Here is a 108489-nt window from a genome sequence, read left to right on the forward strand (position 1 = left end):
ACAATGAACACAAGCAGAGGGGATGGGAACCGCTCAGCTGTGCCTGCCCAGGAGCCAGGTGCAAAGCAGGCACTGCATCCAGGCAGCTGTCCCCACCAGGACGTGTCACATCAGTGCCACTGACACAGAAAATAGAACGCTCTGGGGTCCAGTCCTTTCCCTGCCTGCACCCAGGGAGCTCCCACAGGCAGCAGGGCGTGCAGCAGCTCCAGCTCATTGTGAGCTCAGCCTGGGAGAGCTGAGCCTGGGAAAGCTCAGCCTGCCAGAGCCAGGGCTGGCAAGGAGCAGAGGGAGGGAGCTGCTCTGGCAGCAGGGGGATGCTCCGAGCTGCAGATCCTCAGCGCTCCCCAGGGCAGAGTTTTGCACCTGTGCAGATTCAGGGCTGAGATTTTGGATGGGAATGTGGCAGCAAGGGAGCTGTCCCTGCTGGAGCCAGCCCTGCTTTTGGGAGGGAGCTGGCAGTGCCAGGGAAGCTGGGAGCCCTCGGTGGGGACACGAGAGCACACAAATGGGGTGAGCAGCAGGGACAAGGAGCACAGCCCCCCCCTAAAACCCCTCCAGAGCTCCTCTCCTCCATCCCCTCAGCCCCTGCTGCTCCTGCAGCTGCCTGGCGTGGATCTGCTGCGAGGCAGCCTCAAGGCAGGGCAGGGCAGCACAGCCAGCGCTGAGTCTGCAGGACTGAGAATCCCCAGCTCCCAGGAGGGCTGGGGCTTTTTTTTTTTTTTTTTTTTTATTTTTTTTTTAATGAATTAGGCATAACTGACACGCACTGAATCCTCCTGTCTAGACATCTGCAGAGAAGTGACAAGCTGCCAGGGAGGATGTGGAGCCTCAGCAAGGGGGTGGGGAGGACAGGGAAAAGCTGCACTCCGTTGCCAGCTCCAGGCACAGAGATGCTGCTGGCTCCAGGCAAGGAGGGCTCTCAGCACACTGACCTGGGCAGAGCCTCTCAGCCCCTCCTGGGCTGCCATCAGTCACTGGGGCACTCACCAGTCTCTCCTAATTAAAGCCTGGCTCCTCGTTATGCCCTGGGGAGTTTTGTTTGGAAGCTCCAAGCTGCTTTCAGTCACCCCAAAAAGTGAGAGGAGGCAGAGGCTCAGTGCCCTGGGACAGTCTCACATCTCAGAGGGATGAAGGGCATCCTCACCATCCTCATCTCGGTGCCCACAACCTTGTCCTCCAAATCAGCCTTTGTTTTGCACTCCAAGCAAGGCTCCATGCTTGAGGGATTCCGAGGCATCTGCGCCAATATTTGGGTCATTTTCAAGTAATTGGTGGTGAGGGTCAGGACTGGAGGAGGTTTGGGACTGCTGAACTCCCGGGTTAGGGAGGAGCAAGGAATGGAAATGGACTCTTGCCATTTCCAGCTGCAGTGGGGTTAGAGTGCAGCTCCCACAGCCCAGCACACCAAAAGCTGAGCAGAATGAGCCCTGTGGCTCTGAGAGGAGCTGGAAATGTGGGTCACGTCCTGATTCCCCTTGCCAGTGTCCCCAGCAGCAGCACAGGAGCCCGTGTGGCATGCCAGGCTGGGTTCTGGCAGTGCCACACTCACCAAGAGCCCTGCCCAGGCAGCAGGGCCAGGCCCAGCTGGGTGCTCTGCCCATCCTGGCACACAGCCTCTGTCCCCAGCTCGTCTTTCAGCCAGGTAAACACGAGGGGAGAGCCTCAGGCAGCCTGAGCTGGGCACAGCCACACTCCTGGCTCCCAGAGCTGCTCCCTCTCTGCAGCATCCTCGGTCCCAGCAGGGACTGTGCCCTCTGCTGTGCCAGCTGCTGGTGGCTCCAGGTGACAGTGGGCCAGCTCAGAGCGGGTCACCCCCGCCCAGCAGTGCCCTGGTGTCACAGGACAGGGATGAATTTGGGGACACTCAGCAGGAGACACCAGTTGGCCTCTAAAGGGAAGGATAACTCCATGGCATGAGGCAGCAGGGAAAGCAGGAAAAAGCACTCGGATCTGCTGGCTGCAAACAGGCAGGGAGATCTTTTACAGATGGACACGAAATAATTCTGTGAGTGCTGCTCCCAGCACTCTGTGCACAGCAGGAATGGCTCAGATGGGATATTGGGAATAAACCCTGCCTGTGAGGCTGGCACAGGGAGGCTGGGGCTGCTCCAGCCCTGCAGGTGCCCAAGGCCAGGCTGGACAGGGCCTGGAGCAGCCTGGGGCTGGAGCTGGGTCAGTTTTAAGGCCCTTTTAAGGCTGCCTCTCCAAACCAGGGGGCATTGCCTGGCTCAGCCCTCTCACACCACGGCCAGGGATGGCTCCCAAAGCCTCCTCCAGCCCCTCACAGACCAGCCCAGCTCTGCACCTCCTGCTCTCAGCAAGCTCTGAGCTTCTCTGGAGCAGTGGGAAAGTCTTTCCAAGGCAGGAAACAAAAGGATTCCCTCCCATCTTCTGGCAGCAGCAGCACAGGCACTGAGCTGCGAGGAGCATGTGACACCACGGCCTTGAGCTCACTGGCACAACCAGGGCCTGCCAAGGCCAGCGGGTCCCTGACCCTGGGAACTGCAGCTGGAGGAGCTGGAATTCCTGTCCCTGAGGAGCCAGATCCCTTAGGGATCTGCAGGCAGAGCAGATGGAGCCTCCCAAGCCCAGGCTGTGCCCAGACCCAGGAGGCAGCGCTGGGACTTGAGCAGGGACTTGTGGAGCTGCTGATCCTGACCTGCAGCACAGCAAGGGCCCAGAGCAGCTCCCCAGCAGATCTGCAGCCGTCAGAGGACGCCTGCTCTGCTTTCCAGGCCGTCTCCAGAGAGCCAGGCTGGCACGAGGGAGCGGGGGCAGATGGCCACTGTCTGTGCTGGCAGAACAAAGCCACCCCAGTGCCACCCCCACCGAGCTGGCCTGGGCTGGCAGCAGGCACAGCGACCACCCCAGCTCCCCCAGAGCCTCGGGGCAGCTCCCTCTGGATGCTGGGCTCCCAAGCCAAGAGAGCAGGTGCCTGTTCCGCCTGCCAGCTCCTGGTGTGCTCTGAATTAGCTGCTCTTTGCTGTGATTCATTAATCACTCAGCGCTCAGGAAGGAAACTCAGATCTCTACACCCAACATCTCCCCGGGTCTTACTCACTGCTCTGCTGAATAAAGGATTTCCAGCAGATGTTCATGGGTCGGGAGTGAAACTCGGGGTGCAGAGGGAAGGGGTTTGCTTTGGCTGCAGGGATGAAAACCAAAAGGGCACTGAGGGGTCAGTGAGCCCCAAAACACCAGACCTGTAACAAACCAGCACCTCTGGGTGCTAAAGGCACCCAGAAACATCCACGTGTTGCTGAATCACCCCAGAATCACCTCCAGCAATGCAGAGCCCCCCCGGAGTAATGCTGTGGGACAGCAGGGAGTCACAGCAGAGCTGGCATCCCGCACAGAGAGCCACCAAGGCAAGGCTGGCACAGAAGGGACAGCGCGGGGACAGCGCGGGGACAGCCACCTTCTCCTTCCTTGCCGAGGTGCAGGGCTCTGCTCCCCGGAGAGGGAGGCGTTTGCTCAGCCAGCAGAACCAGCCCAGCTGCCAGGCTGGCCGGAGCTGCCGGGACCGGCTCCAGCAGCACGGCGATGCTGTGGCTCAAGGAGAGCCCTCTGCCCTGGCAGCCACTGCAGAGGCCACCGAAGAGCCGCGTCCCGCGGTGCCCACGAGTTTCCAGGAAAACGCCTCTGCCGTGCCCTTCAGCTGCCGGCCCCGAGCCCCGAGTGCGGCACCGAGGGCAGGGGGCACGGCCGGGCCAGCCCCGCTCTGCGGCGGCTCCCGGCGCCCCGGAGCTGCGGCTTTTCCCTTTTCCGACGGGATCCGGCCAGGACTTGGCAGAGGACGGCACAGGGACGCTGCCGGCCCCGGGGGTGATGCCGCGGTGCGGAGAGCGGCCGCACAGGCTGGGAAGGACATCGGCTGTTCCAGACCTCTGCAAACATTTGGGAACCGCACCAGTCGTGCCAAAACCTTTGGAAGCGGCGCCTCTGGTCCCCCCGGACGTGCTGCGTGGTACCCCGAAAGCAAACTTGCTCTCCGAGGAGGGATGCGCAGGGGCAGTGATGGAGCGGCGGCTCCTCCGGGGGTCCCCCCATCATCCCCGGTGACCCCTCCGGTGTGCCCCGTCCCGTTGCCCCTCCGCTCCCCCTGCTCCCGCGGGTCTGAGCGCCCCGGCCCTGCGGGAAGAGGGTCGGCGGGAGAGAGAGAGGAGGAAGAAGAGGGAGAGGAAGAGAAGAGGAGGTGCGGGCGGCAGGGCCGTGCCCCGGCGGTACTCACGGCTCCGGGGCGGCCACGGCCCAAGCCGGGGGATGCTGCGGGGCGCCGCTACACCCGCACCGCTGCCGCCGGCCCCGCGCCGGGGATTCGGGGCGGGCCGGGGGCGGGCAGGTGCGCGGCGGCGGCGGCGGCGGCTCCGGGAGCCGGGGCGGCCCCGCGGCTGCGGCTTCCTCCGTCACCCGGAATAACCCCGAGGCGCGGCCCGGGGGCGCGGCCCGGCCCCGCACGTGTGTCCGTGTGCGGGCCCAGCGCTCCGAACCGAGCGGCACCGGCCCCGCTGCGGGCCCGGCACCGGCACCGGCACCGGGGGCGGGGCCAGCGGGGGGGGCGGGACCGAACGGGAGAATGAGGCGGGGCGATGAGGCGAGGCCACGCCCCTGCTGCTTCCGCGCGCCGCACAAAGGGCGAGGGGGCGGGGTTATTGAGGGGCGTGGTCAGGGCTGGGCGGGCGTGGCCTGAAGGGGTATCCCAAAATAATTTATGCCGGGAAGGAGTTTTGGGGTCATGGAGGCCAAAGTGGGGTCGATGAGCACCTTGTCACCCCCCAGAGCACTGAGTGCCACCTCCAGGAGTGACCGGGACGCCTCCAGGGATGGGCACTCCGACGCCTCCCTGTGCAGCCCCTGCCGAGGCCTGGTCAGCCTTTCCACGGGGAAATTCCTGCTGGTGTCCAACCCCAAACCAGCCCTGGTGCAGCTTAAAACTCCGTCCTGTCACTTGTTACGTGGAAGAAGAGAGTGGCCACTACCTGGCTGCACCCTCCTGTCCGGTTGGTGTGGAGGGTGAGAAGGTTCCCCCCTGCGCCTCCTTTTCTCCAGGCTCAGCTCCTTCAATCACTGCTCATAAAATGTGTGGTGCAGACCCTTCCCCAGCTCCACTCCCCTTCCTCGGACACACTGCAGCCCCTCAGTGCCCTTCCAGTGGGCACACAGCACCTCAATACCCCTCCAGTGGACACGCTGCAGCACCCCCAGCGTCCCTCCCGATCTGAGGGGCCCAGAACTGGTCAGGGCACTCGGGGCACGGCTCTGCGGAGCGAAGAACGCCATAATCCCATCCCTTCCCTTCCCTGGCCGGCCGCCAGCCCCGGTCCCGCCCGGGAATGCCCGGCACGGAGGGACCGGCGGGCGGGGCGGGGCCAACGCGGCGGGGCGGAGCCAGGGCTGTTTTGGGGCGTGGTTAAGCATGAAAACACAGCATATTTACATATTTGTGGGCGTGGTCCTGGCGCCCCGCCCCGGACGCGCTACGCGCCGGGACCGGAAGCGGCGGCCGCGTGGCGGAGACAGCATGGCGGCCCCCGGGAGGAGGTGAGCGCCGCACCGGAGGGGTCCCGGACACACCGGGATGAGCCCTCCCCTCACACACGCTCCTTTTTCTCCCCTCACACGCTCCTTTTTCCCCCGCAGGAAGCTGGAGGAGCTGAGCCTGGACGAGTTCCTCGCTGCCGGCTCGGACTCGGAGCATGACGGCGGCTGGGAGGAGGAGGAGGAGGAGGAGGAGGAGGAAGGCGGCCGGGCCCTTAACGGCGCTGCGAGGCAGAGGCGGCCGAGCGGGAAGGCGGCCCAGGGGCTGCAGGCACGGCCGGGCAGGTGAGAGGCGCTCAGCCGGGAGAAAAGGAGATTTTTTGGCTTTCCACAAGTCCCTGGCAGGAGGGGACAGCCCCAGGCGGGGCTCTGCTCCCAGGGAGCGGCCTCGGTGTCACCAGGGCAGGCTCAGGGTGGGCTTCAGGAGGAATTTCTCCATGGAAAGGGAGGCCCAGCCTTGGCAGGGGCTGCCCAGGGAAGTGGCGTGGTCCCCATCTCTGCAGCAGTTCTGGGGAGCTGAGAAGCAGATTTGTGATGGTTTTTCCAGGTGTTTCCATCTATCCCACTGCGATCTGGTCTCTTGCTATCAAGATTTCTTAACCCTTACCGAAAGGTTCCTGTCACAGCCTCAGCAGAGCTGTGAGCAGCGAGTGAAGGATTCCTTCTGTCCCAGCAGGAGGAAGGGGAAGGCCTCGGAGCACAAGGACCAGCTCTCCAGGCTGAAGGACAGGGACCCCGAGTTCTACAGGTTCCTGGAGGAGAACGACCGCAAGCTGCTGGATTTTGATGCCTCAGACAGCTCCGAGGAGGAGGAGGCCCTGCACAGGCCCCCTGACACCCTGGAGGTACCTGCTGCCAGCAGACACCTCAATCCACGGGCAGGGTTTGTGTTCCAGTGCCAGCCCTGAGTGAGCTGGGATGGAAAGGGCATTAAAGCTCACCCAGCTCCAGCCCCAGGCTGCTCCAGGCCCTGTCCAGCCTGGCCTTGGGCACCTGCAGGGCTGGAGCAGCCCCAGCCTCCCTGTGCCAGCCTCACAGGCAGGGTTTATTGCCAATATCCCATCTGCACCATTCCTGCTGTGCACAGAGTGCTGGGAGCAGCACTCAGACCAGCCCTGCCTGCCTCCCTCCCCATCAGGGCTCAGTGGAAGAGCTGGGGCCAGCCAGGGCTTGGAGAAACCCTTCCTCAGTGCCTCCTGCTGCTCCCTCTAGGAAGCCAGTGATGAGGATGATGATGATGAAGACGAAGAGCAAGAAAAAGCCAAGAGGAAGAAAGTTTCCCTCATCCATGTCAGCCTGAAGATGGTGGAGGAGTGGAAGAAAGCTGCCCAGGTGAGCAGGGAGCACAGAGCACTGGAGGCTTCTCCTCCCTGCCTGTAAGAGGGACAGCTTGGGATTTCTTCATCTGGCACAGATTCTATTTATTTATTTATTTATTTATTTATTTATTTACTTATTTATTTGTTAGTTCATTTATTTATGTATGTATTTATTTGTTTGTTTGTTTATTTGTTTGTTTGTCTGTCTGGCACAAATCTAATTTATTTATTTATTTATCCATTTATTTATTCATCTGGCACAAATCTTATTTATTTATTTATTTGTCCATTTATTTATCCATTTATTTATTAATTAATATATTTATTTATTCATCTGGCACAAAATTTATTTATTTATTTGTTCATCTGGCACAAATTTTATTTATTTATTTATTGGTTCACCTGGCACAAAATTTACTTATTTATTTATTTATCTGTTCATCTGGCACAAATCTTATTTATTTATTTATTTATCTATCTATCTATTGGTTATCTGGCACAAAATTTCTGTCCCAAGCTCCCCCCAGAGCTCTTGTGCCTTCAGCTTGACTTCGGGCTGTAAAATTCAAGTACTCCCATCCTATATGAGGGAGCAGCTGCAGAAATGTGGCTCAGAAGAGGCCAGAATGATCAAATTTGGGGTTTTTTACCCTCTGGCAGCCCCAGGAGTTTCTCAGTCCCATATTTAGCAGTGGTGGAATAGCTGAGGGGAATGAAGCTCACCCTGGAAGCTGCTTGCAGCTGATTGATTCCTTCTCCAGCCTCAGCAATGAAAAGCCACTTTTAGGGGAGGCCCCTGAGTTTGTTAACCCTGCCCTGAGGATGGAGCTCTTTTTGCCATCAAATTCCCAGGGAATTCCAGTCCCCCAGTCCCAGTCAGGAGCTCCAGGAGACCCCTCACTTCCCTCAGCTCCCTTTTCTTCTTTCCCCAGAGGAGTCTCACCCCAAAACTCTTCCATGAGATCACCCAAGCCTACAAGGCAGCCGTGGCCACCACCAAGGGTGACAGTGGGGGTGACCCCAGCAAGTTCCAGGTGACTGACACTGCAGGTGAGGGGGATCATCTGGGGGCAGGGGGCTGAGCCCTGGCAGGAGCTCCTTCACCTTTCACTGCCTCAGGGAGCTTTTCCTGCAGGGGTGGCTTCTGCTGCTGTGCCTTCTGATCTCTGATACAAAAATTGAGTATGAGGCAGGGTGGGGGTTTCCAGAAGGGGATGCAGGAGTTCTGCTGTGGGGATCACTGGCTTCAGTTCCTCAGGGAGCCCTTTTCCCATGAGGAAAGGCAGGAGAACGTGGGAAATCCCTCACAGATGCTTTCCTTTCACCCAGTGTTCAACGCCCTGGTGTCCTTCTGCATCCGGGACCTGTTCCACCACCTGCACAAGCTGCTGCTCCCCAAGGCCCCCAAGAACAAGCTCAAGTGAGTCTGGGGGGGTTTGGGGTGTTCAGGAAACCTGCTGGGGATTTCCAGAGCTGCCTTTGGACCTGGGAGAGGGCTGCCAGCTCATCCCAGCACTGAGTGCCTGCTGATGTCACAGGGCTCTTCTTTTCTGCCCCCCAGGGAAGCAAGGAATTGATCTCACTGCTTGTTTTGCTGCTGAAATCTGAGTTATTTGGGTTTTTTTAAAGCTAAACCAGACTCTTGCTCCTTTCCAGAATGGTTCTCCCTTCCAGCAGCCCCCTCTGGGGGAAGCTACGACTGGACATCAAAGTTTATCTTGGCTGTACCATACAAGTAAGAAAGATCATCATGTTCTGTTTGTGGGGTCAGTCTGTGCCTTGCTGGGCTGTTTTGGGGTGAGGCAGGTGGGGTTTGCCCCTCTGAGATTTATGTTCATTGTTTCCCTGGGTTGTTTTGGAATTATTTGGTCCAATTAACAATTTGGAGCTTCAGAGGATGCTTGTGTCAGAGTAGGTAAGGCAGCAAAGAAGGGCTGAATTAACATTCTGGCAGCTCTCTCTGTTTTAATTTGTCTGGCAGATTAATATTTAATAGGCTTTAAAGGAGCTTGCAGTCTGTGTTCCTGCATTCTGCATCATTAATTCAGTTTTTGGTGCTGTGATCTCTGCACTTGAGGCAAACACTGAGATGTTCTCTTGGTGCCCTCACACGAGGCATCTCTGACTATCATAAAGTTCCATCCCACCCATGCAAAATTTCAGAGATGATTTGTGAATTATTTCTGAAGGAAAGTCCTGCCCCCAGTTATTTTGTTTTTTTTTTTTAATTTTTGAGATTGCTTTGTTAGCATCCCCAAATTGGGATATTAAAACCAAACCAACACTGATTCTTCAGCAGCTGAGGGAAGGGATGCCAGGAGTGACAACCAGGAGCTGCTGTGCCTCAGCTGGGAGCTGGCACAATGACTTAGCAGAAAGAGCAATTTGATCAGGAGAGCTTTTTTCTTTTTTTTCCCTCAAGCTGTGGTGCCTCTCTCCAGCAGCAGAGCATTGCAGACAGGGAAAGCTGGGAATGCAGTCCCTGGGAATGCAGTCCCTGGGAGCAATCCCTGCTGCTGAGAGCCCTCAGCCCCAGCCTTCACCACAGTGGGTTTTCTGGCACTCTGTCTGAACAAAATCTTCTTTTGCTGTGTGAGGGACTGGGCCAAGTCTGCTCAGTCCAGAATCCTTGCAGAGCAAGGAGGAGGGTGAGGAGGCAAATTAAATGTGGACAAAATGCCTGTGCTGCTTCCAGCAGCTGGGACTGCATCAGGAGAGGCTCTCAGAGTCACCTGGAGCTCACCTTGGCTTCAGACTGGGATCTGGGTTTGTCTGCAGTGAGCTGAGCTGGACAAGCTGCACACACAGAGATTTGGTTCTTCACATTTTGTCAAAGCCTTTCCTTGAGGGAGAGTTGACCCAAATACCCAAAGAATTCCAGCTTCCCACTCAGAAATCCTGGAGAAATCCAGTGTGCTGTCAGGCAGCTGGATGATGTTTCCTTGTGCAGGCTGAGGGTGAGTTTGGCCATTTTGGTGCCCTGCCCTGCAGAAGAGCTGAGATTTTGCAGTGTCCACAGGGGAGGTGCTGTGTGATGAGCTCAGGGGCCATCAGCAGCCTGAGCTGCCATTCCCAGGCTGAGGGACCTGCAGGGCAGCTCTCTCCCCTCTGCTCCTGCCCTGATGCAGCTGTTGGGGCTGGTGTGAGCTCCTTGCTGGCCCAGCAGTATTTGGAATGCAGCTGGCACAGCTGGGGTGTTCTGCTCTCCTCCACAGCTGCTGTCCTGCCTGACAGAGGCCTCGGTGGGTGCAGCAGTCCTGCAGCACGTCAGCTCCACAGTCCCATATTACCTGTCCTTCCCCAAGCAGTGCCGGGCCCTGCTCAAGGTAAGGGCGCAGCTGGGATGTGCCTTTGGCATCTCAGGTGCTTTTTTCCCCTTTCAGCTGAGCATTTGTGGTGTTTGGGCTGCACCCCCTGGCAGCCAGTCCCTCGCAGTGTTGCCTTGCTTTGCTGCTGTTCCTGGAGAGCGTTCCTGCCTCTCTGCAGGTGATGCCAGGCTGAGGTGAGCGTGGGGGCGGCTCTGTTTGTAGCTGCTGCTCCCCAGGGAGGTGTTTTGGGAAGCTGCTTCCTCCTCCCAGATGGAGGAATTGCTGCCAGGCCCTGGGAATGCCTGAGCTGCCTCTCTGCTCGTGGAGCTGGGGGTGGAATGTTTGTGTGCAGCTCAGTCTCGACTGCTGAGCGTGAGCAGCAGCACAGGAGGTGTGGGAGACACCAGGGCAGCAGGGTGGCACCTGACTGAGCCCTGCAGCTCTGCAAGGAGCCAGGGCAGCCTTTGCTGGTGGGGATGACTGGAGTCAGGCAGGGCTGGAGGCTGGCACGCCTCACAGCTGCTGCAGGCGTTTCTGAGAGGGCTTTTCCAGCCCTGCAGGGAGCCCCCTCTGTGCTGTGCTCCTCTCTGAGCTGCCTGGTTGTGGGGGCACCAGGTGCTCCCTGCCAGGGCCAGGTGAACCTGGGGGAGGTGGAGGCACTCAGGAGAGTTCAAATGAGCGTTCAGCCACACAAATAAAAGTTGTGCATTTTTTGGAGGTGCCTGTTTTGGACAGGTTCCTTTGTTGATCATGGAAACATCAGCTGGGGCTGTTGTGTGGTGTCCCAGTGGGAGTGAGGACAGAGGGGCTGCCAGTGACTCACTGACAGCACACTGTGTCACCTCTGTGTCACCTCCCTCCTGGCTGTGCTCTTGCTGGGAAGGAGGGAGGTTCAGGAGCTCTCTGTGCCTTCACTCACCTGTCTGTGTGTTCTATCCCAGCAAACCATCACTCTGTGGAGCACAGGGGAGGAGACAGTCAGGGTCCTGGCCTTCCTGGTGCTGAACAAGATCTGCAGGTACAAGAAGGAGGTTTACCTCAGTCCCCTGCTCAAGGTAAGCCTGGCTTAGCTGAGATCTGCACCTTTTCCTCCTCAGGCTGTGTGCAAACACCTCAGAGCCTTGAGCTGCAGGTGAGCAGGTGCTGGAGGTGATGCTGGCAGCCTCCAGAAAACCAAACAGGGCAGAAATTCTGTCAGGTCAGGGTCATTCCTGCTCCCCACTGCTGCCCTTCCTGCTGGGGGCACAGAGACTGAGCAGGGGAGGTCTCTGGTGCCTGATGAATCTTCACCCCCAGATTCCTGGGTGCTGACATCCCCCTGAGCTGCTCTGACCTTTCAGCTGAGTGCCCAGGTGTATTTGCTGCCCCAGAGGCACCTGAGCAGGAGAGCTGTGCCCACCATCCCCCGTGTTCAGCCCCTCCTGCAGCCTGGTGCCCTTGGTGCCAGGCAGTGCTGGGCACATGTCCCAGCTACACACACTCCTGTCTCCCCTGGAGGAGGGACAGGCTGGGTTATTCCTTTCTGCATCAGAGCAACACTGCAGCCCTGGTTTGGTGTTAAATGTGAGCAAAACCTTACAGAAGAAGGGCTTTGTGACACATAGTAGGCCTTACTAAGAGAGTATGAGTATTCTGATGGGAACTTAGCCAAGCTAGCCTCATAAATTCCCATAAGAATAAAATCCTATGCCAGTGAAAATCTGCTTATTCTCCTGAGAAAGAATTCCAGGGCTGTAGCTCTTAACAGCACCTGTAAAAACTATCCTGAAGCATTAAAAGAAAAGTGCAAACAGTATCTAGAAAGAGACACAAGCATGTAACCACCTCTAGTGAGGTAATCAATCAGACAAGGTAACAACTAGTTACCAACCAATTAGAATTAGGAACAATGCTTATAGAAAACTCTAAGTCCAGGCTATGATTAATTAACTGCTTTATATGTATTATTTATATTAAATAATAATATCTATATTATTTATATTAATGTATTAAATATTTATAATTAATTTACCTCTTAGATTATAATTAGTTCATTTCTTTCACTACCTGAAGAAGAATGCCTCACCAGTCTCTAACCTGAGCTCACAGTGACAGTTTGGTCACACTGGGAGGGGCAGAGGAGTCCCAGAATGCTTTCTACTCTTATTTTACACTCTGCTTCCTCACCCCCTTCCCCTCACAGCAAATGTACATAGCCTTTGTGAAGAACTCCAGGTTCACCTCTCCCAACGTGCTGCCCATGATCAACTTCATGCAGAGAACACTGACGGAGATGCTGGCCCTGGACAGCCCCAGCTCCTACCAGCACAGCTTCATCTACATCCGCCAGCTGGCCATCCACCTGCGCAGCGCCATCACCCTCAGGAAGAAGGTGCCACCCTCCTCATCCTCCCTGTGCCAGGGCTGGGTTACAGGCGTACACTGGGGGTTATTGCACAGCCTGGGCAGGGCAGGAGCCTGAGGGAGGCTCTGTGAGTGTGACATATTCTGAATGACAGTTGACACATTCATCAGAGTATGTCACAGTGTGCACCAGCCTGTGGTGCACGGCATGCAGGTAAAGCAGCTGGGATTGGGGTTCTGGGAAGCACAGAGCCCAGAGCCCCAGGCACACTGCAGCTGCCAAAGGCATCCCAAGGGGAGCACAGAGCCTGCACAGCTCCATCCTTGGAGCCAGCCTTAGCCCTGGGCTGGGTTTACTGCCTAGGGTTATGGTTAGAGCTAGGGTTAGGGCTAGGGTTAGGGTTCTGAAAACCACAAAGCCCAGAGCTCCAGACACATTTCACCTGGAAAAGTCCTGCCAAGGGGAGCACAGAGCTGCCACAACGTGTCTTCCACCACAACATTTTCTTTGCAAACAGCCTTACCCCAAGGCTGCTTTTCCTGCCTAGGGTTAGGGTTAGGGTTACACCTAGGGTTAGGGTTTTTAAACCACAAAGCCCAGAGCTCCAGGCACACTGCAGCTGTGAAAGGCATTCCAAGGGGAACACAGAGCTGCCACAGCATGGCTGCCTCCACAGCTCCATCCTTGGAGCCAGCCTTAGCCCTAGGCTGGGTTTACTGCTCTGCCTGGGCCACCCTGGGGTGTTGCAGCTCCCCAGCAAGGTCTGGGGCATTTAATGGACTTAACAAAGCAGCTCAGAGCCTGGGGAGCAGCCCTGGTTTCAGCCACCTCCAGTCTGACCTGGGAAATCTGAGTCAGATTGCTAATCCTGGATTTAGTCCTGTTTAGCAAAACAGACCCCACAGATTAATTGTTGAGCTGCCCCCAAACAGGGCAGGGTCGGTGCCCAGCTAAATCTCCTGGCTGGTCAGACATGGGGATAAATAAGCAGAGATAAATGAAGTCTGGGCTGCAGATCCCCTAATTGGATTGCACTGGCTCCTTACACCCTCAGTTGTGGCCCAGACAAGGAGCAAATCCACTTGATTTCACAGCTGGGGGGACTCGTGGCCCTTCAGATGGGAATGGCACCAGCAGAACACCCAAATGCAAGCACTAAGCCTGTCTGAATGGAGCAGGGCATGGTGCTGGAGGTGATTACCAGAGCAGATTGCTCGTCTGCTCCGTGCAGGAGAAGCTGGGAAAATCTTTGTGGTGCATCTCAGTGCCCTGGGGAGAGCTGGCACAGCCCTGCCACGTCCAGCCTTGGCTCAGGGCCCTGCTGCAAGGTTTGGCTGCAGTTAAAGATTCTGTGCCTGTCTCAGCACTTGTGCATCCTGCTGGGCCTTGGAAGTCTGGAAAGAACCACGAGTGGGGCTGAGGCACCTTGTGAGTGCAGTCTGCTGTGGTTTGGGGCAGTACCTTCAGGGTTTCCTTCAGGGACTCCTGCTCCAGCTGGGCTTTGATTCACTGTGGCACCAAGAGCTGCTGCACCACCAGCCCAGAGTCTTGAGAACCATGTCCTGGCCTTGGGCCACTCCTGGCCGTGCTGCTGAGCCAGGCTGGGTCACTGCTGTCACTGTGTCACTGCTGTCACCGTGTCACTGCTGGCCTGCTGCAGTGCTTCTGCTGCTAACCAAGCTGCAGCTTTGCTCTCTGCTCTGCTGCCTGGCACTTCCACCCTGCAGTTACAAAAAATGAGGCTGTCCTGGGTGGTGCCTTCCCCAAAAGTGCTGTGCTGATCCTCTGCTCCTCTGCTCAGCTCAGGATTCCATAAAAGTGCTGGGCTGATCCTCAGCTCCTGTGCTCAGCTCAGGATTCCCCAAAAGTGCTGTGCTGATCCTCTGCTCCCCTGCTCAGCTCAGGATTCCCCAAAAGTGCTGTGCTGATCCTCTGCTCCCCTGCTCAGCTCAGGATTCCCCAAAAGTGCTGGGCTGATCCTCAGCTCAGGATTCCCCAAAAGTGCTGTGCTGATCCTCTGCTCTCATACTCAGCTCAGGATTCCCCAAAAGTGCTGTGCTGATCCTCAGCTCCTGATTCCCCAAAAGTGCTGTGCTGATCCTCTGCTCCCCTGCTCAGCTCAGGATTCCCTGTCCCTGGCCACATCCCAGTGCCTGCTGTGAGGCTGGGAACTTTTCCTTCTCAAAGCAGCCATCCTTGAGCACAGCAGCCTGCTTTTATTCACTTTATTTCCTTCAGGCACTGGCTGGTGCCAGTGAACTCACTGCCCTGGGGATGGCAGCTCCAGTGTTGTTATTCCTCCCTGGGCATTGCAGTGTCCTGGAGCAGAGTGAGCACCTATCAAATGCCACATTTTCACATTTCTGCCTTGATTTTTTTTGCCCTCTTTTGTGCAGGAGAACTTCCAGTCAGTCTATAACTGGCAGTACATCCACTGCCTGTACTTCTGGTGTCGAGTTCTCAGCACCATCCACCCCAGTGAGGTCATGGAGCCCCTCATCTACCCCTTGACACAGGTCATTATTGGCTGCATCAAGTGAGTGGAATTCCTCATTCTTTTTGCTCTGCTCTGCTGTGTTATTTTACAGTTCTGTGATTTGGGTTTAACCATGAATGGTCTCAAAGCTGCTTTTAATTGACATTTTCCAGCCCAGGATGTGTGTGAGCAGCTGTTTAGGGGGTGATAGGGTTGTGGTGTGGGTTATTCTTTCTTCTTTGCACAAGAAAAGTCTCAGGCTGAATAACCTGGGCAGATTATCCTTGTAACTGGGAGGAAAATGATCTGCCTTGCTTCAGGGAATCCTCATCTGCAGCTCTGTAAATGCATTTAGGAGCTGCATTTTTGGTGCCTGTTTGTTGGGACTGGAAGAAGTGGGACACAGTTGTTATTTTCAGGATGTCTGCTGAGAATTCCCTCCTGACATCAGTTCAGATGGATGAAATGTTTGTGCTCTGAGGTGCCTGTTACCATCAGCATTGAGGGAGTTTGGGGATCTCTGGTGATCTCCCAAATCCTGTTAGCTCTGCTAACCAGATTCTCAGCGTTAAAGCCAGCTCTGGAGGAGCTCCCCACGGGGATGGAGATAAGCAGATTTAAACGATCAGATAAGAGGATGCAAACATCCCCTGGCACCCCCCTGCTCTGGGATGGATCCAGGCACCTTCCTCCTGTCCAGCAGGTCACAGGGGACAGGGGAATGGGGTCAGGCACAGTGGGGTTTTAGCAGCTTGGCATGAGCTGCAGGAACCGCCTGGCGAGGATTTGGGGGTTTGGGAACCCCCCAGGTGGGTTTGGGGTGACCTCACTGTGGCTCTCCAGGAGCTGAAGGAGCCACAAGGAAGATGGAGAGAGGATTTCCAAAGGAGGGAGGGGCAGGACTCAGGGAATGGCTTCAAAGAGAGGGGGCTTCAGATGAGATAGCAGGGAAAAAATCCTCCTCCTGAGGGTGGGCAGGCCCTGGAATGGATGTCCCAGGGCAGCTGTGGCTGTCCCACCCCTGGAAGTGTCCAAGGCCAGGCTGGACAGGGCCTGGAGCAGCGTGGGACAGTGCATGGTGTCCCTGCCCATGGCACTGGAGGAGCTCTGAGTCCCTTCCAACCCAAACCATTCTGTGATTCTGTGATTCCAGCGTTGGGAAGGCAGAGTCAGAGCCCAGCTGGATCCCCTCGCAGCCAGGCTGGGCTGTGAAGGAGGCAGAGGGGCAGCTGTGGGGGGCTGTGGCTCTGTGGGACAGGCACTGTGTTTTTATTTTATATTTTTATTCTTTTAATTTTTTTATTTAATATTTTTATTTTATTTTTTTAATTTAATTTTTTTCTTTTCATTTATTTTATTTAATATTTTAAACTGTCTTTTTATTCAATATTTAAATTTTTATTTAATATCTTTATTTAATATTTTAAAATTTATTTTTACTATTTTTATTTTTATGTAATGTCTTCCTTTTTATTTGATTTTTGAAATTTATTTTATTTAATATTTTTATTATTTTATTTAATATTTTAATATTTTAAATTTTTACTTAATATTTTATTTAATATTTTAAAATTTATTTTTATTTACCATTTTTATTTTTATGTAATATCTTCCTTTTTATTGATATTTTGAAATTTATTTTATTTAATATTTTTATTAATTTTTATTTTTATTTAATATTTTAATATTGTTAATTTTTACTTAATATTTTTATTTAATATCTTTATTTTTATTTAATAGTTTAAAATTTATTTTATTTCATTTTAAAAATTATTTTAAAATTTTTATTTAATATTTTAAATTTTTATTTATTTGTATTTGTCTGTTTTTCCTGCCCAGGCTGGTGCCAACGTCTCGGTTCTACCCCCTGCGCATGCACTGCATCCGTGCCCTCACCCTGCTGTCCCAGAGCACCAGGACCTTCATCCCCGTGCTGCCCTTCATCCTGGAGGTGGGTGGCTCCCTGTCCCCACCCTCAACTGCAGCTCCTGGGGATGCTCAGTCCCCCCATCCCTGGCAGGCAGCCCCAGACTTGCTGGGAAAATGGAGAATGGAGAGTGGAGAGTGGAGAGTGGAGGATGGAGAGTGGAGAGTGGAGAATGGAGGATGGAGAATGGAGGATGGAGAATGGAGAGTGGAGAGTGGAGAATGGAGGATGGAGAATGGAGGATGGAGAATGGAGAGTGGAGAGTGGAGAATGGAGGATGGAGAATGGAGGATGGAGAATGGAGAGTGGAGAGTGGAGAATGGAGGATGGAGAATGGAGAGTGGAGAATGGAGAATGGAGAGTGGAGAATGGAGAATGGAGGATGGAGGATGGAGAGTGGAGAATGGAGGATGGAGAATGGAGAATGGAGAGTGGAGAATGGAGGATGGAGAATGGAGAGTGGAGAATGGAGAATGGAGGATGGAGAATGGAGAGTGGAGAATGGAGAATGGAGGATGGAGGATGGAGAATGGAGGATGGAGAATGGAGAGTGGAGAGAGGAGAGAGGAGAATGGAGTCCAGCTCTGCTAGCCCAGGAGCTGTGCCTGGAGCAGCTGGGTGCAGGCTGCCCTGCCAGGGGAATTCCCAGCTGCAGGAATCCCCCAGGCCCCATCCTGCTGCTCTGGTCATCCCCTGGGGAAGGCAGGGTGCTTCCAGACTGCAGACAGCAGGAAATGGAAGGGAAAAAACACTTCAAGAATGAAAATAGCTTCTTTAGGAAGGAGTGTGTGAGGCCTTGACCCTGGCACGGGGCTGGCACTGAGGAGGAGGAGGAGGGACAGCCAGTGCTGGGACAAGGGCCTCGCTCAGCCAGGCTCACCCTCATCAAGGTCTCTGGGAGCAAAGGCTTTTGTGGTTTGGGGTTGTTGCAAAGGTCCTTGCAAACCACATCCTCAGCCCGTGGGATGTTTACAGACCTCCTGCTGCTGGCCTGGGTGGCTGGGCCCTTCCCCTGCTCCCTTCCTGCTGCTCCTGCAGCTCTGGAACCCTGCCAGCCACCCTTTGGGGCAGAGCCATCTCCCCTCTGGGGCCATGGGGCTCAGGGGAAGGATTGCTTTTGCTTTTTAGTGCTCTGAGAGACAAAACTCAGAGCCTTCCCCCTCTTTGTCCCCCTGACACCTTGTCCCTAGTCTGTGTGGCAGGGCCCAGCCAGTTGTTGCCATTCTGCACCCTGATCACTCTCAGGTGTTGCCCTGAGCACCCCCAGGTGTCCCCAAATCCCCTTGCAGCCCCTTCCCCCAGCCCTGCTGTGGCTCTGGGCAGGGTGCAGGTGCAGGGTGTGCCAGGGCAGGGTGTACCAGGGCAGGCTGTGCTCCATGGCCCCGTCCCTGCTGGCTCTGGGTGCAGGGCAGGAGCAGCCAGGGGGGCTTTGGGACCCTGCTCTGGGCAGCTTTGGGGCTGCTGGGGGAAGGAGAGCCTGGAACCCTCCTGCAGCAGGCAGGCTCACCCCGTGGGCACAGACTGAGTGTGTGTGCACTCCAGAGGTGCAGAATTCCATGGAAAGGTGTGGAAGTGAGAGCTGCCTGGGCTCAGGCAGGGCTGGGGTGCACATCTGCTCTGCCCTCTGGCTCTGGGAGCTGAGAAAATGGAACTGCTGCATCCCAGCCCACTCCCCACGTGGCAGTGGGAGCTTGGCAGTGCCAGACATCCCCAAATCCCTCTGCTTCCTGCCTGTCCTTCCCTCAGCCTGCCCGTGGTTTCCCTGGTGACGTTTTGTGGCCCCTGGTCCCTCATTATCCCCTCCCAGCCCGCCCCAAGGATTCCTGGACATCAGGGAGGCTGTGCCCAGCCTGGCTGCCAGCCCTCAGCGTGGGAGCCACGCTTCCTCCCTTCCCAGAGGCCCTGCCACCTCCTGGGCCCCTTCCAGAGCCTCTGGCTGCCCTTGCCTGCCTGCCTGGAGGCTGGGAGGGTGCCAGGGAGCCCCAGTGTGTCTGCCCTGGGGATCAATAGCTGTGTTTGGGCCCCAGGAATAGCTGTGCATAACCAGGTTTGTGGCATCGATTGCCCAGGCAAGGGCTCTTTGTTTGCTCGTCCCTCCCTCCCAAAGAACCTGGCTTGACAAATAAAATGTCAGAAATCAATAACAGCCTCCTGCTCCCGTGGCCTGGGGGCACTGCTGTGACCTGAGCAGCCTCTCCCTCCTCTCCTGCCTCCCCTGTGCTGCATCCCCACCTCGGGGGCTCCTCATGGATGTGCTGCTGCACACAGGGAAGAGAGGTGATTCCCTGCTCTGGAGGGCAACCCCAAAGTGTTTGGGCACGGGGAGAGAGGAGCTGGGGCTGCTGCAGAGCGTGGGGGAGCAGGACGTGCTCCTCACCCCTCTCTGGGTGCCATCAGATGTCACAGCTGCTGGCTTTTTTTGTTTAAATGGGATTGAAGCCTCCCTTGATGGCCACACAGGACCTGCCTCAGCCCCAGTGGTGTGAGCAGGCGTCCCTGGGGCAGTTATTTCAGTGACAATAGTGAGTTTGGTGTGGACATCACTTAGTCTGGCTTTGAAACCCTTCTCACCTGCAGGGGCAGCTCCAAACCCTGCTCCAGCTCTGGGGTGCAGCCTCTGACCATGAGAAAGCTGAGGAACACAGCTCAGCTTCCTGTGCCCTTGCTTGTGTTGGTTTCCCCTTGCACAGCCAGGTCTGCACAGCTTCAGGGTGGGTTTGTTTGCTCCCTCCCTGTCCCTGGCTGGGATATTTGGGACAGCTGTGGGGCAGGGATCAGGAATTTCAGGGGTTTCTGGGTTGTCTGCTTGGCTCTGCCCCCACCTGCCTGCCCTTGGCTGAGTTGTGTGCTGGTTGCTCTGTGCTGTGATCACCTTTACACTCTTTTATTTTTCTCTTCCAGATTTTCCAACAAGTGGATTTCAACAAGAAGCCAGGACGGATGAGTTCCAAGCCCATCAACTTTGCTGTGATCCTGAAGCTCTCCAATGCCAACCTGCAGGAAAAGGCCTTCAGGGTGAGTGGCAGCTGGCCTGCAGCAGTGCCTGGGCTCCCTGGGACACGGAGTGTGCTCCATGTCCCTGTCCCCAGAGGTGGGGCACGCCTCTCCCACCCTGGGTGTGGGTGCTGTAGGAAGTCTGTGGGGTTTGGGTTGTGCTCAGTGCCCTGGTTTGTGTTTGTCCTGCTCAGGATGGGCTCATTGACCAGCTCTACGACCTGCTGCTGGAATATCTCCATGGCCAAGCCCACAGCATTGGCTTCCCAGAGCTGGTGCTCCCCACTGTCATCCAGGTAAGGGGGCAGGCACTTCTGGGGGTGCCATGAATGTGCACAGAGTGGGATAAAGTAATTTAAACTAATGTCACCTCAGGATGGCCCTCAGAACGAGGGGAGAGCCATTTACCTCTGCTTAATTTTAATTTTGATTTGTGTTTTGGGGAGGAGCAGAGGCATCACATCTAATTAGGCTCCAGGTAGGGGAAAGTGCTCTGGAGTTTGCCCTCTGTTGGGAGCCAAAGAGGAGCAGAGGCTGCAGGACTGCTCTGGGCTGGGCTTGGGAGGGTGAGCTCAGCTGAGAACCTGGGGATTCAGGGCTGTGCCCGTGGCTGTGGGGTCTTGGAGCAGAGCCTGTGCTCTGAGCCTCAGCTTCTCCTTGTCCTCAGCCTCCCCGAGGTGCTCTCCACAAGATGGCAATCTTCCCTCCCAGTCTTCCCTCCCCAATTTTCCCTTCCCAACCTTTCCTCCCCAGTCCTCCCTCCCTTCTCAGGCTCCATCACCTGGAGCTGCAGCCAGCACAGCTCAGTGTGGCACTCTTGGAATGTGTTCCCTCATCCCCTTTGAACTCAGGGGTGGCTGCTGTCACATCCTCCAAGGGGACACAAACCTCTGCCTGTCCTGGTGTGTGCCACCAGCCCCTGCACGCCTCGGGGTGTCCCTGGCTGCTGGGGCTGTGCCCCTCGAGGTGTTTAGGGTGTCCCTGAGTGCTGGGGCTGTGCCCCTCAAGGTGTTTGGGGTGTCCCTGGCTGCTGGGGCTGTGCCCCATGAGGTATTTGGGGTGTCCCTGGCTGCTGGGACTGTGCCCCACGGGCTGTTTGGGCAGCATTGCTCTGTGTCCCTGCCAGGGGCTGGCATCTGCCATGCCCAGGGCTCTTGGCTGTGTGCCCCTGGCTGGCACAGGGGCTGCCTTGGCTGCTGGGAGCTGCCAGCTCCTGTGTGAGCAGCAGAGCAGCTCCTGAGCCTGTGGCTGTCCCTGTCCCCCCTGTTGGCAGCCCTGAGCTGCAGCCAGCAGCTGTGCATGCTCTGAGAGCTGGGTTTGGCTGCAGCAGGAGCTGGCAGGGCTTTGCTGCATTCCTGCATCCCTGCATTGCTGCCTGGCTGCTCTGCCCAGGCTGAGCTGTGCAGGGCATTGCTGCATCCCTGCATCCCTGCCTGGCTGCTCTGCCCACAGCCTCGAGGCGTCTGCCAGGCTGGGGCTGGCCTTGGCTTCCCCAAAGGTGCCTGGGGAGAGGCTTTTCTCCTGGAGAGCTTCCAGCCCTGTGTGCCCAGCCTCCCTCCCTCCCTCCCTGCCTCTCCCAGCGCCAGGCAGGGCTGCTCCAGCTGGCAGGGGCTGTGTCCCTCCTCCTCCTCTTCCTCCTCCTCCTGCTGCTCTGGGCAGCAGCTCTGGGGGAAGCTGGGCTGAGCTTCCCAGCTCAGCTTCCCAAATTCTCTGCCTGGAAGGCAGGAAGCACTGGCAGATGAAAGGGGAGGAGAGCCAGTGGGGATGGGAGGCACTTCAAAGCTGCTGCTGCTGCTCCAGGGCTGACCCGTGGTGGGCTCTGCCTGCAGGGGCTGGGAGGGAAGAGCCCCTTCCCTTCCCCAGAGCCCTGGCAGGCAGCACAGAGCAGGAGTGGGAGGCTGGAGGGGAAAAGCTGGCACTGAGGCAGGAGCTGGCAGGAGCCAGGCTGGGCCTGCAGCGAGCCAGAAGGGCAGGAGGTGCTGCCTTCCCTTTTCCCTTTTCCCTTTTCCCTTTCCCTTTTCCCTTTCCCTTTTCCCTTTCCCTTTTCCCTTTCCCTTTCCCTTTTCCCTTTCCCTTTTCCCTTTCCCTTTTCCCTTTCCCTTTTCCCTTTCCCTTTTCCCTTTCCCTTTTCCCTTTCCCTTTTCCCTTTCCCTTTTCCCTTTCCCTTTTCCCTTTCCCTTTTCCCTTTCCCTTTTCCCTTTCCCTTTTCCCTTTCCCTTTTCCCTTTCCCTTTTCCCTTTTCCCTTTTCCCTTTTCCCTTTTCCCTTTCCCTGCCCTGCTGCTCCCCTGTCCCCAGGGAAATGTCCCAGCTGTGGGCAGGGAGTTGGGCAGGGTTTGGCTTTCCCTGCAGCACTGCCAGTAAGAGCAGCTGGGGTTTCCTTTCCCAGCAGAGCCCTGTGGTGCTGCAGGCTGGCAGTGGGACAGGAGCAGCCCCAGCAGTGGCAGGGCTGGGATGTGGGGCCTCACTGCCCTGCCCACAGACACTCTTGGTGTGCTGAGTGCTTTTCCTCTGCTGAGATCCCAGTGTTCCACTGGCAGAGCAGGGAGAGGCACACCCAGACCCTGAATTCCCCCTCTCTGTCCTTCAGCCTCTTCTGCCTCCCTGGTTGTGTCCCTGCCTCTCCAGCCAGGCTGAGATCCCATCAGCTGTCATTAATGTCTGTGGCAGCCAGGGCTGGGACTGGGAGGGGAGCAGGGGCTGTGTGAGGGAGCACACAGGATTCTGCAGGATTTCTGGTGACACTTCTGCAAGGGAAGAAAAATGAGAATGGATGTGGCAGCGGATGGAATGGATCTGGGGCTGCAGCTGGGGGATCAAGTGAGATAAATGGAATGACAAATGCATCTCTCAGTGGAGATAAACATGCAGCACCTATAGAAAATAAATATTTTAGGAAGGGGGGGTGAGGGCAGGACAGGCTTCAGCAGCAGAGGAATTGTTGTGCTGATGGTTTCTTTGTGCTTGGGGGGAGGCAGGGAAGGTCTGGGTCTGAATTCCCATTTTTTCTGAGCTGCTGCTGTGATGGCAGCTGGGATGTGCTGGAGGGAGAGGGACAAGGGAAGCCCCTGGTGCTCCTGAGGGGGGAGATCTGCAGCAAAGAGCCTTCCTTCCTTTTCCTTTTCCTTTTCCTTTTCCTTTTCCTTTTCCTTTTCCTTTTCCTTTTCCTTTTCCTTTTCCTTTTCCTTTTCCTTTTCCTTTTCCTTTTCCTTTTCCTTTTCCTTTTCCTTTTCCCTTCCTTTCCTCCTTCCTTCCATCCTTCCTTCCACGGCTGCAGGAGGCAGGAATGGATTTGCTGCCTGGAAATCCTTTCTCTCCTCCTGACAGCATCTGTGCAGTGTTTGGGTGTTTGTTTGTGGCTCCAGCAAAGAGCTGGTCATCCTTGTTGGGCCCTGGGAGGGTCGGGGTGCCAGCTGTTGGTCCCTGAGGCTGGGAGATGCCTTTTCACTGATGGGCTGGTTTTGGGAGATGCCTTTTCACTGATGGGCTGTTTTTGGGAGATGCCTTTTCACTGATGGGCTGTTTTTGGGAGATGCCTTTTCACTGATGGGCTGTTTTTGGGAGATGCCTTTTCACTGATGGGCTGGTTTTGGGAGATGCCTTTTCACTGATGGGCTGTTTTTGGGAGCCCATGGTTTTCATCCCTCCTCTCCCTTTTGCAGCTGAAATCCTTCCTGAAGGAGTGCAAGGTGGCCAACTACTGCAGGCCCATGAGGCAGCTGCTGGAGAAGCTGCAGGAGAACTCAGCCCACATCTGCAGCAGGAGGCAGAGAGTGACCTTCGGTGTGGCCAGCACTGCTGCTGTGGTGAGCCTGGGGACACCATGGGGACTGACATGGGGACAGCCTGGGGACATAGGGACAGCATGGGGACAGCCTGGGGACAGACATGGGAACAGCCTGGGGACATAGGGACGGACATGGGGACAGCCTGGGGACATGGGAACTGACATGGGAACAGCCTGGGGACATAGGGACAGCCTGGGGACATGGGGACAGCCTGGGGACACAGGGACAGCCTGGGAACAGCATGGGAACAGCCTGGGGACATGGGACACAGGGACAGCCTGGGGACATGGGGACTGACATGGGAACAGCATGGGTACATGGGACAGCATGGGGACAGCCTGGGGACAGACATGGGAACAGCCTGGGGACATGGGGACAGACATGGGGATATGGGACAGACATGGGGACAGCATGGGAACAGCCTGGGGACACAGGGACAGCCTGGGGACAGACATGGGGACATAGGGACAGCATGGGGACAGCCTGGGGACATTGGGACAGACATGGGGACAGCCTGGGGACATGGGGACACACATGGGGACAGCCTGGGGACACACATGGGGACAGCCTGGGGACATGGGGACACACATGGGGACAGCCTGGGGACACACATGGGGACAGCCTGAGGACATGGGGACAGCCTGGGAACATGGGACACAGGGACAGCCTGGGGACATGGGGACAGCCTGGGGACATGGGGAGTGGCACAGACACTTTTCCATTCAGCCTTGTCTCCCTGTGTGTCCCTGCCGTGCCCAGGCTGTGCCTGCCCTGGGGACAGCTCTCAGTGCCACCACCCTGGCGCTGCCCAGGAGCTGGGAAGGGGCTCTGGGGAAGGGCCCTCCCTCCCCTGGTGCCCTTGGCTGCCCCTGCTGGGTGGGAACTGCCTGGAAATCCTTGGAATCCGTGCCCCTTTCTCTGCAGGAGCAGTGGGAGAGGCAGGTGAAGGAGGAGGGGACGCCCCTGAGCCGCTATTACAGCCAGTGGAAGAGGCTGAGGGAGAAGGAGATCCAGCTGGAAATCAGTGGCAAGGAGAGGGTGAGCAGCAAGGCCTGAGTGCCAGCCCTGGGGACACCAGGGCCACGGGCTGGGGACAGCCAGGGGGTGCTGGGACCTCGTCTGGCCAGCAGTGGGGACAGGGGACAGCCCAGAGTGGGGTCAGGGGACAGCCCAGAGTGGGGCTGAGCTCCTGCCCCAGACTGGCCCTGCTGCTGTGGGGGGACACTGCCCTGCTGCTGGAGCAGCTCTCTGCAGAGAGGGGCAGATTTGGGTTTTTTTCTGTTCAGAAAGGCAGAATTGGGTTTTTTTCTGTACAAAGGCAGATTTAGGGGTTTTTTTTCTGTACAGAGAGGCAAATTTGGGGTTCTGTTCTGTACAGAGAGGCAGATTTGGGGTTTGCTCTCAGCACAGAGAGGCAAATTTGGGGTTTGCTCTGCAGAGAGGCAGATTTGGGGTTTGCTGTGTTCACAGAGAGGCAGATTTGGGGTTTGCTGTCCTGGAGGCTGCCCTGCAGCTCTGCTGGTGAATGGGGCTGTTGTGTGGCTCAGTGGGGACCTGTGGCTTAATGATGCAGCTTTGTGAGCCCCAGCAGGAGAGGGAACACCATGAGGCCCATTAGGGCTGGGAAAATCCATGTCCCATTAGCAGCCATTGGGGGGAAAGAAGGTAATAACAGGGAGGAAAAGAAAGGCAGCCTGGCTGGGAGCTGCAGCTTGCCTTAGACAGCAGCTCTGACCCTTTCTGCCCATTCCATTTGCTTTTCCCAATGGTTTTTAATGGGATGGGGACTAATCAGCTTGGTGAGACCCTGCAGATAGGAACCCTCTGGCTGGGGATTAAAAGGCTGGCCCCCAAATTAGCTAATTAGTGCTTGTGTGTGATGAGCACAGGGGCTGTGCCAGGGCAAGTCTCAGCCCTTTGGGGCCACCCCACAGCAAGTTGGGGTTTGTTTTGAGGTGCCCATCCTGGGGGGGTCTCAGAAGGGTGGAGGGGGCACAGCTCACCCAGCTGCAGCAGGTCCTGGTTGGTGTGCTCAGGTTGTGCTGATGTCACCCAGAGCTGCCTTTGGAAATGGGGATTTTCCCTGTGGGAATGTGGAGCCCCAGCTAACAAAGCCCTGCTGCCAGGACAGGAGCCTGCCTCGTGCCCCAGAAATGTGGGAATGATGGAAATTATGGGAATGGGAGTTATGGGAAATGCTTTCACCCCCTGGTGGGGCTGGAGCACGACCAGGCTGGGGCTGCCCCATCCCTGGAAGTGCCCAAGGCCAGGCTGGAGGAGGCTCTGGGCAGTGGGAGGGGTCCCTGCCTGTGGAACTGGAGGAGATTTGGGGTCCTTTCCTACCCAGACGATCCTGGGACCCTCTGACCAGCCTGGGGCAGCTGAGGGCAGCAGCTTGGCAGTGCCCCTGCTGCATTTTGCTTCCCAAATCTCTTCCCTGGCACCTCTGGGCTGTTTTCTAAAGGCAGCCCTGAGCTGCTCCCCAGCACAGACAGGGAGGAGCAGAGGCCTCTCCCCTGTGGCAGAAAGAGCAGTGGGAAGATGATGATGATGATGATGATGATGATGATGATTTAAAATGAGGCCCCTGAAATGGTGGAGGGTGATTTGTTCCCCTCTGCCCTTGCCTGCCCATCCTGCTGGGCAGTGCTCAGCTCCAGGATCGATGTGGCCCAGCTGGGATCCATAACCCTGGAACAGGCTGGGAGGAATTGCTGGAATTGGCTGCAGGAGCAAACCCACAGCTCCATCTCCTGCTCCCCAGCCCCAGCCTGTGTCTCTGTGTCTCTGCTTTCCCCCTCAGACTGTGGCTGGCTGCTGGGAGGGTGCTGTGCTCACACTGGGGGGTTTTGGGGTGCTCTGAGGGGGGCAGGGGCAGGGGCTGAGCCCGGGCTGATGTTTCCAAGCAAGCCCTGATGTGTGCTAATGCCCCAGTGCTTCCCAGGAGGGCTGTGCAGCCAGGCAGGGCAGGGGCAGCTGAGCTCAGAGAGCACTTGGGACTTCATTTGCATTCTGATTATCTTTGCCCTGCTGGCCTGAGCCCTTGCAAGTAAATCCTCCCCCTAATCCCCCTCCGGAGAGGTGTAAAGAGCACTGAGGTGGTGTCAATTGAGGGGACTTTAATGGCATTGATATTGGCTGCCTGCTCCGGGGGCTCTTGGCCCATTGATCTCCATCAGGGCAGGGGATGGATGCAGACCTTGAGCATCCTCAGCCCCTGAAACCCTGAAATCTGCCCCCAGAACCAGGGAGTGGCTCAGGATCTGCTGCTCCAGAGGTGCCCAGCCCAGCTGCAGGGCTCCCCCAGGCCCTCCCATGGACATCCCCATCCCCAGCCCTGCGTGTTCCAGGAGCAAAAGCAGTTTACTGGGGCAAGGGGAATGCAGCAGCAGAGCCCTGTGTGCCTCCCTCACAGATCTGGCAGCAGACAGACCCAGCTGCTCTGGGCAGGCTGGACAAAGCCAAGTTCCTGCCTTTAAACACAGCCTTGGGCAGTCAGAGGCACCAGTCAGGGCTGCTCTTACTGTGGGGTTTGTTTTCTTTCCAGCTTGAAGACTTGAACTTCCCAGAAATCAAACGCAGGAGGCCAGATGAGAGGAAGGAGGAGGACAAGAAGGAATTCAAGGATCTCTTTGAGCTGGACAGTGACTCTGAGGAGGAGAATGGTGGATTCTCTGTGAAAGGTACAGGGCTGGGCCTGGGCTTGCCTTCTCCCTGTCCACAGTCCCCTTCTCCCTGTCCACAGTCCCCTTCTCCCTGTCCACAGTCCCCTTCTCCCTGTCCACAGTCCCCTTTTCCCTGTCCACAATCCCCTTTTCCCTGTCCACAGTCCCCTTTTCCCTGTCCACAGTCCCATTTTCCTTGTCCATAATTCCATTTTCCTTGTCCACAATCCCCTTTTCCCTGTCCACATTCCCATTTTCCCTGTCCACAATCCCTGAGCAGGTTCTGTGCATGGCAGGGGCTCTCACCAGCACGGGGACCTTTGCTGCTGTCCTTGCTGCACTTCTGATTTATTCTTTTATTTTATTATTCATTTTATCCTGACTGATGTTCCCCAGAAGCCCAGAAATCCCAGAGGGCAGGGGTGATGTCACCTGGGCTGTGACCACGAGAGGGCCACAGGAAATTGTGCAGCCTGCCTGGGAAGTTCAGCACAGAGTTTGGGATAAATCTGGGAGCTCCTCTGGGATTTGGAATGTTTGGGATGCCCTGGGTGTGTGCAGCAGGAGGGGAGGGGAATCTGCAGCCCCTTCTTGGTGCTGTGGATCCAGGGGAGATTCCTGCTCCTGGGGCAGGAATTCCAGCAGGATCACAGCCCCAGAATCCCCCCAGGGCACAGGAAAGGTGCTGGATGCAGGGAATTCCACCAGATCAGGGGGAGCTCTCCCCTGGAATGGGAATTGTTCGTCAGGCAGGAAAGGATCCTGGGCTGGAGAGGGGAGAGAATTCCCTCTGGGAATCTCTGAGCAGGAAAGAACCTGGAGCTGGGGAGGCTCCTGCTCTCCTGTGCTTCCCAGCTGGAGTTCTGGCAGGAAGGGAAAGCTGGGAATTAGGAATGGCTCAGGAAGAGGTGCTGAGCCTCTGCAGCAAAGGGAAGTGGCTTTGGGGGATATCACTGAGAAATGAGGAGAAATCTCCTTCCCCTTTGGTGAGTCTGGCACTCCTGAGCTCCCTCCTCTCCCATCTCACACCCTGAAACCCCTCCAGGGAAAGGCAGAGCCTCAGATGACAGCTCAGACGCCAGCAGCAAGGAGTTTGGGGAGGAGGATGATGATGAAGAAGGAAATTACGAAGTGGAGGAGGACGAGGAGGAAGAATTGGAAGAGGACAGCGAGGGTGAGTGGGGAATTGCTGACAGCACCGGGGCTTTCTGTCCTGCCAGGGTGTCAGGAGGGGCTCCACAGACCCTGAGGGGAGAGCTGGCAGCTCTGAGCTGCAGAGAGCAAAGGGTTAAAGTGTTCCCAGGCGCTCACGACCCCCCAGCCCCTTCCACCTCTTCTCTGGGCCCTCCTGGAGGGAGGCTCAGCCTCCCCAGCCCAGCCTGGAGCACACAGACCCTGCAGGTGCCACTCCCAGGGTGCCCTCACCTTCACCTGAGGGCACAGGGGCACGGGGTAACCCTTTCCTTGCTGGAGAGCTCCCAAGCCCTGCCTGCTCTGGGGGCTCATGTGTGCCCAGACCCTGCTGGAATGGAAGCACTGCCTGGCCCATGCCCCAAACTTCTCACCAGCCCCAATGGGGCACTCTGGGCTCCTGTTCCAGCCCCAGTGGGGCACTCTGGGCTCCTGTTGCAGCCCCAGTGGGGCACTTTGGGCTCCTGTTGCAGCCCCAGTGGGGCACTTTGGGCACTCTGGGCTCCTGTTCCAGCCCCAGTGGGACACTCTGGGCTCCTGTTCCAGCCCCAGTGGGGCACTCTGGGCTCCTGAGGTGTTCCAGCCCCAGTGGGGCACTCTGGGCTCCTGTTCCAGCCCCAGTGGGGCACTCTGGGCTCCTGTTCCAGCCCCAGTGGGGGCACTTTGGGCACTCTGGGCTCCTGTTCCAGCCCCAGTGGGGCACTCTGGGCTCCTGTTCCAGCCCCAGGCACCGCTGCTGTGCCCAGCCCTGCAGGGCTCTCCAGGATGAATTAATGAGTGTCTGGCATTAATTAGTGACTCCCCAGGCAGGCAGGCAGGCAGGATGACTGACCCCTGTCTCTCCCCACAGAGGAAGGCAGGGAAGGAGCCCAGGATGCCCAGCAGAGCAGCAGCTGCCCCCGGGGGCTGTCCCGCTCTGACCTGCAGCAGCTGGCACAGGGAGGGGACGACCTCGTGCAGGACCTGGAGATTTCTGATGAGGACTGAGCACCCCCAGGCCTGTCCAGCCTGAGCCCTGCAGCTCTGGAGCTGCTGTCAGAGCCAGGAGCACAGGTGGGTCCAGTCCCAGATCCACAACTTGGACTTTTCACCCCAAACTTGGACTTCTCCAGCTTTTTCTACCAGTTCTGCTTTTGGTACCAATAAAACCCGAGGCCAAGTCAAGGCCAGCACAAACTGCTCAGCAGAGGGAATAAAAGCCCCCATTGGAATCTGCTGCTTTCAGTAGCACAGGGCTCACTTCCAGCTCCTGCCAAGTGAGCTGAGCAAGGGCAGGGTGAGGGTTTCGTCCAAGGTTCCCCTCTCTGCCCCAGCAGCCACCCCAGATTTAGCTCTGGGCCATCACCAAACCCTCCCTGGTGCCCAGAAGGGCTGAAGGACTGCAGAGACTCTGCCAGAGCCTTGCAGCTTCCTTGGAAGTCTTGATCAGTTCAAGCTGTTCCAAGTGTGCTGCAGAAGGAAACTTTAAATTAAAGTTTTTTGGGTTGGGGATGTGCAGGCATGAAGGAATAAGGAAAGGCAAAATTGGTTATGTAAGACACACTGCCCAGGTGAGAACTGCACCACCTAAACTGTAAAGAAAAAATTTTCACTTTGAAAAAGATTTTAACTTACCTGTTCTTCCCAAAGAGAAAGGAATTCCCTTTTTCTGCTGGCTCTAACTTGGCTGCCTCCTGCCAGCTGGGAACCAAGCCTGGATTGGATTCCAGGCAGGAATGTGGCAGCTCTGCTGCACCTGTGGGAGGCACCTGGCCAGGTGGGCACCCAGGGAAAAGGACGGACAGAGACTGCTTGGGTAAAGCCAGGGACCATTTGTAAATTAAGTGTTTTTCTTTTTTATTTAAATTGATTGCTGGAAAGCATTTTTATCGTGATGTGATGGATAATGAATTTTTTTTTCCTTTTTTTACAATATAAAGAAGCTAAAGTACCACCAAAGCTATTCTGTAAGAAAAACGGCAGCACGTGCAACGTTTAAACAAAAAACAAACCCAAAAATAAAAAGGGGAGTGGGGGGGAGAGAGAGAAAAGTACCACATGTGATTGTTGCTCACAACTGTACAAGTCACAGGAGGTCACCCCCAGGAGTTCCCAGCTCATTCACAGTAGTAAAAACTCTGCCCCTTGCTTCAGCCTGGCCCCCTCCCCTGCAGCCAGGGCTGGGGGCGCCCAGGGCTCTGTCTGGTGGTCCACAGCAGCCAGATGTGCAATCCTCCACCTCTGGAAGAGGCAGCCAGATGTGCAATCATCCACCTCTGGAGCAGAGCTGCAAACAAGGAGCCAGGGGCAGCCAGGCTGGGACCCTCCTCCCCCAGAGCAGCTGCTGCTCCTGGAACCAAACATCCCATGGGGAAATCCACCTCTGCAGGGCCGGGGCACGGGCACTGTCCCCTCTCCTGGGCCCTGTGCCAGGGCAGGGTGGCTCTGTACCATCCGCACGAAGTAAACATGGACGGGAACTTGCCTTTTGTCCTTTTTTTTTTTTTGAGTCTCTTTTTTTTGTCTTTTTATCCTTTTTGTCTGTCTTTGGTATTGTTTTCAAAGTTGCTAGAGATGCATAGAACACCTGAATGAGGAAGTGAGCCCAGTTTGCAGGGAGGAGGAGAGGTTGGCAGGGGTGGCTGTGGATGGGATTTTTTGCTCAAAGTAGCGGCGGGAGGAGCAGAGCCCCTTCCCCTCCCCGTGGAGGCACAGCCCGGAGTTCCTGAAGGCACAGAGCAGCCTGTCCGTGCTTCCCTGTGCAGGGCTCCAGCTCCACTGAGGAGAGTGGAAGGAACAGGAATGCTGCCTCCATCCTCCAGCATCCTTCTCTTCACTTGGCGTCGTCCCACGACAACATCTTTGGATCATTTTCCTTCCTTCCCTTCCATTCTTTTTTTTTGACAGTTCAGAAATCTCCGCGGTTCTTCTTTTATTTTCCCCAAACAAATAATAAAAAAGCAAACGCATCCAAAAAACAAAAACCAAAAAAACAACCCCAAAGAGAACCCCCTGCCTTCCTGCGGTGCGGGGTCGCTCTCCCGTTAGGACGGGGGTTTGGTGGTGTCGCTGAGCAGGGCAGGGTTCCCGTTCTCCTGCTTCGGGGAGCCCCGGCTGGCCGGGACGGCGCTGCCGAAGGGCGAGGCCACGCTGCCGGTGGAGGCCGGGCGGAGCTCGCCCGGGGCCGCCTCCCGCTCCGGGGGCCGCAGCCCCGGCGGCTGCAGCGGCAGCGCCAGCGGGAAGCCGGCCATGTACAGCACCCGGCCCAGCCGCTTGGCCACCTGCGGGAAAAAGGGGAAAAACAGCTGAGGGATGGGGGAATGGGAGCCAGGAACCCCCCGGGTTTGGGCTCAATCCCAAGGGCTGCTGACAGGAGAGCCATCCCATCCCTGGCTGTGTTCAAAGCCAGCCTGGACAGCGCTTGGAGCACCCTGGGACAGTGCAAGGGGTCCCTGCCCATGGCAGGGGGGACACTGGATGGCACTGAGGTCCTGTGGAATATCACTGGAATGGAATCCTGTTCCCAGTGCACCTGAAAACCAGAGCAGGGAGGGTTTCCTCCTCTCATGTCCTCAAGGATTCTGTCCTGCTCCTGCTCCTGGGCACTGCTGCACCCCCAGGTCTGCCCTGGGCCCCCTGTCCCAGGTCCAGCTGTGCTCCAGCTGTGCTGGGACAGCCCAGCTGAGGGGGGCTGGCTCATTCCTGCCCTTTTTACCCACAGACACTTCAACAGGACCCTGCAGCACTGCCTGTCCACTGTGGAACAGCAGGAACTGCTCTTCAAAATGGAGAGAAAATAAAACTGCTGAACCTCTCCCTCCTGCAGCACTCCTGCCTCCCAGCACGGGCCAAAGGCCCCACAGCCTCCCAGCACCTCCACAGCTGCTTCCCATTTGAGCTTAAACAAAACCAGGGGCTGCTGCTGGACCCGGACAAGTGGGACATTATTCAGGGAGCAGCATCAGGGCTCTGCTCCCCCCATCCAACCCCCAGCCCTGCCTGCTTATACAACTTTAAACACTATTGATGAAATTGAAGGAATTTTTCAAGCGCGTATCTCACGTTCCCCTGCCCCAAGCCCCATCTCTGAGCTGCTCAGGGCTCTCTTGTTTTTTAAGGAACATAAGAGTTTTATTTCCTCCTGAATTGACCCACGGGGAACAATTGCCCACAGACCCTTTTTATGAGCCCCCTCATAAACAGGGAGGGCTGCAGGGAAAGCAGTAAAGTCTCTCATTGTTCCAAGGCAGCACAAGCAGCGTGGGCCTGGGGAGCTGTGCCAGGGCTGGCACTGTCCCTGGAACAGGGACAGGGACAGCCACAGCCCCTGCAGGACACGGCTGCCAGGGGACACAGCCCAGCCTGGCAGGAGGGACTTGCCCAGCACTCTGAGGGAAAGGATCCAGCAGAGATGCTCTGGGTTTGATTTCCCCTGAGGGGAGGAGGAATGGAACTGCTGTGTCTGGAACCAGCCCTGTAAGAGCTTCCCACTGCATCCCTGTTATTCCCTGCCACCACTCATCCTGGACTATTTATTTCTGCCCCTGTCCATGGAATTCTGTCCGTGGTTTCTCCCTCCAGCAGCTGTGACAGCTTTCAGGTGAGGCTATGGAACATTTTCAAGGACAGATCAAGCGTTCTTGAAACAGAATTGCAACTGAATTATTGCTTAATAAATTATATTCCACAAACCACGTTTCTGGACACCCCGGGGACAGCTTTAGATGGTGTCACCTGTTCTGAGAGAGGAGATTTTCCTACCTGTGACCTGATCTTCAGGGCAGGTCCCAGCTTGAGCCCCATGTTGTTCAGTAAGTGCTCTTCTGTCAGGAGGGGCAGGGTCTCCCCATCGATGGCCTGCTCTCGGAATACCTGAGGGGACACACACAGGGACACACCTGAGCCACCTGGCACTGTGGAAGAGCTGCACTCAGACACCCTCAGCCTGGGTTTATCCACCAGGGCTGTTTCCAGCCCTGCACCCACGGCCTGCAGCCATCCCTTTGGAGCCAAGGGGATTTCTATTGCAAAGAGCTGCTGCTCTTTGACCCAGCACAGCTCACGGCACCCGTTCCCTTCCCCTCCTCTGCAGGAGCCAAAACCCTCCCTAAAACACTCCACAAAAAGCCTGGACTGGGAAAAGCATCCCCTGGGGTGTCCCCCAGCTCTGGTGCAGAGACAAAGCTGAATCCCAGCCAGGCCAGGGCAACTCTGAGTTGTGCTGAAGTTCCCTGAGCTGTGGTTCTGGAACCACAGCATTCCTGGGAATCCTGCAGGGTTTTTCTGGTTCTGGAACCACAGCATTCCAGGGAATTCTGCATGATTCTCCTGGTTCTGGAACCACAGCATTCCAGGGAATTCTGCATGATTCTCCTGGTTCTGGAACCACAGCATTCCAGGGAATTCTGCATGATTCTCCTGGTTCTGGAACCACAGCATTCCAGGGAATTCTGCATGATTCTCCTGGTTCTGGAACCACAGCATTCCAGGGAATTCTGCATGATTCTCCTGGCTCTGGAACCACAGCATTGCAGGGAATTCTGCAGGGTTTCCTGGTTCTGGAACCACAGCATTCCAAGGAATTCTGCATGATTCTCCTGGCTCTGGAACCACAGCATTCCAGGGAGGCTCACAGGCCCCATCCCACACCTTGGCTGGCAGCAGGCGCAGCAATCCATGAGGATAAACCCCAGGAAGCCCCCAGGGCTCTGAGATGCAGCTCCCAGGAGGGACAAGCCCAGCTGGGAGGGAACAGAACCCCCAGGAAAGCAGGATGCTCCTCCCAGAGCTGCAGGATTCACCTGAGTGTACTCAGTGCAGCCAGCCAGGTTGGACACGAAGCTGCAGACGTCCTCCACTGTCCATTTGCTGATGTCCTCCAGCGCTGGGCTCTCCTCCCCATCCAGAAACAGACCTCCCATGGTGCCTGGATTGCGTGGAGCCAGGGGGGTGGGAAGGAGGGGAGGAGAAAGGAACATAAATCATTAAAATCCCACACGGACAACAAGCAGCCTGCAATCTGAATATTTTTCTCTAGCCACACATTCATCTTTAATGACCTGTCAATTAAAGTGCTGGGCAGGGTCAATTCATAGGCCTCTTCCTCCTGGAGGTCCCTGGCTGGGGGAGGGAAGGAAAAATCCCAGCTAATGCATTTCATGTGTTTAATGCTCTTCAGCTGCAGGGGAAGCAGGGAGGGCAGGGCAGCACAGAGCCTGCAGGAGTTTCTGCACACAGAGCAGAGAGCTCTGCCTGCCCCGAGGCTCCTGGGCCAGCCCTGCTCCTGGCTCATGGAACGTGCCAGGAATGACAACAGAGATCAGTGGGAGCTCCTGCCCCTCGCCAGGGCTGGAATGTGCCAGGAATGTCACCAGGGATCACTGGGGAGCTCCTGCTCCTTCCCAGGGCTGGAATGTCACCAGGGATCACTGGGGAGCTCCTGCCCCTCGCCAGGGCTGGAATGTGCCAGGAATGTCACCAGGGATCACTGGGGAGCTCCTGCTCCTTCCCAGGGCTGGAATGTCACCAGGGATCACTGGGGAGCTCCTGCCCCTTGCCAGGGCTGGAATGTGCCAGGGATCACTGGGGAGCTCCTGCCCCTTGCCAGGGCCTGTGTTCCACCCTGCCCTGAGCTGTGCCCTGGCTGGGGCTGTGCTGTCCCTGCCAGCCCAGATGGGACAGAGCTGCTGTCACCTCCCCAAAACACAAGAACGGCCGTGGTGCCAGCCCTGTCACTGTCACACAGAGGGTGCCGTGGTGCCAGCCCTGTCACTGTCACACAGAGGGTGCCGTGGTGCCAGCCCTGTCACTGTCACACAGAGGGTGTGACAGTGGCTCCCAGGGGCTGGGGCAGCCCCCCGGCCCTGCAGCCTGACAGAGCACTCAGAGAAATCCCAAAGGGAGCCAGGGAAAGGCACAGGAGTGGAAATGGGGAGAGGAACACTCCAGAACTCAGAGCTGCTGTGGGGGAAAAGCAAGGACACAGAACAGAGCTCTTTAGGGTGGGGGAAAGCCAACACCAACCCCTGGAACTGGCTGCTGGGGGGTGTTGGGACCAGCAGAGCATGAGGACATTTATAGGGATGAAAACATTCCAGAGTCTCAGGCAAGGAAAGAGCTTATGAGGGGTATGAGCTGCTCTGCTCAGGGCATGGAGAACGGAATTGCCAGGAGAAAAATATTGCTCCCAGGAGCCTGTCATGACAAAATTATCTGTCCTGTGGGCTTGGGGCTTTTCCCTGGTGGATCAGATGGACATAACCCTTGCTCCTGCCCAGAGCAGCTGGGACAGCACACGGACTGGCAAGGGAAACATGGATAAAACAAAACCAGGGAGGGGAGCACAGGCCAGGGAGCAGCCAAACCCCTGGGGAACACCCCAGGGCTGAGGGAACAGGCAAGGAAAGGAGCAGAGCCACACAGCAGGGCCCCACACTCTCCATACAAAGCCTCCTGCACATCCAGGGAAGCAGGAAAAGCTGGGATCTGCACGGGAAGTTCTCGTGCCAAGGAGATGCTTTAAAGCAGCAGAGCTGCCCAGGGGGCAGGCAGAGGCTCTGCAATCCTTTCCACACATTTCCCTTCCCCATTTCCTGTTCCCCTGGCTGCCCCTCAGTCTGCTCACCCCCAGCCACAGCAGCCTGCACAGCTCAGGGTGATCACAGCCAACACAGAGCCCCTGGAGCTCCCCAAGGCTCCCACAACCCAGAGGGGGCTCTCAGGAAGAGGGGCTGGACCAGAGGAGCTCCAGGGGTCTCTCCAGCCCGATCCCTCCTGGGGTTCTGTGGTGGCTGCTGCCCCTGCTAGCTCTGCCTGTGCCTCTGGAGCAGGGACAGGGCTGCTCCTCTCTCCTCACAGATTTGGGGCCCTCCTTGCCAGGGCTTTGTTCCCACCCAGACCCCTCAGGATGCTCAGCAGGCCTTTCCCAGTTCTGCCCTTCAGCCAGTGTCCAGCTGTGGCCCTGCCATCCCTCAGGAATGACCCTGGAAGGGTTTCTGGAGCTGCTCAGGGTCCCTGGGGCAGAGGGGCTCCTGCCCTCCCCTGTGCCCCCGGCAGGACAATGCCCAGCCTGTGTCCCCCCTGCCCTGGCAGACAATGAGAACAGACGGTGCCACGGCTGCAGGGCCACTCCTCCCATCCCACTAATGACCTGTCAGCTCTGCATGGCCACCAAGGGCAGCAGCCGTCCCCTGGCAGCCTGATAAATGATGCTCCAGGGGCTGTCATGGACTGGGGAGCCTTCCAGCAGCTGGGGCCTGGCCTGTGGGGCTGGGAGGAATGCATCGTGCCAGGACAGGTGTCCCCAGCCCAGCACAGCCCAGGCACAGCCCATTGATCCCCCCCTCCTTCTTCCTGAGCTCCAGCTGCTCCAGAAAGAGAAGCCAGGGGCTGGAGGGGCCACGGAGAGCAGAGCAGGAGTGGCCCTGGTGCCCGGGTGCCAGCTGGGCACACAGGGCCTCCCTGGCAGTCCCTAACCCTAACCCTGGGCTCCATCAGCCTTGCTCCCAGCCCCTTCCCCACGCCCTGAGCACCCCCTGTGTCCCCCAGAGAGGGCTGGGGGCAGCAGCAGCACAGGGCTGCCTTAATTGCTCTCCAGACTGCAATCAATAGAAGGATTTTAGCCTTCTGCACACTCCATCCTTCACCTCTTCCAAAGGACGGGCTGTGAGGGCCCTGGGAGGAGGAGGAGGAGGAGGCTGCAGAAACCTTGGGGAGATGAGGTCATCGAGCCAGAGCCCAGAAAGAAGCTCTGGGAATGGAGCTGGCCTGGCAGGGACAGAGCAGGGACAGAGCAGCTCCTCCTCTCCTCCTACTGCCTCCAACTCAGCATCCTTCTCAGCTGGATGCTTCTCCCCTCTCCTCCCTCCAGCTCCTCCTGCCCTGGCTGGGTGGGTATTTCATAATTCCAGTCTCCAGGCTAGGGTACCACCTCCCATCCCTCCTGAGGGAGCAGTCCCTGTGCAAAAAGGGGTACAGGAATTGTGTGGCATGGGGGGAGAGGTGGGTGCAGCCCTGCCTGCCTGCCCTGGGGTGCTTTGTGTTCCCCCAGAGCCACAGAACACATTTGTCACTCACCCCAGCGCAGCTGCAGCCCCTGGATCGATACAACCCTCAATATTTCAGCTGCTCAACTCCCACCTCCACCCCTGGTGCCGCATCCTCCACACCTCCCCGTCCTCCCGAGGCTTTGCAGGTGGGAGGATTTGCTCTGGAGCAGCACAAACCCACAGGGAGAGCAGCCCCACGCTGGGTGAAACCAGCCAGAAGCCAAAGAGCCCTCAGGAAAAGACCTCCAGCCCTGGCACAACCCAGGAGAGGAGAGCAGGGAAACCCAGCCCGGAGCTGCGCCGGGGCCTCGAGACGTGCTGGTGATATAAATCCAAAGTGATAATAATAAATGGGCTATTACAGCATCTCACACACTGCTGGGGGAGAGAGGGAGGGAGGGAGGGGAGCCAGCCCCAGCCCGGCTCCCCACAGAGCCCCAGCAGCACCACGAGCTGAGCCCAGCCCTCTCTGATGGCCAGGAGGAAAAGGCTCCTGCGAGGAAGGCTGGGCAGCCCGAGGCAGCAGGAATATTTATCATCCTGGCCACCTGCCTGTCGCTGAAAAATCGCTTCCTCCTTCCTGGCTGGGAGGCAGCTCTAATGAGGGATGGGCAGCCTGCTCACAGGCAGCTTCTGGCGTGGAGAGCAGCACAGCACGGCACAGCACAGCACGGCACAGCCCAGCACGGCACAGCCCAGCACGGCACAGCACAGCCCAGCCCAGCCCAGCACAGCCCAGCACAGCCCAGCACAGCCCAGCACAGCCCAGCACAGTCCAGCCCAGCACAGCCCAGCACAGCCCAGCACAGCCCAGCCCCCCTCCTCCCTCCTCGCATGTCCTGCCTCCTGCTCATTGCTCTGCCAGGTCATTAGCTGTGGCAGATTTGGGTTCTGGGCTGGGCTGGTGGGGCTCCCTGGGTTTGAGACCCCATTTGTGCCACCCCCTGCTCTGCAGTGAGAGCAGAGAGCTGGCAGTGACCTCCCTGTCTGTCTGTCCTACCCAGCCCAGCCCTCCCAGTGCCTGTGACACAGAAAGGCACCACAAAGAGCCCAGCTGCCCCTGCCCTGGAACAGGGCACCAGGCTGGAAACGCCCTCCGAGGGCAGAAATCCAAATTTTGCCCCACGCCCACCCTGTCCCCAGCTCAAAGCACCACGTCCATCCTTCCTCGGACACCTCCAGGGATGGTGACACCACCACCACCCTGGGCAGCCCTTCCAACGCCTGACCACCCTTTCCACGCAGAAACTCTCCCTCTAGAGACAAGATAACCAGACAAAGCAACCACAACAGCTAGCAGCGGGCAGAGCCCCCATCCCATCCCAGCCCCGCCAACCCATCCCCGCCGCACGCCCCCGGCACCTCCCCAGCCTCACCTGCATGGAAGTAGGGGCTCATGGTGTAGGGGAAGCCGAAGGGCAGCGGCTGTGGCGCGGGCAGGGATGCCGGGGGCAGGTATTTCACCTCGGCCTTGCCCATGCCGGGCCCCAGCAGGTGGCTGGGGGACTCCGCGCTGGCGGAGCTGCAGGCCGCGCCGGGGCCCGCGCCCGCCTCGCCCGCCTCCTTGGCGGCCTCGCAGGCCTTGCCCGCGCCGTCCTTGCCCTCCTTGGGCTCCGCTCCCGCGCCGCCCTCGCCCTTCGGCCCCTCGGCCTTGTCCTCGCCGTCGCTCTCCGAGTCCTTCATCTCCTCGTCGTTACAGTCCTGGGCCCCGTCCCGGCCCGCCCGCGCCTCCCGGGGCTCGCCGGGGCCCTGCGGCTCCGCCCGGGGCTGCGAGGCCTTGCGGCCGCCGCCCGCCCGCCGCGGCTGCTCCTTGGGCGGGGTGGCGGCGCCGGGCCCGCCGGGGGTCAGCGACAGCAGCGGCGCGTTGTTGTGGCGCAGCACCAGCATGGCGTTCCGCCGGGACAGCTCGTCCCGCAGCGCCTGGCCCTCGGGGACATCGTGCACGCTGCGCAGCGCCGGGTGGTCCGGGGGCAGCCCCGGGTGCAGGCTCAGCGGGTCGGCGGCCAGCAGCCTCTGCCGGTGCAGGTTCTCCAGCTCCTTCTGGCGGATCAGCTCGGCCGACATCTCCAGCCTGCGTGGGGAGAGCGGGTTGGGGTGGGCAGTTGGGGGAACATGGTCCCAGCCAGCCCTGCAGGAGCCAGGTGTCACCTCCACACCTGGCTGACATCTGCAGCCTGCATGGGGACAGGAGATTTTGGTGCAGGGTTGGTGGAATGTGGTCCCAGCCAGCCCTGCAGGAGCCAGGTGTCACCTCCACACCTGGCTGACATCTGCAGCCTGCGTGGGACAGGGGATTTTGGTGGGGGTTTGGAGGAAAATGCTCCCACCCAGCCTTGCAGGAGTGAGGTGGCACCTCCACACCTGCACAGGCTCCACAGGCCTCACTGGGACCCTGCTGTGCCACCTGTGCCCAGCCCACCCCACACCCGGACAAACCCAGCCCTTTCCACTCCTACCTGGCCAGGTTTTGCTTCCGTAGCATCTCCTGCTGCCGTGCAAACATCTCTGCCTGTGCCGGCTGGAGGAACCCGTAACCTGGGCAGGGAGAACACCGGGGGTCACTCCTGTCAGCACGGACCCTTGGCTGCCTCAGGGCCAGCTCCCCAGAGGGAAAAGGACACCTGAGTGTCCCACCTGAGCGCTGCTTTTTATTCCAGAGCCCAGCTATCCCCCCTCGCTGCCATGCCAGGAACACAGGGCCAGGAAGAGCAGCCAAGGAATCTGCTCCTCTGGCTGCAGAACCAGGGAGAAGTCGGCACAGCAGCCGTGGGGAGACACAGAAATGCGTGTGGGCTGTGTGGCTGCAGGGCAGACTGTCCCAGCTGCACCTCTGCCCTGCCCTGGCTGTCACCTGAGCGCTCACCTGGTGTCTGGCACAGCGCTGAAGGCACCCCGAGGAAGGGAGGTCTCAAGTGGGGCCCCAGGGCGATGTGGGGAGCGTTCTGGGGCGACAGCAGAGGCGGTGGGTGGGAGATCTCCCTGCAGGAATCACAAAATAAAGCCCTGTTGAAAACCTGGAGGCTCCGAGGGCCCTGGCTCAGGAGGAACATCTTGGCTGCAGATGAGCTGCATCCTGCCCCAGAGGCTGCTCTCTCCCTCTTCACCCTCATGCAGAGCTTCTAAAGTGGAGAGAAAAAAAGCAAAAAGAGCAGAACCAAAAGGGGAAGAAAGCAGCCAGGACTCCACAGGTCCCACACATTTGCCACCTTTGCTCCTGTGGCCTTTCAGCCAGGCTGTCCAAAGGATTTTCCCTGCCCATGGCAGCTTAAAGGGGAGGGCTGAGGATGCTCCATCTGCCCCTCCCTCATCACATTTGGGTTTCTGCCTCGACTAGCTCCCACCTGAGAAGGAATTCTGTACTTGGGGAGTGGGTTTGGGAAGATCTGAAAGCATCACTGGCTTGCCTTGCAAAAAAAAACTGTGTCCTAGCTGGGCTCAGGGGTGACCTTTAATCGTGGAGAGGAAAGCTGAAGTGAGGCAGAGGAAAATACAGACAGGAGAGGGATGTGAGCAGGAAGGGCAAAGGGGTCAGGGGGAAGGAATCCTGCTGGAGAAGGGGTGGGTGAAGCCAGGCAGAATGGGCAGAGCAGATGCCAGGGGCTGGGGAAAGGAGAGCCAGGACTGGGTGGTGGGAAGGGGACAGTCCTGGAGAAGAGGCAGGGAGCACTTGCAGCAGGAGAGAAGGCAGGAAAAAAAAAAGCAGGAAGGGAATAAGACCCAAGGTCTCTTCCATTAGTCAAATGTGCCCTGGGAGCCTGCAAGCAAATCTGCTTTCCGGCTGCACGTCTCTTAATTCCTTTTGATGGCCACTTACAACATTATTACCTTCAGCAGGGCATCCAGAGGCACAGCCAAGTGCAGGGCCGTTTATTTTCATTTTACAGTATCTCCCTGGAAAAATCTGCTCTGGGAGAGGCTGGAGGCCAAGGCACAGGGTGGCAGAAGGCGACTTTGCAACAAACAGCAAGTGCAGAGGCACTGCAGTGGGGGGAGAACAACGGGAGCATCCTGGCCACCCATGGATCAGCTCGTGGGCATGGACCAGACCGTGGGAATGGATCAGGTTGTGGAAATGGATCAGATCAGGGAAATGGACCAGACCATGGAAATAGACCAGATCATAGAAATGGATCAGCTCGTGGAAATGGATCGGATCATGGAAATGGATCAGGTCGTTGAAATGGATCAGGTCATAGAAATGGATCAGATCATGGAAATTGATCAGGTCAGGGAAATGGATCAGGTCATGAAAATGGATCAGATCAGGGGAATGGATCAGCTTATGGGCATGGATCAGCTTGTGGGCATGGCTGGCTCATGGAAATGGATCAGGTCATGGAAATGGATCACGTCATGGAAATGGAGAGCTCATGGGCATGGATAGCTCATGGAAATGGATCAAGTCATGAAAATGGAGAGCTCATGGGCATGGACCAGCTTGTGGCCATGGATCAGATCATGGGCATGGAGAGTTCCTGGGCACGGACAGCTCCTGGAAAGCCAAACAAGGACTCCTGGGCACAAAGTGGGCGAGGAGAGCCCTTCCCAGCACAGCTTCACCCCGTTCTGTGCGTCCACCACACAAGGCCGACCCGGCTGCGCTGCCCTCCCAAATCCCTCCTTTCCCGGTGCCCAGGGGCCCCTCCCCGCCTGCCGCCGGCTCCGCTCCCTCCTCCCGGCCGCCTTGGCTCTCCTCTAACCTAATTGCGGAGCCGGCGGTGTCTGGAGGCGCGGCGCGGATCGATCGCGGCTGCTGCAATGTTAATGCCGCCCGCGCGCCGCTGGCAGCTCCAATTAATCTCAGGTAACGCCGCGCTCGACCTTCGCCTCCGAGCCGGGGCAGCAGCCAAGCGATGCTTATGTAATTACACCGTGAAGTGTGTAATCACCTGCCCTAATCCCCGAGGCCTCGCAATTAGCCGGGGCCGCGGTCGCCGGGCTGCCAAGTGCTGCTGCCACCCGGGCCGGCCCCGCGGATGAATGAGGGACAATTAAAGCGGCGTGACGGGGGCTCCGAGGTGTCCGCTCGATCGTAATTAGCTGTAATCACGGCGAGACGAGCCTGGCAGACGTGCTGGTCGTTTTATAAGAAGCAATTTAGGAAATCAAGTCGCTGTTAACCATCGCGTGGCCGTGCCCTCCTTCCCCCGCCTGCCGTGGGGATGGGCAGGATGCTGCGGGACATCCAGGCTGCCCGTGGGAGCTCACAAACAAAGGAGCTGCTTGCTTTGTGCCAGGCTGTGCCCAGGAAGCCGAGGGTGGGACGGGATCGGGGCTGGGTGCTGGAAGAGGAGAGGTTCTCCCTTTGCTGGCAGCCCAGGGCTCATCCCAGGTTGTTTTGATGCTTTCATGCTGCGCTACGGGGCACGACTTTGATCCCTGAGGAATTCACATCTGCTCCAGCCTCTGCAGCTCATTCCCTCAGAGCTTCCCTGCCTTCCTGGGCCGGCCAGAGCCCTGGGGAGCCCCTCAGCTGTGTGACACGAGGGACAGACCCTCTGTGACACCAGGGACAGACCCTCTGTGCCACCCCAGAGAGCCACCTAAGGGCACAGAACCCGCTGGAGCCTGCCCTGCTCCCTGCCAGCCCCTCTGCCCCATGCCTGGCACGGGGAGCTGGCACAGGAGGGAGGCAGCAGCACCAGGTCGTGCCCTGGCACAGGGCTGGGCACCCTGCCAGCCTTGCCAGCCAGCTGGGAAAAGAACTGGCAAGACCAAGCACAAAGCTCCTGAGACCTCAACAAAGGCTGCTGTGCTTTCAGCCAGGTGTGCAGCAAACCCTGATCCTGCATCCTCTCCCAGGTACCTGCCAGCCTCGGATCCTCCATCAAATTCCTTCCTCCTCTTCCTCCACGGCTCAGAGTCAGAATTGCAGTGCCCTGCTCTGAGGAGGTGAATTTAGCCCCCGGCAATTACATCTGATAAGCCTTGTCCTTCCCTGGAAGAGAGCAATTCTGTGCTGCTGCACATTCCTCCCCCTGCCCCCTTTTCCTTTCCCCCCCTAAAATGCCAGCTGGAGGCTCCTGAGCAGGGTATTAGGGGATTTGCACTGCACGCTGCTAAATTTGATATGTCCTTTAACAGGAGACAAATGGTTCACAAGGCTTAAAAAGTATCGACTTTTCTTTAACAATAAGCACTAATGGCCTTCAAATAATCAATATTTAAAGTCATTATGGGGTTACACATTATACTGTTAAAACCAAGCCTTTCACTTTAACCCCATCATATCCTCCCCAGGCTGGAGCAGAGCTCCCCCCTGGCTGGAGCCAGGCTCTGGGGGAAGGCTGGGAGCACAGGCTGTGACTGGAGATGGGAGAGGGTCAGGAAATGCAGATTGAAACCGGCAAGGCATGGAAATAAATTTAGAACGGATGGAAGAAGAGGGAAGGGGGGGGAGAAAGAATGCATGAAAGCTCTGCTTTCTTCTGCTCTGCATTTGATAGGAAGAGACACTTTAAACCCGAGGTAACAGGCAGGAGGCACAGAGCTCCTGGCTGCTCTGCCATCCCCAGACACTGCCAGCAAGGGAGAATAAATACAATCAAAGGCCTTGCTAGAAATGCTGTTTGGGATTTCCAGGCAGCAAAAGAACACGTGCTGGCCCTGGCCTGGCCACGGAGAGGGGCTGGTCTGTGCTGCCCCCTCAAAATCCACACTGCTGCTGAAGTCAAACTGCTTAACCCAGGGCAAGCTCTTTGGCCTTTGCTCTGCAGCACGTTCAGCCAGGTGGGAACCAGGGAGGAGGGATCCTGGCAGGGCAGAAATCAGAACATCAGGGCCTTCAGAGAGGAGAGGGGGACACAGGGCTGGGGGGGTGAGAGCAGAGAGAGATGGTGCCCAGAGAGGGCAGGAGGGGTGCCCAGAGAGGGCAGGAGCTGAGCCCAGAGAGGGCAGGAGGGGTGACCACAGAGGGCAGGAGGGGAGCCCAGAGAGGGCAGGAGGGGAGCCCAGAGAGGGCAGGAGGGGAGCCCAGAGAGGGCAGGAGCCAAGCCCAGAGAGGGCAGGAGCCAAGCCCAGAGAGGGCAGGAGCCGAGCCCAGAGAGGGCAGGAGCTGAGCCCAGAGAGGGCAGGAGCTGAGCCCACGGAGCCAGCAGGGAAAAGGAAAATGTCCCCAAAGCAGGAGGGAGGAATGAGGCGGTGAAGAACAAACCGTAGCAACAGCAGATGGAAGGAAGGGAATCCAAAAAGCCAGGCTGGGTATTTTGGGCACATCTCTGCTCAGAGGAAGCCTCTGGCTGGTGCAGGGTGTCTGTCAGCCCCTGCAGGGGAGGCAGTGGGTGCCTCTCTCGGGCTCCCACCCCCAGCTCGCTCCTGCCAAGGGGCTGGGCTTCCCAGGACCCCGGGCTGGGGGTGCTGCTGGCACCTCAGCCTGGCACATTCCGTCTTCTTGGCATTCCTGCTGCCTCCCCCGGCTCCTGGCTGTGAGCTGTGCCCCCCTGCCCGCTCAGGCAGCACAGTGCCACGCTGCTTGTACCAACACCTGCCTCAGCACCTCAGAGCACCTCAAAGGGGCAGGACCCCAGACCCCACACCTCACAGTGCAGGCACAAAACCAACTCCCAACAACTGCCAGCACAGAACTGATGCACCAAACCCAGCCAAGGAGCTTCCCATCAGTGAGCACAGAGCCCAGCAGCTCATCCAGCCCTGCCCCAGCTCCTCTCCAACCCCTTCTCTGTGCAGGGCAGGAGAGATTTCCCCTCAAGAGGAGATCTTCCCCAGGCTCCACCCAGAGAGAAGCAGGGACGAGCACCTCGGGGAGGAACACGCCAGGCTGAAGGAGCCCAGCAGAGCATTGCCAACAAATCCTGGAGGCAGCAGCCAAGGAGCAGCATCCCAGCAGCTCTGCAGGGTACAGCCACCTGCCAGCTCTGCAGGAGAGGCAGCAGCGTGCAGATGGAAGAGCTCCAGGCTGGAGTGGTTACAGTGGCACCTTTCAGTTGTACCCTCTCCTCTTCCAAGTCTTTTTATAACACTGAACTCAAGCATCCTCCCAAACAGACCACCAGGCCCTGGCACGCCAGCTTCCCAGCTGAATCCATCTCCAAAGGATCTAGGAAACCAAAACCACGAAACCAAATGAATTCTCCAGACTGTGACTTGGGTCTGCTCCTGGCAAGATGTCTCAGTTCCACTGACTCCAGGGAGCAACGAGATGAAGGGACCAATCTGCCACTACCAGGACCTTGGCCCAAGAAAATCCATATCCGTGTGTTTGTGTGCCTCATCCCCACAAAGCCAGCCTCCCAGCCTGTTTCTGACCAGCAAAGATGCAATAATTAATCAATTCATGGCAACCCTGGGTTTATCTGGACCTCCCCATGCTCAGTGCATCCTTCCTACAGCAGTCCCTCCCTGTGAGCAGCCTCCAATTAATTAATAATTAATTAATTAATTGCACCCCTACGTTTATCTGGACTTCCCCATGCTCAGCCCATCCCTCCTAGAGGAGGACCTCCCCGTGAGCAACCTCCAATTAATAATTAATTAATTAATTAATGGCACCCCTGGGTTTCTCTGGACCTCCCCACGAGCAGTCCCCCCCTTGAGCAGCCTCCAATTAATTAGTAATTAATTAACTAACGGCACCCCTGGGTTTCTCTGGACCTCCCCACGAGCAGCCCCTCCCCGTGAGCAGCCTCCACCCTCCCGTGGATGCTTTTGCAGGCAGCCCTGGGGCCGGGCTGGCTCCTCTCCAGCCCACACAGCGCTGGGGAAACGTGGCTGCAGGAGGCTCCTCCATCCCTGCATTCCTCCCAGGTCTGCTCAGGAGCTGGGATTTATGGGCTGGGTTAGCCAAAGTACACGCTGTGGGAGAGAGAGAGGCTTCCAGGGCTGCCCGGCCCCTCCACAGCGCAAAGGTGTTGCTGGGAGAGGAGGAAAACCAGACAGGATCTCCAAGGCTTTAGATGGGGGAAGCTCTGGACTCAGCACATCCCTGCACACGCTGCAGAGCTGATAGTGCAGCCTGCTCTGCCCCCACCCCGACACAAAAGAGAAGTGTAAATGCCAGAGCCTTTCACTGCTCATCCCATGACATCCACAGCCTTTGCATCCCCACAGCCCCCTCCTGTCCCTCCATCCCTGTCAGGAACGCACACAGCTTTAATTTAATTTCCCTCTGAAGTTCTTGATTGCAGAGGGAATGGCTCGTGGCACAGAGCAAGATAAATGAGCTAGAATTTCCTGGGGGTGGGGGGGATATCAGCTTTCCAGCACTCCCAGCAGTGGGAGAGGCAAGCTGAGGCTCTTTTCCTCACCAAAGAAAACTTCTTCTCTTTCTGTTCCACCTCAGAGCATTTCTCCTCTCTCATTATCTGGGGATGCTACGAAATGCAAACTTCAACACCTCAACTTGCTCTGTGCCCACAGACAGGTGAGAGTGGCACTTCCAGCACAGGTTTGGGATCATTCCAGCCTGGCACTCGCTCCCCTGGATGTGGATGCAGATGTGCACAGGCACAGGTTCCCCCCTTTCCATAGAGACACCCCCGAGTGGGGCAGGAGCATCCCCAGCACCTGCACAACCCCCAGAGGAGACGGTCACACCTTGCCCAGGCAAATCAGCTCGGCCCAGCTCAGAATTACACAACCCCAAAGGCTGGAAAAGCCCTCTAAAACCCCCGAGTCCAGCATTACCCCGACAGCACCATGGTCACCAACAAACCACGTCCCCAGTGCCGCATCCCCACGCTTCTTGAACATTCCAGGGACAGTGACTCCCAAACTGCCCATCCCATCCCATCCCATCCCATCCCATCCCATCCCATCCCATCCCATCCCATCCCATCCCATCCCATCCCATCCCATCCCATCCCATCCCATCCCATCCCATCCCAGGCGCTCCCCGTTCCCACAGCCACCCGTGCCAGCCCTCCCGGCCCGGCAAACCCCGCCCCGGGGCCGTGCCCGGTACCTGTCGGGGAAGTGGCTGTCCCTGTGCTGGGGCAGGCCCTGCTTCCTGCGCTGGCTGGACGAGTTGCTGGCCGAGGGGATGTGCGCTTCCATCGCGCCCGGGGTCCGCGCCGCCGCCGCCGCCACCTCCTGCCGCGCCCGGAGCAGATCTGGGGACAGCGGGGGAGCGGTCAGGAGCTGCTGCTGGAGCTGCTGGAGCTGCTGGAGCTGCTGGAGCTGCTGGAGCTGCTGGAGCTGCTGCTGGCCGGCCCCGAGCCCGCTCCCCCAGCCCCGGCCCCGCTGGACACACACACGGACACACACGGACACACGGACCCGCTGTGTCCCGGGGCCGCTCCCGGCCGGGCCCGCAGCCCCCGGGCCACGGCGGCCCGGCTGTCCCCCCTTCCCGGGGCTGTCCCCCCTTCCCGGGGCTGTCCCCCCTTCCCGGGGCTGTCCCCCCTTCCCGGGGCTGTCCCCCCTCCCCGGGGCCAGCCGGCGGCTCGGGGCGGCTCTCGGGCGCCGGGGCGGCGGCGGAGCCCGGCGGGGAGCGGCGGCCCCGGCTCTCGCCCGGCGGGGAGCGGCGGCCCCGGCTCTCGCCCGGCGGGGAGCGGCGGCCCCGGCTCTCGCCCGGCGGCCCCGGCTCTCACCGGCCGAGCGGCTCCGGGCGCGATCCGCCCCCGCCGCCCTGGGAGTTCGGCAGCGGAGGAAATTGTGCAACTACGGCAGGGGGGTGGATTTGCGGCTTAATTGCCTTCCTGCCGGAGGGAGGGAGGCAGGGAAGGAGCGGAAAAAAGGGAGGGAAGGATGGAAGGAGGGATGGATGGAAGCGAAGAGAGCGGGAGCACTCCCCGGACTCCCTCTCCCGGCCGGTCCCGAGCGGAGCCGCGCTGGCACCTGCCCCGCTCCCGCCGTGTCCCCGCCGGGGCTACCGGGGCTCCCTCTGCCCGGGACCCCCGTGGGGGCTCTGCAGGGCTGAACCTGCCCAGGACAGGGAAGGGCCAGGCCCCGGAGCAGCTGAGGATGGGGTGCAGAAGGGGACCCCCCTCCCAGCCCGAGCACGGCACTGCCTGGAGACAGCTGCAGGTGAGAAGGAAACGCAGCCCTCGTCCAGCCTGCACTGCCCTGGCACCATGGCAGGACCTGGCACCCGTGTCACCCTGCCTGTGACACCTGTGCAGTGACACCTGCACAGCCCCTTCAGGGGTCAGTGCAACCCACACGATCCCCTGGGATGGACAGAGCAGGCAAGGCCAGAACCACCCATGCCAAGGAGCCCCAGGGAGGGGCAGGTGATGCAGGTACAGACCATGTGCCCTGCCCTGGCCTCAGGGAACAACAAGTGACATGGACACCTGTGCCAGGCCTTCCCAGGGGGCTGCTGTCTCCCGGTGAAGCATCAGGAGTCGCTCAGTGCTGCTATCTGTGTGAAATCCCCCTGCACACAGCTCACATCCCACCCCAGAGCCTCTGCTGCCCTCCACGTGGTGCACAGGAAACATCCCCCCAGAGGAAACCTCCCTCACACCATCAGCCTGCCACAGGAAACCACAGCACAGCTGGGGAGAGGAGCACAGGCAGATTTACCTCCCCAGGCACCCCTGGGCAGGATCACCTCCAGCGCTGCCCCTCCGAGCCCCCACACCCAGCAGCACATGCACCTCTGCCCACAGCTGGTTTGTAAAGCTGGAGGAGCGCTGCAAGCCCTGGCAATGCCACACTTTCCATCCCCACGGCTCCCTTTTCCCCACCAGGCTCTTTTCCCTCAGTTCTGGAAATCCCAGCCACCCCTCCCGGCGCCAAGATGTGCCCAGCCCAGCCTGAGCTCCATCAGTCACAGCATCAAACACCGTGGGGATGCTCAGGGCTGGGCTGAGAACGTTCCCACAGCTGCTGCTTCTGCTGGCAGCACGGGGCACGGCGGTGCCCCAATTTCTGCCCACATTCGTGCCCCCAGCCGAGGGGACAAACACCGAAATGACAATTCCGAGCTGCACAAGCACGCAAGGAACAGCCAAACACCATCAGATCACAGAAAAAAAACCCCGAGAATTCGCCGAGCCAGGCAGACCGTGCAACCTTGCAATGTTTATAAATTAATTATCTGAAAAGCCCAGGTCACTCCTGATTGCCACGGCGGCTGTAATTTAGAAGGCTGGCGTGCAGCCAGCTCCAGGAGCAGCATCGATCCTGAGTGACCGCAACAACCCCCGCTCACACCCCCTCTCCCCTGCCTGCCTTCCCCCCTCCCTGCTGCCCAGGCCCCCCCGAGGATCTGTTATTTACAATCCCACTCTGACAGTTGGGAAATCAGATTGATTGACAGTGGGACGCTGGCGGATGGAGGTTCCAGGCACGGAGACAGACTGAATTCAGAATGTGGGATGAATGCCACTGGGAGAACGGGGGTGGAGGAGGGGGGGGGGGGGGGGGCCGAAAAGCAATTTAAAAAAAAAAGATTTCTAAATTATTAACATTTTTTAAATTATTAATGTTATTGGTGCCTCCATGTGAGCCCGCAGATAAACTGCGCTTTGTACTGGCACGAATAATTTATAGCCCAAGCAGAGCCCTGTGGTGTGGAGACAATCCAAAAATACACCAAGTTTTGTCTTGTCAGAGCTCCCCCAGCCAGTCTGCCCGTGCAGGCTCCTTCTCCCCCCCTGCCCACCCCCAAACCCCAGCGGGACCCCCCCGACAAATGCTGATGAGGGAATTTAATCATCAGCATAAAAACACGTCAGGCTCTCAAGGTAATGAGCTCCTCTGGTTATTTTGGGGGCAGGGGTGACCCAGCTGTCCCCCAGCACACACTGGTGGCATGGACACGTCCCTGTGGCCAGCAGCCACCCGGGGCCAGTGTCTGTGCCAGCCCTGTGACACCCCCCCACGCTCCGTGCTGTGCCCAAGCCCTGCCGGGCTCCAGTCACAGCTGAACATTCAGTGCCACCCTTTTGTCACCCCCTGTGCATGTTCACACGTGTCCATGTGCCAGCTCTGCCCCTCAGCCACCAGAGCTGAGTTTGCAGGGGCTCTGCAGCGCCTGGCACAGCCCAGCCCCAGCCCCAGCTGCTGCCACCTCCCCACGGGGCCGGGGCAGGTTTGTGTTTGTGTTTGTGCTTGTGCCCGGCCTTTGCTGATAAGCAAATCCTTCCTCCACAGCAATCCCTTCCTGCCCCCAGAGAAGCCAATCAAATCAACCAGAGTGGAAAAGAAGACAGCCTCTTCATTAACCTAACAAGGAGCCCTGGGGATTCACACTCGGAGCAGAGATCCTCCTGCAGCTCCAGTGATGCTCTGCTGGGGCTGCTGCTGCTCCTGAGGCGGGCAGGAATGAGCCAGCCCTGCTCTCTACCTGTGCAGGGATGCTGTACCTGTGCAGGGATGTTCTACCTGTGCAGGGATGCTGTACCTGTGCAGGGATGTTCTACCTGTGCAGGGATGCTCTCTACCTGTGCAGGGATGCTCTCTACCTGTGCAGGGATGCTCTCTGCCTGTGCAGGGATGCTGTACCTGTGCAGGGATGTTCTACCTGTGCAGGGATGCTGTACCTGTGCAGGGATGTTCTACCTGTGCAGGGATGCTCTCTACCTGTGCAGGGATGCTCTCTACCTGTGCAGGGATGCTCTCTGCCTGTGCAGGGATGCTGTACCTGTGCAGGGATGCTGTGCCTGTGCAGGGATGCTCTCTGCCTGTGCAGGGATGCTGTACCTGTGCAGGGATGCTGTGCCTGTGCAGGGATGTTCTACCTGTGCAGGGATGCTCTCTACCTGTGCAGGGATGCTCTCTGCCTGTGCAGGGATGCTGTGCCTGTGCAGGGATGTTCTACCTGTGCAGGGATGCTCTCTGCCTGTGCTGGGATGCTGTACCTGTGCAGGGATGCTCTCTGCCTGTGCAGGGATGCTCTCTGCCTGTGCAGGGATGTTCTACCTGTGCAGGGATGCTGTACCTGTGCAGGGATGCTGTACCTGTGCAGGGATGCTCTCTGCCTGTGCAGGGATGCTCTCTGCCTGTGCAGGGATGCTCTCTGCCTGTGCAGGGATGCTCTCTGCCTGTGCAGGGATGCTCGTGATCCTGAACCTCCTGTGCCCCCTTTAGGCACAGCCCAGGACAGGCTGGATGCCGCCAGCTCCCTCCAACACCTTCCAGCAGCCCCTCAGTCCCTGCGGGGCTCATCCCAGGACTGCAGGACCTCCAGACACTGCTCCAGGCCCAGGAGAAGGCAGCAACAGCTTTGGGGACTTCTTCCAAATGAGATCAGGACTCAGGGACATCTCCCAGACCCATCCCAAACAACCCCAGGGCTTGGGGCCATCTCTATCCCAAATAAGTCCAGGGCTCAGGAACATCTCCCAGACCCATCCCAAATGAGTCCAGGGCTCGGGACCATCTCCCAGAGCCATCCCAAATGAGTCTGGAGCTCAGGAACATCTCCCAGACCCATCCCAAATGAGTCTGGAGCTCAGGAACATCTCCCAGAGCCATCCCAAAGGAGTCTGGAGTTCAGAAACATCTCCCAGACCCATCCCAAATGAGTCTGGAGCTCAGGAACATCTCCCAGACCCATCCCAAAGGAGTCTGGAGCTCAGGAACATCTCCCAGACCCATCCCAAATGAGTCTGGAGCTCAGGAACATCGCCCAGAGCCATCCCAAATGAATCCAGAGCTCAGGAACATCTCCCAAACCCATCCCAAATGAGTCTGGAGCTCAGGAACATCTCCCAGACCCATCCCAAAGGAGTCTGGAGCTCAGGAACATCTCCCAGACCCATCCCAAATGAGTCTGGAGCTCAGGAACATCGCCCAGAGCCATCCCAAATGAATCCAGAGCTCAGGAACATCTCCCAGACCCATCCCAAAGGAGTCTGGAGCTCAGAAACATCTCCCAGACCCATCCCAAAGGAGTCTGGAGCTCAGGAACATCTCCCAGACCCATCCCAAATGAGTCTGGAGCTCAGGAACATCTCCCAGAGCCATCCCAAATGAGTCTGGAGCTCAGGAACATCTCCCAGACCCATCCCAAAGGAGTCTGGAGCTCAGGAACATCTCTCAGACCCATCCCAAATGAGTCTGGAGCTCAGGAACATCTCCCAGACCCATCCCAAATGAGTCTGGAGCTCAGGAACATCTCCCAGACCCATCCCAAATGAGTCTGGAGCTCAGGAACATCTCCCAGACCCATCCCAAATGAATCCAGAGCTCAGGAACATCTCCCAGACCCATCCCAAAGGAGTCTGGAGCTCAGGAACATCTCCCAGACCCATCCCAAATGAATCTGGAGCTCAGGAACATCTCCCAAACCCATCCCAAATGAGTCCAGAGCTCAGGGACATCTCCCAGAGCCATCCCAAACACCCCCAGGGCTCGGGGCCACCCCCATGTCCCCTGTCACCTCCATGGCTGGGCACGGCCATGCTGTTGGCCAGCTGGAAGAGGCGCTGCTGCTGCTGCTCCTCGAAGGAGCCGTGCTCGTTGAGGGCAGACATCATGCGCCTGTAGTGCTCCTCCGGGGTCATCTGCGCCACCTCCTCCAGCGCCGGCGTCTGCGACGTCTCTGGGGACACAGACAGACAGACAGACACGCTCAGCCTCGTGGCAACAGGGCTCCGGGGAGCCAGGCTCTGTCTGCAGGAAAGCTGGGTGTCCAGGCATATTTGGGATTTATGGGAAGGATCAGAGGGGATGTGCCAAGGGAAATTCAGGCTGGATGTTGGGAAGAAGGGTTTTACAGAAAGGTGATAAAGTTCTGGAATGAGGCCACGGCTCAGGAACATCTCCCAGACCCATCTCAAAGGAGTCCAGGGCTCAGGAACATCCTCCAAACCCATCCCAAAGGAGTCCAGGGCTCAGGGACATCTCCCAGATCCATCCCAAATGAGTCCAGAGCTCAGGAACATCCTCCAAACCTATCCCAAAGGAGTCCAGGGCTCAGGAACATCTCCCAGATCTATCCCAAACAATTCCAGGGCTCAGGAACATCTCCCAGATCCATCCCAAATGAGTCCAGAGCTCAGGAACATCCTCCAAACCCATCCCAAATGCGTCCTGGGCTCGGGGCCATCTCCATCCCAAATGAGTCCAGGGCTCAGGAACATCTCCCATCTCCATCCCAAACAACTGCAGGGCTCAGGGACATCTCCCAGAGCCCTCTCCCAGTGACACACAGCTGCACCCTGGCAGTCCCCATCCCTGGGGGTGTTTAACAAAGCCTGGATGCGGCTCTGGCTGCCAGGGCTGAATGGAGGGGTTTGGGCTGGGTTGGACTTGACCTTGAAGGTCTCATCCAACCTGGTGATTCTGAGAATTTGGGGGAATTCTTTCCTTGTAAGAATTCAGAATCCAGCAGAGCAAGGCCTGGCAGCGCTGCCATGCACCTGCCCAGCCCTCAGAAGGACATCTCAGAGCAGGCTGTTTCCCCCCTGGACCCGTGCCCGAGCACCCTGGGGCTCCCAAAGCCCCCCCTCCCTGCCCACGGAGTGCCTGAGGGATCCCAGCCTGGCAGGCAGCGAGGGAAAACCGCAGGGGTTTTGTGTTTACTGTAAGCACAGCTCTCAGTAATTACTGCTCTCCGCCTTGGCTGCTCCAACACTATTTTATCTTGAATCTTTCCCACAGGCAGAGCCTTTTCATTACTCAGAGAGGAACTCCCAGGCACAGGGAAGGGGGGTGGCAGGGCTGGCAGTCACAGGAGCACTGAGGGGCTGGGGGTGACAGGGCCACCCTGCCGTGTGCCCCGGGTCCTGCTGCAGGACTGGCCCCAAAGCACGGGGGTGGCACTTGTCACAGCCTGGCACTGGAGATGCTGCTGGCAGGGCTGAGAGGAGGGCTCCAATGGAAAGGGCAGTGTGGGGCAGCCAGAGCCAGCCCGGGACACACAGGGGCTGAGGAGTGGGGCAGCTCAGGGATGGCGCTGCCTTGGTCTGACACCCACCCCAGGGCTCAGCCTTGGGGGGTGAAACCTTCCACAGGGTGTAATGAAACCACCACCAACCCCTCCCCAAAATACGGGAGGGAAACATCATCATCATCATCATCATCATCATCATCATCATCATCATCATCATCAATCTCCCCATCATCATCATTATCATCTCATCATCATCATTATCATCTCATCATCATCCCAATAATAATAATAATAAAATATAACAACAATAAAATAGAAAAATAAATAACAATGAATAATGAGTAACAACAATCAAAATAATAATGATGGTAATTGTAGTGATTGAAATTATTAATAATAATAATAATAATAATAATAATAATAATAATAATAATAATAATAATAATAGAGTCTGAGCTGCACAACATCTCAACAGTGCAGGGCTGCATCCCTGGCTCCCAGGAGCAGGAGGGAAATGACTCCAGCTCTCCTCACACAGCACTCTGGCTGCCCTGCAGCCTCAGCCTGTGCCCCAGTGACCCACATCTGCACCCTGCTGCCTCCCTGTGCTGCTCCCAGCCCCGCTGGCATCAGGAGCTGGGTCCCCCCCCTGCCCTGGGTCCCCCAGCCCCAAACCCAGACCCCAAGGGCAGGAGCTGCTCTGGGAGCAGCCGAGCTCTGCCTGCTCCCTCAACCCCAGCCCAAACCTGCAGGAAACCCTGGAAGCAGCAGCAGAGGAGGGAGGAGAGGGCAGAACTCCCTTCCAGGTCTCCTTCCCAGCAGGGAGGATTCCCTCCTCCTCCTCCTCCTCCTCCCCCCAGGGATGCAGAAGCTCACTGTTTCAGCTCCCTCCTGATGCTCTTACCCAAAGGTCTCAGGAGCAAAGCCACAGACCTGATTTAGAAAAACACTGATTTTTTTTTTTCTCCCCCCACAGCTGTGTCATTAGAGCAAAAAAAGGGAGGGGGGAGGGGATTTAATAACACTTAATTACCATAAACTCCATCGGATCAGCTGCAGAGCAGATTTCAGGTGCAGGGAGGGGAGGGACATGGGGGTGGCGAGGGGAGGCTAAGAGGAAGGAGGAATCCAGGGAAAGGCTGGATTTCCATGCTTAGAACTTGGAAGATTTCACATGACTCAGCCAGCAGTAATTCCAGCTTTGCTGGAGCTTTGCTGTCTGCTTTTGTCATTACCAGGGGTAATGCAGGAGACTGATCTCGCCAAAGCTCCCGCAGCCGCCAGGTGTGAAATGGACTCTGGCACAGCCCTGGGGAGGCAGAGCCAAGCCAGGCATCTGCTGGGCCCTCTGCAGCCCCACACACCCCCTGAGCAGCCCAGCCCAGCCCAGCCCTGCCATCTCCCACCCTCTGCTGGCACAGCCAGGGGAGCTGGGGCTCCTGGGCACTCAGCCCTGCAGAGCCAAGGACATTTCCCTGCTGCAGGACATGTCCCTGCTGCAGGACATTTCCCCAGGCTCATCCTGCCCAGGCAATCCCAGGCAAGGCAGGAGCACCCAGCCTGTCCATCCTCCCCTCCTGTCCTACAACAAACCCCTGACAGGCCAAGGTTCCCTGTATTCAACCCCAAGCTGAGCTCAAGGACCTGCAGCAAACCCAGCTCAGCCCAGAGCCCAGGCCAGGCCTGGCTCAGCAGCTCCAGGGGTTTCTCCTGCCTGTGCCCACTCCTGCCTGGCTTTGGGGGCACTGATGCTGTCAGCAAGAACGGGGCCAACACCTCATTTCTTCCCCTGGCCTAACTGGACAGCTGCCAAAGCCACCAGCACATGGATGTGCCCCCAAAGGAGAGGGACAGACAGACAGAGGCTGGGTCTGAACCCTCAGCTGCAGTCCAGCTCTGGTTCTGGGCTCCTCTGCTCCTCTGTTAAGCAGAGGTCTTGGTTTGGTTTAACTGGTCCCCAGCAGCACAGAGAGGAGGATGGCAGCAGCAGCAGCCTGTGAGCTCATCCCCACCCAGGGGGAGAGCCCCAGATCGTTCCCTAGGGTGTTTTCCAGCCCTCCATCCCTCCAGCCTGCTCCCAGCCCTCCATCCAGCCTGCTCCTGCTCCCCCAGCCTCCATCCAGCCTGCTCCTGCTCTCCCAGCCTCCATCCAGCCTGCTCCTGCTCCCCCAGCCTCCATCCAGCCTGCTCCTGCTCTCCCAGCCTCCTGAGGCTCCCATCAGAGGGATTTTCCAGCTGCTCCAAGGGGAACCGAACGCTCTTCCTGATTTTCCCTTCCCCATCCTCCAGCCGAGTTCCAGCCTCGAGGCGCTGGGGAAGGAGCTCCCAGCCAGGCAGGGGAGGTTTCACTGGGGAAGGAGCTCCCAGCCAGGCAGGGGAGGTTTCACTGGGGAAGGAGCTCCCAGCCAGGCAGGGGAGGTTTCTTTCACTGGGGAACCGTGTCCCCCCTGCCCTGCCCTGGCTCCAGAACGTTCTGCTCTGTTTGGCAGCGGCGGCACAGCCCCGCTTCCCCCAGCCAGGGCTCCCCAGCCAGGGCTCCCTTTTGATCTCTGGAGCGAGCTCTGGGGAGGGGGCAGGGTAGGCATGGAGGCTGCTTCCCTCTGGAAGGGTTTCCAGCCCCACAGGTGTTTTTTCACTCAGCCAGGGAGCAGCAGTGATTTCCTTGGCTGCCTCTGCTCCCCTCGCCACGCCAGGAGCGGCCACGGCAGCGCCAGCAGAGCCACGGGGTCACTGCTCCTCCTCCAGAGCCTCCTCTTCCAGAGCCTCCTCTTCCAGAGCCTCCTCTTCCAGAGCCTCCTCTTCCAAAGGCTCCTCTTCCAGAACCTCCTCTTCCAGAGGCTCCTCCAGAGCTCCTCTTCCAAAGGCTCCTCTTCCAAAGCCTCCTCTTCCAGAGCCTCCTCTTCCAGAGCCTCCTCTTCCAAAGGCTCCTCTTCCAAAGGCTCCTCTTCCAAAGGCTCTTCCAGAGCCAGCCCAGCTGTGCCCAAGCCAGAGCTGCTCCCAGGGCCAGTGTAGGATGGAGAGGGGCAGATGCTGCTGGGATCTCTGGGATGGAGAGGGGCAGGTCCTGCTGGGATGGAGAGGGGCAGGTCCTGCTGGGATCTCTGGGATGGAGAGGAGCAGATCCTGCTGGGATCTCTGGGATGGAGGGGGGCAGGTCCTGCCTGGATGGAGAGGGGCAGGTCCTGCTGGGATCTCTGGGATGGAGAGGGGCAGATCCTGCTGGGATCTCTGGGATGGAGAGGGGCAGATGCTGCTGGGATCTCTGGGATGGAGAGGGGCAGATCCTGCTGGGATCTCTGGGATGGAGAGGGGCAGATCCTGCTGGGATGGAGAGGGGCAGGTCCTGCTGGGATGGAGAGGAGCAGGTCCTGCCGGGATGGAGAGGGGCAGGTCCTGCTGGGTTTGAGAGGGGCAGGTCCTGCTGGGTTTGAGAGGGGCAGGTCCTGCTGGGATGGAGAGGGGCAGATCCTGCTGGGATGGAGAGGGGCAGGTCCTGCCTGGAGCCCATCCCCACCCCAGGGATGCAGGAGGTGCAGCAGCAGCACCTCCACGAGGTCCAGCACCACCAGGCTGCAGGAAAAAGTGTCCCAGGAGATGCTGCAGCCCTGGCTCCTCCAGCAGGACGCGTGGGGCTGATGGGATCCCGATCTCCAGCCAGCCCTTGCCTCCCTCCCCACTCCCAAATCCTCAGCCAAAGCCCCACAGTGGCCAGCACCAGCCACAGCAGCAGCTCCCCAACCCCAGGAGGGCCCATCCCATCTGGGAATGGTTTCCCACACGAGCAGGCAGAGCTGGGAACACAGGGGCTGAGCTTTCCCCATGGCATCCACGGCACAGGGATGCTGCTGGAGTCACAGCAGGATGGGAGCTCTGCCCCTGCTGGGGGTCAGTCCCTCCTGTCACCCCCTTTGCACAGCAGAGAACAGCCCCAAACACAGAAACCTCAGCTCCTCACCATTCCCATGGAGTTCCAGCATCAGCACAGCCTGGGCTAAAATTCCTGCACAGCCCTGGAGGGAACAGGGGCTCCCCAAGGATTTCATAAAAAACAGTGGGACATCAGCAAAAGCCCCAGCTCAGAATTTCCATTCTGTCTCACCTCGAAGTGGGAGTAGAAAACAAAACTTTGCTTTATTCAGGGCTTCTTGGGAACCCCTCTGTTAAAAAGCTGGGAGGAATCCGTGAAACTTTGGGAGCCAAGGAGCAGGATTCAGATCCTGGGTGCTTCCTGCAAAACCAAGGCTCCTCACCCTGCCCTCAGCCCACAAAAATAAAGGTGGGAAGGCCAAAGGAAAGGAGCAGAATGACAACACTGAACCCCGTGCCATAAATCCACCTGTGCCAGCTCAGGCACTTTTTTAGGATGAATCCAAAGCAATCCCTTGGCCTCACGTGGCTTGGGTGAAGTTCAGCCCATTCCCAGCCAGGCCCCACAGGTTCTGCTCCCTGCACTCAACCACAAACTTGGAATTAAGAGGGGCACAACCTCAGCAAAACATAAAATGTGTGTCCCAGGGGCCTCGTGCCTGATGGAACAAATCTACTCATGAACCTGTGGGAGCATCACCTGGAACTCACCTGCACAGCCACCAGAAACATTTCAGGGATAACAGGAATGGAGCAGATGGGGGAAAAATCAAGGAAAACATAAGGAGGAGCAGTTTAAAGGGTTCCCAGCAAAATCTGAGGCACTTCTGCAGCCATGAAAGAGTTAATGGGCAGGAGAGGGTTACAGCAGAGAGGATTTAGTGTTTTCTATAGAGTGACAGCAGCACTCAAGGTCCTCTCAGAGAATCCTGCCTCCAGAGCATCCTTTGGGCACAAGGAGGGGAGAGCCAGGAACATTCTGTGCCATCAGGATGCAGGACAGGTCCCCACAATGGATCTTTACAAAGCAGAATTTCAAGTGTGTGGTTTCAGAAGGCTCCAGGACAAAGTGCTGCCCTTGGAGATTCCCTGGATGGGTCGCTGGGAATCCAGCCCTGGCAGAGGCTCAGCTGGACTGCAAGCCCAGGGAGCAGGATCCAGCCTCACACAGCTGCTCTGGGGCCAGGGAGGGCAGGTTTGGGCACAGGGATGGAGCTGGGTATCACTGACAGCTAATTAGCCCGATATTAACAACAAAGCCTTTAAGTAAACGGCCTGCAAAACCTCATTTACTCAACCTGGAGACAAACTCATTAACTGCAGGCTCCATTAGCCAGCCCGCTGTAAAGAAAGTTTAAAAATCCTGTTTATAGGAAAGAACTGGAAGGCAAATCAAGAGATAAAAAAAAAAAAAAAAAAAAAAAAGAAAAAAAAAAGACAACAAACCAAACCCTAAATAGAGAGACCTTCTGCAGATTCCATCTCTATAGGAACGGTGCCATAAATGCATAAGAGAAAACTCAGCAGCCCCATTCTCCCTGCCAGGCTCCTTTTTTCCCTTTAAAGGAGCAGATGCCAGCACGATAAGCCCGTGTGTACCTTTCATATTAAACATGTCACCGAGACATTTCTGCCTGAAAAAGTAGGAACACCCCTAAAATCCACCTGGAAGGCTGCAGCCTGCTTTTTTTTTTAATCACCGAGCAATTACAGTAATTAAGAGGCAATCCCTCCGTCGCCCTGCAAGGCTCCCTCCGAGGAGATAAAGGAAAAGCAGAGCCTCCTCCTGCACCCCCCGTGCCAGACACAGCTCCCACCCCACAGCCCTCCCTCCTTAATTTCAATTAAGTTCCACTCAGGGGAAAGGAGAAGAAAGGGGAAGGGGATGGGGGAGGGAGAAGCAGCACTTACCCTTCGGGGACTCACTTCGGGCTTTCTTGCTCTCCAAAGGACACTCACTGCTGCTGTTGGGAGAACATACTCTTCTCTTGCCTAAAATTTCATCTGGGAGAGAGATGAGAGAGCTGAGTGTCAGAGGAGGCTGCACTTTCCTCTTTGCAGGAGAGACTTTGGTATTTTGCTGCTCTCTCTCACACACAGACACACACACACACACTCTGATATTACGAGCAGAGAGAGAAAAAAACGAAAGTAAGAAAAATCATCATCTTGAGAGCCTTGATCTGCTTTCCTAATCACGCAGCCCAAAAGCACATAATGACTATTCATACTCTGATCAATGCAACGTTTTCCAGCCATAAATTCTGAATCCAGTTGATTTCCTTACTGAGTTTCATCATTTGCTCTGGTGCCTTTTGTCCCCCCGGTGTTTCCACTCCTTTCATGCCCTGATGCAGAGCAACTGGGGGAGAGGAAGGGGAGGAAAAAAACAACACAGGGAAGGAAAAAAAAAAAAAAAAAGCACAACAGATCTCTGAATCTTCCTACCACAGTATCTCTGTCTCTCTCTCTCTCTCTCTCTGTCTCTCTCTCTCAGTCTCTCCCCCTCCCTCCCCCCTCCTCCTTCAAAACCTCAAGGTCCTCAGCAATCTTCCCCCTCTGGATTGCACGGAAACACTCAAGCCTTTTGCATTACTGCAGCCCTCCGAAGCAACACCAAATCTCTGAGACACAATTACGGCGTCCCCGAGCAGATTTGGAATCAATATCCTCCCCTAATAACGCTGGGGAAACTGAAAGCATGATGGTGCATATGGGCAGGAAGGAAGAGCCTGTTTGTCACTGCAAGCATCAAACCCTCATCTATCAAGGGCTTGTTAAAGATGCACCATCTTAAAAGGAGGAAAATAATAATAATGATAATAAAAATCTGGCGAACAAGGAGCAGGCTGGAGTGAGAAAGGGTTGGATGTGCCTGTGAGCCCAAGCCCTGCAATGTGCCCGGAGCGTGGGGGTTAAGGGAGGTTACAAACCCCCTCGGTCCTATTTATAACAACAACAACAACATCCTCCCGTTCCAGGGGACGTTTCCAGCCAAGGAACTGTCCCCAGCACTCAGCATCACTCCCCATCAGCCGGGATGCAGCTGAGCAGCCCCGCTTCTGCCGTGGCAGGGATTTATTGGGATCAGAGCACAGCAGCCCCAGCAGGTGCCTCTGCCCAAGGAGCTCCAAGGGACCTTTCAAGGCTTTAAAGAGCACAGGCTGCCTCCAAACTCAGCTTGCCACGACCCTGCCACCAAATCCCTGGACAGAACTGGCCCTGGGGATGGAGCAGAGGCTTTGACCGTGCAGAACCCAAAGGCAAGGAAGCACAGCAGAGCAGAGGGGCTGGGGAGAGCCAGGGAAGGACAGAAGCACCCCTGACAGCGCTCTCAGCACTCACAGCCCGGCTGCCTGCCCACACAACGGGAATGTTCCCACTCCTCCTGCCTCAGTTTACCCTCACACAGCTGCCCAGCCCCTGTCAGCCCCCGAGGCCAAGGGGAGCACACCCAGCTCCTCCCCTTGGAAGGCTCCATCCCTCACGCTGATTTTCCTGGAAGCTTCGCCCTGATCCTGCAAACCCTCCGTGCTGGAGGCCAGCATCGCACATCCTGCTCCTCCCCAGGACTGCTCTCAGCCAGGCTCTGTGGCTTTGGAACAAACTCGAGTCCCTCTGCTCTCCCCTCCCCTCCCAGCCCGGGCTGGAGGCAGAGGAGTCTCCATGGAAAAGAGCTGGTGACAGAAGCTCCGTGTGACAGCGCTTGGAATGCCAGCAGCAGCGAAGATTCCTTGGTTTCACAGCTCTGCCAAGGCACCTCGTTCCCCCCATCCCTGCTTCCCTCCCGCTGCTCCTCTCCCACCCCCGGGCCCATCTGCCGGCAGGCACTGCTCCGGGGCTGCTATTCACAGCCATTCCCAGCTTTGCCAGGCATTCCCAGATATTCCCTGCACATTCCCATATATTCACAGCCATTCCCAGCTTTGCCAGACATTCCCAGCCATCCCAGATATTCCCAGCTATTCCCTGCACATTCCCATACATTCACAGCCATTCCCAGCTATTCTCAGACATTCCCTGCACATTCCCTGCACATTCCCATATATTCACAGCCATTCCAAACTTTCCCAGACATTCCCAGCCATCCCAGATATTCCCAGCTATTCCCTGCACAATCCCATACATTCCCAGCCATCCCAGATATTCCCAGCTATTCCCTGCACAATCCCATACATTCACAGCCATCCCAGATATTCCCAGCTATTCCCTGCACATTCCCATATATTCACAGCCATTCCCAGCTTCGCCAGACATTCCCAGCCATCCCAGATATTCCCAGCTATTCCCTGCACATTCCCATATATTCACAGCCATTCCCAGCTTTCCCAGACATTCCCAGCCATCCCAGATATTCCCAGATATTCCCTGCACATTCCCTGCACATTCCCATATATTCACAGCCATTCCCAGCTTTCCCAGACATTCCCAGCCATCCCAGATATTCCCAGCTATTCCCTGCACATTCCCAGCGTTCCCATATATTCCCATATATTCCTTGTCATTCCCAGCTATTCTCAGACATTCCCAGCCATCCCAGATGATATTCCCAGCTATTCCCTGCACATTTCCTGCACATTCCCATATATTCCTTGCCATTCCCAGCCATTCCCTGCTATTCCCAGCCATTCCCTGATTTTCCCATGCCATTCCCTGATTTTCCCATGCCATTCCCAGCCATTCCCACACACATCAGCCCCATCTCCCTCCCAGCCAGGGGCAGGGCAGGGCCAGGATCCCTCAGGAGCTCTGACCTGGCCCCAGCTCCCTGTGGCCCAGCAGCCCCCAGGTGACAGGGGTGACACCTGGCACTGGCACAGACAGGGGTCCTCAGCCCCCATTCCCTGCAGAAACCCCACTTTGATCCCAGGGGTAAAACCCCCCCAGCCCCACTGAGGATGCATTTGGGTTGCCCCCCACCCGGCAGTTCTCCTGAGACATCCCAGAATTTCCTTTTTTTCTTTATTTCTTCAGCCAAGGCAAAGCCCTGCAGTGTGGCAGAGATGCTCTGCCCCAGGAGTGTGGGGACCAAACCAGCAGGAGATACAGTGAGCAGGGAAAGGGAACAAAGAGCAGCACAAACACCTTCACAGAGATGTAAAAACCAACCCCAAAGGTCCTGAGAGCCTGGACTCCAACCTCCTGAGTCCCAGCTCGGTGTTGTGAGGAGTCAAACCCCATCTTGGCTTCCTGAGCTGCAGGGGCAGGTCCCACTTGCTTTAGTGACCCAGGGAACTGCCAGGGTGCAACCAGGGGGCAACTCCCAGGGTACAACCAGGGTACAACTCTCAGAGTAAAACCAGGGTACAACCAGGGTGCAACTCCCAGGGTGCAACTCCCGGGGTGCAACTCCCAGGGTAAAACTCCCAGGGTAAAACTCCCAGGGTACAACCAAGGTAAAACCAGGGTACAACCAAGGAGCAACCAGGGAGCAACCAGGGAGCAACCAGGGAGCAACTCCCAGAGTAAAACCAGGGTAAAACCAGAGTAAAACCAGAGTAAAAGCAGGATACAACTCCTAGGGTGCAACTCCCAGGGTGCAACCAGGGTACAACTCCCAGAATAAAACCAGGGTACAACCAGGGTGCAACTCCCAGGGTACAACCAGGGTACAACCAGGGTGCAACTCCCAGGGTACAACCAGGGTACAACCAGGGTACAACCCCCCAGCGAGGTGTTGGAGCTCCAGCACCCATCCTCTCCTCCTCAGCACCCCCAGCTCCCCCTGCCCAGCCCCTCCCCAGGACCCTCCCCCCCTGCAGCCCCCCGAGCCCCCTGTGCCCCGACACAGAGCCAGCCCCGAGGTGGGAGCAGCCAGTGCCCATCTCCCCCTGCCTTTGCAGCAGCAGCAGCAGCAGCAGCAGAATGGAATCTGCTTTGCAAATGAGCTGGCAGAGCAGCTCCTGGGTGTCTCAGCAGCCTCCCAGAGCCAGGCTGTGCCTTCAGTGCCTCCTGCTCCTCCACCACAGAGCCCAGGGCAGGCTCTGCTCAGCCCATGCACCTGCAGGAGGCAACTTCCACCTGAAAGGGTGGGGAGGCACGTCTGGGGTTCTGTTCCCAAATCCCTGCTTCTGCCTCTGCCTCCCTGCAGAGCACTGCAGCTGAAAGGAAGCCAAATCAGGGCAGTTTTTAATATTACAGCTGAAAATGAAAGACATTATCAGTAGAACTGTGGAGTTATGAAGCCAGGCCAGGCAATAACAGCAGGGAGGGGGGCTGGGGGGAGCCCCAGGCAAACTGAGCAGCCACTGCCACCAGTGCAGCACAGCCCTGAGCACAGAGCCCCTCAGCCAGGCCTCCCACACAGCCCCCAGACCCCACAGCACGCCCCAGGCTCCTGCTGGCCTGCCAGGGCAGCACAGCAAGCGACCCAGAGGGAGCATTTGGAGACAAAGTGAACATTTCCCCCAGAGCTGCAGAAATCAGAGCAGCATTTCCTCCTCCCCTCCTTCAGGGGAGGTCCCGTGCAGCACTCACCTGCTGCACTCCTGCAGGGGGGAATGGAACAGGGCTGGGCAGCAGGAGAGCCCCTCTTTGCCAGGAGAGCCCCTCTGAGCCAGGAGAGCCCCCTCTGAGCCAGGAGAGCCCCCTCTGAGCCAGGAGAGCCCCTCTGAGCCAGGAGAGCCCCCTCTGAGCCAGGAGAGCCCCTCTGTGCCAGGAGAGACCCCTCTGAGCCAGGAGAGACCCCTCTGAGCCAGGAGAGACCCCTCTGAGCCAGGAGAGCCCCCTCTGAGCCAGGAGAGCCCCTCTGAGCCAGGAGAGACCCCTCTGAGCCAGGAGAGCCCCCTCTGAGCCAGGAGAGCCCCCTCTGAGCCAGTGCAGCCCCTCTGAGCCAGTGCAGCCCCTCTGAGCCAGGAGAGCCCCCTCTGAGCCAGGAGAGCCCCTCTGAGCCAGGAGAGACCCCTCTGTGCCAGGAGAGCCCCCTCTGTGCCAGGAGAGACCCCTCTGTGCCAGGAGAGACCCCTCTGAGCCAGGAGAGCCCCTCTGAGCCAGGAGAGACCCCCAGTCCCAGTTCAGCCCCTCTGTGCCAGTTCAGCCCCTCTGAGCCAGGAGAGCCCCCTCTGTGCCCTGCTCAGGGCTCAACCAGGCTCTGCAGCCCCTCTGTCCCAGTTCAGCCCCCCCAGTCCCAGTTCAGCCCCCCCAGTCCCAGCTCAGCCCCCCAGTCCCAGCTCAGCCCCCCCAGTCCCAGCTCAGCCCCCCCAGTCCCAGTTCAGCCCCTCCAGTCCCAGTTCAGCCCCCCCAGTCCCAGTTCAGCCCCCAGTCCCAGTTCAGCCCCCCAGTCCCAGTTCCCAGCTCAGCCCCCCAGTCCCAGCTCAGTCCCCCAGTCCCAGTTCAGCCCCCCAGTGCCCTGCCCAGGGCTCTGCAGCAGCAGGGAAGGCGGTGGGCACTGCCCCAGGAGCCAGCTGGCGTGGCAGCCAGCCTGGGGGGATATTTTGTCTCCTGCCCTGCTCTAATCCTCAGCATCCCCACACTCAGCAGAGCTGCTGGCTTAGGAGTCATCCTCAGCAGCACAGCTAAGCAGCCCAAGCCTCCTGATCAGCTTTCAGGAGAGGACTTGGGAGCCTAAGTCTGGGGGGATTAGAAACCCTATCCCCAGGATCCCCAAAGACACGGGGGCTTTATCCCACCCTGCACGGGGAATCTGCACCAAGGACGCTCCTGGGGAGGGCTGAGCAGGGGGGTCACCAGGGAAGGGAAATCAGGGGGGGTTTTGCTGAAGGGGCTCCAAAGGGTCCCAGTTTGGGCCCAGGGACTCCACCAAAGTGCTCTGCACTGTGCTCCCGCCCCAGCAGGCATGCAGACCTATCTCACGCTCCCCATCCAGCTCTGGGGCTGCTCTGAAAGCTTCTTGGACCACAAAGTCCTGAGTAAACACAGAATGGAGCCAACTTCCACGGGAAACCACCCAGGCTGGGCCAGCCAGCATCCAGAGAGCAGAGCCCCTCTCCCACCTCCCTCCTCGGCACTTCAGGAGAGGGAAAAACAAAAAACATCCTCCCTCCCTGGCTCTCAGCTCCAGCCCCGAGGATGACAATCCCCCTGGCCAGCCTGGGATGCCTTGGCAGCCTCTCCCTGCTCTCCTCTGGCAGGGACAGCTCCCACAGAGGAGCTGCTGAGCCCAGCCCAGCCACTCCTGCTGTCCCTGTGCCCAGCCCCAGGGCTCTGGGGACACCCTGGGGACTCCCCTTCCCAGCCACGGGCCTTTGTGAGGAGCTGCCCCAGAGCTGCTCCCAACAAAAGCTGGGAGAGGGGGATCCATCCCTGGGCAGCAGGAATCCCCAGAACAAAGGCAGGGCAAGCACAAGGTCATGGGAAGAACGGGCCATGATTTAACTGGGGGCAACAAGAATGGGGGGAGAAATGACTGGGGAAGCTGGGAGGGGCAGGGAGGCAGGCATCTTCTGGGATTTGGGATCCTGGAGCAATCCCAGAGCTTGGAATGGGGGCAGGGAGGCAGTCATCTTCTGGGATTTGGGATCCTGGAGCAATCCCAGAGCTGGGAATGGGGGCAGGGAGGCAGGCATCTTCTGGGATTTGGGATCCTGGAGCAATCCCAGAGCAGGGCAGCTCCTGGGGCAGGGGAGCTCCGGCAGGGAAGGAGGGGACAGGGAATATTGCTGGGTCTCTGCACAGGGATGCCAGAGCAGCTGGAAATAAAGCAGAAGCCCCTGCCAGCAGGTCAGCTCACGGGGCTGGGGCAGGGCAGGAGCAGCTCCAGCCCCAATCCCTGTCCTGGGCCATCTCCCCACAGCCTCACCTGCCTGGGGTGAGTGTCCCCCTGCCCTGAGATGCAGCAGGGCAGGGGACACTGCTGGCCCAGGACTGTGCCCAGCACAGCCAGGCTGGCTGTGAACCCTCCCTCAGTATCCCCCTCCCAGCTCCCTGCCCCAGGAGCCTCCTGGAACCAGAGAGGACAGCAGGGAGCAGAGGGACAGGGGATGGCTCTGGCAAAGCAAGGATGCCCTGCTGAGGGATCCAAGGGGTTTCTCCTCCTTGCTCCCCTTTTGGAGGACTCTGGCTCAGCCTGGCTGTGCAGCCACTGCCCCCAGCAGCACCCCAAGGAGAGCCTAGCACTCTGCTCTCACAGCAGCACCCCAAGGAGAGCCCAGCACTCTGCTCTCACAGCAGCACCCCAAGGAGAGCCCAGCACTCTGCTCTCACAGCAGCACCCCAAGGAGAGCCCAGCACTCTGCTCTCACAGCAGCACCCCAAGGCTGGCTCAGTCCCTGAGCCCTCCCCAGATCCCAGCTAAGCACAGCTCCCAGGAAAGAGGGGGCAGAGCAGGATTCCCGGGGATGCCACGCCAGCCAGCCCTCCTCAGCAGCCTGGAGCCCCCTCCTCAGCTCCACAGCAGCATCTGCCTCTCCTCCCACCATCCCCAGGCTCCTGCTGCCTCCCACCTCCTCACACTGCATCTCCCCAGCTGGAACAAAGCCCCTGAAGGGAATGTCCGGCACTTCAGCCCCCAAGGAGTGACACACAGGTGATGCTGGAGCCATCCTGCTGATTAGGGAAGGTGCTCCAGCATCCCCCTGGCTCCCAGGTTCTTCCAAAATTCATTTTTACAGCGTGCACCGAAGGCACAGAAAGGTGGTAAATATTCATAGTGTGAAAAATGCTCATGGAAAGGATATACTGCACTTAAGAGAGAGATCTGAATTAATTTTATATGCTGCAGAGAGGCTTTTTAGCAATCACAAACTTGTGAATCTCAACTTTCTTTTAGAAAAGAGCTGAAGAACGCAGCTGGGAGGGTGGGCTGGCAGTCCAGGCTCATCCTCCTGCTGGAGAGGAGCAGGTTCCAGGGGGAAGTTTGCTGAACCAGAGGCACAGGCACAGACAGGTTGTGGATTCCCCATCCCAGGCCAGGCTGGGGCAGTGGGAGGGGTCCCTGCCAGGGCAGGGGAGGCCCTGGGTGGGATTTAATTCCCTTCCCATCCCTCTGGGGCTCTGTCAGCACAAACCTGTTGGGCAAAGCTCGCTTGGCCCCACTCCCCCAGCCCTGGGGATGTCACCTGCCACCAGGGACAGCAGGGACAGCAGCCCTGTCCCCCTGCAGGCTCAGGAGCCAGCAGAGCTCCCTGGCTGCCCCTTCCAGAGCGTTCCCCCAGCACAGCAGAGCTGCTGGTGGGGCTGGACCCCCTTAGCACCATTTAAATGTCCAATTGCACTCATTCAGCCCCTGAAAAAAAACGCTGCTCCTCCAGCCCGTGACAGCTTTGACAGCCAGACTCCTTAATTCCTTTTTCTTATTCCCTTAATCTGTCATCTTTATCAGGCTGGGGAAGTGCCAGGCTGCGAGCAGGAGCCCCGGCCCCGATCAATCTGCACATTACAGCTGACAGAATGGTGCTAATAACTTATTGATCTCATGTTTGCCAAGCCCCAGTGGGGCTGGAAGGCTCCCATTGATTGGCTTGAGGGAAGGAGCCTCTCAGCTGAGAGCAGAGCGGAAAACCTTCAAATTGTCTCCTTCCCCAGGAGCTGGGAGAGGGAGGGAGCTGGGAGGGAGGGCAGGGACCTGGACCAGGAGCCCAGGAGGAGGAGGAGTGCAGGGGAAGAAGGATGTGTGTGTGTGAGAGAGGGGGATTAGGAATGGAAAAGGAAGTGGGGGGAAAAAGGGTTTGAGAAGAAAGAAATGCGGGGAGGAGGGGGAAGAGTGGGGAAGGGGAGAGGAGCAAAGGGAAGAAAAGGAATTGGGAACAAAAAGGTTCTGCAGAGCTGAAAAATGAATGAAACAGGCAGCTGAGCCTCTTCTTGCTCACAGCAAATCATTAAGAAAACCCAGCCCTCCATCCTTAAATAACTCTTCCCAGTCTGCTCGTGGCTGGCACAAAGCAATGCTCACTCCAGGGGCAGGCTGGAACCAGAGCTTTGCCTGGGGACAGGGCAGCAGCAGGACAGTCCCCACGGTGACAGAGCCACAATTCAACCCTGGGACATCCCCAGCCAGCTCCCTGACCTGCACTGAAGGGGCCAAGAGCCACCAGAGATGCTGAGCCCTGCCCAGGCTGGCCTCCACCATCTCAGAGGTCCTTTCCAACCTTAATGAGCTCCAAGAACAGAGCCTGACCTGCCTCAGCTCCTTCTCCTCCAGCAGGACAAAACCTGAGCAAAATCCCTGCACTGACCTGGGCTGGCTCAGCCAAAGGAAACACTCCCACCTGGGCTTTTCCTGCTCCCCCTCACTTCCCCACTCCTCTGCTGGTCCTACAGAGGCTCCTGGGTGCACCCCAGTCCTGCAAGGCTTCGGGAGATGCAAAAGCAAAGTTCAGCAGAGCCCAGAGAGGGGAGAGTGCTCCAGCTCCAAGGGCAGGGGAGCAGAGCAGGGACAGAGCCTGGACCCTCAGGCTGCCAAGGTAAACAATTGCCCTCCAGGGGAAAACATGTCAGCAGCAGGGCCTGGGCTCCCAGCTCCTGGATGCCCATTTGGTGCTGATTTTCTGCTCAATTTAAGGCAGCAGTCCAATAAAGGCTGCTGCTTTTTTCCCCTGTTGTTTGGCTGAGCTAAATGAAAACATGTCTGCAGCCCAGCTCATTAGCCGTGCCCCAGAGCAGCCCTGTGCTGGGATCCTGTCTCCAGCCATTAGCAGGACATCCCTGGTCCCAGTTCCTTTTCATCCCCAATATTAACTCCTCCTTAGCATATGAAAGCTCTGGGGCTGGCTGCAAAGGCAATCGAGGTCACTGCCAGGCCTCCTGGCCATGGCAGGGACACAGAGCCCAGGGTTAGTCAGCTGTGCATCCACTCTGGGAACAAAACCCCCAAATTCCCACTTTTGAATCTCTTTACAGCCCCAAAATTCCTCCTTCTCCCTCGCTGGGCCAACAGGGCACCAAGTGGGGCAAGAGGGTGAGCACAGAACAAACAGGGGGACACACTCAGCTCTGGGGTGTGTTTGAGACATGGGGGTGAACTCTGCTCCCCCAAAGCACCAGGAGCACAGGGCTCCTGCAGGGGGACACGGGTGTCACACTGTCCCCAGCACCTGGCATTCCCACAGGAGCCAGCCAGCCCTGCTCCCAGGGGGCAAGGCTCCAGGGGCTTGTCACACCCATCACACTGACCAAAAACCCTGGAAAAGAGACTCTGAAACTCTGCAAGGCTCCAGGGGCTGGTCACTGCCATCACACTGCCAAAAACCATGGAAAGGACTCTCTGGAGGTCTGAGAGGCTCCCAGGGTTTGTCACTCCCATCACACTGACCAAAAATCCCTGGAAAAGCCTCTCTGGAGCCCTGCAAGGCTCCCAGGGTTTGTCACTCCCATCACACTGACCAAAAATCCCTGGAAAAGCCTCTCTGGAGCTCTGCAAGGCTCCCAGGGTTTGTCACTCCCATCACACTGCCAAAAACCCTGGTAAAGTCTCTATGGAGCTCTGAGAGGCTCCCAGGGTTTGTCACCCCCATCACACTGACCAAAACCTCTGGAAAAGCCTCTCTGGAGCTCTGCAAGGCTCCCAGGGTTTGTCACGGCCATCACACTGACCAAAACCCCCTGGAAAAGCCTCTCTGGAGGTCTGAGAGGCTCCCAGGGTTTGTCACCCCCATCACAGTGACCCAAACCCTGGAAAAGCCTCTCTGGAGGTCTGAGAGGCTCCCAGGGTTTGTCACACCCATCACAGTGACCAAAGCCCTGGAAAAGCCTCTCTGGAGCTCTGCCCCACAGCAAACTGCCCTGCTGCTGCTGCTGCTGCTTCCCCAGCTGGGCCAGGGCAGCCTCAGCCCCAGATGCTTCCTGCAGTGAATTCCTCCCTGCCTGGGGCAGGAGCTGAGGCTCTGCCTCCCCTCTGTGCCCTCTCAGAGCATCTCCAGCCACCACAGCAGGTCCCTGAGGCACGGGGGGCAGAAGGAAGAGAGGGAAGAGCTACCCACCTTCCTCTAGCATGAGGGAGCCTGAATCCTCCACTTCTATCCATGCAAATAGTCCTAGTGCAACTGGAAACCCATGAAATCTGGCACTGCAGAACAGAGGGTGTTTGAGGAGAGAAAGAGCAGAAATTAACAGGATTCTCTTGCAGGACAGGAATGAATCAGAGGCTCGGGAGCAGGTGCCAGGTGCTGGCTCAGGCCCTAGAGCAGCGTGGGGAGGCACTCAGTGGGACCCTGGGGGAAGCACAGAGCCCATCCCTGCACCTTTCCTCTCCTCCTTCCCTTCCATCCCGGCTGCAGCTCAGCCAGCACCAAGGAGAGCACTCCCCAGGGCAGGAGGGACAGCAGGGACCCGGCTGCGGGCTCAGCCCTGCTCTGCAGGGAAGCTGCTCTGGGGTTTGGGGGATCACCCCAGCTGCTCCTCCTGCCTGCCCCAGGGCAGGCTGGCAGTGCCAGGGGCTGCCTCGGGGCACCAGCCTCACCCCGGCCCCAGGCAGCTCTGGCCTGAGCCCCTTCCCCTCCTCCTGAAGTCAGAAAAGCCTCAGAAGCACACACAATTATTTTTCACTCCTTTCAGCCCCTTTCTGCATTTCAAAGCCCGTTCAGATCCGGTGATAATGCTGATTTCCCAGCCCCTGCCGTTGGAAACTACAGCACTGCCTCTAATCCCGATTGTAACAACAAGAGAAGGAATTCCCTCCCAGAATTAATCACAAACCAGCCAACCCTGCCAGCTTCAGCCTTTTTGCTGCCCCCACGGGCTGGCAGTGAGCAAATCTCTGCCATTTGTGCTGTCCCTGCTCCCAGTCCTGCCTGCAGCTGAGGCAGGGAGGAGCAGAGTCCTGCTCCAGCAGCACCCTGAGCACACAGGAGCCTCCAGAGAGCTCCTCCTGCCCTCCCCGGGCACAAAACCCGGCCAGACAGAGCCCAGGAACAGCTCAGAGCAGAGCCCAGCCAGGAGGGTGCAGGATGGTGTGAACCTGGCTGCCCCAGCATCATTTATTCAGCATTTTTTATCTCCAGGTGCCTCCAGGAGGGGGAGATTCTCATCACCCAACACACAGGGCAGACAGCTGGGGGCAAAGTTCCTCTGCCCTCTTGTTGGAACAAAATGGTCTCAACAACCACAAGCAGTGCTTCACCACCTCTGAAAATTCTGCTACAATTCCTGATTGCCCAGCTGCCCTCCCAGCAAAACCAGCCCCAAAGGCCAGAGGGGACCTGGCCCTGGGAGAGGTGACAAAGTGACAGAGCCCCCTGACCCCTCAGACACCTCCTGTGCCCACCTGACTCTTCTAAACCCCCAAACCTGGCATTCCTTCTCACTGCCTTGGTGGGCCTGAGCCTCTTCTTTTTCACTCAGGAACGTTTCACAGGATCAGCAAGGTTGGAAAAGACCCCCAGGACCACCCAGGCCAAGCATCAACCAGCCTTAACCAACCCACCTCAACCATTAACCAACCCACCTCAACCATTAACCAACCCACGTCCCCGGGTGACCTGCACACCTCCAGGGTGTGGTGACCCCACCACTGCCCTGGGCAGCTTCTCCCAAAGCTTTCCCCCAAGGAATTGCTCCTAATACTGGTAACAGTGTTCCTAAAAATTGCTCCTAATACTGGTAACAGTGTTCCTAAAAATTGCTCCTAATACTGGTAACAGTGTTCCTAATAATTGCTCCTAATATTGTGCCTCTGCTGGCACAACTTGGGGCCATTTCTTACAGATTCTTAACTGAAGAAACAAACCAGAGTACCCCAAAAACCAATTAAGAAAGAGGAGTCAGAGCTCCTACACCTCATCTTCTCTCCTGGTGGGAATGAGAGGAACCCTCTGCATTTCTGGGATGCCACAGGTCCCAGAGAATTCCAGCAATGCTGATCAAGCCCAGCAGTTTCTGTGCAAAGCAAACAATACTGAAACTCATTCTGACACTCAGGGTCAGCTGAGCCACGCAGACTCCAGCAGGGTCACGGGGAAAAATGGATTTATGGCCAGTTTGGCTCTTGGAGCTGTGCAGGGAAAGGGGCTTTGGGAAATTGTTAATGACGAGATTGGGGATTCAGCTGTGAAAGCAAGGGCTGATTTACACACACACACCACAAATCCCTCCTGAGTCCACCCTGAAGATGTGATTTAAGGCATTCCCAAAGGGTGTCAGGTGTGGGGTTCCCTCTGGGTTTGGGGTTCACTCACACACTCAGCAGAATGACAAAACACATCAACAGCTCCACAACCAGACAGATTTTCTGAAAAGGCCTAAAACAGCACACAGAGAGATCCAGCTCTGATTTGGAAGGGCAGGGTATAAAACTGAATAAAACAGTAGAAAAACTGACAGAAACTCCTCAACTTTCATTTCCAATTGAAGGCTCCTGCAATCAGCAAGCAGATTTTGGTTCATTTATCCCAGACTCTCACGTGGGGACTTTTTGCCACCAGCCCACCCTTCCCACACCCCTCCCCACACCCAGGGCAGGATCCCACAGGAGCATCTCTGGTTCCGCACTGGGCGCAGCTCAAACCAGGGGAGCAGCCCCAAACCTGCCAGGTAACCCCAGAAACCCAAACCTCCTGCTCCCAGAGGAGCTGGCAGGCCCTGGAGCAGCGTGGGGAGCCTGAGATGAATGAAATGACAAATCCCCTCATGCTCTGGGCGAGGCCTTTCTGCCTCACTTGGCACCAGCCCTGGGGACGCTGCAGCGCCGCGCCGCCACCAGCCCCTCTAACACAGCCCACCGCGTCTGGGGACCTCCAAAGGGCTCCACCAGCACCTCAAATCCTCCCCACCTTCATCTTCAGCCACCCTCCCCACCTTCATCTTCACCCACATCACCACAGGATCTCCCACACCTGAAATGCAACACGGGAAAATCCAGCAGCACCACGAAGGGACGGGGGGCGACGGGGAGAGGAGGGGAGGGAAAACACAACAGAGGTGGCCCAGCCTCACCTGCTGCTGCCAGCCCCACGTCCAGGGCGTTCCTCTTGAGCTCACAGCGGCTCTGGCTCTCGGGCATGCCGAGCTGGCGGCCCTGCAGGCTGGAGATGATGCTGGACAGGTCGCTGTCGCGGCTGCGGCAGAGCACAAACCCCGCGTTAAGGGAACCCCACCACTCAAAGCACCTGAAGTTCCTCCCTCCCCCCAGAATTGATTCCCCACCGTGTGAGCACAGCTGGGAGAGGCTTTTGTGTGATCCAGCGCTGCTGGATTGCAGGATTGCCCCTTCCTTCCTTCCCTCCTTCCCTCCCTCCCACGGGTGCCTCCCCAACCTCTCCTGGATTTTTGGGGATTTCAAAGCCCTTCCCGAGCTCCCCTCTCATTTCCCATCAAGGGCCCTGCAGCTGCCAGAGCTGCTGATTCCTGATCCCAGCCCTGCCAGATAGAACTTGCGTGGGCCAGGACTCACATCTAGGATGGAAAAACTGAAAGCAGAGGAATTGGCAGAGCTGCTCCAGAATGAATAGGAAACTTGAACTGAAATAACTGATAGTTTTCTATCAGCTGCCACCCTTCTATTCTTAAAAACCTAAGTTTTTCCATTCCATCAGTGCTGGGACAAAAGGCTGTTTGGTTTGATTGAATAATGGTTTTTCTCCTCAGAGAGAAACCCACCACGAGCCCGGGCAGCAGCGTTGCTCAGAGCTGAGGGACAGATTTATTTACAAACCCATTTTCAACTCCCCCTCCAAGAGATCCTGAAACAATGCCCTTCCTTCTGGGAAAAGAGGCTGTGCTAGAGCAATTCAGCATTATTTTGCCTGCTCTCCTTGCATCACACTGCTGCTAACTAGGCTGGGTTAGTCCTTTTTTTCTTTTTTTTCTTTCCTTCTATGGAGAGGATGAACACAACAACCAATTCACTGCAGCAGATACTGCAGCTCAGTGGTCAATCCTTTTGCTGGCAAACCACTCTCCAGTTGCAAAATATTCCTGAGTGAATGATCTACGAAGAGTGAGGAGGAGGTGGCAGGAGCTGGCGCTGCTGGAACATCTCCCTTCTGTTTGTCTGTCTGTCTGCAGGAGATGCTGAGCTCCCCATCCTGCCAGCACCAGGGGCTCACCCCCGGCTAAACGGGGCAACTTTTCCTCCTGCCCTGCCTCTGAAGGGGAGATGACAGCCAGGAGAGCCAGAGACACTTGGCAAAAATGACAGAAATGAGGAAGAAATGAGGAAGAAATGCAGAATAAATGCGGAATAAACGAGGAGCGCTGCCCTCCCTGCCCAGCCACAGCTCCCTCCCGTGCAGCACCGCTCCCACCCGGGGGTGTCCTCACCTGGGCCCGGCAGGGCAGCCCGGAGGGTGCATTATCTGCAGCATTACCCAGCACTGATCTGCCTTAAATATCCCCGCGGTGCTGCTGCCCCGGCCCGGGCAGCTCCCGGGGCTCCCGGCCCATGGCGGGGCTAATCCGTGTCTAGCTGCTGCTAATCTGATCGGCCCGGGACAGAAAGTCTTTAGGTACTTTCAGCGGGCGTCTGGCTGCAGATTTCCAGGGGAGGCTGCAGACACAAACAGCCCCAGGATCCCTCAGGGGGATCAGCAGGAGAAGGGATGCTGGGCTCCCAAATCCCCTGAGCTCCCATCCACCTCCCCCCGAGCGGTTCAGAGCGCTCCTTATGCAAGCTCGAGGCTCATTACTTAAGCAAGCCCACAGGTGAGTGGGAAGCCCATTTCTCCTGTGCCAAGCAGTTTTGGGTCTTATCCTCTTTTAGCTGCCACCTTTAAGATGCATTATGCAAATATTTTGGTGTCTTAAGTCATTTATGGGATTAATGTGAAGTGATTATCAGTTCTTTTTAATCATGCCAATCGATAAGTGGCTGTCAGGGACAGAGGACAAATGCAGATAAACGCTGCCATCAGCACAAGGCCCGGAAAGGGCGGAGGAGAGGAGCCAGGAGAGCAGGAGTGGGAAGAGAAAAATGGGATAATTACATCTTTGCATTTGCACACTGCCTCCCATCCCAACGGAGCCCGGAGCAGCCCCGGTGGGTAAACACCTTCAGCTGCTGGGAGGATTGTTTTACCCACCGGGAAAATGCAACCCCCTCTCTCCGGAGCAGCTCCTCAAAACCCAGAGAGGGCAGAACACCAGGAGAGATCCAGGGGAAACAGAACCAGGAGAAGGAATCATCCCTGGCAGCACCAGCAGTGCTGCTCTCCTTCCCCCAAAAGCTCCTGCTGTCAGGAGATTCCCCACGGCTGAAAATGGAAACCTTCGTAGTGCAAAGGTGCATCAGCAAATCCGAGTTTAGGGGGCCACAGGCACACCCCAGCCTCAGGTTACCCATGGAGCCAGGCAGACCCCAGTCCCATTTCCCACTCCAGCCTCAGTTTACCCATGGAATCAGGCAGACCCCAGTCCCATTCCCCACCCCAGCCTCAGTTTACCCATGGAATCAGGCAGACCCCAGTCCCATTCCCCACCCCAGCCTCAGTTTACCCATGGAATCAGGCAGACCCCAGTCCCATTCCTCACCCCAGCCCCTCCCAGCCCCAGTTTACCCATGGAATCAGGCAGACCCCAGTCCCATTCCCCAGCCCAGCCCCAGTTTACCCATGGAATCAGGCAGACCCCAGTCCCATTCCCCACCTCAATCCCTCCCAGCCCCAGTTTACCCATGGAATCAGGCAGAACCCAATCCCATTCCCCACCCCAGCCTCAGTTTACCCATGGAATCAGGCAGACCCCAGTCCCATTCCCCACCCCAGCCTCAGTTTACCCATGGAATCAGGCAGACCCCAGTCCCATTCCTCACCCCAGCCCCTCCCAGCCCCAGTTTACCCATGGAATCAGGCAGACCCCAGTCCCATTCCCCAGCCCAGCCCCAGTTTACCCATGGAATCAGGCAGACCCCAGTCCCATTCCCCACCTCAATCCCTCCCAGCCCCAGTTTACCCATGGAATCAGGCAGACCCCAGTCCCATTCCTCACCCCAGCCCCTCCCAGCCCCAGTTTACCCATGGAATCAGGCAGAACCCAGTCCCATTCCCCACTCCAGCCTCAGGTTACCCATGGAATCAGGCAGACCCCAGTCCCATTCCCCACCCCAACCCCAGTTTACCCATGGAATCAGGCAGACCCCAGTCCCATTCCCCAGCCCAGCCCCTCCCAGCCCTACACTGCCTTGCAGTAACTCCAGAAGGGGATGAGGAGAGCAGGGCAGCCCCCAGCCCCCCTTGGCCGCTGGCCTGTGAGCCACAGTGGGCACAGAGGTGCTGACAGATGTCCCCAAGGGTCACAGCCACCCCCGAGCCCGCCCAGCCAGACCCAGGCTGGCAGCAACGCCTCCCAAATGTGCTTCATTTGCAGCCATTAGCAGCGAGCGCATGTCTAACGAGGAGAGGGATGAGCAGACTAATGGCTGGAGACAATTAAGCCGAGGATAAATCAGTGTCAGGGCTCTGCAGAGCACAGGCAGCCAGGCGCCCGCGGGCCCTGCTCACAGACTGCACGGGGGAAGGAGACAGCGTGGGCAAAATGGAAATTATTCCCACCAGGGGCTGCCCTTCCCTCCCCGCAGCTCCCTCTGCCCGGAGTGCGGAGCTGACAGAGCAGAGGCTGCTCCCAGCGCCCCATCCTCCTCATGGCGAGGCTGAAGGAGCCTGGCAGGGTCTCCCACCCTGCTGGCACTGCCAGCTCTGCCCTGCCCTGAGCTCCGGGGACACTCCAGAGAGCTGCCAGGCAGGGGAAGGGCAGTGCCCTGCAGAGGGGAGGCTCCAGCCAGCTGCAGCTCCCACAGGGCTGCTCCAGAGTGGGGTGTTGGGGTCAGTCTGGAGCTCAGGCTCCAGCCCTGGGGACATTTCTGTCCTTGCTCTGCTCCAAACTGAGCTATTGGTGTGAATGTGGAGCTCAGGCTGTCCCTGCTCTGTCCAGACTGAGCTGTTGGTGTGAATTTGGAGCTCAGGCTGTCCCTGCTCTGTCCAAACTGAGCTATTGGTGTGAATTTGGAGCTCAGGCTGTCCCTGCTCTGCTCCAGACTCAGGTGTTGGTGTGAATTTGGAGCTCAGGCTGTCCCTGCTCTGCTCCAGAGTGAGGTGTTGGTGTGAATTTGGAGCTCAGGCTGTCCCTGCTCTGTCCAGAGTGAGCTGTTGGTGTGAATTTGGAGCTCAGGCTGTCCCTGCTCTGCTCCAGAGCGAGCTGTTGGTGTGAATTTGGGGCTCAGGCTGTCTCTGTTCTGCCCCAGACTGAGCTGTTGGTGTGAATTTGGGGCTCAGCCTGTCCCTGCTCTGTCCAGACTGAGCTATTGGTGTGAATTTGGAGCTCAGGCTGTCCCTGCTCTGCTCCAGACTGAGCTGTTGGTGTGAATTTGGGGCTCAGGCTGTCCCTGCTCTGCTCCAGAGTGAGGTGTTGGTGTGAATTTGGGGCTCAGGCTGTCCCTGCTCTGTCCAGACTGAGCTGTTGGTGTGAATTTGGAGCTCAGTCTGTCCCTGCTCTGCCCCAGAGTGAGTTGTTGGGGTCAATCTGGAGCTCAGGCTGTCCCTGCTCTGCCCCAGAGTGAGCTGTTGGTGTGAATTTGGGGCTCAGGCTGTCCCTGCTCTGTCCAGGCTCCCTGGGCTGGCAGCTCTGGGCTCTGCTCCCTGGGGATGCCCAGGAATGGGCAGCAGACAGCAGAGCCCACCTGGCCCTGCAGCCTGAGGAGCTCCAGGGAGAGCTGGGACAGAACCAGGGGAGCTCCAAACCAGCAGGGACAGAATTCCACAGCTCCAGAAACTGCAGGAGAGCTGAGGGAGTGGGGAATGGGCCCAGCACCACACCAGAGTGGGGAACTGTCCCTAACACTCCATCAAACCAAAGCAAAGCTGGGGAAACACATCAAAAATGTCTGAAGGAATGCAAGTAGGAGACTGGAAGAGAAGAGAGACCCAGAAAGTGAAATAGGAAGGAAATAAAATGGAAAAACATTTCTTTTAGAATACATTTCCCTGCTCTCCAGCCCTTAACGATCAGGCAGTAAGTGCAGGGATTATATTAAATTTTACTGATCAATACAGCAGCCATAAACCTGTCCCGACCCTCTGCCCCTCCCTCCAATAAAGAAAGGGAAAATCCAATATGCAAAGGGAGGAATGTCAGACCTGCAGGGGAGGAGACACGGGCCAGGGGGAGCTGCACCCAGGGCTGGCTCAGGGGCAGGCTCTGATCCTTCCCTCCGCAGTGATCCCCCTGCCTGGCCAGGCAGAGAAGCTCCAAGGAGATGAGAAAATCCCCAGAAATGCAGGAACACGAGGGGTTTTTCCTCTGCTGCTCTCAGCAGCACAAGCCCCAGGTTTTGCTGTCAGGAGCAGGTCCCAGGCTGCTGGAGGAAACAGCCCTGAGCTGCCCCAGGGGAGGACGGGGTGGGATCTCAGGGAACATCTCCCCCAAAAACAAGGGAACAAAGCCCTGGCCAGGCTGCCCAGGCAGAGCTGCAGTGCCCAGCAGCCCTGGGGACACCCTGGGCACTGCTGGCCCTGGCAGGGCAGGGCTGGGCTGGGGACCCTGCAGGGACCCTGTGCCTCGGGGTGGGGGGGATGGAAATCAGGGAATAATGAGGGAATAATGGGAGCCCTCAAAGGGGAGCCCAGACTGGCCCAGAAATGCTGTCACACCATTGCAGCCCTGCCAAACACCCTGATGGAGCAGCCAGCACTCAGGGGCTCACAGCTTCTAGTCAGCATTTAAAAAAAAACACTAATAACTGATTTCTAATGAAACAGCAGCACTCCAGTCCAGCCCCTGGGAAAAAAAAAAAAAAAAAAAAAAAACAAAAAACAAAAAAAAACAAAAATAAGCTCTGTTTGGGGAATCTGGGGGCTGGAGGAGCTGCAGGAGCCATCCCTGCTGCAGCCCCAATGGAACTCCACCGTGTCACTGCTCTGCCCTGCACCTGCAGTGTGCAGCCTCCCCAGCCAGTTAATCACACACTCATTGATTTCTCAGCCCCAGCAGGGACTGCTCTGTCCCCCTGCTCTGTCCCCCTGCTCCGACCTCTGCTCAGAACTTGTCAGAAAATCAGCCCCTGGTGCTCCCTGTTAATGGTGGCAGCTCGGAGGGGAAGGAATGTGTGAGTTGTGTCTCTGCTGTGCAGGAACAGACACCCCCATCCCAGCCCTGGCCAGGCCAAACCCAGTGCTCTGGGAATAAAACCATGCTTATTCCCAAGAACTGATGAACCCCCTCAGCTTCTTCCTTACTAGAACACAAAGCTTCCTAAATAATTTTTTTAAAATGAAACTTAATTTTAAATTAAATTTTAAATTTAATTAAAAATAATTTAAATTTAAATTTAATTTTAAAAATTACTAAATATATTTTAAAAAAAAAGAAAAATCACAAGCTCTGAGTCCCCACACACACAGGGCACCAAACCAGTGAAGGATTGGCCACCCTGCAGAGGCAGGAGCCACCCTGGGCAGGGCATCCTGAGCCATCACTCTCTCCCAGCAATAGAACAGCTCTCCCTGGCTGTGCCCTGGCGTGGCCTCTGAGGCAAGGTCAGCGTCCCTGGGCAGCACTAAGCCAGGCTCACTGAGTCAGCAGGGCAGGGCTGGGATCAGGGAAAGCCTCAGCTCAGCCCCACAGCCCCTCCCGGCCATGGTCACCTTGGGCAGAGCCCCAGAGCCACCCCGGGGACACCCAGGGCTGGGATTGGGGTCAAGGGGACAGGGCAGGGCCAGCAGCCTGAGCCCTCCTGCAGCTTGATTTATTTTTATAGATTTTTATAGATTTTTATAGATTTTAAAATATATTTTAAGATATTTTTATATATTTATATATGTAATATATAAATATATATTTTATTTATATATATAATATTTATATAGATATGTGTGTGTATATTTCACATATATATTTTTTATATTTTATATATATTATATAACATATAACATATAACATATAATATATAATATATAATATATAATATATAATATATAATATATAATATATAATATATAATATATATTTATATTTTATATTTTTTATATTTTATATTTATATTTTTTATATTTTATATTTATATTACATCATATATAATGATCTATTATATTGTATTATTATATATTATTATACTGTATTATATATTATATTGTTACGTGTATTATGTATTGTATTATTATATTTATTATATAATTACATATATTAAAGATATTTAATATTATATATAGGAATATAATATAATATAATATAATATAATATAATATAATATAATATAATATAATATAATATAATATAATATAATATAATATAATATAATATAATATAATATAATATAATATAATATAATATAATATAATATAATATAATATAATATAATACTATTATTTATTATTATGTATTATATTATGTATATGTATTATATTATGTCTATTTATTATATTATGTATATTATGTTTTATGTATTATATTACATTGTATATTGTATATTATTATATATTATATTATTAAATGTATGTGTATTATATTATGTCTATTTATTATATTATGTATATTATGTTTTATGTATTATATTACATTGTATATTATTATATATTATATTATTAAATATTTGTATTATTTGTTATTATTGTTATTACTGTTATTATATATTATATTGGATTTATATTATATTTTTATTGGTAGGCCTTTTGGGTAACTTTTAAAACTTCCCCACTGTGGTCACTCCCTGTCCAGAGATCTGCCAGAGAACAATTCCCCACCTCCCCCCTGTGCCTGCACCCCCTGAGCTTCACCCAGCAGCACAAGGGAGGGAAAGGGGCAATGAGGAGAGGAAAAGAGGAGGGATAAACAAGTTTTCCCAACTGGAGGGAGCAGAGAGGCTGAACATCCCAACCCTCCCCATGGGCAGCACAGCCCTAAATCTCCCTGCAGCCTGAGCCTGGAAAAACAAATTAATCATCCTGCAATGTCCCCAGCAAAATGCCCATAAAATTTCATTAATGCTCATGACAGTTCATAAAAATGATCAGTAGGGCTGGCAACTCCAAAATAAGGTGGAAATAAGTATGAAGATGTTTTTACTGTAAGCCTGCTTTGTCATTCAGCTCTCTGCAAGCTCATAAATAAAAAAAGCTGGAATTACAGCGCCCTGAGAGAGGGGGAGGAGAGGGATCCCTGAGGTGGGACCTGTCAGGGACACAGCAGGACATGTCCTGCTCAGCAGGGACAGGGATGTGGGGCTCAGGGCTCTCTGAGCACCCCAAACCCCCCTCAGCTGGTGAAAAATTAAAATCCTATTAAAATAACGCAATGCGTGGAATAAAACAACGGGGGAAAACGGAAAATGAAATAAAGAGCTTGAACTGGTGCTGGGCAGGAGGGGAGGGAGGATCCACAGGAGACCCCACAGCACCCAGGACACCCCACAGCATCCCAGGACACCCCACAGCATCCCAGGACACCCCACAGCATCCCAGGACACCCCAAAGCATCCCAGGACACCCCAAAGCATCCAGGACACCCCACAGCACCCAGGACACCCCACAGCACCCAGGACACCCCAAAGCATCCCAGCCCCACAGCACCCAGGACACCCCAAAGCATCCCAGGACACCCCACAGCACCCCAGGACACCCCACAGCATCCAGGACACCCCACAGCACCCAGGACACCCCAAAGCATCCCAGGACACCCCACAGCATCCCAGGACACCCCAAAGCATCCCAGCCCCACAGCACCCAGGACACCCCAAAGCATCCCAGGACACCCCACAGCACCCCAGGACACCCCACAGCATCCAGGACACCCCACAGCACCCAGGACACCCCACAGCATCCCAGGACACCCCACAGCACCCCAGGACACCCCAAAGCATCCCAGGACACCCCAAAGCATCCCAGGACACCCCACAGCACCCCAGGACACCCCACAGCATCCCAGGACATCCTAAGGCATCCCAGGACACCCCACAGCACCCAGGACACCCCACAGCATCCCAGGACACCCCACAGCATCCCAGGACACCCCACAGCATCCCAGGACACCCCAAAGCATCCCAGGACACCCCACAGCACCCCAGCCCCACAGGGCTGTGAGGAGGGGGCACAGAAAGTCTCCAGCTCCAGCCTGGACCCCAAAGCAGGTTGGTTCTTTGTGGACTGGCTCTTCCTTTGAGGATTATGTGAGCTGAAAGGCATCAGGAATTCTTCCCAAGGCTGTCTGTGGCCTTCAGATGCTCAGTTTATCCCAAATCCTTTAGGATACCCTACAAAAAGTCCATTACCCCCTCCCATGTACCAAAGATTTCAGCACACTGGAGATAAACATGGCCAGAATTACTCTTAATAAACCTTCCCCTTTTCTTGTAGGAATCTACAGCTTTTCCCACCTTTATCTGAAATGCAATTTCAGCTTTAAATGCAAGTTAGAACTGGTTTGTCAGCTCCCACTCCCCTTCAGCACTTGAATTTCTGCTGGTCCATAAATGGTCTCCCTTCCCTACCCCATCCCTGCAGCCAGATAAATCTTCCTGGGAAGGAGAGCAAGAGCAGAGAGTGCTGCTAATGAAATGATGATGACATAATTAATTCAGATTAAGTCATACTTTTCATCACTCCAAATTTTCCCCTTGTTTGGCCCTATCCCTGTAGGAAAGGGAAAAGCCACTCAGGTACCTCTGCTGTGCCTGATTCCCAAAAACCCAGGAGGGGGATTCAACAATTTCCCTGAGCAGCCCATTGCCCAAACCCAGGGCAGGAAGGAGCTGGATGAATTCAGCCTGATATCAATTAAAGAAATATCCTTTAAACATCCTATGGAATAAATATCCCTGCCCAGGGCTCTCTCCCACCTGCCCAGGGCTCTCTCTCACCTGCCCAGGGCTCCCTCTCACCTGCCCAGGGCTCTCTCTCACCTGCCCAGGGCTCTCTCTCACCTGCCCAGGGCTCTCTCCCACCTGCCCAGGGCTCTCTCTCACCTGCCCAGGGCTCTCTCTCACCTGCCCAGGGCTCTCTCTCACCTGCCCAGGGCTCCCTCTCACCTGCCCAGGGCTCTCCCTCACCTGCCCAGGGCTCTCTCCCACCTGCCCAGGGCTCTCTCTCACCTGCCCCTGGCTCTCACCTGCCCAGGGCTCTCTCTCACCTGCCCAGGGCTCTCTCCCACCTGCCCAGGGCTCTCTCCCACCTGCCCAGGGCTCTCTCTCACCTGCCCAGGGCTCTCTCTCACCTGCCCAGGGCTCTCTCCCACCTGCCCAGGGCTCTCTCTCACCTGCCCAGGGCTCACCTTCAGCCCCCAGCTGCTGAAACCCCCCCTGACCTTTGAGTGTCCCTCTCAGGCCTCAGAGATGAGGCAGGAAAAGCTTCCTAGGGGAAATAAAAGCATGGAAGCAGGCAGCCCCAGAGGCATGCTGTGTCAGTGCTGGCAGGGCAGGGCAGGGCAGCAGTGCTGTGCCCCTGACAGTGTCACCTGTGTCACCTGTGTCACCCAGCAGAGCTCTGCTGAGTCAGGAGCAGCCCTGACACCTCCACCAAGAGCTGCTTTTCAATCCTCCCCTGCTCTCCTTTCCAAAGCAAGGACTAAATCACCGCATTTCCCATTTTCTTTGCCTCTCCCCTCTCCTCTCCCAGGTGTTTTTCACCTCCTCCTCCCCCCAGCCTGATTTATGTCCCTTTTCCTCTTGCCTGCCCTGTTCCATTCCCCTTTGGCAGCAGCACCACACCCAGCAGGGTTGGTCTGTGACAACACCTGAACGTTTCTGCCAGCCCTGCTGGGACTGAAATCTGCTTTACAGGCTGGGTGCTGGCAACCTGGGCTGCTCAAATACAGAAACCCCAAATCCTTCCTCTGCCACACAGCAGAACCAGGTTTTTTCCCTTCTAAATGGGCTGGGTGGGCAGCTTTTGACAGCTGGACTCCTCAGGAAAAGCAAAACTTCTGTTCCCAGGGGGAATCACTGAGCTTTCTCCCAGGACTGAGCTAAACTGGAGGGAACAGTCAAGCTGAGGAAGACCAGGAAATGCATTTGACATAAAAATCAGACCATTATTTTATTCCACGCCTGCAAGCTCAGAATTATTTTTTCAAGACAGGGATTCTAATTTCCAAAGGTGTTGGCACCCTCAGCTGCCATTGTGCAGAATCATTGCTCACAGGGCCATTAATTAAGGCACTGTCAGCACTTCCACCCCAAACCTCTGCCTTTTAGGAGTTTATAACAGCCATAAAAACTCTGCTCTGGGCTGAAATTTCGCATGAAAGGCTCTGCCTGGAAGGAATCCATCCTTTTGTGTCTGAGAGTCCCAGCAGTGTGGAGCAGCTATTCCAAGGGCTGCCTCCCAAAACCTGCTTTTCTGGGTGCTGGGGGCTGCTGGGCTCCTGTGCTCACTGGGGGCTCGTGCTCCTAAGGCTGGAAAATTCAGGAATTGGGGGGTTGGTGGCTCAGAGCCACAGCCTGTGCTTGGCTAAAAACCAGAGAATTCTCTGCCCTCACTGCTCCCTGCTGCAGGACCAGTCCAGTGGATTCCCCACCTTCATTCCCAGGGCCAAGGTTGAATTCCCTCTCCAGTTGAAGACATGGATGCTGTCTCTGTGCTCCACCTCTTCCCTTTTTTCCATCTCTAACTGAACAGGCTCACACAAAACATCAAAAAACCCCTCTCAGCTAAACTCCAGTTTCTCCCTGGCAGATCCCACGGAGCAGATCCTGATTTCCCCAGCACCCAGGAGTGGAGGGAGCACCCCCAGACCCCCACCCTGCCTCCTCCTGCTCTGTTTTCTCCCTGAGAAGTTTCCCAGATTTCTTGTTCCCATTCCAAAAACTGAGCAGTTTTCTACAACTCAAGGGCTGCATCCTGATCTGGAAGTCCAGGTTAAAAGAGACCTTTCAAAATGCCAGGTTTTAGTGCAAATTGCTGGATTTTTAAAGGATGAGAAGAGTTTGTGACTGCTGGCAGCACATGAAGATAATGCACCACGCCCAGGATGTCAGGGGTGACACAGGAATATTCAGTTTGCAACTGGAGAGCTTCAATTTATGAATTTCCACCTTCTTGGGACCAGAATAAACACAGCAAAATTGGGCTTTCTTTAGAAGTCTCATCAATTCTCTCTTCCAATGTAAAAGGGACTGTTTACCCCACAACCTCCCCAAAATAAAAACAAAAGAGAGGGTGTGTGGGAAGGGGAGGATGAGGAACAAAGGGAGGAAGAAAAAACAAACCCAGAACTGACAGAAATGTTCATTTACATCCATCAGCACCCAGGAGCAAATCAGTAACTCTCACCCTACCACACAGAGAGGTGCCCAAAAATGGTACCTGCAAGAGGTCTCTCGGAAGGAGATGTTCAGATCCCAGTGGGTGTGAATCCTGCAACAAACAAACAAACAAACAAACAAACAAACAAAAAGGAGAGGTCAGAGGCAGGGGCTGAGCACTCATCTCACTCATCTCCTGCTCCTGAACCCCTGCTCCACCCTGGGCACCCCCAGAGCCCCTCAGCCCCAGCTCCTGCCTTGTCCAGCCCCAGTTCCAGCCCCAATTCCAGCCCCTGCCTTGTCCAGCCCCAATTCCTGCCTTGCCCAGCCCCAGCCCCTGCCTTGTCCAGCCCCAATTCCTGCCTTGTCCAGCCCCAGTTCCAGCCCCAATTCCAGCCCCTGCCTTGTCCAGCCCCAGTTCCAGCCCCAATTCCTGCCTTGTCCAGCCCCAATTCCAGCCCCAATTCCAGCCTTGTCCAGCCCCAGCTCCTGCCTTGTCCAGCCCCAGTTCCAGCCCCAATTCCAGCTCCTGCCTTGTCCAGCCCAATTCCAGCCCCAATTCCTGCCTTGTCCAGCCCCAATTCCTGCCTTGCCCAGCCCCAGCCCCTGCCTTGTCCAGCCCCAATTCCAGCCCCAATTCCAGCCCCAATTCCTGCCTTGTCCAGCCCCAATTCCAGCCCCAATTCCTGCCTTGCCCAGCCCAGTTCCAGCCCCAGTTCCAGCCCCAATTCCTGCCTTGTCCAGCCCAATTCCAGCTCCTGCCTTGTCCAGCCCAATTCCAGCCCCAATTCCTGCCTTGTCCAGCCCCAATTCCAGCTCCTGCCTTGTCCAGCCCCAATTCCAGCCCCAATTCCTGCCTTGTCCAGCCCCAATTCCAGCCCCAATTCCAGCCCCAATTCCAGCCCCAATTCCAGCCTCCCCCCGGGTTCCCCTCTCCGAGGGAGGAATGCCCGGGGACGCTGGGGCTGGACGCCGGGGATGCTCCCTGGACACTGAATTCCTGGTTTTCCCTGTCCCTGTCCCTGTCCTCGCAGAATTCTGCCTGTCCCCACCACAGCCCAGCTCCCAGGGAAGGGAAGAACAAGGGCACAGAACGAGGGAGGGCTGAACCCAGCGGGAGAACCCTGCTGCCCCCGAGGAAATGAAACCAAGGCAAGAGGCACGAGCTGCAGGAGAGCATCCCTGGGCATCACTGCCAAACATTCCTCCTCCACCTCCCAACGAACCAGGCACAGCAATTACAGCAATTACAGATTCCAGATAAGGGAATCTGTGTTTGGGGGGCCCAGCATTATCGGTGACAGTTATCACCCCCTAATGAGGCAATCCAGCGCTGATTCTGCAGCGTTACAGGCACAATTAAAGGGGCAGGAGGAGCAGGGCAGCTCCCCAGAGCTGACCAGGAGGGTTCCCTGCGCTCCAGGTGTGTCCCCAAAGCTCTTTCCCATTTCCAGCAGCACCCCTGGGCAGCTGCAACGAGCAAATTAATTAAGGAGGCTTCGTGGGCAGAGCTGCTCCTCTGCCTCCTGCTCCCTCCTCAGCTGCTGAGGGTACCAGCATCTGTCTGAGCAACAAACAGCCCCTGCACTGCCAGCCCAGGAGCACATCAAACACCAGAGGAGCAATTACAGCCCCCAGCTCCCCCTGCTCTGCTTTTCCAGGGCTGTCTGAGGAGCTGAGCCCTGCTGTGCATCACGGGGAGATGACAGGGGACCTGCACGGGGGCTGCGTTCTGTGGGGTCACAGACCCCCTGAAACTCCTGCTTCTCCAGAGGGCTGGGAGCCTGCAATCCTGGAGCTGGATATTCAGGGCACTGAGGCCTCCCAGGAGAGAATCTGGAATTCTGGAGCTGGATATTCAGGGCACTGAGGCCTCCCAGGAGAGAATCTGGAATTCTGGAGCTGAATATTGAGGGCACTGAGGCCTCCCAGGAGAGAATCTGGAATTCTGGAGCTGAATATTCAGGGCACTGAGGCCTCCCAGGAGAGAATCTGGAATTCTGGAGCTGGATGTTGAGGGCACTGAGGTGCCCAGGTGAGGCTCAGCACTCCCCCAAGGCCATCCCTTCTCCTCTTCCTCTAGGGCTGCACAATCCCAGGAGGAATGTCCACGGCACTGAGAAGAGCAGGGCCAGAACCAAGCAGCTCCTCCTGCCCCCTGCAACTCCATCACTGCTGCCCTGCTCCTGGAGGATGCTCTGAGACTTGGAACCAAACACAAAACCCCACAGCTTGCAACCAAACACAGAACCCCACACACCTTGCTGCTCTGGAACCAAACACAGAACCCCACACACCTTGCTGCCCCCCAAACTCTGCTCCCCAGCACTGACCCCCCCTTCAGCTTCAATTCCATCACAGTTTGAGCCCAACTGAGAGCAGGAGGCAGCACCTGGGGCCCCCACACCTCTGGATTTCACACAGCTGGAGCCCATGGATGATTTCTTGGCCATGCAATTCCCAAAGGTGCAGAGCCCTGGCCAGAGAGTGATAAGCTGCAAACCCAGAGTGCAAACTCCTCTCCTGACAGGAGCAGTGAAAATCCCCAGCAGTGCCCTCTGTGAGCTGGGCTGTGCCCCTGGCAGGGGGATCCCAGCCCTGGAGGTGACCCCAGTGCCCTGGCAGGGGATCCCAGCCCTGGAGGTGACCCCAGTGTCCCTGGCAGGGGGATGCCAGCCCTGGAGGTGACCCCAGTGCCCCTGGCAGGAGGATCCCAGCCCTGGAGGTGACCCCAGTGCCCCTGGCAGGGGGATGCCAGCCCTGGAGGTGACCCCAGTGTCCCTGGAGGTGACCCCAGTGCCCCTGGCAGGGGGATCCCAGCCCTGGAGGTGACCCCAGTGTCCCTGGCAGGGGATGCCAGCCCTGGAGGTGACCCCAGTGCCCCTGGCAGTGGATCCCAGCCCTGGAGGTGACCCCAGTGTCCCTGGCAGGGGGATGCAGGATCCCAGCCCTGGAGGTGACCCCAGTGTCCCTGGCAGGGGATGCCAGCCCTGGAGGTGACCCCAGTGCCCCTGGCAGGGGGATGCCAGCCCTGGAGGTGACCCCAGTGCCCCTGGAGGTGACCCCAGTGTCCCTGGCAGGGGGATCCCAGCCCTGGAGGTGACTCCCTGGGGCAGGGCTGGCTCTGCCCAGGTTCCTGTGCCCGTGCCCCCCCAGCCCTGCCTGCAGGTACCTTCTTTTCATGATACTGATGTGCAGATCCTCCTCCTGCTTCACCTGGGGCTGCTGCCCATTGCTCCTGTCGCTGTCCTGGCTGTCCTCGCTGGGGGACAGGAGGGGGCCCAGCTCCTTCTTGGGGACCCTGCTGGGGGGCAGGGGGATGCTCCTCTTCTCTGCCAGGCGGCCCCGGTTCTGCCACGGGAGAGAGGAAAAAAACAGGATTGGGTGAGGAACCTCAGTATTTCCACAAACACCAAACAAAACTCGCTCATCTCTGTCAGAAAGCTCTTCTTGACGAGCCACAGCCGTCACACGTGGCTCACACTTTGTCACTTTGCAGCTCAGGCACTTCTGTTTGTGATTTCTCCAGTCCTGACCGAGCCCTGCACTTCCAGCCCCTCCCAGGCCTTCATCCCCAGCCTGCACCTCATCCTCACCGAGAGGGAAGGAGGGAGGCAGCACAAACAGGCACCAATCTCTGCCTCCAGATATTTCCCACCAATAATTCCACGTCACCACTCAACTAAAGCTTTGCCAGCAGCCCAGGGAGTTCCTGAGCCTGGAATTCCCTGGAAAAGGAACACCTGCCAGCAGCAGGGAAACAGCCTGCCAGCCAGGGAGCTGCACTGCACTGCCCCACAGAACCTGTCACTTCAGCCCAGGAAATCCACTGGAACTGGATTTTATTTTTAATCCAAGTCCCAGTGGAACTGGTACAGGAACCCCAGCGAGGCCAAGAATTTGCTCCCACGTGAAAATATCCAAGCTGTTTGCAAGGTGATCCACGTGCCTGGGATTGAACCCTCACAAACAATTCCTGTTGGATAAAAACCTGCAGGAGAAAGCAGCCCATGTTCACAGGTAAGGCTGGGAAACACAGGGAGCAGGCTGGGGGAGCTTTGGGAGCTGCCAGCGCTGGGAGCAGGAGAATTCCAAATCTCTTCCATATGTGAAGGAAATCCTCAAGCCCAGACAGCATTCTCTCCCTCTTTTTATTGATAATAAAGATAGAGGAGAGGAAAGGGGGAGGTTCAGAGAGCCTGGGATATTTTCCTTTGCTTTTCCAAGCAGCAAACCTGGGGGGAATGGCTTTAATGAGGGCATTAGGCAGCAGCGGGGAGCACACATCCCCTGCAGGAGAGCTGGCAGAGTTTGCACTCACCTTCAGCTGTGATTAGTGTAAACACCTCTCAGAGGGCCAGGATAATCCTTCTGCCCTGTCCCCTGGGCCTTCATTAGCCCAGAGTGCTCCCAGCCCTCTGCTGCAGGGGCAAACCCAGCCCTGGGCTCTGCAGGAGCTGCATCCCAGCAGAGCTCATGGGCAGGAGGGTGGCCAGGCTCTCATCCCCCCTCCTGGCCAGGGAAAGTGAATAAACAGCTCCCAGGGCATCCCCTGCCAGCCCTGTGCCCTGGGCACTGCCAGCTTTGTCCTCCATCATCCCCTCCCAGGGACACCAGTGTCACCTGGAACTGCTCCAGCCCAGCAGGGATGGCCCAGGGCAGGAGGGAGCAGGGGGGAACAGCCAGCAAGTCTTAAATAATAGCATTAATAACAATAAATAATAAATAAATAATAATAAATAAATAATAATAAATAGTAAATAATAAATAATAAATAATAAATAATAAATAATAAATAATAAATAATAAATAATAAATAATAAATAATAAATAGGTTTTTTCCTCTTAAATAATAGGTTTTTTCCTCTGGAAAAAAATAAAAATCCGATTTCAACTTTCTAAATAAACCTGGCGAAAGGCAGAAGAATTCCTGGGAAAACCAGTCAGGCTCTCTGCAGGGGAGAGCTGATGGAGGAGCCAGGACAGAGCAGGAGAACCCCCCCAGCTTTTGGGGACTGTCACATCCCTCACTGTGCCTTGGGAGGCTCTACAGGCTCTGGCAGTGACTCCAGGAGGACAAAAGGACAGAAATGGGGCACAGCCAGACGTGTGCCACAGCTGGAACCAGGGGACAGCAGAGCCCAGCTCATGTCTGGGCTGTTTTATCCTCAAGAGAAAAGAAAACCCCCTTGAGCACAATTTCCCTGAGAAATCCCAAGCAAGTCCCCCGACCTCCCGGTGGCTCAGGCTCCAGAAGCCACCACCAGCAGTTCCCTGCCCTGTCCCTGTCCCTGCCACCCCCTCCCCACAGCACCCTCCTGGTGCCACACACAGAATTGATGCAGAACCACCCAAAGAGGCCGATTTCCCTCTCCCCTGATGGGCTGGGCCCTTTTCTGCAGTTCCACTCCCTGTCCCAGCCTCCTGTCCCTCCCAGCCCACGCTCCCCACACACAGCTCAGCCTCCAGCCCTGCTCTGCCATTTGCCTGCCACACCTGGGGGATTTCCCAGCAAATTGCATTACTTTATTTGGTCAATTGGCCTACAAATTGATTTTCCTGTACAAATAATGAACATTTATGGTTATTTTCCCCATAGACTGCTTTATTTCACGTGTAACCAAGACTGATTTCCTGCAGGTTTCGAGACCTGAGCTGCAGTTCCTGTGACCCCTGGCTGATGGATGGCAAAGGGCTCCAAGCACAACTGGAGAGTTTGGGGCTTTTATTTTTACCCTGAGGGGGCTGCAGGAAGCAAACACTGGTACCAGACCAAGGCATTCTACAGAATAATGGGAATAAATTGTTTAAAAAGAGATTCAGTCCTGAGATCAGGCAGGCACAAGGAAATGCAGGGGAAGGAGGTGGGGAAAGAGGGCAGAGCTGGAGAGGCAAAATCCCTGCCCATCACAGCCCCTGGGGAATGGGAACATCATCCCTGCCCATCCCATCCCTGGGCACATCATCCCTGCCCATCCCACCTTGGGGACACCCTGCAAGGCCATTTTTTCCTGGATCTGTTTTTCTGCAGCTGGGTTATTCTGCTTTTTGTTGGTCTGCAGGGGGGTTAACAGCCCCAGGGCCGAGGAGGGCACCTTTAATTTGGTTTAATTTGGTTTAATTTGGTTTAACTTGGTTTAATTTCATTCCTCCTGATGGCTGAGCCCAGGAGGGCCAGAGAGGCAGAGCAGGGGAGGTTTCCCAGGTGAATCTGATGGAGGTGGCCACAGCACAGAAAGTCAATTATCTGCAGCCAGTCCTGGCTCCTGCAGCTCCCCAGCCCATGAAGCCTGACTCCAATCCAATAAAAAATTAACTCATTCTGGGCAACTGCTGGCCAGGCCTCCTGAGAGCTGGAGAAGGCAGCTGAGGCAGGAGGGAAACCCCAAACTCCTGCCCTTGGCTGGGGGATCCCTGCCCTGCTCCTGGCACTGAGCTGGCCCAGCCCTGGGGATGCTGAGAGCCCCAGGAAGGGGGGACACACCTGAGGGGACTCACCCTGCCTGCTCTCAGGTGTGTTCTGGGGTCACTCTGAGCACCAGGACCACAGACCCCTGACACTGTGAGCGCCAACAGACCCAAAGGATGAACCCCTGCACACCAGGAGCACTCACCCAGCTGCCCAGGATGAACCCCTGCACCCCAAAATCACCAGGAACACTCACCCAGCTGCCCAGGATGAACCCCTGCACCCCAAAATCACCAGGAACACTCACCCAGCTGCCAAGGATGAACCCCTGCACCCCAAAATCCACCAGGAGCACTCACCCAGCTGCCAAGGATAAACCCCTGCACCCCAAAAACCACCAGGAGCACTCACCCAGCTGCCAAGGATGAACCCCTGCACCCCAAAAATCACCAGGAGCACTCACCCAGCTGCCAAGGATGAACCCCTGCACCCCAAAAATCACCAGGAACACTCACCCAGCTGCCAAGGATGAACCCCTGCACCCCAAAAACCACCAGGAACACTCACCCAGCTGCCAAGGATGAACTCCTGCACCCCAAAAATCACCAGGAACACTCACCCAGTTGGCTCAGCACGCTGGGAGCCCCACCAGGTGACACCACACGATTTTACAACATTTGTGTTTATAAATAACACTGGGAAATGAATTCTTGTCATGGACAGATCCTGCTCCAGGAGTTCCTGCCATGGACAGATCCTGTTCCAGGAGTTCCTGCCATGGACAAATCCTGCTCCAGGGATCTTTCTCTGGATTTCCCTCACTCCAGCTCAAAGCAAAAGTAAAATACAAATGTCAGAGCACAGCACAACATCCCCTGAACTGCACAGGGCTGCACAGGCAAAACCCAACTCCAACCCAGCACAAACCCAAAATCTGATGGAGAAACAGCCAAAATAAGGGTTCAATCCAATCAGGGTCAAACTCTACACCCCCCTTAGTTGTGGAGGCACCAGCTCAGGTCTGAGACAGCTCCTGAGAAGCGAATGCCCCATTAAAATAAACAGGATCAGAAGGACAAATCCCTGCAGAGCCTGCAGAGGCTCAGCTGGATCTGCTCTCCCCGAGCTGCTGAGGCAGGTGAGCCCTGCCCAAACACAGCCAGAGCAAAGCAGCACCAGGCACACAACTGCCTTTGTTTGGACACTGGGTGCCAGCTGGAACTGCAGGAAAATCCCCTCTGAAATCACATTTGGAGTCGGGAAGGTAAACAAAAGGCAAGAGCAGGGTTGGGAAAACACAAGGTAAAGGAATAATAACTGTGGATCCTTTCACCCAGCCAAGGTGGGATGTGGGGGGAAGGAAATGCAGCCCCTGAGGGCTGCCTGATCCCTGGGTGTTATCTACCCAGCCCAGGAGGGCAGCTGGGACAGGGACAGGCACCAGGATTGTGCTGTGGGGATGCCCATGGCAGAGAGGAGTGAGGCTCCTGACTCCAGGTTCTCAGAAGGCTCATTTATTATTTCATGATGCTATAATACAGTAAAGAATGCTATACTAACTATTCTAAAGAATACAGAAAGGATACTGACAGAAGGCTAAAAAGATACTACTGAAAACTCTTTCATTATTAGCTGATGATGTAATAAATCAGCTAATAATGAATCAGCTAATAATGACTCTTCCCAGAGCCCCCACACAGCTTGGCCAAAGAGTCAAAACTCCCAGCAGAATCCAATCAAACAATCTCCAAACACTTCCCACGTGTGAGCACAACACAGGAGAAGCAATGAGGAAAGAATTGTTTTCCTTTTCCTCTGAGGCTCCTCAGCTCCCCAGGAGCAAAGCCCTGGCCGAGGGGATTTTTCAGAGAACGTGAATGTGATTTTTCAGAGAATGTGACACACCAGGGGAGCTGCACCTGCCCAAAGCTGAGTGCCAGGAAATCCCAGTCCTGGCCCCCCTCTGCCCTTCCCACCTGGGAATGCCCCTGAGCTGCTGCCCCTCCCCAGAGCCAACACCTGGCTCTTCTCCCTGCTCACCTGCAGGCAGGGCTCCCAGAGAGGCAGAGCTCTGCAGGAGAACTGAGCACACCTGAGCTGCTGAACCCCCCTGCCCCTCACCTCTTCCCACACAAACCTGCTCCAGTTTTCCCTCTGCTCTGGGGGAGGAAGGCAGCTCTCACCCAGCAGGGACACAAAACCCTTCTCATTCCAGCAGGAAATTAGGGGGTGTCCAAACAGAAACTTCCAAAATGATTTAAATCACCAAACTTGGGTACCTTGCTCTCCAAGACTTGCAGAATTCCTGTCCAGGGAAGTTCTTGAGACACTTCACTCAGGTTTTTAATGAGCCTCAGAACAATGAGGAAATACAAGGTGAATGGGAAAACACAGCACTGTGACTGTATTTTAAAAAGCTTAAGCAGAATAATCCCAGTAATTTTATAACCCCCAGGAGAAATAATGAAATAGAGGAAACCGAACAAGTAATAATAAATTAACAGAGGGTGATATAATTTATGCAAATTAAAGCTTGTTAATGGAAAATATGTTAAACCAATACATCTTTTTTTGCTGAGACAACGGTGCCAACACAACGTGCTTGGATTTCTGGGAGGTGTTTGCTCTGACACCACACAACTTTCTGACTGTGGGACAGAGCCCTGCAGGGAGGATTCTGCCTGCCTGAGCCCCCAGACAGCCTGGGCTGGAAGGAGATTTCAGGGCTTTAAGGCCCCTTCCAACCCAAACCACTCCAGGATCCCAAAAACGAGCACCTGGTGCTGTTCTCCTGCTGCTGAGGGTGGGTTGTCCCCAGGGCAGATCAGTTTCCCTTGCACACTCATTTCTCAGCCTCCTCTGTCCTTCCCCCTCTCTCACTTTGCTCCATGTCAGTATTTCCTCGTGATTTGGGGGAAAAAATGAGTTTTCCCTCCTGTTCTCAGGAGAGAAGCAGTGCAGGGCTTGGAGGGGTCCCAGCACACACCCAGGATGACTCCCAGCATGGAAGTTTTTCAGCTGGAGGAAAAGCACAGCAACTCGGAGCCCATCATTTCAAATATCCTTTAAACGCACTTTTCGCAGGTCCTACAGTGATTTAAAGACAACAGCAGACACATCAAAGGCAGAACTAAATCCTCCCAAAGCGAGGATGATTTCTGCCCTCTGCACAGCCAGGGGACAGAAATGCTCCCCAGCCTCATGGAATTACTCTTAACTGAACTTCTGCCTGAGAAATCCATCACAGCAAGGTGAGACTTCAAAAAAACCCCAAAACCCAGATCCACAGTGCTGATACAAACCAGCCCAGATCCAGCCCTGCACCAGCAGCTCATCAATTTCAAGCCAAAGATGTTTTGAGAAATCACCCTGCTAATGCAGGAATTAGAAAGTGAATTGGATTTTAATTCAGAATTAAAAGCATTCTGCAGAGGAGCTGTGAGAGCTGAACTGGCCCCTGTGCCTGCAACACCCTCAGCAGGGGTGGCTGCAGCTGCACCTCAAAAAAAAACCCTGAATAAATCAACCCTCAGGTTTTTTTGTATTTTCATATTTTCGTGTATTTTTCATGTATTTTGTATTTTTGTATTTTCATTTTCTTTCTTTAACTCTCCAACACTGTATTAGCTAAGAGTAATGGTGTGCAGTGCTTAAGTAACCCCAGAGCTGTAAATTCCAGGGCACAGAATCATCCCTGAAGAACCCTGCAGTGCCTTCCTCTGCAAGGGCACTTTAGGGTTAAGTGGGTGAATCACAAGGGGGAAATAAAAGAGGAATTGATATTATTGTCCCCTCTGGGAGAGGAAAAAAAAAATAAATAAAAAAAGGCAGGTTTGTGTGGTTCAGCCCATGCCACAGAAAAAGAGATCTCAAGAATCACAGCTGTGACGAGCAGCAGGGAAAGTTATTGATCTGAAAGAATTCATTTTTATTATAAGGGCTGGTACTTTTACTTATTTAATAAAGGCCTGGCGTCAAATCACTGAGAATTCCAGGATTATCTAATTCCATCTAATCTCATTCAATCACCGATGCTCCCACTGTAGCAGAAAGGAATGTTTGCCCTTTCCTGTCTTCAGGGGCCATCTCTGGTTGCCCTGGCAACCCAGCAGCAGCAGCAGCATCTCCATCCCAGCCCGTGGCACCTCTCCCATCCCTGGGGATGAAGGCAGGGCTGGGCTGGGCTCCCAGGGGAGCAGAGCTGGATCCACCCCAGCCCCAAACCTCAGGCAGGAACAGCTGAGTGTCCTACAGGGAGCTGGGCTGGTTTAGAGCTCCTCTGAAGTGCTTTAAAGGTCCTTTAGAAAAGTCCTGAAGTGCTTTAAAATCCCAGAGCTGCCTCTGAAATGGATCCCAGCACTGAACTGGGCAGCAGCTCGGAGCAAACACGAGGTTTAACCCACACTCCCTGCAGGTGTGAGCACCGTGTCACCAGTCCCTCTGCAGCCAGGCAGGGATCAGGTGCCAAGAGTCTGAACCCACAAGGAGCAAAAAACTACCCAGTTTTTTTTGTATTTTCATGTATTTTTGTATTTTGGGTTTCTGTGCAGCTAATCCCAAACCAGGGCACATCTGGGCTCCATGGCCTTCCCAGATGCAAAATAAAGTAAAAGCTACAACTGCCCCGTGGGCTGGAGGCAGAATAAATGAGCAAGAACCTTTCAGCACAGGGAGTTCCCTCCATCCATCCCTCTCACCCTCAGACACTGTCACAAGGAAAGCCCTTATCAGGCTGGATTTCTGGATTTCTGAGCCAGGGAAAGGGGAATTTCCTCCTGTCCTCACTGCTTTGGCTACACCAGGGAGGGAATGCAGTGCCCTGGCAGGGCAGGGCTGTGCACAGACACCCCCAGTGCCCAGCAGAGCTGCTCTGGATTATTTACAGACCCAGGAACCCCTCAGAGAGGTTTCCCTGCCTCTTTCCCTTTCCTTTTCAGCTGGAAAACACAACTCTGGGACACAGGGGCTGTCCTGAGCTCCCCAGGGACACCGGCCAGGGGAGGGAGGGGAGGTGTCCTAGCAGGAAAAAGGAGCCTGAAATGGGGAGAATCGTGAATTCCTCAGCTGGGGAGGTGAAAATGAAGCATTTCAATAGAGGGAAGGTGCCCAACAAGACTCCTGAGGAGGAAAACATTTTCCAGATAAAGGAAACAGACTGGGCACAGGAGAAATGGGGCAGGAGGATGCACAGTGGGGAGGGGAAGGAAAAACAAACAAACAAACAAACAAACAAACAAACAAACCCCACAAAGCAACAAACGAGGTAGAAAAAGAAAAATACAGAGAGCAAGCAAAGTGATGTTTTGAGTGTAGTGTTTTGGCCAAGCAATAATTAAATAAAAACAGGGCGGATTTCTTTTCCAAAGCCCAGGGCCAATCACAAAACCCCAGGCTTGGAAGGAACCTCAAACTGCAGCCCGTGGCAGAGGCAGGGACACCTTCCACCCTGCCAGGCTGCTCCCAGCCCTGCCCTGGGCACCTCCAGCAGGAAAGTGCCCCAGAATGAACAGCAGGAGCTCCCTGCAGAGTCCAGCAGCCCTGCAGACCCCACCTGATGGACAGTTCTAAATTAATGAAGTTTCTCAGGGAGCTCACCCTGCTCCTGGCCACCCTTTCCCTGCCAGCTCCCTGGTGCCACCAGGCTCCCTTTGAGCCGGGCCAGCGAGTCTGGACACACAGCAGAGCAAATGAACACCAGGTGTCTGTGCCCTGAAGCACCAGAGACAGCCCTAAGCAGTTTAATGACATCTCTAAATAATTTTGACAGCAAAATTACTTCTCCTGTGTCACCTTTCCACTGCCCTTGACACGGCGCTAACGAGATGATGCTGCTCCCCCTGCTCCCCCACATTTATTTGTCTGTCTTCCTTCCCAGCCTTCACTTTCCTTCCCTCAGAGCAGAATTCCAGCACCAGCTGCCGGTTTCCTGGGGCAGCCTGAGGGCTCAGAAATTGCCTTTTCCTGCAGCAGAGCCCAGGACACTTCAGGGAGTCAGCCCCGTGCTGGATGTGGGTAAGGGATGGAGGGGATGTGCTCCCTCCACACACAGCCCTGACACACCAAGCTCAGCTGGGATTTTCTTTCCCCCTCTGCCCTGGCCTGCTTTCCACAAGCCCTGACCTCAGGCAGGGCCCCTGCTCTGCCCTTCCACCCCCACTGTCTCCCCACTGCTCCCTGCCAGAGCAGGGATCCTCACCCCAGCTCCTGCCCCAGGCCAGACCTCACCCCCCTGGAGCCCCTCAAAGCCCCCTGTAAAATAAAATTATTTTCCTAAGCCACAGCTGCTCCTACATCTCTGCTGTTCCCTCACAAGCCTGCAATCCAATTAATATTTTCCTTTCCAGAGGGTATTTAATAATCCACAAAATTAAATCCTTCAGCACTGTGCTGGCACCGTCAGTGCCATTGATCTGGGCTTGTTCTGCCTCTGTGCAGAACAATAACTGCTCCTTTTCCTGCTGCTGCTGCTCCTGCCCAGGAGCAGAGCTGGGACCAGCAGCAGCAGCTTCCACCCCACAGAGCCTTTCCAGCCCCTCTCCAGCCAGCTGATTCCATTTCCAGTGTTTGCCATGGGGAAAGAGGAAGAGGAGCAGAGCTGGGACCATCAGCAGTACCTTCCACCCTAAGGAGCCTTTCACTGCTCTCCCCAGCCAGCTGATCCCATTTCCAGCTGTGTGCCCCCAAAATCCCCTCTGGAACGCTCTCTGACCCCCAGCAGGGGATTTTAGGGACCTTTCTGGGGCACAGGGGTCCCCACTGCCCCCAGAGCAGGAGCTGCCCCCGAGCTCAGCAGCCCTGCCAGCACTGGGTGGGCTCTGGGGGTCCCTCACCCCACTTCAGAGCAGGAGTCCCCTCATCTCCAGCTCCTCCCCAGAGCTGCAATCTGACAGAGCTTGAATCAACTTCTCTTAAGAATTCACCTTGAACTTACAAGTCTGCAGTGCAACACGGGTTAAAATCCACCTGGGCCAAGCCCTTTAACAAAACAAAACAGAACCAAAACAACCCCTGCAAACAAACAAAAAAAGCCCAAAACCTCCAACAAACACTAACCTGAACTAAAATGTGCTGGATTAAAAGCAACAAACCAAATCAGCATGAAACCACAAATAAAAATCAACAGACTGTGCCAAAGTCCTTGGGGGGATTTGGAGCTTTATAAGTCTGCTTTACAGAGGGGCTTTTTCCACATTCATGAGGCAGCCCCGAGGGACACAAAGGCAAAGTTATGAAAACAGCCCTGCACACAAACCCCAACATTCTCCAGCTCCCATCCCCGAGCCCGCAGCAGCTCGGAAAGGAACCCAAATCTCATCTATTCAGTGAAATTTCAGAATGAATCCTGCTCCTGCAGGCAGCCAAGGAAATTCTCAGCAGGCAAAGTCCTCTCAGCACAGGAAAGTTCTCCTGGAAGGCTCATGCCTGGTGTGGGAGATTCCCCTTTTGGCAAAAGCCTCTGAATTTGGATCCCACCGTGCTCAGGAGCCCCAGGATGGGCCTTCCTTGCCTTGCTCTGCTCCTGGCTCCCAAGGAAACTGTGGAGCAGCCAGGAGGGGAACACCAGGGAAGGAGAGAAAGGAGCAGCCAGGAGGGGAACACCAGGGAAGGAGAGAAAGGAGCAGCCAGGAGGGGAACACCAGGGAAGGAGAGAAAGGAGCAGCCAGGAGGGGAACACCAGGGAAGGAGAGAAAGGAGCAGCCAGGAGGGGAACACCAGGGAAGGAAAGAAAGGAGCCCAGCACCAGGAGTGACACAAAGCCACTCCCTGGGACACACAGAGCTGCCTTCCTCCCAAAGCAGGGACCAGGAGGAGGCTCAGAAACCTCAGGGTAAAGAACAGATTTTCTCATTACTGACATTTCTGAAGTTAGCAGCAGAGAGTTCCTCTCTCCATCCCTGACCAAGTCTTGGACTGACGCCTGAACCTCAGGGCAGCGAGGGAAAACAACAACCAGGATGACAAAAAGCAAAAAGCAGCAAATACAGGACTCACATATAAATCAGAGCAAGAGCAAAACACAGCCCCAGCAGATGAGCTCCCACTGCCAGAGCCCCAGCCCTGCACACCACCCTGTGCCTCTGCACGTGATGGACACGGCCAGCCCAAACAGCATTTATTGCTATTTATTGCTTTGTTTGTTTGTTTGTTTGTTTGAACGTGGCCATGCCACAACAGCTCTGGGGAAATGGGTCCTCTCCACCTGAACCCCACAAGGGTTTCAAACAGGCACCCTGGCCCAGAAACCATGGGAAAGGAGGATGAGGAGCAGGCAGCCTCCAGCCCTGACTCCTGTCAGAGGCAGCACTGGAGAGTGGAACACACAGCGAGGGTCACACCCTCTCTGTAAGGGAAACAATCCTGGGGTTAGGTTTGTCCTTCCACCGGGATCCTGGCTGTGTGATGCTGGAGCTCAGGGACCTGAGCCATTCTCAATAAGGATTTCAGAGCTGCTCTCCCCTCTCCCTGCCTCTGGGAGCCCTCTGCCCCTTCCAGCCCTGGCTGCAGGCAGAGGTGGAGAGTGCAGGGGTGGGTTTGGAGCAGAGGGAGCCCTGGAGGGAAAGGGCTTCACCAGAACACCCTGGAGCCCATCCAGGGCTCCAACAGCAGGAACTGTGCCTGCCCAAAACTGACAAGTACAAATGTGGGGGAGAGCCCTGCTCACAGCTGGCAGCTCGCTCTGGGAAGGTCTGGCAGCCTGTGCCTCCCCAAACTGAAGGGACTTGGGCCATTCTCCCGTCCAGAAACCTCTGTGTGGGCACAAAGCCCGGGGCAGCCCCTGCTTCCCCCTGTGCCTGCACCTCGGCCCAGGAAGGGCAGACAGAGGGATGGAGGGAGGGACAGAAGGATGGATGGAGAGAAGGATGGAGGGATGGATGGAGGGACAGAGGGAAGGATGGACAGAAGGAGGGAAGGAGGGAGGGATGGATGGGTGGATGGGTGGATGGGTGGATGGATGGATGGATGGATGGATGGATGGATGGATGGATGGATGGATGGATGGATGGATGGATGGATGGATGGATGGATGGCCGCCCGCCCGGCCGGCGGCGCGGGGGTGGCCCGGGGGAGGAGGCGCCGGCGGGGCCGCTCCCCCCGGGGCGCGCAGGAAACCGGCGGTCGGTGGCGGAGCGGGGCCCGGCGCCGGCCCCGTCTGCAGCTGCAGCAAACGAGCGGCGCGGGCGGCGGGGGGCGGGCGCCGAGCCCCGGCCCCTCCGGGTCACGGGCGGGGGACGCGGCGCCAGCGGCGGCCGGGGGGCACCGGGGGGCACCGGGGGGGACCGGGGGGGCCGGGGCTCGGAGCGCGGCCCGGGGGCGCTGCCAGCCCGGGGGCTGCGGCTGCTGCAATTTCCTCTCCAGACCGAGCCCTCCCCTCTCCGCCCGGGCAGGGGCTCGGAGCCGCCGGCGCTGCCCCAGGGCTGCTCGGGGCTGCCAGGGGACACAGACGGGACACGCACAGGGGACACACACGGGACACGCACAGGGGACACACACGGGACACGCACAGGGGACACACACGGGGGGACACGGTCACCGCTCCCGCAGCGACAGCCGGGCTCAGCCCCGGAGCAAAGCGCTGCCTTCGCTGCCCGCGGGCTGGCGGGCAGAGGTGCAGACCCCAAAGGCGGCCGCCTTGCCCCCTGCCCGGGGCACTGCCGAGCTTGGCTGGCACTGCCCGCTGTCCAAGGACTGATTTCAGAGCGGGGGAAGCAGCTGCAGACAGGACCGGCTCCCCGTCTCCACACCCCCACCGGATCACACAGAGACCAGGCATTGCAAGTCTCTGTCATCTGCACTATAAAATATAAAGCGTTTCGACTTTTGAGGAGAATCAGCCCTTGGATCTCAGCGGTGCTCGAATGGGCAATCGCTAAATGGGGAAACAGAAACCATGCCCAATTCCTAATCCTCCTCCTCGTGTGACTGCTCTGATGGGCAGTGGATGCAGCTACCACAAAGCACTACCCAAGGAATTCAGGTTCAAAATGTGGAACTCCTTTTGTCAGGGACATGCACTAAGCACAGCACAGAAAGTGCAGGGAGCACTGAGAAACAGCTCTGACAGAACTCCTCACTGGGCTCTGGCCTTGCTGTGCAATTTCTGACATCCAAAACCCCCTTCCCAGCTGGAAAGCAGTGGGAGGCAAATCCAGAAAGATTTATTTCTCCTTGCCCAAAACGGCACCAACCTTTTTTTCCCCCTTCTATCTGTACTTTCTAAATCCATTCTCAAAGGCTGTGCCACACACTGGCTTCATGCAGAGCTCTTCCCATCTGGAAACACACCTGAAAACCCTGAAAATGCTGCTAGGAAAGTGCATCACGACCTTCTGGCTACTGCTAGCCCAGAAAACGTGCAGCAGACAGCATCACCTGGCCAGGCACCTCTCAGCATCCCCACACCAGCAGCACACCCCTGGTACCGGCAGATTTTTGGCTCTGAGCCACACAAGTGGCAAGACAGACAGAACCCCCAGCTGGAGAAGGCTGCTTACTCCACATCCCCCCCTGTGCCCCCCACTCCAGGAGCTGGGAAGAGCCAGGTTCCAGCACCCCTGGGGTTAAACAGCAGGCAGGGCTGTGGGGTGGCTGCAGGACAAATCTCCCCATTCGCTTCTGGAACTCGGTTACTGCTCCAAGCCCCTGCCGTGGGTGTTTGTAGCACACACAGACACCAGGCAGGAAGGACTGGAACTCCCAGCTCTGTCATTTCCAATCACAGAGAAACTGCATCTGAACAGGCTGTCCACTCCAGCCCAAGCAAGCAACAAAACCAAAAATGCTGATTTCCAGCAGATAGAATCACAGAAATTTCCACCTGCATTTGTTTCCACAGTGCTACTGGCAATGTTTTAAGCTGTTGTTCTTTCAGACCAAGAGCTGCTTCAGTTCCCCACACCAACAGCTCTGCCCTCCCAGTTAGATGTTGTTGGACTTTATGGTTATTTTTACACACCATGAACTGTTTTAAGGCCTTACTTTACTACGTTTTCAATCACCTTTTATTTATACCATCAACATCTTTTCCACAAAAATGCTGATGAGAGATTTCGGAAGTCTCAGGATAAAAGCAAGAATACACAAGGAGCCCCAAAGCTGGGAAGGACAGATCTGTCAGAGCCACAACTGAGCTATGCCATGAACGATGCTCAAGCTGCCAGCATTTGAGCTGTTCCTCCAGCCGATGGTTTGTACAATGCCCGCTCTCACTCTAACACGTGGGCACAATTACATTTCCCTTTTGCTTTATTTAGCCACTTTCACACCTGTGCACAATGCACAGAAACCAAGGGGTGGGAACACGGAAGAGGCTCCTCCGTGATTTGCCTCTGCACACACACAGCTCCCCCCGAAAACCAAAAAATCCCACCGAGTGCTGCTTCCCTCAGCTCAAACACTGCTCTTCCCATCTGCTCTGCTTCCAAGCTCCCCTCTAACACTGCTGGAACCCTCACAGGGCAGGCAGGGCTCTCGCAGCCTCCATGACCCTCACAGATCACGGTTCCACCAGCACAGAAGCAAAGGGATTTTTTTGTTTGTTTTGTTTTGTTTTTTAAGGGAAGGAGGCAGAGGAGAGGGAAGATGTCTTAACTAAAGCACATAGTTTAACAATAATCTTACCACTGGAGACGAAATTCGACACCCAGGGCAATCACAGATTGGAGGATGTACCTGTAAGATTCCTTTGGACATAAGAGTCTTCAAACTTTTCCCTATATGCAGAGGAGAAGAAAAAGCAGAAGAAGAAAAAGAATCAGCACGTTTATAAAAGGAAAGTATTTAGGGAAGGGGGGAGGGGGAGGCACGCGTCTGCTTCCATATAAACAGCCCTCCCCTTGCCTGCCTACCAGCACCCATCCCCGCCTGCCCTGCAGCCAAGTTTGGGTCCCGGGGAGGGGAGCCCGGCACGGCCCCCGCGGGTCCCGGGGAGGGGAGCCCGGCACGGCCCCCGCGGGTCCCGGGGAGGGGAGCCCGGCACGGCCCCCGCAGCCCCGCCGGGCTCGGTGCCGGCGCTGCCGCAGCCCCGGGGAGCCGCGGCCGGAGGCGCTCCCGCAGCCCCCGCAGCGGGCACGGCCCCGGGCACCTCCCGCTGCTCCTCCGCCCGCTGCTCCTGACTCACCCCAGAGCAACTGAGGCTTCCCGAAGGCAGCGGGAGCGCGGCCATCAAAGAAGCGGGCGGCGACAATTAGCGCGGCCCCGAAGCGCTGCCCCCGCTCTCCGGCGATCAATAACCGCGGCGAGGTGTCAGTCACCTCCTAATCGCTCCTCAGCCCCCCGGGCCGCCACCTCCAGCTCCGGGCTCATTACGCGCCGCCCGGGCCGCGCCCGCCCGCCCCCGCCGCTCCCCCCGGCCCCGCTCTCCACCTGCCGCCCGCAGCAGCAGCAGCTCCGCCGCGGAGCCGCGACTGCGGCGCCGGCTCGGGCGGGGAGGGGAGGGAGGCAGGGCAGGCGCCCGTCAGCAGCCGCCGGCGCCGCGGAGGTCCCGCACCACCCAGCTGCGAGGGGAACACCCCCTCCGCCCCGCCCGCCGCCCCGCCGGTGCCGGGCCGGGCCGCGCTGCCGCTCCCCGCGGCGCCGCCGCCGCCACCGACACCGCCGGCGGCTCGCAGGGGCGGCGGGAGGGCGGGGGCCACCGACCGACCGGCCGACCGACCGACCACCCCGAGCCCCGGGCACCGACCGCCCCGAGCCCCGGGCACCGCACCCCGAGCCCCGGGCACCGACCGCCCCGGGCACCGACCGCCCCGAGCCTCGGGCACCGACCGCCCCGGGCACCGCGCCCCGCCACCCGCCCGCTGTTCAAATCTCCGCCCGCTCCACATCAAACTTCTCCCCGGCGGAGAGGGGCCCCCCAAATCCCCCCCGCCTTCCCAAAAAGCCTCCCCCCCCTCCCAAAGGGAAGCGGTCCCAAATGGCTCGGAAAAGTTCGGCGGTACCGGGGCGCGGGGATCCGGCAGACAGGGGCCGGGGGAGCGGGGAGGGGGCTCGGTTCTCGCCGGGAACGCTCCCCGGCGCCGGGCGCCCCGCGGGTGCCGCTGCCCGAGCACGGGGGCGAGAGGGAGACGCGAGGAGGAGCGGGGACCCCCACACGGGCAGCGCTGCCTTTACCTTTGTGCCTGATGCTGCGCTTCCAGTCCTTGGCCGTCTCTCTGCCGCTGACGAACTGGAACTCGTTGGGGGTGAGCCACTCTCCCCGGTACCGGATGGAGGGTCCTTTGCTCCCTTGGCACAACTTATTGATGTAGAGCAGCGCCTTGTTCTCCCCGCACTCCACCTCGATGCAAGGCTCTCCGTTGTCAAAGAAGGGCTGGAAATCCGGGATGGAGGAAAACCTCTCCAGCATCAGGTCCTCGGGGAGGTGGTGGGGGTGGTGCGGGTGGGGGTGGTGGGGCTCGTGGAAGCCCAGGTACGCGCGGTGGGCGAAGATCTGCTCGTAAGCCGGAGGGTGCGGGGTGACCACCGGGATGGCAGCGGCGGCCAGAGGCGCGAGGTAGTCAGGTAAGGTTTCCATGGGCTGGTTAAAAGCTGCCAGGGCCATCTCTTCCCTGTCAAGTCGCTCCTTCTTGATAGCAGGCATGGTGCCGCCGCGCTCCCCGTGCGCCCCGGCGTCTCCGAAGCACAGCGGCTCCAATGTCTCCGGTTCAACTTGCCCTCGCTCTGGCTGGAGTTTGGCTGAAATGCGCCAGCAGCAGCAGCAGCAGCAGCACAAGCACCTTTGGCGCTCGGGTGCCGGAGGTGGCTGGTATCCCCCGGAGCAGCCCGCTAACAAATCTCCTGGGCTGGCTCCCCAGCAGAGCTGTCTGGGATCCCTCTCCCACGGAGAGCCTAATGTACCGTAGACCCGGGAGCTGCCGTGTGCCTCGCAGATCTGCCCCTCCGCACTAATACCTGACATCTCGGAGAGGTCTCTGCTGCCGTAGACATTATTTTGGTTTAAGGGGAAAAAAAAAAAAAAAAAAGCTTATTGATTCCCCTAGATCAACCCACCTTCTCGCCAGGCTGGAGGGTTCCCCGCCGCCCAGCCAGCCAGCCCCCTTTCACCCTGCCCCCCCTGCTTCCTTTAAACTGACACCTGGTTTATTTATTTATATGCAATAATTAAAATTAAACGCTGCGCCCCCGCCGCCGCTCCGCGACCCCTCCCCGCCCCGCCGGCGCCCGCCGGGAGGACGGAGCCCCGGCCGGTGCCGGCTCTGCCCGCGGGGCTCCAGACACCCGGGCGGCGGCGAACTTTCCCCGGGGCCGCCCACCTTCACCTGCGCGCTGCAGACTCGCCCCGCTCCCACCGGAGCCTCTCTGATCCCCGCCGGCCGGGTTTGAATCCCCGCTCCCGCAGGAAATGTTAAGAAAGGCGGTGTTACGCTCCTCATCCCTCTGTGTACGTATATCATCTATAAATACAAGCACATCTACACACGCACAGCCGCACGGACATCTACAGAGCCATCGCCGCCAGCCCTGCGCTCCCCGCAGCCCCCGAGCGCCGCGCCGGGCCGGGCCGGGCCCCCGAGCCGGGACAGACACGCATTGATCGGTGCTCAGAAGTCACCGCACAGTTCGGAGACTCCGACCAAACAAGATTTCCCTCCGCCGCCGCCGCCGCCGCTTCTCTAACTTGGCCCATTTAAACAGCGGAGGCGCTGGGAAGCGCCGCGCCGGCGGCGGCGAGGGGGTGAGCGACGGACGGCGGGGCCAGCGCCGGCTGCCGCCAGCCCGGGGCCACCGGGGGGGACCCAGCCCCGCGGGGACACGGCCCGGACCCGCTGTGCCCACCCCTCTGCACCCCCGGGCAGGATGGGACAATGCCCGGCAGCGGGGAGCTGGGGATGGATGGAGGGATGGAGGGATGGAGGGATGGAGGGATGGAGGGATGGAGGGATGGATCCATGGAGGGATGGAGGGATGGATCCATGGAGGGATGGAGGGATGGATCCATGGAGGGATGGAGGGATGGATCCATGGAGGGATGGATCCATGGAGGGATGGATCCATGGAGGGATGGATGGATCCATGGAGGGATGGAGGGATGGAGGGATGGAGGGATGGATCCATGGAGGGAGGGATCCATGGATCCATGGAGGGACAGACACACAGGGTGAATTTGTTTTCTGTCACAAGCTGTGGCAGACATGGCACAAGGTCCACGTGGAACTGCCCCGAGAGGACAAGGTGGCCCAAAATGAAGCTGTGTGGTTGTTACAGGGATGTGTCACCTCAAGGAGATGGAGTTCCCTGCCTCTGGATGCCAAAGTGGGATCCACTGGGCAGGGAGAATCCTACCCAGCATGGGGACAAAAATAAACTATCCCCCTAACCATGGGACCAGAAATGTGGCCCACGAGTCTCTGGCAGGGGCAGAAGAGTGAGAGCTCTGTGTGAGCTCTGCCTCAGGGCTCCCAGAACCACACAGAGTTCCCAGCTTTGTCCCAGGCTGTGTCCCCTGACTTACCTTCTTGCAGGGCGAGCTGGGGGCAGGCTGACCTTGCCTTGCAGCCAGTGAGAAGTGGCTTTGCTGTGTGACACCAGCCCCTGGCAGAGCTGGCAGGGTCATTTCTGAGCCACCTGAGCACAATCCTTGTTTCTTGCCATTTTAGTCTCAAGGAACTCCAGCTCTGGGATCCATCCTTGCTTCTGGCTCTAATGAAGGAGGCAGATCCACAGAGCCATCAAACCCTCTCTTTGAGGCTTTCAGGCTTAGGCTCTTACTCTTAATGCTTCTGATTGCTCGAGATGACAGGGGAAAAATCACTTTCTATTATCACCTAATGATCCAAGGAAAATGCTTGGAGGAGGCTGTGGGAGACACAGACATTTCTGTGGCAGTCAGAGGATCCTGGGTGGA

The 108489-nt window shown here is 56.8% G+C and overlaps 2 protein-coding genes across 3 annotated transcripts; one reads left to right on the forward strand and one right to left on the reverse strand.

Annotated features, from left to right (window-relative positions):
* Positions 1–5521: 5521 nt before the first annotated feature.
* NOC2L (NOC2 like nucleolar associated transcriptional repressor) lies at positions 5522–31510 on the forward strand. Of its 2 annotated transcripts, none has more exons than XM_084220359.1 (19): positions 5522–5544; positions 5644–5826; positions 6215–6386; positions 6754–6873; positions 7793–7910; positions 8190–8280; positions 8517–8595; positions 10076–10186; positions 11110–11223; positions 12351–12539; positions 14909–15048; positions 16828–16939; positions 19817–19930; positions 20104–20205; positions 23570–23713; positions 24620–24733; positions 27243–27378; positions 28406–28534; positions 29402–31510. In XM_084220359.1, the coding sequence occupies exons 1-19, from the start codon at positions 5525–5527 to the stop codon at positions 29536–29538; spliced, it is 2325 nt and encodes a 774-aa protein (XP_084076485.1). In that variant the 5' UTR covers positions 5522–5524; the 3' UTR covers positions 29539–31510. The 2 variants fall into 2 exon arrangements, with proteins under 2 accessions (XP_084076485.1, XP_084076486.1); XM_084220360.1 differs by having other exon boundaries at positions 6218–6386.
* Positions 31511–31559: 49 nt separating this feature from the next.
* On the reverse strand, positions 31560–106889 carry SAMD11 (sterile alpha motif domain containing 11). Its single transcript, XM_084220135.1, has 14 exons — positions 105756–106889; positions 104268–104359; positions 89412–89590; positions 86301–86351; positions 74014–74135; positions 60100–60192; positions 52867–53028; positions 47497–47644; positions 40441–40556; positions 40034–40112; positions 38954–39648; positions 34332–34456; positions 33292–33402; positions 31560–31811 (listed from the first exon to the last, which is right to left on the reverse strand). Exons 1-14 carry the CDS (start codon positions 106540–106542, stop codon positions 31575–31577), a joined length of 2997 nt encoding a protein of 998 aa, XP_084076261.1. The 5' UTR covers positions 106543–106889; the 3' UTR covers positions 31560–31574.
* Positions 106890–108489: the final 1600 nt, after the last annotated feature.

The sequence above is a fragment of the Fringilla coelebs genome, assembly GCF_963513975.1.
Source record: "Fringilla coelebs genome assembly, chromosome: 22".
Classification (NCBI taxonomy): domain Eukaryota; kingdom Metazoa; phylum Chordata; class Aves; order Passeriformes; family Fringillidae; genus Fringilla; species Fringilla coelebs.

Excerpts from the sequence above, each read along its gene's own strand:
- NOC2L (XM_084220359.1), top strand. The coding sequence starts at position 5,525 with ATGGCGGCCCCCGGGAGGAG. Across the intron at positions 6,874-7,792 it reads AGTGGAAGAAAGCTGCCCAG|AGGAGTCTCACCCCAAAACT; the intron begins GTGAGCAGGGAG and ends TTCTTTCCCCAG. Across the intron at positions 20,206-23,569 it reads TGCTCCCCACTGTCATCCAG|CTGAAATCCTTCCTGAAGGA; the intron begins GTAAGGGGGCAG and ends TCCCTTTTGCAG.
- SAMD11 (XM_084220135.1), bottom strand. The coding sequence starts at position 106,542 with ATGTCAGGTATTAGTGCGGAGGGGCAGATCTGCGAGGCACACGGCAGC. Across the intron at positions 39,649-40,033 it reads CGGAAGCAAAACCTGGCCAG|GCTGGAGATGTCGGCCGAGC; the intron begins GTAGGAGTGGAA and ends CTCCCCACGCAG. Across the intron at positions 34,457-38,953 it reads GAGCCCCTACTTCCATGCAG|GCACCATGGGAGGTCTGTTT; the intron begins GTGAGGCTGGGG and ends CACGCAATCCAG.